This window comes from Bombina bombina, chromosome 7 (genome assembly GCF_027579735.1).
Source record: "Bombina bombina isolate aBomBom1 chromosome 7, aBomBom1.pri, whole genome shotgun sequence".
In the NCBI taxonomy this organism is placed as follows: Eukaryota; Metazoa; Chordata; class Amphibia; order Anura; family Bombinatoridae; genus Bombina; species Bombina bombina.
In genome coordinates this window covers 353,052,510-353,196,688 of record NC_069505.1, presented here as the reverse complement: position 1 = coordinate 353,196,688, position 144,179 = coordinate 353,052,510, and the positions used below count along the sequence as shown (strand labels likewise).

The window sequence follows — 144,179 nt, the reverse complement described above, 5'->3', positions numbered from 1 at the left end:
CTGGAGTATAAATTAAAAAATATTTACCTGCCTTAAAAACAGGGCGGGCCATGGACTGATCACACTACAGAAGAAAGGAATTTATCAGGTAAGCATAAATTATGTTTTCTTCTGTTAAGTGTGATCAGTCCACGGGTCATCATTACTTCTGGGATACCAATACCAAAGCAAAAGTACACGGATGACGGGAGGGATAGGCAGGCTCTTTATACAGAAGGAACCACTGCCTGAAGAACCTTTCTCCCAAAAATAGCCTCCGATGAAGCAAAAGTGTCAAATTTGTAAAATTTGGAAAAAGTATGAAGCGAAGACCAAGTTGCAGCCTTGCAAATCTGTTCAACAGAGGCCTCATTCTTGAAGGCCCAAGTGGAAGCCACAGCTCTAGTAGAATGAGCTGTAATTCTTTCAGGAGGCTGCTGTCCAGCAGTCTCATAAGCTAAACGAATTATGCTACGAAGCCAAAAAGAAAGAGAGGTAGCGGAAGCTTTTTGACCTCTCCTCTGCCCAGAGTAAATGACAAACAGAGAAGACGTTTGTCGAAATTCCTTAGTTGCCTGTAAGTAAAATTTTAGAGCACGGACTACATCCAGGTTGTGCAGTAGACGTTCCTTCTTTGAAGAAGGATTTGGGCATAAAGAAGGAACAACAATCTCTTGATTGATATTCCTGTTAGTAACTACCTTAGGTAAGAACCCAGGTTTAGTACGCAGGACTACCTTATCCGAATGAAAAATCAAATAAGGAGAATCACAATGTAAGGCTGATAATTCAGAGACTCTTCGAGCCGAGGAAATAGCCATTAAAAATAGAACTTTCCAAGATAACAACTTTATATCAATGGAATGAAGGGGTTCAAACGGAACGCCCTGAAAAACATTAAGAACAAGGTTTAAACTCCATGGTGGAGCAACAGTTTTAAACACAGGCTTAATCCTGGTCAAAGCCTGACAAAAAGCCTGGACGTCAGGAACTTCTGACAGACGTTTGTGTAACAGAATGGACAGAGCTGAGATCTGTCCCTTTAATGAACTAGCAGATAAACCCTTTTCTAAACCTTCTTGTAGAAAAGACAATATCCTAGGAATCCTAACCTTACTCCAAGAGTAACCTTTGGATTCACACCAATATAGGTATTTACGCCATATCTTATGGTAAATCTTTCTGGTAACAGGTTTCCTAGCCTGTATTAAGGTATCAATAACTGACTCAGAAAACCCACGTCTTGATAAAATCAAGCGTTCAATTTCCAAGCAGTCAGCTTCAGAGAAGTTAGATTTTGATGTTTGAAGGGACCCTGTATCAGAAGGTCCTGTTTCAGAGGTAGAGACCAAGGTGGACAGGATGACATGTCCACCAGGTCTGCATACCAAGTCCTGCGTGGCCACGCAGGTGCTATTAGAATCACTGATGCTCTCTCTTGTTTGATTCTGGCAATCAATCACGGAAGCAACGGGAAGGGTGGAAACACGTAAGCCATCCTGAAGTCCCAAGGTGCTGTCAGAGCATCTATCAGGACTGCTCCTGGATCCCTGGATCTGGACCCGTAACGAGGAAGCTTGGAGTTCTGTCGAGATGCCATGAGATCTATCTCTGGTTTGCCCCAACGTCGAAGTATTTGGGCAAAGACCTCCGGATGAAGTTCCCACTCCCCCGGATGAAAAGTCTGACGACTTAAGAAATCCGCCTCCCAGTTCTCCACTCCCGGGATGTGGATTGCTGACAGGTGGCAAGAGTGAGACTCTGCCCAGAGAATTATCTTTGATACTTCCATCATAGCTAGGGAGCTTCTTGTCCCTCCCTGATGGTTGATGTAAGCTACAGTCGTGATGTTGTCCGACTGAAACCTGATGAACCCCCGAGTTGTCAACTGGGGCCAAGCCAGGAGGGCATTGAGAACTGCTCTCAATTCCAGAATGTTTATTGGCAGGAGACTCTCCTCCTGACTCTATTGTCCCCGAGCCTTCAGAGAATTCCAGACGGCACCCCAACCTAGAAGGCTGGCGTCTGTTGTTACAATTGTCCAGTCTGGTCTGCTGAATGGCATCCCCCTGGACAGATGTGGCCGAGAAGCCACCATAGAAGAGAATTTCTGGTCTCTTGATCCAGATTCAGAGAAGGGGATAAGTCTGAGTAATCCCCATTCCACTGACTTAGCATGCACAGTTGCAGTGGTCTGAGGTGTAAGCGTGCAAAGGGTACTATGTCCATTGCCGCTACCATTAAGCCGATTCCCTCCATGCATTGAGCCACTGACGGGTGTTGAATGGAATGAAGGGTGCGGCAAGCACTTTGAAGTCTTGTTAGCCTGTCCTCTGTCAGGTAAATCTTCATTTCTACAGAATCTATAAGAGTCCCCAGGAAGGGAACTCTTGTGAGTGGAACGAGTGAACTTTTCTTTTCGTTCACCTTCCATCCATGTGAACTTAGAAATGCCAGCACTAACTCTGTATGAGACTTGGCAGTTTGAAAGCTTGAAGCTTGTATCAGAATGTCGTCTAGGTATGGAGCTACCGAGATTCCCCGCGGTCTTAGTACCGCCAGAAGAGCACCCAGAACCTTTGTGAAGATTCTTGGAGCTGTAGCCAATCCGAATGGAAGAGCCACAAACTGGTAATGCCTGTCTAGGAAGGCAAACCTTAGGTACCGATAATGATCTTTGTGAATCGGTATGTGAAGGTAAGTATCTTTTAAATCTACAGTGGTCATGTACTGACCCTCTTGGATCATAGGTAAAATAAACTTGCAACTTGGAAATACAATTCAATTAGAATAATATTAAAACGTACTGTGCCTTTAAGAAGCACAGAAGATCTATGACAGTTGAAAATTAATAAATTGAAACAGTTATAGCCTCAATCCTTGTAAACAACACAACTTTAGCAAAGGTTTAATCCCATTAGCAAAGATAACAAATTCTGAAAGCAGGAAACAAATTACAGAATAAACGTTTTTTATCTCAGTCAAACTATAATTCTCACAGCTCTGCTGAGAGAAATTACCTCCCTCAAAATAAGTTTTGAAGACCCCTGAGCTCTGTAGAGATGAACCGGATCATGCAGGGAATACAATGAGTTGCTGACTGAAATATTTGATGCAGTAAAAGCGCCAAAAAAACGGCCCCTCCCCCTCACACACAGCAGTGAGGGAGAACAGAAACTGTCAGAAAAACAGATTAAGCAACTGCCAAGTGGAAAAATAGTGCCCAAACATTTATTCACTCAGTACCTCAGTAAATGAAAACGATTTTACATTCCAGCAAAAACGTTAAACATAATCTCTAGTTGTTAAACAGCTTTATGTATTTCTTACAGTGTAATTCTAGTGAAGTACTATTCCCCAGAATACTGAAGTGTAAAGTATACATACATGACATTATATCGGTATGGCAGGATTTTCTCATCAATTCCATTGTCAGAAAATAAAAACTGCTACATACCTCTATGCAGATTCATCTGCCCGCTGTCCCCTGATCTGAAGTTTACCTCTCCTCAGATGGCCGAGAAACAGCAATATGATCTTAACTACTCCGGCTAAAATCATAACAAAAACTCTGGTAGATTCTTCTTCAAACTCTGCCAGAGAGATAATAACACACTCCGGTGCTATTTTAAAATAACAAACTTTTGATTGAAGATATAAAACTAAGTATAATCACCATAGTCCTCTCACACATCCTATCTAGTCGTTGGGTGCAAGAGAATGACTGGGAGTGACGTAGAGGGGAGGAGCTATATGCAGCTCTGCTGGGTGAATCCTCTTGCACTTCCTGTTGGGGAGGAGTAATATCCCAGAAGTAATGATGACCCGTGGACTGATCACACTTAACAGAAGAAATGAGGTTTATTGTATGCTCAGCACTAGTATATTTAACTATGTCAGCAGTTTCAATTCAAAATATTCTTAATTTGGGTAAACTGTCCCTTTAACTATCCTGCACCCCACTGTGAGTGTGGTTTCTTATGCTGGCTTGTTTACTTAGGCTGATTGATAGCTGAGACTCCAGTATAAAACTTTTACTATAGGTGGGAATACCACAGGCTAAATCAGCTATTTCAAATGCCAAAATAAAGGGCAAAGGAGCTTGTACAGGGACATTGTTTACACATTTATGTGCCACACGCAGTACACCTCTTACTCAATCAAATACACAACATTTTTTTAAACCAACGTCTCACTAGGTATGAGACATTGCTTCTTGTACCTTCTAATATCACTATCATCCACTGTACCTCTCTCAACCCAGCAACTTTGTTACCTCTGCCTGATGATGGTACCCCACACTATGACTGTTTATCTGTATCTCTCTTTTCCTCGAAACCAAGGGATGACCTCTCTGATGTGCCTCTACCTAGCCTGGATTGGACACTGTTCTGTAATGGAAGTTTGAGGAGGGTGAATGTTTCTGGTGTAGTCATGACAGATTCTGTTATAGAGGCCGAGCCCCTCCCATCTCACTACAGTGCCCAAGCGGCTGAGCTACATGCACTCACACTTGCTTGTCAGCTCTCAAAGGACAGGTCAGTAAACATTTACACTGATAGTAAATATGCTTTAGGGATTGTATATGCCACTGGTCAATTATGGAAATTAAGGGGTTTTCTAACTTCTGCTGGTACCCAAATTGCCAATGCACCACAAGTTTCTGCACTCCTTGACTCAATCCATTTACCCACTTCCATCTCTGTCATGCATTGTAAAGCACACACCCACTCACAGGAACCCATTTCACTTTGTAATAGTTATGCTGATCAAATTGCTTAGCATGCAGCTTCTCTGCCATTTACACTACATTGTCTTCTCTTTACAATTCTCTTGCTGAGCAAACTGTTCACCTCTGGACTGTTCTTGGTCTTACCTGTGACTCTTTTGGTATCTGGTCCACTCCAGATGGATGCCCTGCTCTATCTCAACCACACCTCTCTCTTATGATATCCTTTCTGCATAACCAAACACACTGAGGTACCACACAACTTGCTGAAACCCTTAACAGACACTAGTTTGCCCCCCAGTATCCATCAAGCTGCAAAAGGAGTTGTATTGAATTGTTTGACTTGTGCTCAATTAAATCCAAGGGGGGAACCTAAAGGCCCCCCAGGCGGATGCCCATGGGCATTTCAAACTTTTGAATGTTTACAAATTGACTTTTCTCACATACCTCCCTGTAGGGGTTTCAAACATTTACTTGTGATAGTGGACCAACTTACTGGATGGGTCGAGGCCTTTCCTACAAGAACTGTGAAAGTCCAAGAAGTTGCCAAGTGAATGCTAAAAGAACTCATACCCAGGTTTGGCCTCCCAGAGTAATTGAATCTAACAGAGGAACACATTTCACAAGTAATATTATTCAGCAACTGACATTAGCCTTAGGCTTTACTTGGCATCTCCATACCCCTTGGCATCCAGAAAGCTCAGGCCAAGTGGAAAGAAAGAACCAGACCCTAAAACAGACTATTTCTAAAATGTGTTCTCAAGCAAGCCTTAAATGGGTAGATGCTTTTTGCCACTGGCACTGTTTGAAACTCGCACAAACCATAGGGGGACCCTCAAGCTCTCACCATATGAACTGTTGTTTGGTAGGCCATCTCCTTTGTATAGTGCGAACACCTTACACCTGCCTGACCTTGCAGTAGGTGATGTATAACTAACTGCTTATCTTTTGCAACTGCAGACATTCTCTCCACAGACATGTCTCTCTCTCTCAGTCTTTGCCATTGGACGTGACTGCACATCCCTTCCAGTCAGGTGACTTTATTTTAGTCCAGACCTATCAAAAAAAGCTACTGCAGCCTCTCTGGAAAGGTCCTTACTGGTTTTGCTGACTACTCCAACAACTATTAAAGTTGCCAAGGTCGACTCTTGGATCCACTACTCCATGTGTAAAAGATACAGCCCAGAAAAAGAAGCAGCCTGCAACAGAGCAAAGAAAAGAAGAAGCTGGGGCAACCAAGGCCTCTGAAGAAGGGGTAGCCAAGATGCCTGACGACGAGTGATTAATTCAGACCCTTCCTGGTTTGAAACTCAGACTAACCATAAATAGTAAAATCCCACTATCTGAATGAGTGAAACTGAAAGATCTGTCTTTCTAACTCTTATTTTCATTGTCTCACTCCTCTGTTGATATCTTGAGTAACATCCCTCAATATGTCTCCTTTGTTTTGTGTCACACTTTTGACCATGCTCTCTTACTCTATTTCCCAATATGTGTCTTCTGGTCGGTGTGTTTGTCCTAACCCCTTTACTAAATACTCTTGTTCTGGTAACCTTGTATCTGTGGCAGTTTTTCCTCCTACTACTAGCTGCCCTCAACAAGTAATTATACTCAAAGTTCGTATTTAAAGGTCCTAAGGGGTTTGTTATCCAGTCTATTTGCATAGCCCCACTAGTGAATGTGGTTTGAAAATTATGAAGTGGGTAGCTGAGAAACGAAAGTCACCCCTTCTTGCTTGACGTTCCCCTGTAACCACCTCTGCCACAACCCCTATTTACCCCCATGATTCTTTCCCCCATAATGATAATTTACCTAATGCCCAATTGTCCACAGAGAACTATTCTTTAGGTGAATGGGGACTAAACTCACATGTTGTCCTACTCCAAACTACAGCCAATCACACCGAGGGCAATTGTTATATTTGTGCTCGCATTCCCACTCATCATAAGGGGGGTATTCCTCTTATGGGTATTAATGTTGATTTGTTTACCTTTGATTTGTCTACTTTTATTCCTCCAGGTACACCATTGTTCAACCTATCAGGTAATTTTATCTCTTTGGGAGGCACCTCATATGGTACTATCTGCAGGGATATTGGCCAAGGTACGGTGCGGTTGGGTGCCTCCCTATGTGAGTATGTAATCTCCAGTAATGGCACTCATTTCCGGCTGGTAAATTCCTCTGGTATGATCCTAACTGTGAATCATAATCTCACTGCACTTTTTTGTTTCCTCCAGGGCCCCAATTGTACTTTTGTTTCCCCATCCCTTGTACAATCTTTCCTCAGCAGACCACCCCCTGGGTTGTATTGGATATGTGGACAGACAGCGGTGTCAGTCCTCCCTGGTAACTATACAGCCATCTGCTTCCTGGGTGTGGTAACCCCATCCAGCCGTGTTGTCCCCACACTGCCCTTGGGCCCAATTCGCAATAAACGTGAATCTGGAAGCTCGCTGCTCCCCCTTGTCCAACAGTATGCTGGAGATTCAACTGGTCGAGCTATCCTCCCGGCCGTTGGTGTCTACCTGAATTATCAGGACATCATCATGTTATCTGTGATACTACAGACCTTCATGAATGAGAGTGCAGGAGTTGTTCAGAGTGTGGCCCAAGAGTTGAAACAGCTTAGACAACTAGCATTGCAGAATAGGATGGCCCTTGATTACCTCCTGGCTTCCCAGGGGGGGGTTTGTAGTTTCGTGGGCAAAGAATGTTGTACCTATGTTACTGATCAATCACTTAATTTGAGTCACCATCTCACAGTTATTAGGTCCCTATCCCAAGATGCCCAAGATGTGATTGATGACAAATTTGGCCTTGGAGGTATTTTTGACCATCTCTTTGATTGGCTACCTAATTTGGGATGGTTACGCTCCCTTTTTCTGTATGGCATTGTTATTATAGTATGCCTTATCCTGATGTGTTGATGTATACAATGTGTACCTGGTTTAATTTCTACATGCAAGAGTGTTTTCTCTGTGTCCCATTCTTCTCCCAAATACTTGTTTCCCTCTATCCATTTTGAATCTCCCCACCATGTTGAGATCTCTCTTGACCCTGATTTCTTCTGAGTTCACCTACTTCTCTCCTACTCTATGTCTCTTTTGACCTCTTGAACTTACAATGTTATTGCCTAACCACCAGCTGTGCCCTAAATTTCCCTGTCTTATTCCTATGTAGGATGCACTACGTCCCTAGGATCGTCTAGAACTTTCCTACATTGGGAAACTGGCCACGGAGAGACCATGGACCATCATCTACCTTGATGGCCATCCCGGTCATAGCCTGTATACCCATACCCCACTCCTTTTTCCCTCCCTGGTGGTTTCTATTTCTTCATTGTCTTTCTGTATTGTTTTATTTTGCCTTCATATTACATTGCCTTATACTTATACTCTCTATGTTTCCTTCACAGGTGCAGAATTCCTTCACCTCCCAAACATGCCATGACACTGAATGACAACCCACTATTCGCCATCAACTCTGCAAAAATGATGGGGATTGTTAATTGTTGTTAATAAATCTGGGAGGGGATGTTTCTGCACTATGTCATGCCCCACACATATGTCATGCCACACACACATATACAGCATAGGAATGTTTAGGTAGTTGTCTACTCCACCCGATGGCGACTAGCGTCCGGTAATAGCGGAATTGTCTACTACCTAATATCTTCACTCCTACCTTGTTTTTGCTTACCCTCTTGTAGTCCTTTGAACCATCTTGGATGCGAGCACCCATGTACTAATAGCATTGTGATTGTCAAACCGCCATGAGTCACATTTACGTTTGCGATCAAAGGGGGGAATGTTATGAGCTGCTTATTCTATTTTTATTATTTTATATGTTTAACCAAACTTTTCCTTTTCTTTTACTGAACTCTTCTCTGAAACTGCAGATATATTACTTCTGTATTTTCCAGCAATTCACTCCTGACCTAATAAGTGATGTATCTTTAACAACTTACTTTTAGCCTAATAAGTATGTATCAGTACATCTTAAAGTTATGGCTTCTCCCATACATTGTTTTCTAAATATCTGAAACTCAAGGTAAAATCCAAGGCTTCTCTGTACAGTATCAACTTCTCAATCCAATTAGCCAACTAGCCTCTGGTCACATTCCAAGAAAACATATCTCCCAAATTTTAACATAGAGGACCTGTTTTTTTTCCCCCTTTCCTAGTAACCACTAATCACGTGAGATTTATTGGCCAATCATTATCAGCCAATTAGCTCTATACTTTGTAAGTTACTGTAATAGTATAAAAATGCATGTATATGAAAATGTGTTAGTCTTGCGTTACTGTGTTTTGTGCTGGGACACTGTTGCAACAGTGTAATAAAGATTACCTCTCCTGAGGTGAGCCCTTGTTTGATAAATATCTGGTCTGGACCTCTTTATTACTGCACCTGAGACGAGCTCACTCACGACACCGCTAACTGAAACCCGGGTTACAGGAACTGAATCGATTCACCAATCTCCTCCCGGATCTATACAGAGATTGACACAGCTTCTAGTGTAGCCTCCAGTTACAGGAATTGGGTCATTTCATCAGACTCCTCCTGGATCTCTCCAAGAATAAATACAGCTTCTGGTGTAGCTCTAGGGAGTTCCCATATAGCCTAGTATTCCTAATCTGAAACCACTAGGTTTATACAGTGTGATAAACAGCAGAGGCATAATTCACCATAGTTACATTTATTATAAACAAAGTTCAAAACAAGTGACACATTTCTCAGCCATTAAAGGGATTCTAAACCCAATTTTTTTTTCTTTCATGATTCCGATAGAACATGCAATTTTAAGCAACTTTATAATTTACTCCTATTATTAAATTTTCTTCATTCTCTTGCTATCTTTATTTAAAAAAAGCTGTAATCTAAGCAAAGGAGCCAGCCCGTTTTTAGTTCAGCACCTGGTTTGTGTTTGCTGATTGGTGGCTAAATGTAGCCACCAATCAGCAAGCACTATCCAGGATGCTGAATCAAAAATGGGTCGGCTACTAGCTTAGATTCCTGTTTTTTTAAATAAAGATAGCAAGAGAATGAAGAAAAATTGAGGCAGGGGGTAACTTTGATTTTTGTTTCTGTGTACTATTATAGATGCTCCAGTCTAACTTTATAAGTTTTGGACAGACCGCAGCAAGGTATTATACAGACTCTGCATTGTGGTGCTCTTCAGCAGCGCCATGCCTCACTGCTCATTGCGGTGCGTGAGTGTTCAGAAGGTTTCCCACCATAAGGCCATTTTTCTGTGCGTGTCTCGCTCTTATTGCCATTTAGTCAGGGCAGCAGCACTGTAATTATTTGTGGGCGTCTGGAATATACTGTTCTCCTTATAGAGTTAATTACTTTCTGGAGGTGTCCTGATTTCTTTTATGTACACTTTGAAATTAGGATCAGGGTGCTAACTACATTGCTCTGTCAGCATTTCTGAAGGGGCTATCCGTAACTTTGACTTAAGGGTATTTACATCTTATATCTAATAAGTGTATAACTCTTTTGGTTTGTTCATGAGTCCCTGCACCTCCTCCTTTTCACCTGTTTAACTTTTCTAGCGTCTTACATTATAGCCAGTGTTTACTTCTACTATTATTTATGGATTTTTTTTATATCTGGGGACTTATCAAATGTTCCAGTGTTTCATGTATATGCTCATGCCTGATGTTTTATTTACTGTACAAGGGCTTGACCATCCTTTGAGTAAAGTGAGTAACATAATATATGGTGCATTATTGCCTTTACCTGATATATTCTTCCCTTATGTAGAGGGAGATGTTTTTTAGGATTTATCCATATGGATATTTGTTTTCTTTTCCAGTTTTTCAATATACTTTTTCTTACTTAGATAATGTTACATAGAAGAAGTATATCTGGTGTTTTATCCACTGTGCCAGAGGTATTATCAACATTTCCAGTTATTATATATACTTTTCTTAGATATTTAAGAGGGTGTTCTATCTGTATACCTGAACTGTTCAATATTATACTCTTATGTAGAAGTTGTTTTTATATTACATAGATATTTTCATACGGCTAGATTACGAGTCTTGCGTTAGCCTTAAAAAGCAGCGTTGAGAGGTCCCATCGCTGCTTTTTAACGCCCGCTGGTATTACGAGTCTGACAGGTACAGGGTACCGCTCACTTTTCTTCTGCGACTCGAGTTTACCGCAAATCCCCTTACGTCAATTGCGTATCCTATCTTTTTAATGGGACTTACCTAACGCCGGTATTACAAGTCTTGGAAGAAGTGAGCGGTAGACCCTCTCCTGTCAAGACTTCTACCGCATTTAAAAGTCAGTAGTTAAGAGTTTTATGGGCTAACGCCGTAACATAAAACTCTTAACTAAAGTGCTACAAAGTACACTAACATCCATAAACTACCTATTAACCCCTAAACCGAGGCTCCCCCCCACATCCCAAACACTTAAATAAAGTTTTTAACCCCTAATCTGCTGACCGGACATCGCCGCCACTGTAAAAAATATATTAACCCCTAAACCGCTGCACTCCCGCCTGACAAACACAAGTTTAATTTTATTAACCCCTAATCTGCCGTCCCTAACATCGCTGACACCTATCTAAATTTATTAACCCCTAATCTGCCGCCCCCAACGTCGCCGCTACTATATTAAATTTATTAACCCCTAAACCTAAGTCTAACCCTAAGTCTAACCCCCCCTAACTTAAATATAATTTAAATAAAACAAAATAAAATTACTACAATTAAATAAATTAATCCTATTTAAAACTAAATACTTACCTATAAAATAAACCCTAAGATAGCTACAATATAACTAATAGTTACATTTGTAGCTATCTTAGGATTCATATTTATTTTCCAGGCAACTTTGTATTTATTTTTACTAGGTACAATAGTTATTAAATAGTTATTACCTATTTAATAGCTACCTAGTTAAAATAAAGACAAATACCTGTAAAATAAAACCTAACCTAAGTTACAATTACAACTAACACTACACTATAACTAAATTAATTCCCTAATCTAACTACAATTAAATACAATTAAATACAATTATCTAAATTACAGGGAAAAAATCCACTAAATTACAGAAAATAATAAAATAATTTAAATTTTTAAGCTAATTACACCTAATCTAATCCCCCTAATAAAATAAAAAAGCGCCCCCAAAAAATCCCTACCCTATACTAAATTACAAATAGCCCTTAAAGGGCTTTTTGCGGGGCATTGCCCCAAAGTAATCAGCTCTTTTACCTGTAAAAAAAATGCAATACCCCCCAACATTAAAACCCACCACCCACACACCCAACCCTACTCTAAAACCCACCCAATCCCCCCTTAAAAAAACCTAACACTACCCCCTTGAAGATCACCCTACCTTGAGACATCTTCACCCAGCCGGGCACAAGTGGACCTCCAGAGGGGCAGAAGTCTTCATCCAATCCGGGCAGAAGAGGTCCTTCAAGCGACAGAAGTCTTCATCCAGACGGCATCTTCTATCTTCATCCATCCGGAGCGGAGCGGGTCCATCTTTAATCCAATCGACGCAGAGCATCCTCTTCAAACGAAGTCCAAGCGAAGAATGAGGGTTTCTTTAAATGACGTCATCCAAGATGGCGTCCCTTGAATTCCAATTGGCTGATAGGATTCTATCAGCCAATCGGAATTAAGGTAGGAAAAATCCTATTGGCTGATTTTTTGGATTCTCACCGGGGTAAGGTACCAATGAGATAGATATTTAAAATTTGTTTCCTGGGTCTTAGTTGATACTGATGCCTTTTTATGGTTTCGGAATATCCGCAGCCAGTCTGTATAAGCAATTTCTATGTGTAGTTCCTTATGCCACTTATGGCAATAGAATGGGAGTTGTTAGCCGTCAGGTGCTAGGAGTATTTTGTATAGTGTTGAGATGGTATGACGGGGGTAATGTGTAGATGTACACATAGTTTCAAAGGGGGTTAGCTGCCTTGTAATGTTTTGTTTCATTTTATGCATGTTTAGATAGTGTGACATCTGTGAGTGTAAGAACCAAGTTAATGGGGTGTCTCCCAATACATCTGCCAACTCTTCATGTGTCTGGGTTTTAGGGTATACTGTTCCTTTAATTTTTCTCCTCCAATCACAATCTAGGTTCTCCCTTAAAACACCTGTCCACTAAGCACTCCTTGCTTAGTATTTTGTTATTCACTCATGGAGTAACACTGAGCCTTGTTATCCTATGTGAAATTTATTTAACTGCAATCTCTGCCTTGCTAGTTCTGCAGACTGCTTGCTGTGCAAATGTGGTTTTCAGCTTTGGATCTCCAGCTTGATTACAACTATCAACTCAACTAACAAGGTAGACCGAGTCTCTGGGCATATACACATCCCTTCTCTAAGCTGTCTGATCACCACGGAGTTACAATTTCTCTCTGACCCACATTATTCATGTAAGTGGAAGCCTATCACCTATACAAAAGTGCCATCATTTGTATTTACATATGATTGTTTGGGTTAACTACGGACACTTGTACTAACCTTGTTTTGGATATTTCCGGCATCTCTGAAGCTGCACTGACGTCACACGCAGCACACCAGCCTCTCTACCGGGAGTCAGTCTCCTCCCTGCTCTCTGTGAGCACAGAGTCAGAACTGCCATTCTGTGTATACACATACACGACGCGACAAGGTACTTTGCTTTTTCTAACCAAATAATTTCACTTGCTGCCTGTTACGTTTTTCATTTACATTTACTACTTATAACTATTATACTGGGATCAGTTTACTGTCTCATTTATTTCTATAATCCTGGAAAGTTTCACTATATTTCCTGCTCACTTAAAGTGTGTTCATTTTCCTCATCCTGTGTTCACTGATAGATTTATATAGTCGCACATTCTGTTACAGTTCAAGGATCTGCAATTTATTTTTCTTATATTAAAGGCACATTGTTTTATTTGAGTGCACAAGAGTGTATGTGTCCTCAATAGAACCCGTGCTACAACTTTATTACTTAAGAGGGTCAGGATGTTTCCATACAAACAATAGCAAGTTCTTTTCACTATATTCATACTAGGTGGCTATTCGTTACATAATACTAAGCCTTAAAAAAAAAAAAAAAAGAAAGAAAATGGATCCTGCTGAACTTCCCCAAATAGTCTATAACCTAAATCAAAAGGTAGACCAAATGGGGCAGGCTATCCTCGATTTGCAAGTTGAAAATCAGGTTCTTAGGGAACTGATTAAGGAGGGTAAAGAACAACAAACCCCCAGTACAGAACCACAGATTAGTTTGCCAGATTTGTTTCATGGCGATAGGAAATGTTATAGGCAGTTCAAAAACGCATGCCATCTCCTGTACAATTTAAAACCCAAAACTTACCCTACAGATAGGGTTAGGGTTTTATCTACAATTTCATTTCTAAGGTCAGAACCCAGAATCTGGGCAGATCATTTGTGTGAAACAAATTATCCCATATTAAATTCTCTGACAGATTTCTTTCTAGCCATGGATGAGCTATACAGAGACACAGACATCCAATTAACAGCAGAACAGAAAATGAGGAGCCTAAAACAAGGAAAAAAATTGGTGGAAGAGTACATCACTGAATTCAAGTTATATGCTTCTGATTCAGCATGGAGTCTGGTATCTCTCAGAAACCAGTTTAGACTAGGCCTGTCCGACCCTGTAAAGGATGAGCTGGCTCGCATAGAGCTACCAAGCAGCCTGGAAGCTCTAATGAAAGTGGCAACACAAATTGACTGCAGGCTCAGAGAACGGAAGGCAGAACGAGGACATTCAGAATCAACTTTGAAATCCAGTATCTCCACTTATTCTCACATGAAAGTCCCTCATACTGATCAAGCTACCCCTATGGAAATAGGAGTCATACGGGGACCTCTCACTGCAGAAGAAAGGCTGAGGAGAAGAACTAATCATCTGTGCATGTATTGTGCAAATCCTAGCCATACAGTAACAGACTGCCCTATATTACGCAAGAACAAAAAGAGTAAGTTCACGCTTATTAATAATACCAGATGTTCTGATAAACCTATATCTTACTGCAATTTATCACTCCTGTTACAGTGGGACCTTAGGAGATTGTCTACTTCCGCCATTGTTGATTCAGGAGCCTTTGGCAATTTCATCGATATATCAATTGTACAACAGAATAAAATACCTATTGTGTTGCAACAAAACCCAGTCTCACTTAAAGTTATTGATGGCTCTGTGATATCTAAAGGTCCCATCACACATAATACAATTCCCATATTAGTCACCACTAAAGATGGTCACACTGAATATTTAACATTTGATGTTATACCCTCACCACATTTTCCAATAGTTTTGGGATTGTTCTGGTTACAAACACACAATCCTCAAATTGATTGGTCAAATTTAACAGTTAATTTTCACTCTACTTATTGTGAAAGCACATGTTTCCCACAACCAGTAATATTACACACAGAATCAGAACAAATACAAATACCCAAACCTTACCAAGACTTCATTGAGGTGTTCAGCAAAATTGAAGCTGAAACTCCTCCCCACCGAGTATATGATTGCCCAATTGAACTCATCCCAGGTGCAACATTACCTGTGGGACATCTGTACCCCTTAAGTCAACCTGAATTAAATCATCTAAAACAGTATTTACAGGATAATTTAAGGAAAGGTTTCATTAGACCTTCATCATCACCCGCAGCAGCCGGAATGTTCTTTGTAACAAACAAAGATTCTTCTCTCAGACCGATAATCGACTATCGGGAGCTTAATAAACGGACAGTGAAAAATCGTTACCCACTACCTTTAATTCCGGAATTAATCGAAAGATTAAGCAACGCTACGATTTTTTACAAAGTTGTACTTGCGTGGGGCTTACAACCTTATTCGAATAAGAGAAGGCGACGAATGGCTCACAGCATTTAGAACTAGGTATGGGCTATTTGAATACCTTGTGATGCCATTCGGCCTATGTAATGCCCCCGCAATGTACCAACATTTTATTAACAATATATTTCGTGATTTACTCGATATATGTTTAGTAGTGTATTTAGACGACATACTCATCTACTCTAATAATTTAACAGACCATATAAAACATGTCCGTTGGGTCTTAGCACGTTTGAAAACACATAAATTATACGCTAAACTTGAAAAATGTTCATTCCACAACACCACTATATCATTCCTAGGGTATACCATCTCACCTGATGGCATTCAAATGCAAACCGAGAAGGTTGACTCAGTAAAAAATTGGCAACAACCTACAGATAAAAAATCACTACAAAGATTCTTAGGTTTTGCTAATTATTACAGAAAATTTATAAAGAATTTCTCTTTAATTGTGAGACCTCTCACACAACTCACTGGTTCTACACAACAGTTCCATTGGAACAATACTCATTCAAGAGTATTTGAATTTCTTAAACAAGCTTTTACAGAAGCTCCCATACTGAATTTTCCGAATGTGGACCTACAATACATCTTAGAGGTAGATTCCTCTGACTTTGCGATTGGTGCAGTTCTATCTAAACAGAAAACATCTAAAGAACCCTTACATCCTATCTCTTTCTTCTCCAAAAGTATGACATCAGCTGAAAGAAACTATGCAATTGGAGACAAGGAATTACTAGCCATTCGCAAATCCCTGGAATTTTGGAGACACATTCTTGAGGGTGCAAAAAAGCCCTTCATAATCTACACAGACCACAAAAACCTACAGTATCTCTAAAGCAACAAAACTCTATCAGCCAGAAAGGTTAGGTGGAGTTTATACTTCGCAAGATTCGATTATCAGATCCTATACCGCCCAGCAAATAGGAATGGAAAAGCAGATGCTCTATCTCGACAGACATCAATATCTTATCTAAAAGATAGTCCCACTGAACGTTTCATCGGACTTACTACAGACTTCCTTGCAGACATAAAGAAGTCATCAATCACACCACCAACCGATTCCAAGGTGGCCTTGGACAAGAAAGAAGGATTATACTTCTATAAAGATAAGATTTATGTTCCTGATAATATGAGGAATCACGTACTCAAACAAAATCATGATTCACCCTTAGCAGGTCACCCGGGAGAATCTCGCACTGTGGACCTTATAACCAGAACTTACTGGTGGCCAGAAATAAGGGAAACTGTATCAAATTACATAAAAGGATGCGCCACCTGCCAAACATGTAAAACAGAACGAAAAGCACCTTACGGTCTTCTACTGTCAATCCCTGCCTCAGATAGACCATGGAAGCAAATTGGAGTTGATTTCATAGTAGATTTACCCCCATCAAATAATCACACTACAATAATGGTAGTCGTAGATAGTTTCACTAAAATGGCACATTTCATACCTTTTCATAAACTTCCTACTTCAGCAGAAACAGCCACACTTTTCATACATGTGATTCGCTTACATGGAGTTCCAATGACGCTGATTTCAGACCGTGGATCTCAGTTCACATCCAGATTTTGGAAAAGTCTTTGCCTATCTCTCAATATAACCCATCAATTTACAACAGCATTTCACCCACAGGCAAATGGACAAGTCGAAAGAATTAACCAATGGTTAGATGAGTACCTTCGTTGCTTTTGTTCCTACCAGCAAGAAAACTGGATAACATACCTACCATTTGCGGAATTTTCTTATAACAACTTAACCAACTCTTCCACAAAATTATCTCCATTTTTTGCTAATTATGGATATCATCCAACCATCACCTCAATTAGTTCAACTCCTTCAGCTTCCCCTTTGGTTGCCGAACTAAACAATACACTTCTAGACAACTTTCGGTTTATCAAAGAAAACATCACAAAAGCTCAGAACAACCAAAAACACTATTATGACTTACGTCATAGAGAGCCACCAAAATATCAAATTGGAGATCAAGTCTGGTTGTCAACTAAGAATTTGAAGTTACATCTACCTAGTAGAAAAATGACACAAAAGTTTTGTGGACCTTTTTCCATAGTCAAAGTAATCAACAGGAATGCAGTTTCTTTGGATTGGCCTCCTTCTATGAAGGTTCACTCGACTTTTCATGTCTCACTCCTCAAACCCTACTCACCCACAAGAAACTTAACCCCGCTACTACCACCGATAGCATCCACTCTGGATTCGGATGTGTACGAAGTGAAGGATATAATTGATTCGAGATTCTCGAGAGGTGTCCTACAATACTTGATTAGGTGGAAAGGTTACTCAGAGGAGGGAACCTGCATCCAACGTTGATGCATCTCGTCTGGTATCCCAATTTCACAGAAGATTTCCGGATCGACCCAGGCTTCAAGCTGAGGATCAGCTTGTTTGAGGGGGGAGTCATGTCAGGGTTTTAGGGTATAATGTTCCTTTAATTTTTCTCCTCCAATCACAATCTAGGTTCTCCCTTAAAACACCTGTCCACTAAGCACTCCTTGCTTAGTATTTTGTTATTCACTCATGGAGTAACACTGAGCCTTGTTATCCTATGTGAAATTTATTTAACTGCAATCTCTGCCTTCCTAGTTCTGCAGACTGCTTGCTGTGCAAACGTGGTTTTCAGCTTTGGATCTCCAGCTTGATTACTACTATCAACTCAACTAACAAGGTAGACCGAGTCTCTGGGCATATACACATCCCTTCTCTAAGCTGTCTGATCACCACGGAGTTACAATTTCCACTCCGCCTCTCTGACCCACATTATTCATGTAAGTGGAAGCCTATCACCTATACAAAAGTGCCATCATTTGTATTTACATATGATTGTTTGGGTTAACTACGGACACTTGTACTAACCATGTTTTGGATATTTCCGGCATCTCTGAAGCTGCACTGACGTCACACGCAGCACACCAGCCTCTCTACCGGGAGTCAGTCTCCTCCCTGCTCTCTGTGAGCACAGAGTCAGAACTGCCATTCTGTGTATACACATACACTCCGCGACAAGGTACTTTGCTATTTCTAACCAAATAATTTCACTTGCTGCCTGTTACGTTTTTCATTTACATTTACTACTTATAACTATTATACTGGGATCAGTTTTCTGCCTCATTTATTTCTATAATCCTGGAAAGTTTCACTATATTTCCTGCTCACTTAAAGTGTGTTCATTTTCCTCATCCTGTGTTCACTGATAGATTTATATAGTCGCACATTCTGTTACAGTTCAAGGATCTGCAATTTATTTTTCTATCTTATATTAAAGGCACATTGTTTTATTTGAGTGCACAAGAGTGAATGTGTCCTCAATAGAACCCGTGCTACAACTTTATTACTTAAGTGGGTCAGGATGTTTCCATACAAACAATAGCAAGTTCTTTTCACTATATTCATACTAGGTGGCTATTCGTTACATCATGAGAGCCTACTCTATCTCCTGATATTATGCTTTTGATTATATATTCTTTTAGTTGGGGGGATTTCCCTAAATCTGGTTTGATCTGTGATGAGAAGGGTAAGTCAGGATTCACCATAAGCGGAGTCAGAGGGGCAGGCCTAGTGGTTAAATGTGTGCTTGTGTTAACCAGTGCATCCCACTGCAGGAAAAGCTCATCCAGCAGTGGATATCTCTGGATAATGTTTGGCCTATGCTTCGCCTGCAGCCACGCCAGCCAGCCCACATTTTTGACTTGAAGTATTTCTCTATCTATTTGGATCCATTGTTTGGAATCCGAATTATGACTCCAATCTATTACCCTCTGTTTCAGTGTTGCCATTCTATATTGTTTTATGTCTGGCAGTCCCAGCCCTCCCTTATCTCTTGTCATATGAAGAGTTTTTCTAGAAACTCTTGGTTTAATACCATTCCAGATACATTTTTCTATGTTGCTTTGCTATTGAGATATAACATCTCTTGTCAGTGCGATAGGTAATGTCTGTAGGATATACAGTATGCGGGGGAGTATGTTCATTTTTATAACATGTATCCTTCCTATCCAAGATATAGTTTTATTCTTCCAGCTTGAAAGGTCATTTGTTATTTCTTTGAGCAAAAGGCGGTAATTTGCTGTAAATAAGTCTTGTGAGTTACATGTAATTAGGATTCCCAGGTATTTTATTTGTGTTGGTTGGAATTTGATAGGGCATGAAGATCTTAATTCATTTAAAATGTGTGCCGAGACATTTATATTTAGAAATTCGGACGGTCAAGTTCAGGTGAAAATTTGATAGCTTGCCATATTCTTCTAATGTTTTTAATAAAGCCGGTAAAGATTTATCAATATTTGTCAGTGTAAGTAGTACGTCGTCGGCGTACATTGCCAACTTGTACTCATTCTCGCCAGTGGATATATCTTTGATGTAATTATTTGATCTGATTTTGCACGCAAGTACTTCTATTGAGATTGCGAACAGTATGGGTGAGAGGGGGCAACCCTGCCTTGTGCCGTTATTTATTCTGAAGGGTTCTGAAAGGACCGAATTAGCTTTAACCCTGGCTGTTGGGTTAGCATAGAGTGAAAAGACTTTTCCTATGAAATTGTTACCCATGTTCATTCCTTGCAGTGTGGCCCTGAGAAAATCCCAGTCCACCCTGTCAAAGGCCTTTTCGGCATCTGTTGATACTAGTGCTAATTCTTGATGTGTGTTATGGGCTAAGGCAATTAGCTGCAGGATTTTGAGGGTGTTATCCCTTGCCTCTCTGCCTGGAATAAAGCTCACCTGGTCTGGAGCTATCAGTTGTGGGAGAAGAGGGTTCAGTCTATTTGCCAGGATTCTGGCATATATCTTTACGTCAGTATTTAGGAGGGATATTGGCCTAAAATTCTCTGGGATGTTTGGGGTTTTACCAGGCTTCGGTAGTACTGTTATGTGTGCTTCAAGCATCGATGTTGGGAAACCTTTTGTGTTTTCTAATGAGTTAAATAATTGCATCAACTTAGGGGCCAAGACTTGGATATATTTTTTATAGTATTTAGTGCTAAACCCGTCTGGTCCTGGACTTTTCCCCGTGGGTAATGATTTAATTGCTATTTTTATTTCTGTGATTTTAATCGGGGAGTCTAGCATTGCTGATTGGTCATCATCTAATTTGGGTAAGTTTACCTTGGCGAGATATTCAGTTATAGCTGTTACTCTGTGTGCTGATGTTATCGTCATTTTGAGATTTATTATATAAAGATGAGTAATAAGTACAAAATTCCCCAACCAGAGAGGAGCTATCACATTTGGTTTGGCCTGTCTTGGTTTTTATTCTGTGAATGTGTGTTTTTCCCCACTTTGTTCCCCTGATCATAATATTTTTGTTGTAATTTTAAAGCCCTATTCTGTTGTTCCTGTTGCATATACACATTGAGTTCCGACCTTGCATTCGTTAGCCGTGTGCCAAGTTCATTATCCTTTGGATTTTGTTTATGGGAGTGTTCCAGGTGCTGGAGTTCCTTAAGGAGGGCATTGAACTTAATTATGTGTTGCTTAATAAGGTTTGCCTTGTGTTTTAGTAGTTCCCCCCTTATAACACATTTATGTGCCTCCCACATGTCAACCCAGGTTGTGTCAGGTGTGGTGTTGACGTGAAATATTCAATCAGCGCTGAATGAGAGGATGGTCTGGTAAATTGTCCTCCAATCTCCATATAGATGGAGTTATTGGGCTATTAGGCCATATGATTTGGCAGACAATTGGGGCGTGATCCGACCACGTTGCCGGGCATATCGACACACGGTCAATGAGTGTGAGTCCAACTGAGTCTGTTAGAATATAGTCAATCCTGGAGTATAGCTTGTGTGGGAAAGAATAAAAGGTAAAATCCCGTGTTGTGGGATGAAGGGTACGCTATATGTCATGTAGTGCTAAAGATTGTATTGGATTGTTAAAAAGTTTGATGCCCCTTTTTGGTATGTTTGTAGAACCTCCCAATGTATCTATTTCTGGATTAAGAGGGACATTGAAGTCTCCTCCGATGAACAACGTGCCCTTAGTGTTGTCTAGTATTTTCCCCGAGAGTTTACGCATGAACGCCAATTGTTGCTTGTTTGGGAAATATACATTTACAATCGTAATGGGCCGGCCATAAAGTAAACCTGTCAGAATGAGTAACCTCCCTTCTATGTCTTTTTCTGTTTGTGTTATTTCTAGTGGATGTTTGGTCTAATCAATATACCTACCCCGCTCTTTTTGGCAGGGCCAGATGGGAAGTATGCTGTGTTATATATATGGTGATGCCATTTTGGCTCTGCTCATTTTTTAAAATGCGTCTCCTGTACTAGAATTATATCTCCTTTCTGCTTATGTAGATAAAGTTTAATATTATTGATCGTTTTTGGGGTATATTGAACCCTTTTACATTAATTGTAATAATGTTTATTAGGTGCACAGAAGGAGTCTTGGCCATCTTATTTTAATGAGTTGGGTAGTGTGTGTAGCAGTACTTCCATGTTGGAATTATTGGGCAGTATGAGCGGACCCCCGAGAGACCCAATCAGATCTTACTCTGGCTTGTGGGATATAGCTGTCTACGTTGTGCATTAGGTGTTGTATGATTTGGGTAGCAGGGGGCAGGGTGGGGGAGGGGGGTATAAAAATGCAATTAGCAATAATTAAGCAGCAGAGAAAGAAAACAAGTTATATACCAATTGACTTTAGTGCTATATGTATTGTAAGATAGTGAAACAATTTGTGTTGATAACAATAAACTCAAAACTAGGTATCAGGCCTATACCTATCTGGTACAACAATTGAGGGCTATGACCCTCACCCCCAGTGGGGCATTCATATAAACATAAAATCAAGTTTAGCTTAGTAGCAGGATGTTACATGGTGTACTAAGGCTGACAAGAGTATTACAGTATACTACCCCCATATCTTTTTTTTTTTTCACCCTAATATTGAGGAATTGTTATCCGTGGGGGAAGTTGGCTATTAATATATAATCCTGGCTCAGCACAGGGGAGGACTATGTCCCGCTTTATTATGTACAGTAGACAGTATACAGTCAATTCTTTTCATTATACGTATCTGTCTAGTGCCAAGAATTTCAGTCTCTGTATGTTAGGGTCCTCTATTGATTGATGTTTCTCAGGGAAGATGCTGTCTGTTGAGATGGTGTATCTGTTTGGGGTCTTCTATATTGTGATCTTTTTGCCTTTGCACTCTCACTTGTGGGTGGTCTGTAGGTGGAGGAACCTGGATCTGCAGGTTTTCACAGAATATTGGTAGATCATCCATGTTGCGGAATGTTGCAGTTTTATCTCCTTTTGTGGCTGTGAGACTTACAGGGAACCCCCATCTGTATGGTATCTTCTGTGCTCTCAGCACCGAAGTAAAAAACTGCAGGTCCCTGCACTTTTGCAATGTGGCAGGGCTTAAATCTGTGAAGATTTGTATAGCTATGCCAGCATGTGTAAGTTGGTTCTTCTGGCGAGCATGTTTCAGTACTTCTTCCTTATCTAAGAAATTGAGGAACTTCACTATTATGTCCTTTGGCGGGGTCTTTGCAGGTGGTTTAGGCTCTATGAGCATGTTCAAGTATTATGTCAGGTGATGTGTTGTTGCCTTTTATGGTTCTAAAAAGATCTTGCAGGTAACCTGGGATTGCTGTGGGCTGTATGCTTTCTGGTACACCTCTGATCCTCAGGTTGCTTCGGCGTCCCCTGTTGTCTAAATCTTCTACCTTATCCATAAGTTTGTGAATAATTTCTTCTTGATTATATGATAGTTGGGATAAGTGCTGGATATCTTGTGTTGCTATATTGTGACCTTCTTCCAAGGTGGAAACTGTGTTCCACTTTCTTAATATCTTTTTTGATTTCATTAAACATGTGCCGCATATCTGTCATTGCCGTTTTTATGTAATCTTTTGTTGCCAATAGCAGCAGATCAGCTTTAGAGATTTCTCCAGAGTAGCTCTCCAGCTGTGCTTCTGTCGGTTGTGTAGTTTTCTGTGACATTACTGCTGTGTTATTGCTCTGCAGCGTTGCACTCTCTAGGGGTTTCATATATTGGTTAATTTTCTTTGCCTTGGCTGGGGTGTCAGATTTTGCTTTTTTTGCTGGCATGCCCAGTTTGCTGATCTTGATTAGTTGAGGTTCCTATGTCTTATGCATTAAATGTCTGTTGACTTTTAGTTTTACTATTTTCCAGACAACTGTATCTTTACTGCTTGTTGAGTTATTGATAGCTTTTAACTGCTATTTTGCTAGTAGATTATGTTAGTCTGAGTTCAGGCTGTCTGTAACGTGCTGTATTTATCAAAATACACTAACACCTTGTCGGTGGTTTATTTTCTGTCAGCCTTTATTTTATTTATAGTGTCTTTATTGCTTTTTTATATAAATGTCCTTCTATATTGTGGCTGTACAAAACGTGCAGAGGCTTGATTTAAGTTTCAGCTTGAGTTAGGTGCCCCTTATTACTTAGAATTGTCCCTTTTGTCAGACACTGTATAAATGGTTCTCTTTTTTTTATCCTCTTTTTTTTTCCCCCCATTATTAACAATCGCCCTCTGCTTCATTTCCTTAGGTTGGTGTTCTTTTATCGGCTATATCTTTGGGTGAAGTTTTCCCCCTTTGGCGTGGCTTATTTTACGTGTGGGAGTGTTAACTATTTTTATTCACTTAATGTCACTGTACCTTTATGAGTCTATACTCCAATTCCCTCCACGCTGCTGTTTCAGGGTCCTATGCAGCGATATGGCCCTGTGAGGCCAAGTATCCGGTGTATCCCCCAGTGGTTCCTGCATTAATGTGGCGCCTCACTGCAAGGCCTAGTCTGTGTCGGCCTGTAACTCCTAGGTTTTTGCCCCAGCACAGCTGTTAGAACGTTCCCCTGTGATGTGCAATTGAGCCGGACCGGTGGTAAGATCCGCTGCTCACAGTGCCCAAATATACTCCACAAGGTCTCCGTGGCCTGCTTCGTGTTTGGCCTGCAGCGCTCCTCTGTTTGCAGCTCCGGTTCATCTCCAATGTGCGCAAATCACTTAAAACAGATCCCCCGCCACTGAGCCAGTCTTCTGCCTTCAAATCTATTTATTAAACCCTGCTAACTTTATCATTAATGCCCATCTGGGGGTTATGGGCTCAGGAGCTACACTATTCAGCGGCAATTACACTGTGCGGCAAAGCTCTGCCTCCCAGGACTTGTAATTTTAATCAACTTTCCAATTTACTTTAATCATCGAATTTGCTTTGTTTCTCTAGGTATTCTTAGTTGAAACCAAACCTGGACAGACTTGTATGCTAATTTCTAAGCCCTTAAGGGCTGCCTCTTATCACATGCTTTTTAAATTCCATTTTAACACAAAGACAGAAAGTACATGTGGGCCATATAGATAACACTGTGTTCAGGCACATAAAGTTATTTAAGATTTAGCACAACACAATGCTAAATGCAAGTCAATAGATAAACAGTCCCAGTTCTTAGATACAAGGTAATCACAGAGGTAAAAAGTATATAAAACTGTGTTGGTTATGCAATACTGGGGAATGGGTAATAAAGGGATTATCTTTTAAAACAAAATCAAAAAATTATATTATAGACTGTCCCTTTAAGTGCTTAGAACACTGAATCCCTGTGCTCCCAGAGCTTTCAGGTTAGCATCTCTGTTCCAAACTATCTCGGCAGCTGTAATATGAACCTGATGGCAGCCATCTTGTTCTTCGCAGCCATCTTGTTCCTCGCAGCCATTTTGTAATGAATAGACTTTATTATACTGGGGTATTATGCAGTGAGAATTATATGCATGTTATGATAATTTCCTTAGCTGTTCGGCCTTGCCAATGTACTCTGGCCCGACGCCCAGAAATAAGATAGAATAAGATAATGTAAACAAGAGGCATCAGAAACCTTGTTGTCTCCACAGATGGTAGTTTGTTATGACTCTGTAATTATTGTTATGAGAAACTCATGTTCCAGTTTTTCCTTGTAAATTGCTCTGTATAACTGTGTAAGATGACGCGGTCCTAACGTGTCATCCCCTTAACCCTGTATGTCACTATAAGAAAGGCTTGCACTGTGCAATAAACAGAATTGGCTTTCGATCATAATGCTGCGTGGTCTGAGTCATTCTAAGGGGCCCTTATCAGATAATCTACATATGCCTCAGGTGGTACACTAGGCCCCAGGCTTTGGCCTGCGCTGACACCCCCCCGTGGGATTATACACCTTACAATTCTTGGTGTCACGACAGTGGGATTCGCAGGAGAAAAAGGTGTAATATATGATAATGATATAAGGTTAAAGGGGTTCCTGTGGTTGAAGCACAGGTTTGCGGAGGTTATAGTCCTGCCGGCAGTTGTGATACCCCTCCAGACAGGTGTGGAGTCCTGTGCTGGGACACGACAGGTATTGTGAGTCCTGTCTGTGATAAGCGCGCAAGAAATATATGAATGCCAGTTGACGGGGAGCTTTTAAGATAAGCTACTCCGGGCGAACTTGGCAGAGTGAGTGAGTCTCACGTGTGTTGAAGTTTCCCATATTCATTCCCATAATAGAGTTTTGTTACCCACCTGAAGCTCATGTTGATATCTGATGCTTGCTTTGCTTTGGTTATTTGTGTTGCTGCTATATAAAATTATGCTGTGCGTAGAAAATATTAAGTGGCTGTGCATGTTATTATTGTGGCTATTATTGTGTTGAGAAATGGGAACTGCTCATAGATAAGATTGCACAGAGAAAATTACATGTATAAGGTAAAAGAAAAAGAGAGTTAATAGTTTCTGCAAAAGACAGAAATATTTTTTAAAACACTGTCAGTAAGTACTGCTGTTTGATAAATAGAGAAATCTCTGTGTTAAAGAATGTAGCAGGCAAAGAAGGGGGGCCACCACTGAGCGCGCACATAGATCAGAATAAAAAAAAAAAGAGAGAAAAGAAACCTGTTACAGCAGCTCCGTTTGTAAGATTTTTTTTTTGTTTGCTTGCAGTAACAATGAAATTGTGTATATTGAGATGCATAATGTGTGATGGTCTGTAGGTTCTCACTGTGGTATGAGTGTAACAGATTTGCTTTGAACCAAAAACAGAATGTATTATTTGAAAATGATTGTCTCAAGCCGTGCAAAAAATGGCGATTTTGCGGGGTTTCGGAAAAGAAAAAAAAAATGCATTTTGGACGTGGTGAAAAGTTAATCTAGTGTTTTTTATATATATATATATATATGTATGTCGTACGCTATGAAATAGATGCTTTTCTGCAAAAGGAAAAAAGGGAGTGAATCTCTGGTATGCGAGATGGAATGAACTTGTGTGTCTGTATCGTAAGAATGTTTCCTTATGTTTCTCTGTTGGGAAATCAGACGTTTTATGAAGATATTTTGTCATGTTATTTTATATACCTGTATTTTAAAGTCACCAGCATGTTTTAAGTATGTGGTATTCATATGCAGTTTTAGTTTTAAGTGATAATTGTTTTTCGGCATGTAAAGATATGATATTGTTTTTGCAAGTGAAGTAACGGCTTTGAAAGTGGCTTTGAAAGTGCGATGGTGTGTGATTTTTTGTCACGCTCTGGTAAATATGAAACTGTTTCTGGTATAAATCAGAGCTCAGTGCGTAGACGGAGCAATAGAAAATTGTCATTTTATTATTTAAAGAACCAGTGCAATAACCCTGTATTAGTAGTTTGCTAAATATATTTTAAGAGACCTTAAAATATATTTATTTTAAATTTGCTGTTCAGATAGCAGATATTTTTTTTTGCAGCATAACTTAATTCTCTCTGTAATGCAAACTGAAGTGATAAGTTGTCAACAATTTTAGTGTAGGGATCCGTGAGACTAGCGGACAGAAAACAAAACAAAAAAAAACCGAGAAAAAACAGAGGAATGAAAATATTTAAAGGGATACAGGAAAACTGATATAACATCTGAGAATTTAAGGGAATATTTACATAAAAGACGATGAGGTTTACTGTAAGCCTAACACTAGTATATTTCACTGTGTTAGCAGTTTCAATTAAAGATTATTTTTAGTTTGGTTAAAATGTCCCTTTAATTAGCCTGCATCCCACTGTGAGTGTGTTCTTATGCTGCTTATGCTTGTTTAGGCTATTTAATGAACGTCAGTATACATTTTGTATTATAAGGATCATTGGGATTAATTTAAAGAGGAATTGTATTAGTATTCTTTTGTAGAAAGCTTATTTTTTTGTGTTATATGCGGTTGTTATATTTGGCTGGAGAGCTGCAGAATGGTGAATATCAAATTATACAAAATATTACATCCAATAATTTTGTTGTGGTTAAACTAATTAGCATTTATCAAGTTTTAGTGTGAATTTTAGATTTTTAAGCAGTAAACAGTGTTTTCTCCTTTAAGTAGAAATGAAACTTTGAGCTTGCCTCACTATCCTTGAGAAAGACTGTTAACACTGTGCATGTTTTGGTTTTTTTTAAAAAAAAAAAGAAAAGAAGTTTCTCTCTTGTGTTTGGCTTTGTTACAGAGAGAACGATTTGTACTGTACATTTAAAGAGGCAGTACTGGTGTTCTATGTTATAAAAAATGATAAATATAAATTGCTCACTACAAAGAAACAAGTATTTATATTATATTCTGTCACAGAATATAGCTTAAAAATGATAATTTTATTTCTGTGGCTGTCAAACTGTATCTCACAGATATAACTCTTTGTTATTTAAAATAACCCCCACTGCGTTCAATAAATAAATGAGATATTATTTAATGAAGTGATTCCAGTGACACTTTAAAATATATATAGTTATTTGGTTATTAACTAGTCTACCACTATTATTGCAATGACTTTGATTGCTGCTTAACAGCTAAGCCGTGGTCTATAAGGTGTCTACAAATAAACATCCCTAAAACAAATGATGCACATTTTATCTGATTCTACTGCATTTATATAACTAGCTAATTTATCTGATCACAGTTTTGGTTTTATTTATATGGCTTACGTGTATTTTGTCTCTTGGTGTTGTAATGAGATTTATACAGCCTGTGATAAGAGGCAGTCCTCAAAGGTTTAAAAAATTAGCATATAAGCCTACCTATGTTTGGTTTAATCTAGGAAGGTTGGTTAAAATTAAAAGTCCTATCTGAATAATGAATTTTCATTTATCCTAGAATGTCCCTTTAACAGTGGCTACTGTGGTTATCTGATCTTTCCCAAATAAGCGCAATTTTATTTGTGCAATCTGCAACTTAAGTTTCTTGGGCATCTGCTGTGATTGCTTTCTTTGTGTGATATTAAAGTTTTGTACATAGTGGATGTTTTTAATTGTTTGTAGTGTTCTGAGAGTGTTGCATTTCAGTGAATGTCAGAATATGTGTTGCATTCTAAGTTAATTGTGGTTGTTTGAAATTTGTGTCAGCAGCTAATGTTTCGTTTTGTGTAAGACAAGAACGATTGGTTTTCATTGTTTGTTATGTTTTTCTCTTTTGTGACTACGTGTGGAAGCGTGCTGTATGGACAGCATATTGAATTGTGAAGTGTATTTCATTTTGCTTGCTATTGAGAATTGTCTCTGCATGAGTGGAGTGCATGATTTATCGTTTAGTTTCTTGTTATCTTGTGTTTGCGTGTCACATGAGATGTTTCACGCAAACATGGGGGAAGTATTGATGAGTATTGATGAATATCGTTATGTAATAGGGGTGATTGTTTTTAGAAGGTGAACCTAAAACGTTTTGAATCTCCTCTTACAATGTTATTGTCTAACCACCAGCGGTGCCCTAAATTTTCTTGTCTTACCCCTATGCAGGATGCACTACGTCCCTAGGATTGTCTAGAACTTTCCTTCATTGGGAAACTGGCCACGGAAAGCATCTACCTTGATGGCCACCCCGGTCGTAGCTTGTACACCCACACCCCACTCCTTTGTTTTCCCTCCCTGGTGGATTAGATCTTTTTATTGCCTTTCTGTGTTTTATTTTGCTCTCATATTTCAGATGCCTAAAATGTTTTATTTTTCTATGTGGTTCTTAACACTATATTTGTATTTGCAGGATGAGAGTATGCAGCTGTTTTCAGAGATTGAAACACACTAACTGAATTATTTTTGAGTTTCCATATTTAGGTAAAATCTGTACAGGCAAAATTCCATAAGTGCACTCTTCAAAAGATTAAAGATTGAAAGCAAGTAAACCTTTAAAGAAAGAAAAGATGAAGATGAAAGACCTTTTGTCAAGCTTGTTTTAACCACCATACTGCAGTAAAAAGTTACTGAACTATCTTTGGATCCATTCTTTGCTTTGCATGCTGGTACCAGCCCCAGATCTGGACTCTGGGTAATCCATGACTGTTTCCTCTGATGTGTCTTCAGGACATAAAGACTATCCTTCTCTGGACTGTGCCTTACCGCTCGATATGGAGGACCTGTTATGCTGTTACAGGGTCAACCAGTATTGTTTTAACTCCATTCCTTATATTGCTTGTTTTGTATTCTCTTGTATTTGTTTTATTTTTATTGATCATATTGGGTATAAGAAATCATATGCTTCATTGGTATTAGTGCACATGGTAGTTTATGTGCTTAACAAAGTAACCCTTTAGATAAGTGTAACTGTGAACTTCGCAGTATTGTACTCTATTGAATGGCCCACTGAGTATAACAATAGGTTTAAGAAAAATTCTGAAACATAGAATAATATTTTAGACCCTTCACCCTTTAGAACATAAGGAGGACACGTCTAAGCTAGAAGTTTATAGTAAATATACAGAGAAAGGTTTCAGGGAATAGCATAATTATAGTTTATGAAAGCAAAGGTATTTTTCCCTTTTATTAATTAGTATGGTATCTGCAAAGTGAATTTGGTCATTCCTGATGTTTGTCAAAGAGAGTAATTCTTACCATAAAGGTGTGTTTACCTTCAAAAGAGCTTGTAGTTTTAAATGATGTTCTGTTTGTATGCTTTCCTCATACAGGAGTGTGAGAGAATTTAGGTTGCATAAAATAATTAGTAAACTAGTAGTGTTTATATCAGATGAGATTGTTGAATATTAGGATCATGGTTGGAGAATTATAAGCATTATAGATAGCAGCCATCCAGAATAAAGCAACACAAGGTTCTTTTATTTTTTTTTAGAAGTTCAAAGTGACAGTGTAAAGAAATTCATTTATTTTCATTGACTGTTTTATTTTTTTTCCATTCTTACTACAGGGCAGGCCTTAGCATAAGTTTTAGCATAACCATTCAGGCCCTTGATGAAGTCTGACAGGATTTCACTTGCGTAGTATTCATGAAGTATCATTTAAAAGTGTATAGAGAAGTTGTAAATTATTCTCTGAGAAATGTCAATGTATTTAGTTTGTATTATATATCAACAATGTTTTGTTTGATTTTAAATGACATAGGATGAAAGTGACGTTTTATTTGGACATAATTGTGATTGTATTGCGGTGTGTACTCATCCTGTACTGTTTCTGTTTGCTTCCTAGACTCCCTGTGACTCGAGTGTCTGCTTGCCATGGGTATCCACTGGTTGCCTTGTCTACCCCATGAACAAACCATCAGATTTCCAGTATCTCCCTGCGGAAGAACCGTGGATAAGCACCCCTACTGCAAATGAACTGTTGGAGAACTGTATTATAGCAAAGTGTCAAGGTGCAGCGCTCTCAAATGGACAAAGACTGTTCTTAAAGTGATCAGAGGCCACCTAGAGACAGTTGTGCTGTTGCTATGTCATGCTTTACTGTGGAAAAGGAACTGTTGGACATATGGGGGGGTGCTAGCAATGCAGGTGGAGAGATAGAAGATGCAGCGTTGTTTGGGGGTAGATGGGGGGCTGGTTGGGTCTCTGTGCCGGTAGTTTTGGGAAGGCTGGAGGATAGATGGAAGGTATTGGAGGGACTGTACCTATATGCAGTGACAATTAGCCTATAAAAGTATATCACGACATGCGAATATTTTTCTCTTTAGTATTCTCACAGAGTTCTGTTACCATAATATAAGGCTTTACTAATTTTCTATGCCTGTCTATTTTTATGTTATTCTGTTAGAATAAAAGGATGGTATGTTAGGGGTAATATGAACCTGATGGCAGCCATCTTGTTCTTCGCAGCCATCTTGTTCCTCGCAGCCATTTTGTAATGAATAGACTTTATTATACTGGGGTATTATGCAGTGAGAATTATATGCATGTTATGATAATTTCCTTAGCTGTTCGGCCTTGCAAATGTACCCTGGCCCGACGCCCAGAAATAAGATAGAATAAGATAATGTAAACAAGAGGCATCAGAAACCTTGTTGTCTCCGCAGATGGTAGTTTGTTATGACTCTGTAATTATTGTTATGAGAAACTCATGTTCCAGTTTTTCCTTGTAAATTGCTCTGTATAACTGTGTAAGATGACGCGGTCCTAACGTGTCATCCCCTTAACCCTGTATGTCACTATAAGAAAGGCTTGCACTGTGCAATAAACAGAATTGGCTTTCGATCATAATGCTGCGTGGTCTGAGTCATTCTAAGGGGCCCTTATCAGATAATCTACATATGCCTCAGGTGGTACACTAGGCCCCAGGCTTTGGCCTGCGCTGACACCCCCCCCCCCCCCCCCGTGGGATTATACACCTTACAGTCTTGCATTTAGTGGCAATGCCACGTGGTAAGTTGCAGTGAGATGGCAGGGAGCGTTGGTTGCTAGTAGTACCTTTCCCAGAACACAGGTAAAGAGATCAGTTCTTGTAAAGCTGTCAGCTAGTGTTAAACTACTGGAGTTGATCACTGGCCTGTCACCCTGTATGGAGGTGAAGCAGCATGCAGATTACTGGTTGAGTAGGGTCAGTGGCTCTTGGATAAGCGGTCGCCTTCCGGAGGGGGAATGATGCCACTATTTCTGCAATTGGCAAATTACACACACCAAAAGTGTAATGTATAGATCGCCTTTGGGCCAAAGTATAGATTAAATAATCTCCTTTTTGTTATTACTGAACAAAGCTCCTGAATGTTGCTGATGCTCATTAGCCCACCCACCATAATTCCCAAGAACACCTTTTTAAATGGGTTGGGATCTCTACCATCCCCGCAATGTAAGGTTGATTTTTGCGATTGCCTCTTGTTAAAATCTCTTCTACAGCCAATACTGCAAGATTGACATTTTCAGAATAGGTGGCAGTCTCAACAGGCAAACACCTATTTGTAATTAATGGAACACACTCCAGCAGGTAAAATGGATAATCTGGGGTATATTAAGGAGGAAACAAATTGTACAATACATTGTACCAACAATGATTTCAATTTATTGGCCTTTGTGTCTGTTCATCAGTAGAAGAAAACAACAACATCATGAATGTATTAACAAGCTTTCTTTATTTTACTTACAAGAAAAAAACAATTAGATCTGATTTTATTTTTTAATCCAGGAACATTCTACAGCACTATATGTTTTGGATAGATGTCACAGTATATTTTCACATTTGTCTTGCTAGGTTCATTAAAACATCCACACTTTTCTTTTCAAAAACAAAATATACAGGAGATGATGAAGATGTGCTGTTAAATGTCAATCACAGAAACTGTGCCATAAATAAGTAAAACAATTTCTAAAGAAATAGTGCACCCAGCATTTACAAAATATATACATATATATAACACTATTTAAATTAGTGTTTCCCAAACTCAGGACCCTTAACAGGCCAGATTTTCATTATATCTTATATGTGAAATAATTAGCTGATGGGTGAGCCAATCATTTCACCTTTGCGCTAGTTAAGATATAATGAAAATTTGGTCTGTTAAGGGAATGGCCTATTTGGGAAACACTGATTTAAAGGGCCAGTGTACTGCATAATTGGTTTCTCCTAAATTTGTTTCCATTGACTTGTTTTACAAGCTGCATATTATAAAAGTTATGGGAAATTGCTCATTTAGGTAGATTTTTGTATGTTAAATAGATGTCTCTACTACTTGAAACCACAACCCAAAAATGGTCTGAGCTTGCAGGGAGAGTGGACCTCAGCTTATCTCTCTATTTTTTCTCCCTGTATACACAGTGAGAACAATACCTAAAAGATAATAAAATGTAAATTTTCTATTGTTATGTCATACCCCCACTGGGAGTTTGATTACTTCTAAACCTTCTTGTGTACATAGCTTTTCTATAACCTCAGTACTCAAGTATTGACATTTTCTGCACAACAGGCAAAATAGCCATTTCAAATAGCATAATAAATGTAAAGGCGTTATTAGTAAACAATTTAATACACTCCAGCAAGTAAAATAGTTTACTGGAAAGTAAAAGTGCACGGGCAAAATTTTTGGTTCAGTTGAATCCTTTGTTCCAAATATTCTAAATATTTTGAATATTCGTGTCTGTGCTGTTCAGTTACATTTGTTCCAAAACTACAGGTAAAAAAAAGTTCACCTTCTACTTTAGTGCAGGTCCTGGGAGCCGCCACACCAAGCCTCCAATAAGCCCAGCCGGGCTCTCCAGCTCGCTAAAGGTATTTTAACTATTTAACCCTTTTAGGACACAGCTTTCAGTTTGCTCAATTGTTTTATGACGGAAAAATTCCGTCATATGTCCTTAAAAGGTTAAAGGTAACCAATGGATACTGAGAAATTGGTCATTCATTTGTTTTCTTTACCTTTCATGCTTGCATTCATTTAGATATTCGTTTTGTGAAAGGTAGACGAATATCCATGTTTTGTTAACAAATGTAAATTTGTAAGGAAACAAATACACGTCTACTGGAAACACTGTAAATGGGAGGAAATAAAATATATGACAGTACACTGTGCTGTTAACATAAAATACTGTACATCACAAAAGCAAACATTCATTAGAATGGTCAGATCACAAGTAACATTATACATAAAGTGTGAATAATATTAACTTTCATCTTCATTTACTAGCAATACATTTCTGTTTTTGGTAAATGGACTGAATTGTCTCACACACCATTAGCAGGTAGATATCTAGTACTATATAGGTTTTCATAGTGTAATCTGCACCCAGTGGCATAAAGAGGGCTGTGTGACCTATAACCTGGTAAAAGACTAAAATGCACTTTGGTGTAAAGAGTTAAAGGGACGTAAACGTTTTTAAAAAATGCTCTAATGTGTTACAGCTTTTTACTATTGCACTATAGCTTGCATGTCACTGTGTTGAACACTTTTGCAGGGATTAAAAGCACACATCTTGTGAACTAATGGAGCATATGTGTGTAGTCTCTTTTGCTCTTTCTCCCCCCTTTTTTGCTCTGTCTCTCTCCCCCTGTCTTTTGCTCTCTTTCTCTCTCCATCCCTCTCTTTTGCTCTCTCCCCTCTTTTGCTCTCTCTCTCCCCCCCTCTTTTGCTCTCTCCCCCCCCCTCTTTTGCTCTCTCTCTCCCCCCCTCTTTTGCTCTCTCTCTCCCCCCCTCTTTTGCTCTCTCTCTCTCTCCCCCTCTCTCTCCCCCTCTCTTTTTCTCTCTCTCTCCCCCTCTCTTTTTCTCTCTCTCTCCCCCTCTCTTTTTCTCTCTCTCTCCCCCCCTCTCTTTTTCTCTCTCTCTCCCCCCCTCTCTTTTTCTCTCTCTCCCCCCCCCTCTCTTTTTCTCTCTCTCTCCCCCCTCTTTTTCTCTCTCTCTCCCCCCTCTCTTTTTCTCTCCCCCCCCCCCCTCTCTTTTTCTCTCTCTCTCCCCCCCCTCTCTTTTTCTCTCTCTCTCCCCCCCCCTCTCTTTTTCTCTCTCTCTCCCCCCCCTCTCTTTTTCTCTCTCTCTCTCCCCCCCCTCTCTTTTTCTCTCTCTCTCCCCCCTCTCTCTTTCTCTCTCTCCCCCCTCTCTCTTTCTCTCTCTCTCCCCCTCTCTCTTTCTCTCTCTCTCCCCCCTCTCTCTTTCTCTCTCTCTCCCCCTCTCTCTTTCTCTCTCTCTCCCCCTCTCTTTTTCTCTCTCTCTCCCCCTCTCTTTTTCTCTCTCTCTCCCCCTCTCTTTTTCTCTCTCTCTCCCCCTCTCTTTTTCTCTCTCTCTCCCCCCTCTCTTTTTCTCTCTCTCTCCCGCTCTCTTTTTCTCTCTCTTCCCTCTATTTTACTCTCTCTCCCCCTCTCTCTCTCTCTCTCTCTCCCCCCCTCTTTTGCTCTCTCTCTCCCCCTCTCTTTTTCTCTCTCTCCCCCTCTCTTTTTCTCTCTCTCTCTCTCCCCCTCTTTTTCTCTCTCTCTCTCCCCCTCTCTTTTTCTCTCTCTCTCTCCCCCTCTCTTTTTCTCTCTCTCTCCCCCCCCTCTCTTTTTCTCTCTCTCTCCCCCCCTCTCTTTTTCTCTCTCTCTCCCCCCCTCTCTTTCTCTCTCTCTCCCCCCCCTCTCTTTTTCTCTCTCTCTCCCCCTCTCTTTTTCTCTCTCTCTCCCCCTCTCTTTTTCTCTCTCTCTCCCCCTCTCTTTTTCTCTCTCTCTCCCCCTCTCTTTTTCTCGTTTCCAGGTATGCTTTTTAACAAAGGATATTAAAAAGTAAAAAATAGCAGTAAACCTATCTTTATAGGGATATGAAAGTCAATTTTTTGTGTGATTCAGACAGCGCATACCATTTAAAAAGTTTCCAAATGACCTTTTTAGTATCAAATTTGCTTGGTTCCCACGATATTCCTTGTTGAAATAGCGCTGCCATCTAGTGCTCTTACAAATGGATAACATTCTTGCAAAACTGCTGCCATATAGCGCTACAGAAATGGGCAGGCTCCTGAGATTACGTTCTTGCTTTTCAACAAAAGATACCAAGAGAACCATGACAAATTGAAAATAGAAATGAGAAAATCACATGCTCTATCGAAATGATGAAAGATAATTTTTTGGTTTCATATCCCTTTAAATTGCACGCTCTATCTGAATCAAGACTCATGTCCCTTTATTTGTAATATCAAAATGTAAACAGTAATGTGACCTACGTTTTAACAGAAGTGAAACTGTCTAGTATAATGTCTTACAATGGAACATGCAAATGTTCCTTTACAGTGATAAAATATACAAATAACAGATTTTTTACTTAGAAAGTGCAGTCCTTTGATAAGATTATCAAGCATGCGCTACAGACATAAATAATCATTTCATAAATGGATTACTGCTACCAAAAATCTAAATAATGATTACCTTTTCTTTATCGAAATGAGTCTATGGGAAAGAATACATTTAAAAAGAAATTGTAATATAATTGAAAATAAAAATTACAATCACTAATGAAATGTATCATGATTACAAAATGCTTAATCTTTTAAAATCCTGCAAGGATTAGAACAATGGCTGGTGACATATCAAGATCAATTGTGTATAAAAAAATCCAATTTCAGTGAAAAATCTGAGCACTGAAGGTGAGGGGATACAATACAAGATCAACTCAGACTTTAATACTATGGGCGCCATGTACTAAGAGGCGGGCGGACAGCTTCTTAACTCGCAAAGCTGTCCGCCCGCCTCCGTTACACACAGGCAGCGGATCTATTGATCCGCTTGCCTGTATGTACCATTACACACTCATCGGAGTGTGTAATGCCCGCTCCTTCAATCACACGACCAATCACGCGACTGAAGGGGCTGTCAATCACCGAGAGCGAGCGTGCTCTTGGTGATTTTGCTTCGCCACCTAAGAGGTAGCGTAGGCTTTAGGAAGCAGCGGTCTAATGACCGCTGCTTCTTACATTGCAGGAAGCAGGCTCGCATATGCGAACCTGCCCCGCAAAGGCTCCGGAGCAGCTTTCGCTGCTTCGTACATGGAGCCCTATAGCTCTTCCATCTTCCTCTTTTTCCCCTCATTGTACAAGCCTTCCCATCAATGCCTGGAAATGAAAGCAACAGATACAACTCCAAATATGAGCCCTTCCAATTGTTTTCTCTTAATATTTTTTAAATAGAAAGCTATAGATCTCGTCCAACATTTCTGTGCCAAAAATTTCAAGATTCTGACCACATCCACTTCTGTAATGCTAGAGTAACCCACGCAAACTTAAAGGGACATGAAATCCATTTTTTCTCTCTCACGATTTAGAAAGAGTGTGCAATTTTCAACAACTTTGTAATTTACTTCTATTATCTAATTTGCTTCATTCTCTTGATATCCTTTGCTGAAGAGCATATATAGATAGGCTCAGTAGCTTCTGATTGGTGGCTGCACATAGATATCTCGTGTGATTGGCTCATCCATTTGCATTGTTATTTCTTCAACACAGGATAACTAAGCAATGAAGCAAATTAGATAATAGAAGTAAATTGGAATGTTTTCTAAAATTGTATTCTCTACCTGAATCATGAAAGAAAAAAAAATTGGGTTTAGTGTCCCTTTAACCTATTGACCACTACCCACACTATAGAGCTGACGATATTTCAAGTTATGTCTGTCCAAATTTGGGACCCTTCTATCCATTTGCTGGGTTTGAAGGCTCAAAAAGCTCTGATCCACAGGCTGCCATACCAATGTATCCACTGCTGAATCACCAACATTAGAAATCCATGTTAAGCTACTTTGTCAATATGTGAATACAATTATATAGAGAGATAGAGAACAAAGGAAAGAGAGGAGTGTATAGGTATTAGTGCGGGGAGGGCACACCGGGGAGGGGGGCGGTCTAGGATTTATCTTATCCAGAAGAGATGTTCAATGAACATCACCATGGATTTCTTATGTTGGTGATCTCAGAGCAAATACACTGGTATACTAGCTAGGATTATAAATTAAGTGATGGTTACAGGATTTGATTAGTGATAAACACAGAAAAAAATAACCCAAAAGGTTAGAGGGTGAAAAAAAAAAAAAGATGTAAATCCCATAGAGTCTTAAATCCAAAATAGGAAAATATTTTTCTTATCAGCTTATGTTTCCTGAGAAAATACTGATTTCACAAGATCATTGAACAGTCTTGTAACAGAAGTTCATAGCATTAGAACTCCACTGAGCTCACATGGTTTCTTCAGCCTCACCATGTCTCCGAACAAGAGAAAATTTTCCGGTAGGATCAGGAATATACCACTTCTCCCATACTTCTGAATATGAAGCAGCTCTGCCCCATGGCTTAAAATGACCATTCCAATGAAGGAGTTTTGCAGCCTTCACAAACTGGGGAGAGTAGCGTTTTCCTGTATTCGAACCTTTGAAAATAAAGTAAATTATGTTGATGTCAAAACAGTTTTTGGTAAAGCAAATGATAAATTTGTTAGGGGATATATCTAGGGTTGCCATCCAGCCAATACTTAACAAGACTGGTGTTTAAAGTTCAGGTCAATAATATATATTAAAGAATAAATATAGAAATAAAGACCTTGTTGTGCTGAAACCTGAATTCAAAACAGAAAATCTGATAAAATCAGCCCCGGAACAAGAGTAATGCTGTGCAATTATTTATGCAAATTTATGATGAGTTTGGCTGTTTTTTTTTTTAATTTGTACCAAAAAGGTGGCAACCTTAGATATATCACATGCTCCATTGACCCAATCATTTAATTACATAAACAGCATATAATTAAATATGAACATGGAGAGGATTACGGATTTACATTGTTGTCTTTAATTACTAGAAGCAAAAAAAGTTTTATAACACATTTTATAACTAAACAGAGAAGTACTAAACCAGGTAAGGAACAAATGCATAACAGCTGTTTGTCGCTAATAACCAAAATACATGTACACAGATGAAAAACATATGTTTACCTGATAAATTAATTTTATGATGGTGAGAGTCCACGAGCCATTACATGTGGGATTAAAGTCCAGTCTAAAAGGAGGAGGCAAAAACACCCAGCATAACAGATCTTTTAATCCCTTCCATTTTCCCATGATTCCCGAGTCATACATATGACAAAGATAAGGGAGACATTTAGAAAAGATAAAACAAAGCAAGTGAAGTGCAAAAATGGTACTGATGCCAACTGGAATGAAGAAACAAGGGTGAGTCTTGCGGACTCTCACCATCACAAAAGAAATTAAATTTATCACGTAAGCATAGAAATTCGGCCTTTAAGGGAACTGGCTGATAAACCCTTATACAGAACATCCTGCAAACATTGCCAAATATAAGGAATTCTAAAAAGAGTTCCAACAATAATTCTTCAGAATCAGGAAAGGAACACTTTTCAGACTTTGTTGATTAGTAGTCTCGCCAGCAGAGGAGTCTAAACTCCCTGCACTCTCCAGGTACCCCAAACTGCGCCCCAGTCCGACAGGCTGGTGTTGGTGGTGATTACGACCCAGGTTGGACAAAGAGGAGGCTCCCTGAATCAGAGATTGGTAAATTTGCCACCAAGTTAGATATTGTTTTCTCTTTAAGTCTAAAGGGATCTTCTGAGATTTGTTGTTATCTCCATTCCATTGTTGAAACAGTCATAGCTGCAAAGGATATAAGTAGAATCTGGCAAAAGGCACGTCATCTGGCACTGCACTAGCATGAGACCAACCACTTCCATGCATTGAAGCACTGTAGGAAGAGGAGATTGATGTAGAAGGGCACAAGGCTTCTGCAATATGAGTCTGTGCTAATCTATGAGAGGTAGTATCATTGATACAGAATCTATAATGAAACCCAGAAACTAAATAACTTTGTTCATATGTTCCTGAGCAATCTGGGGAGAAGTAGCCTGTACCAGAATGTCGTCTAAGGAGCTTCTGCAATTCCATAAGCTCTCACTACCGACAAAAGCACTCCAATAACCTTTGTTAGCACTGCTGTTGCCCTGAGAAATTATGTTCAGTAACCAGGAATCTTGAAAGGATGTTTTCCAAGCCTGCTGAAAAAGGTCCAGTATGCCCCCTACCAGAATGGAGTCATGGAGATTGAAAACATACAGAAGGGTTTTTGGTTTGTTTGGACTGAGACAACCAGGTATCCATGTGGACATGGAGGTCTCGGACGTTTGGTACAATGATGAAGATGAGCTCAGAATGATGAAGAGTAAAAAAAATCCAGCGGACATAACCCTGCTCTTAGCTTTCTTTTTCTTACGGCAGGAAAGCTCCTTTATGTCCAGTGACTGTACCAATAATATCATCCAGTCCAAGTCCAAGTGCTGTTTGCAGTCTTGAACAACCTTGAGTAAATGTCAGCTTCTTGGCAAATAATGTCAGAAATTATGTCACACCAGACTGCAGTAGCTGCAGATACGCATGCTACCCTAACAGCTGGGCAGAACATATATCCTGAAAGAATCAAGCTTTATGTTCTTGGGATCCTTAAAAAAAAAATGACCTCTAAAAGAATGGTAGTCCACCTAGCCAGAGTGGAAATAGCACCATTCACATTTGGAATAGTCTCAGAGGGTAAGGTGAATATGTTTTTGAATTTAGTGGCGGGAACAAAAGGAAATGCCTGGTTTATTCCATTCCTTGTTAGTTAGGTTACAAACTGAATCAGGAACAGAGAAGGTAGATGGCTTTTTTAGGATGGCCTTAAAGAACATCAATCTTTTTAACAGATTGTTTGTCTGCAGATTGAGGTCCTCAACCTCCAAATGTATGTGCTCCAAACTAAAATTAAAGGACACTTTTGGTATTTAATCAGCAGGGGGTCCTGGGTTTCTAAATAATCCACAGCAGGGCAGGAAAATTCTGATTCAATAGTACTGAAAGATATGGGGTACCTAGGATGTCCCATATGAGCCTAGGGCCTGCGCAGATTTCTCTTCTGCACTTTGCATGCATTTTTGCTTAACTGATGGAGGCATGAAACCCATTAGTTGTGAATATATGGTTTTAAGTGGGAGAAAAGTCAGTAAAACTGTCCTGGGGATACCTCTGGTGAGAACTCTGCTGCAAATGCAAAGCAGCATGACCCTGTTTAGCGTTAGGCCATAGACTCTGTGCACTATTGTCATAACGGAGCAGGGAGGGGGCATATCAGCACAACCTTCCATAGCAAACACTGTTGAAAAGGTGTTAAATGATCAGTCGATCACCCTCCTAAAGGATCAGCATTATTGCCTAAGATGTGAGCTGCACCAGTTTGCTCTATAGTAATTAATATAGTAAGAACAGGCAAGTATCTAAAACGAGATACCAGCATAGAAATACACTATAAGAGGCACCCCCAAGAGGAAAACACAAATGTTGGCACAATGTAATAAAGTGAAGTGTCTAGAAGGGAATCAGAAACAATTGGGTACGGTCTCTTACATTTTAAAACACATTTTTCTTTAAAAGAAGTAAGGGTTACAGTAATTGTGTAACGTCACTTTAAACTCTCCTTCCCTGCTTGAGAAAATGGCTACCGCACTGCAGAGTGGTTAAATTTAAGTCAGCAAATATAAAATCACAGTAATCCATTTTTATTAAGTATTTTTTTCTTTTAAAGGTGCCAGAAATGCCTAAAACTGTACATATTGTTAAATGGTGTATGTGATCATGGCCCCAGGCTATGTGAACCATGATCATGCTGATAGCCTGTGGTCTATGAAGGTGCATGCTACTTACCTGTCAGCACCTTTGCCTACCATGCTCACCTTAGCTGCAGAAGACTGCTTCTAGTAGACGGCCTATCCAAGGCAGTGCAAGAACAGTGCCAAGGATCTATAAGGAGCAGCACACTGTAGACCAAGTGATTGGTGGGCATGACCATACTTCACCTGGGAGGCTGGTGGCATCTACACACTGAGGGAAGATTTTCACTGCCTGGCTGAACTCCTGTACACTCCACTGCCCTGTTCCTAGGGAGGATAATGGGTCTTTCATCAGTTATAGAACCCTTTTAAAAGGACGTGAAGATTAGGATTTCATCTTTAACCCACACTCCTTGCTGGTGGAAAAAAAAAAGACTGAGGTATCATAGGAAAGTGGGAGGGATTTAAAGCTCTGTTATGTTGGGTATTTTGCCTCCTCCTATTAGACATGTGATGACTTGTGATCTCACACCATCTTATTAAAAAAAGTATGATAACAAATGAAATGTGTTCATCCACTATTTCCTATGAGGAACCTCTCCAGGACAGCAGAGGAGCAGCTGGACAGCATCTTCAAGGGACAATAAGCTTTCAAGGTTCAGATAGTGCATGCCATTTTAAACAACTTTTTAATTTACGTATATCATCTCATTTGCTTTGCTCCCTTGGTACCTTTGAAAAGCATACCTAGGTGGGCTCAAGATCAGCTACTAGGATCTAGCTGCTGATTGGTGGCTGCACATAAATGCATCTCGTTATTGGTTCACCTGATGTATTCAGCTAGCTATCAGTAGAGCACTGCTTCTCTTTCAACAAACGATACATAGAAAATGAAGCACATCTGATAATAGAAGTAAATTAATTAGGCTTAATTTTGAATTTATTGTCCCTTTTAGCTGCTATCCAGCTGGTAGTAGATGTACTAAAATGTTAACACCTCCCTTTTCAATTAACTTCTGACCTATATTTGTGCTTTCATTTTTTTTTTTTTTTTTTTTTTTAAAATACCTCCCTATCCCACCTCCAAAGACTTTTCATGTGCTATTCCCTGGAACCCTTTCCTTCGCTCTGTCAAACAGTCCTCAACCTTGCATAGCTTCAAGAGCTATTTGAAAGCCCACCTATTTAGTGAGGGTTACCACCACTCCTTAGAAATCTTGAAATGACTTCTCACTGCTGCAACTACAATCCATGTGACAAGCTACCCCCACACCTCGTGTCTAACCAACCTTCAACATGTAGACTAAATTCTTTTGAGTAGGGCTCTCTTCCTCCTGTTTTGGATTTGTTTGTTTAGACTGTTTTAAATATCTGTAATTTAACATGAAACAATTTAATTTTATAGGTTTATGTACCCAAGCTCCAGCAATTAGGCAATGTATTACAAATAGACGATGATATTATTATTATTATTATTATTATTATTATTATTATTATTATTATTATTAATAATAATAATAATAATAATAATAATAATAATAATAATAATAATAATAATAATATCTAGTGACCATTTGTGCATTAGAACTAAAAAACAGAATTTATGCTTACCTGATAAATTACTTTCTCTTGTGATGTATCGAGTCCACGGATTCATCCTTTACTTGTGGGATATTCTCCTTCCCAACAGGAAGTGGCAAAGAGAGCACACAGCAGAGCTGTCCATATAGCTCCCCCTCTAGCTCCACCCCCCAGTCATTCGACCGAAGGTTAGGAAGAAAAAGGAGAAACCATAGGGTGCAGTGGTGACTGTAGTTTAAACAAAAAAAACTACCTGACTTAATAGCCAGGGCGGGCCGTGGACTCGATACATCACAAGAGAAAGTAATTTATCAGGTAAGCATAAATTCTGTTTTCTCTTGTAAGATGTATCAAGTCCACGGATTCATCCTTTACTTGTGGGATACCAATACCAAAGCTTTAGGACACGGATGAAGGGAGGGAACAAGACAGGTACCTTAAACGGAAGGCACCACTGCTTGTAAAACCTTTCTCCCAAAAATAGCCTCCGAAGAAGCAAAAGTATCGAATTTGGAAAATTTGGAAAAAGTATGCAGTGAAGACCAAGTCGCTGCCTTACAAATCTGTTCAACAGAAGCCTCATTTTTAAAAGCCCATGTGAAAGCCACTGCTCTGGTAGAATGAGCAGCAATTGTTTCGGGAGGCTGCTGGCCAGCAGTCTCATAAGCCAAATGGATGATGCTTTTCAGCCAAAAGGAAAGAGAGGTAGCAGTCGCCTTCTGACCTCTCCTCTTACCAGAATAGATAACAAACAATGAAGTTGTTTGTCTGAAATCCTTAGTTGCTTGTAAATAGAACTTTAAAGCACGAACCACATCAAGATTGTGTAACAGACATTCCTTCTTCAAATAAGGATTAGGACACAGAGAAGGAACAACAATTTCATGGTTAATATTCTTATTAGACACAACCTTAGGAAGAAAACCGGGTTTGGTACGCAAAACTACCTTATCTGCATGGAAAACCAGGTAAGGTGAATCACACTGTAAAGCAGATAACTCTGAAACTCTTCGAGCAGAAGAGATAGCTACCAAAAACAAAACTTTCCAAGAATAAAGCTTAATATCTATGAAATGTAAAGGTTCAAACGGAACCCCTTGCAGAACTGAAAGAACTAAATTCAGACTCCATGGCGGAGCCACAGGTCTATAAACAGGCTTGATTCTGACTAAAGCCTGACTAAACGCTTGAACGTCTGGTACCTCTGCCAGACGTTTGTGTAAAAGAATAGACAAAGCAGATATCTGTCCTTTTAAGGAACTAGCCGATAATCCTTTCTCCAATCCTTCTTGGAGAAAGGACAATATCCTGGGAATCCTAATCTTACTCCATGAGTAACCCTTGGATTCGCACCAAAAAAGGATATTTTCGCCAAATCTTATGGTAGATTTTCCTGGTGACAGGCTTTCTAGCCTGAATCAGGGTATCAATAACCGACTCAGAGAAACCACGCTTTGATAGAATCAGGCGTTCAATCTCCAAGCAGTCAGACGCAGAGAAATTAGATTTGGATGTTTGAAAGGACCTTGAATGAGAAGGTCCTGCCTCATTGGTAGTGTCCATGGTGGAACAGATGACATGTCCACTAGGTCTGCATACCAGGTCCTGCGTGGCCACGCAGGCGCTATTAGAATCACAGAAGCTCCCTCCTGCTTGATTCTGGCAACCAGACGAGGGAGGAGAGGAAACGGTGGAAAAACATAGGCCAGATTGAAGGACCAAGGCGCTGCTAGAGCATCTATCAGCACCGCCTGGGGATCCCGGGATCTGGACCCATAAAGAGGAAGCTTGGTGTTCTGACGGGACGCCATCAGATCCAATTCTGGAGTGCCCCATAGCCGAGTCAGCTGGGCAAATACCTCCGGGTGGAGTTCCCACTCCCCCGGGTGAAAAGTCTGACTACTTAGAAAATCCGCCTCCCAGTTGTCTACTCCTGGGATGTGAATTGCTGAGAGATGGCAAGAGTGATCCTCCGCCCACCTGATTATTTTTGTTACTTCCATCATTGCTAGGGAACTCCTTGTTCCCCCTTGATGATTGACGTAAGCTACAGTCGTGATGTTGTCCGACTGAAATCTGATGAATTTGGCCGCAGCTAGCTGAGGCCATGCCTGGAGCGCGTTGAATATCGCCCTCAGTTCCAGAATGTTTATCGGGAGAAGAGCTTCTTCCCGAGACCATAAGCCCTGAGCTTTCAGGGAGTCCCAGACTGCACCCCAGCCCAACAGACTGGCGTCGGTCGTTACAATGATCTACTCTGGTCTGCGGAAACACATTCCCTGAGACAGGTGATCCTGAGACCACCACCAGAGAAGAGAATCTCTGGTCTCGTGGTCCAACTGAATTTGAGGAGACAAATCTGCATAATCCCCATTCCACTGTTTGAGCATGCATAGTTGCAGTGGTCTGAGGTGTATCCGTGCAAAAGGGACTATGTCCATTGCCGCTACCATTAGCCCGATTGTCTCCATGCACTGAGCTACAGATGGCCGAGGAATGGAATGAAGGGCTCGGCAAGTGGTTAAGAGTTTTAACTTTCTGACCTCCGTCAGAAATATTTTCATTTCTACCGAGTCTATTAGGGTTCCAAGGAAGGGAACTCTTATGAGGGAGGAGAGAGAACTCTTTTTGATGTCCACCTTCCACCCGTGAGACCTCAGAAAGGCCAATACAATTTCCGTGTGAAACTTGGCTCTTTGGAAAGTCGACGCTTGAATTAAGATGTCGTCTAGATAAGGCGCCACTGCTATGCCCCGCGGTCTTAGAACCGCCAGGAGGGACCCTAGCACCTTTGTGAAAATTCTGGGAGCAGTGGCCAACCCGAAAGGAAGAGCCACAAATTGGTAATGCTTGTCCAGAAAGGCGAACCCGAGAAACTGGTGATGATCTTTTGTGGATAGGAATTTGCAGATACGCATCCTTTAGATCCACGGTAGTCATATATTGAACCTCCTGGATCATTGGCAAGATTGTCCGAATGGTCTCCATCTTGAATGATGGGACTCTGAGGAATTTGTTTAGAATTTTGAGATCCAGGATTGGTCTGAAAGTTCCTTCTTTCTTGGGAACCACAAACAGGTTTGAGTAAAAACCCAGCCCTTGTTCCGCAATTGGATCACACCCATTGTATGTAGGTCTTCTACACAGCGTAAGAACGCCTCTTTCTTTGTCTGGTCTGTAGACAGACGAGAAATGTGGAACCTTCCCCTTGGAGGGAGTCCTTGAATTCTAGAAGATATCCCTGGGATACAATCTCTAAGGCCCAGGGATCATGTATGTCTCTTGCCCAGGCCTGAGCAAAGAGAGAGAGTCTGCCCCCTACTAGATCCGGTCCCGGATCTGGGGCTACCCCATCATGCCGTCTTGGAGGCAGCTGCAGGCTTCTTGGCCTGTTTACCCTTGTTCCAGCCCTGGTAAGGTTTCCAGGCTGATCTGGGTTGCGAAGCGTTACCCTCTTGCTTTGTAGCAGGGGAGGATGAAGCGAGACCGCTCCTGAAATTCCGAAAGGAACGAAAATTATTTTGTTTGTTCTTTATCTTAAAGGACTTGTCCTGAGGGAGAGCATGGCCTTTTCCCCCAGTGATTTCTGAAATAATCTCTTTCAATTCAGGCCCGAAGAGGGTCTTTCCTTTGAAAGGGATGTTCAAGAGTTTGGATTTTGACGACACATCGGCCGACCAGGACTTTAGCCATAGCGCCCTGCGTGCTAAAATGGCGAAACCTGAATTCTTTGCCGCTAACTTAGCAAGTTGGAAAGCGGCATCTGTGATAAAAGAATTAGCCAGCTTAAGAGCCTTAATTCGGTCCATATATCCTCATATGAGGTCTCCGTCTGGAGCGCATCTTCCGGCGCCTCGAACCAGAAAGCAGCTGCAGTAGTTACAGGAACAATGCACGCAATAGGTTGGAGAAGAAAACCTTGTTGACCAAAAATTTTCTTAAGTAAACCCTCTAATTTTTTATCCATAGGGTCTATAAAAGCACAACTGTCTTCAATTGGTATGGTTGTGCGTTTAGCAAGTGAAGAAATAGCCCCCTCCACCTTAGGGACCGTCTGCCACGAGTCCCGCATGGGGTCAGATATGGGGAACATTTTCTTAAAAAACAGGAGGGGAAACAAAGGGAATACCTGGTCTATCCCACTCCCTAGTAACGATATCCGCAATCCTCTTAGGGACCGGGAACACATCAGTGTAAACAGGAACTTCTAGATACTTGTCCATTTTACACAATTTCTCTGGAACCACCATAGGGTCGCAGTCATCCAGAGTAACTAATACCTCCCTGAGCAATAAGCGGAGGTGTTCTAGTTTAAATTTAAAAGCCAACGTATCTGAATCTGTCTGAGGAGAAACCTTTCCTGAATCGGAAATTTCTCCCTCAGACAGCACATCCCTCGCCCCCACTTCAGAGCGTTGTGAGGGTATATCTGATACGACTACTAAAGCGTCAGAATGCTCAGAATCTGTTCTTAAAACAGAGCTATCACGCTTTGCAGGTAACACGGGCAGTTTAGATAAACACTGAGAGAGTATTATTCATAACTGCCGCCAAGTCTTGCAAGGTAAAAGAGTTAGACGCACTAGGGGTGCTAGGCATCACTTGAGCGGGCATAACTGGTTGTGACACTTGGGGAGAGGTTGACGGGCTAACCTCGTTACCTTCTGTCTGAGAATCATCTTGGGCCACATTTTTAAGTGCAACAATATGTTCTTTAAAGTGTATAGACATATCAGTACAAGTGGGACACATTCTGAGGGGGGGTTCCACCATGGTTTCTAAACACATTAAACAAGGATTTTCCTTGGTGTCAGACACCAACGTTACTGTGCCTTTAAGAGATAAAAAAGGCACACAATTTTGCAAAACAGTGAAAAAATGCAGCAAACTTTTCGAAATGTTTACAGTATGTACCTAAAGCATTAGTAGGATTGCACCACTAGCAATAAAAACGATTAACCCCTTAATGCCAAAACCGGATCAACAGTAAGCCAAAAACCGGTTAAAAAACGTTCAGCACCCTGCCACAGCTCTGCTGTGGCCCTACCTGCCCTTAGGAACCAGATTTGTGGGGAAAAAACTTCTTATAGGCCCTCAAACTGCAGCCGGACCCTCCGTGTGAAGCAGCCTGAACTTCTAGTCAAATATAACTGCGCATCTGAGGCGCGAAATTAGGCCCCTCCCACCTCACCACGGTGCTTGTGAGGCCTAAAGAAACACTCCCAAGTGTTTGAACAATAGCCATGTGGGTAACAACCCCTGAAAGAAACCCAAAGTAACCCTCAGTGTCTCAAACAAACGAAATTTTCAATAAAAACCGTTTGCCATGAAAGTAGCGTCAACCAGCATAAACTAGCCCTGTTATGTAAGCTTAAAATTCCATACTTAGTTTCTGAATACAGCTTACCCTTCCCTCATGGGGATATTATCAGTCCTTTCTAGCATTATCACAGTCTTGTCTAGAAATAAATGACTGAACCTGCAAACCGTTCACCCCAACTGAAGTTTTCTTGTACTCCTCAGTCCTTTGTGGGAACAGCAGTGGATTTTAGTTACAGCATGCTAAAATCATCTTCCTCCCTGCAGAAATCTTCATCTCCTTTTTGCTAAAGAGTAAATAGTACACACCGGTACCATTTAACCCTTTAAGGACACAGCTTTCAGTTTGCTCAATTGTTTTATGACGGAAAAATTCCGTCATATGTCCTTAAGAGGTTAAAATAACAAACTTTTGCTTGTAGAAAATAAAAACTACATTTCTAATACCACATTCACTTTACCGTTCCGATTGTTTAGAGCCGGCAAAGAGAATGACTGGGGGGTGGAGCTAGAGGGGGAGCTATATGGACAGCTCTGCTGTGTGCTCTCTTTGCCACTTCCTGTTGGGAAGGAGAATATCCCACAAGTAAAGGATGAATCTGTGGACTCGATACATCTTACAAGAGAAAATCAGTTAGAACTGACAATACAGTTCCTATTATACAGCCTAGAAGCACATCGGATATGTTTCACATTAGAATTCTAAATAAGTGGATTGTAGGAAAGGGAACATTTCTTTATAATTTTCATCTGTTCTATATAGTCAATATGAAAAGTTAGGCTGAACAGATACCTCAGCATGCTAAGGCACTGTGGCTGAGCTCTGTAGCAACCCAAGGGTTGCAGGTTTGATTCCTGGTGAGGTTCACTCAGCCTTTCATCCTTCCGAGGTCGAGAAAATGAGCAGCGCCTTGAGACCCTTACAGGTGATTAGCCGCACTTTACAAGTACCCAATACATACATACAGAAGTTAATAACATTATAGAGATAATGGAGGGCTTTTAAGATTACTTAACTATGTTGTAAAGTAGATGTACTAAGAGGGTCAACCACACTATCCTCAGAACTAACAGTGGAGTAGCTTTGAAATGTTGTTTCTTAGATTCTTTTTTTGTTATTTTTATATTTACTCCCTCCTAGCGTTTTTTTAGCTGTCAATCGCGAGATAGCAAATAGATTGAAATAAAAGTGTTAATGCAAAAAAGGGTCTGATAAAGTGCACCATGTTGAAATGTTTCGGTTAACATTTACTAAAAATGTTCCAAAAAGCCAAAGTATTATTTGGCTTCTAAGTTGTTTTTTTTTTTTTTTTAAATATTGTTATTTCATATATGTATTAAATGCTTAAGCATACATTATGGCATAGCACCATACCATCCTTCTGGGGAGGAGATCACCTAATGCAAATCTCGGCAAAGCCCTGCCAATCCAGCCAATGAAAGAACCACAATTTAAAGGGCATACCTGGCTGACACCTCTGTTGTATGTGACATCATCATGATGTCTCTAATGGTACCAGGGCTCATAGATGTTTGTTTATTTGAGCTTATTACAAACTGCAGGTAATCCATTTAAATGAGACAATTGGGTGAGTTTTTTTTTTATTCTAAATTTAGATTTTCTTCTTCCATGCTCAATCTGGAAGGTGTATGTAAAGTATTCCTGAAGCATGTAGCCATATGTAGTACTTAATGATATAATTATTCTGGAAAAGGACAGTGGCACTTACCCAAGTGTCTTACATGCCACATAGGATCGATATTAGAATGGATCTTGTAAAAAACAATTAACAGCGGTGGTGCAGCGATGCTTCCGGCAAGACTCTTACTATAAATGTCCTCCCTAGAGAAAGAAAAAACAACAATCATTTTATATAGTTTGTTTCAAGTTTTTGTAAACATGATAATTAAAACAGAAACATCAGTGTTAGATAAAGATCTACAGTGACACACACTTTATGAAGAACATTATATATATATATATATATATATATATATATATATATATATATATATATATATATATTCCATATATGCAAAGTGTAACAGCACCACAGCACAGTCTTACTTCTTAGAGGTGAAAAATTATTTTATTGAGGTACAACAACCATAAAAAAGCGACGTTTCGGACCTACATGGTCCTTATTCATGAATAATTTTTCACCTCTAAGAAGTAAGACTGTGCTGTGGTGCTGTTACACTTTGCATATATGGACTGTATCTTTTGGAGTGTGGCTGATACTCCACAGTAACGAGCACACAAGCTGGAAGCCAGTATTGAAACTTATGGTGCTGGGCTCTAACTATCTATTATATATATATATATATATATATATATATATATATATATATATATATATATATATATATATATATATATATATATATATATATAAGATGATAATTAGTGATTCAGGTGAAAACAAAACAAATTAAAAAAGGGGCACTAACAACAATCTGCTTTAGTCCCTACTGCTTCAGTCAGTCAACTTGTATCAGAATTTAGCCAATTTAGGGCCATAATACAAGTGGAGCGGTATCGAACGCTCCTGCTTTAAAGGGACAGTCTACACCAGAATTTTTATTGTTTTAAAAGATAGATAATCCCTTTATTACCAATTCCCCAGTTTTGCATAACCATCAGTTATATTAATATACTTTTAAACCTCTGATTATCTTGTATCTAAGCCTCTGCAAACTGCCCCTTTATTTCAGTTCTTTTGACAGACTTGCAGTTTAGCCAATCAGTGCCTGCTCCCAGATAACTTCACATGCACAAGCACACAGTGTTATCTATATGAAATACATTAACTAACACCCTCTAGTGGTGAAAAACTGTTAAAATGCATTCTGAAAAGAGGTGGCCTTCAAGGTATAAGAAATTAGCATATGAACCTCCCAGTTTAAGCTTTCAACTAAGAATACCAAGAGAACAAAGCAAAATTGGTGACAAAAGTAAATTGGAAAATTGTTTAAAATGACATGCCCTATCTGAATCATGAAAGTTTTTTGGCCTAGACTGTCCCTTTAACTCCAGTATAAGTAAGCTTTTTGTGTGCGTCAGGTAGCGCTTGAATTACAAGTAAACTGTTTTAACATGAGCACTAACTAAACCGATGTGCGCAAATGGTCAAACTTAGAATATTGCGACAATGTTAACGTATTTCCCCATGGGAGTCAATGGAGCATAAAAAAGTGGAAAAACAACACCCTACTCACGCAGACCTGATTGCATATTCTTAAGTGCGCTAACCTGACATGAAAAATATTAATATTTCACATTTCAATGTTCTATTTAAACATACTTAGAGCATATTCTGCTATGTTATTATGTTATTTCAGTAAATACAGACTATAACACTTTATTAACCCCTTATACATGTGTTTGTATCTCAATGTTAAAGCCCTTTGTCTGCCTTTTCTTTCCCCAACACCTGAGATCTCATATATTTCAGCCCATATAGCTTTTTGTGCAATCATTTTTAATAATTTTTATTAGATGGTGCTATTATGTGTGTAACAGTACATTGTAATGTATTTTTGATGTGTTTTGTGACATTTGTTTTGCAAAATAGTTAACCAGAGCTCTGAGGACGCGCTATCCCGACATGTGTTAACTTAAATTGCGCTCAATTGATCGCGTTAACTTTTAACTAGTAATAAGAGCACTACATCTGACGCACACAAACACAAGCGATAAACTCCTTTTCACTCATGCATAACTGTTAGCGCGCCACCATATACCATTAGAAAGAGTATATTTTTTTAAATATGTTTATTTATTTCATTTGTGCATGCAGCTTTAGCTATGGATTTCCCATGTGGAAAGTATATTAAACTGGGCTATCCAACAGTATGACATTCTGTAATGCAGCAAAGAAAATCTCAGATTGATTACAAATGCTTACGCAACATCAAGTGCCATCCATTTTTCAATTTGCTGTGTGATGTTCTGCATTTTCCACTCTGTTAAATTTGCAACGAAGACCCCAGGATTAAAAGAACATGTGCTTGCCTTCATTCCCAGATTCCGTATTACTTCTTTCTTATAATCGAGAAATCCTATATAGTTGTACTAAAAAAAAAAAAAAAAAAAAAAAAATTGAAAAATTTTCATGTACAAAAATACATTATATAACTGAATCAGAATTGAAAACACTCATACTTGTTAGTCTGAGCCCATAGTAAATACATTTATATTATTTTGCAATTCATTAATACTCAGAAAGTGTTGAAAGTGGCGGCGCTGTGTCACCTCCAGGGAACCAAGCTGCCCACGTCCTCTGAGTCAACCTTGTTGCTTTCACCTCCAAAATAAAAGAGCTCACAATAGTGACTAATATAAGCATTTGTTCCAGAAATTGTTTTAACTTTATGCTCTTGATAAATGCTTCTTTTAGCCGAAACGCGTTGAGCTCTATTTTAAATAAAACCTGAAGCTGCACCTGAAGACACCTTTGTGATTTTAATAAAAGGCTTATTTTAACTGCAATCTTGTGAGTATAACCAGTTTGTGCGCCTACCACATTGTCTGAAATCTGCTACACTTGTGAGCTCTTTCTTTTTGGAGGTGAAAGCAACAAGGTTGACTCAGAGGACGTGGGCAGCTTGGTTCCCTGGAGGTGACACAGCGCTGCCACTTTCAACACTTTCTACGTCTATACACGGTTTGGGAGAACCGGGTCTGGCAGCGAGCACTTGAAGGGCAGTGCTAACATTGCTTCATACTTTATTCTTTCTAATACGCATTATTTAATACTCAGACAAATAGTATATGACTCAAATTTTTTTTTGTTTTTAGGTTGGAAATGTGTATTATGTCATTATAATTTATAGATGTTAAACACATGGTGGTTGATAACATTGTTTCAGTGTGTTTTTCTAGTGATCACAATCCCAAAATGTTTTTGCAGTTACCCCTAAAAACTCAAAATCATTACCTCCCAGAAATGAGAAATTCAGGGTCACTCTTGCCATTTCATAAATTGAAAAAATAATATGCACACGATTAGCAATAAACAAAATGGCGTTTTCAGGGAATACCGTTGAAGGGTATATATATTGACTGATCACTTAATAGAGTGTAGTGATGCCAATAGGTCACATCTGTTATCAAATCCACATTTTTCTTTTATGATTCAGATAGAGCATGCAATTGTAAGCAACTTTCATTATCAATTTTTCTTCGTTCTCTTAGTATCTTTATTTGAAAAAGTAGGAATCTAAGCTAAGGAGTCGGCCCATTTTCGGTTCAGTACCCTGGCTAGCACTTGCTAATTGGTGGCTACATTTAGCCACCAATAAAGCAAGTTTAACCTAGGTTCTGAACCAAAAACGTGGTCCGGCTCTTAAGCTTTACATTCCTGCTTTTTAAATAAAGATACCAAGAGAAGGAAGAAAATTTCATAATATGAGTAAATTAGAAAGCTGCTTAAAATTGTATGCTCTGGAGTTATTTATAAGTCAGCAATGATTGGCTAAAATGCAAGTCTGTCAAAAGAACTGAGATAAGGGGGCAGTCTGCCATACCTCCCAACATTTCAAAATTCAAAAGAGGGACACCCCCCCCCCAGCAAAAAAATTGAAATATGGTGGGCGGGGCTTAAAAAATCATAAAACCAAAATAATATAAATACAATTCTAAATAAAGTCATATATTTTAATATACTTAGGCAGCAAATCAAGCACAAGCTCAAATCACTGGTATGGCTATGTGAGCTATGTATTTAATTAGCCTTTGCAAAGACATTGCTAAATATTTTTATCTTAATTGGACATTTAATAATACATTCTTTAAAACTGCTCTCTGCATTCCCCATTAATATTCTAGATTCTGGCCTTTAAAATCAGCAAAAATGCACAGTAGCACACTACATAGCATACACTTACACATGCAGATACACACACACTACATAGCATACACTTACACATGCAGATACACACACACTACATAGCATACACTTACACATGCAGATACACACACACTACATAGCATACACTTACACATGCAGATACACACACACTACATAGCATACACTTACACATGCAGATACACACACACACTACATAGCATACACATGCAGATACACACTACATAGCATACACTTATACATGCAGATACACACACACTATATAGCATACACTTACACATGCAGATACACAGACACTACATAGTATACACTTATACATGCAGATACACAGACACTACATAGCATACACTTATACATGCAGATACACATACACACTACATAGCTTACATTTATACATGCAGACACACACACTACATAGCATAAACTTATACATGCAGATACACACACTACATAGCATAAACTTATACATGCAGATACACACACTACATAGCATAAACTTATACATGCAGATACACACACTACATAGCATAAACTTATACATGCAGATACACACACACACACACAGTTATGGATACAGATAGACACACATACTACATCACATATGGGTATCTGTAATTCATTGTATGGGGTCCTGGGGTTGGCAAGCACATTAGCTGGCAGTCTGCGGCTGCCACTGTTCGTTACCCTGGTATTAGCATTGCTCATTGTATAAAACTGAAGGCATGCTACTATTATCATCAGGAGTTAGACTTCATCACTACCAGAGGTAGGTTAGAGAGGTCACCATTACCCGTGGTCAGAGTGTATACAGCCTTCTTACGCCTGCTTAACCCACACACCATTCCTTTTCCACAGGGAATCTAACAGGTATCTAACCCTGTGAAAGCAAAGCCAGCTGCTTCTGAGTATGGGCCCAATAGAATTTAAAAAAAAAACAAAAAAAAATATTTTTTTTTTAAATGCCTGGGGTAAATCGGGACAGATGGCTAGCAACCGGGGACAGACCCCTAAAATCGTGACTGTCCCGCGAAAATCGGGACAGTTGGGGGGTATGGTCTGCAGATGCTTAGATACAAGGTGATCACAGAGGTAAAAAGTGTATTAATATAACCGTGTTGGTTATGAAAAATGAGGAATTGGTAATAAAGGGATTATCTGTGTTTTTAAACAAAAATTCTGGAGCAGACTGTCCCTTTAAGTCCTTTTAGCTGTTGAAAAATGTTCCATAAATGTATTTTTCAGAGTTTTGGTTGGTGATCAGAAAAACCGAACAGGTGCATGTTAAATGGATAGTAAAGTCAAAATGAAACTCATGATTCAGATAGAACATGCCATTTTTAACAATGTTCCAATATACTTCTAATATCAAATTTTCTTTGTTCTCTTGGTATTCTTTGTTGCTAGTTAGGCGCAGGAGCAGCACATATATACTCTTGCCATTGGCTGATGTGTTAAGCTTGCTCCATGTAGTACATTGCTGCTCCTGAGCATTGTCTTCAACAAAGGATACTAAGATAACAAAGCTAATTTGATAAAGGAAGTAAATTGGAAAGTTGTTTAAAGGGACATAAAACCCCCAAAAATTCTTTCATGATTTAGATAGAACATAAAATTTTAAACAACTTTCTAATTTACTTCTATTATCATATTTGATTGGTTTCCGTGTTATCCTTTGTTGAAGAGCTGAAATGTAAGCTCAAGAGTGTGCACGTGTCTGCAGCACTATATAGCAGCAGTTTTGCAACAATGTTATACATTATCAGGGGCACTAGATGGCAGCACTGTTTCATGTCATGTAGTGCTTCAGGCATGTGCACGCTACCTACTTAGGTATCTCTTCAATAAAGAATAATACAAGAATGAAATTTGATAATAGAAGTAAATTGGAAACTTTTTAAAAATTGCATTCTCTATCTGAATCATGAAAAAAAAATGTTTGGGTTTAATGTCCCTTTAAAACTAAAATGATCAATCTGAATAGCGAAAGTTGAATTATGACTTCACTGTCAGTTATTTTTCACTGAAACAATAATTAAAGGGACCGTAAACACAACAATTTGTTAATGTTTAAAAATATAGATAATGCCTTTACTACCCAGCTTTGCACAAAAAACATGGTTATATTAATATACTTTAAACCTCTAAATTTCTGTTTCTAAGTCCGTAAAGACAGCCCCATGATCGCACCTTGAGTCTGGAGTGCAGTGCTGGGGACTGATCGCAAAACAAGATATTGCAGAACTAGAAAAAGTTCAGAGAAGGGCCACAAAGCTAATAAGGGGATTGGAGAAATTAACATATGAGGAGAGGCTAGCCAAACTGGGTCTGTTTTCTTTAGAAAAAAAAGGCGCTTGAGAGGTGACATGATTACTTTATATAAATATATTCAAGGCCCATATACAGAGATGGCAGAAGCTCTGTTTATTCCAAGAAAATTGTTTCTGACAAGAGGTCACAATTTAAGGTTGGAGGAAAGGAGATTTAATCTCCTGAAACGGAAAAGTTTTTTCACTGTAAGAGCAATAAAAAATTGTGGAACTCATTACCAAAAGAGGTAGTGAATGCCAATACCCTAGATATATTTAAAAATCGTTTGGATACATTTCTGTCTATAAACAAAATTCATGGATATGATTGCTAGTATTAAATGGGTCACCTTTTAGTGGGATTATTTAATCTTAACTGGAGCTTTTTGTATATATTTTAGATTTGTATAGGTTGAACTCGATGGACTTCGGTCTTTTTTCAACCTCATCTACTATGTCACATGCTTTTGTAATTGCTTTTCACATTAGGGGAAGCTAGTTCATGTGAGCCATATAGATATTGTGCCGACGCTTTTCACAACACAGCACTAATTGGCTTAAATGCAAGTCAATAGATAAAGTCATGTGATCAGGGTGCAATCAGAAGACACTTAGAAACAAGATAACCACAGAGGTAAAAAGTGTAGTAATACAACCATGTTTTCTGTGCAAAACAGAGGAATGGGTAATAAAAGGAATTATCTATTTTTTAAAACAATAATATTTTTTGAGTTGACTGTTCCTTTAAACCAGTGTTACTCTCATAATCTTAATTAGTACAAAAATGTAGTTAAAGGGACATGAAACCCAAAAATTATCTTTCGTGATTTTGATAGACCATACTTTAAAAAATAAATAATCCTCTGTTTAAAGAGCAGCAATGCACTACTGGGAACTAGCTGCACAAATTGGTAATGACAAGAGACAAATGTGCAGCCACCAATCAGCAGCTAGTACCCACCTCCTGAGCCTAGAGAACTAAGCAAAATTAGTTAATAGAAGTAATTAGGAAAGTTGTCTAAAATTGAATGCTCTTTAGGAATCATGAAGGAATTTTTTTGGGGTTTTATGTCCCTTTTATGCATCATTGCGCTTGTGGATCCTATCCCACTGTGGACGTAACATCATAGAAATACCGGTGGCTTCCCCTGGATCGTCTGGAACTTCAGCTGAGGACACAGCGGCGGTCTCCTCCTCCCCCACCGGTGCTGCGTGAGAGGTAGTGAGCCTGTGCTGTGTCCAATAGGAATCCGGAGGCCCGACCTTAGTTCCGTATTGTGGCTTTTCTCAGTCCCCCCAGGACACCATCCGATCTGCAGTGGCTGTCTCCCCCTCTCCCACTGGTGCTGCGTGGGAGGTGGTGAGTTCGAGCCGCACCTGACAAAATATAGGAGGACCGACCGCGGAGGTGATCGCTTGAGTCCCCCTCCCTCCCCCCTCACTTCCCTCCTACTGGGGTTCCGTGTGAGGTGGTGAAGACAGCCCGGACTGAGCGTAGAAGCAAAATACGTCCAAACAGGCAGCAGGAGGTCTGACTTATCTACGCTGGGGCCAGACCACGGCATTGCAAGTAAGCCTTTCAAGCAACAGCTACACAAGCGAGCAACACCAGAGGGGGTAAGTTATAAGTTACAAGCTATAAAAATAGTGCTCTCCTTACCAGGGTCAAAAGGAAGGATTTATACAGTACAAACGCATATACTGAGAAGGCTTCCTAGGCTCTGGCAGGAATTGACATTAAAATACATCCCTTATAAACTCCCCCAGTTCAACAGAAAAAATCTGCTATTAATAGAGCAAGAACTAAGTCCCCATTTTTTCAACTGAAGGGGAAGGGAAAGAAAGGAGGAGAGGGGTGCAGTAGAAAAACAGAAAGGACATTTCTTCCAACTGTCTTAAGATAGCAGCTTAGCATTTAACTCTCTAATAAAATGCACTTAGTGAGCTGCGAGAACACAGGTTCACATTAGTCCTAAAACACACAGCCAGGACTCCTGCACCTTGCCAAAGTGGAAGGAGGAAGAAGGGGGAAAAGAGAGAGAAATATCTCTGAATGGACCATCTAACATATGTTGGCACACTATACATAGGCAAAGGAAAATTTATTGTTGAACTGTCTAAAAACCTCACAGTAGGATAAAGAATAATATCTGCTAATGCTCTGTTTTTCTTACCCAAACTATTTTTTAAGATGGTATAAGATCTTGGGCCTGTGTGTCTGCTAGTGTGGAAAGTGTTCACTAAATTGTAGTATAACCTGATCCCCTTTTTCTTTTGTGTTTTTCTCTTTTTTTTTTCTTTTTCTTCTCTTCCTTTTTTCTTTAGGGATGATGCTTATTGTATGATCAAACTAATTTGTCTAACGTTTGTAGCTGGCTAAGGCTATTAAGGTATCCTAACACCCTAATGCTATTCTTTCTATGGTCCCTGTTGGTATAGGGCTATTTAATTGAAGCTAGTATTTTTAGTCCTTCATAGGATTGACATAGTCCCTTTCTTCTTTCATTTTAGTTCTTTCTTTGTTCTCTCAGCTAAACCAGGTGTTTAGATTTAAAGAGGAAAAAACATTGTTTCTATTGTTGTTTTTATAAAGGGACCCTATCATGAGATCTCTATAAACTGAGATAAGCCTGTACAAGATTTAATGTATTAATTGGACGTATATTGAACCTGTGACTGTATAGAGTTAATATTTATGTGAAAACTGGAACTGATCCAGTATCCTATAAAAGCTTCTTCAAATTAAAGTCATATATGGGGTATTATAGTAGCAGCAAAAAATAATTGTCTCACTTGCTTTGCAGAGTAAGACCCAGCCTGATATAGGCAGCTGCTGGGGTAATAGCTTATATATGTAATTGGATGAAGTACAATATAACTAAACACACCCAAGGTGTATTAAGGTTACATATTTCCTTGAATTTTTTTTTTTTTTTAATCTGGATGCTAGTTATATTACACTAATTGCATTCAAGAAGAACTATGTAGTAATAGACCCACGATTGCTATTTACTTAGCTTGACCGATGAAGATATTTGTAATTTTACCTCTTTTTTCTTTCTTAACTAAATAGTTATTTAAAGCCATAGTTCCACTCAAGGAACAATTATTGAAGTATATCAGGAATAGAAAGGATATCTTACAACATCAGAGTTTAATAAGATCTGAATGGTGCATATATACAGGTTAATATAGAATTTTCTTTTTTATTCCCATATAAACTGGCAAGATATAAGCTCTTACATACATTTATCTGCACCATACTCTAACAATTTCTATCTAAATTGAATTGAAGAAGTAACACCTCCCAGTTCTTTCTGAAAGATAGGCTTTTTACCATCTTTAGAATCTCGGGAGAGGTCCGAAGTACCTATTTATTCCAGCCTACTGGGTGATGCTGTAGCCCATATAGCTTGAATTACATATATATATCCCACCCTGTAGATCTAAATATCTACTCTCCTAAAAACTAGGTCCAATCTCTCGGGACAAAGTCTATTTAATCTCATTAAATATTCCCTCTTCCTTACTCCCACGGCTGGACCTTCCACATAGTTAATCTATTCACCCCTATATAGACACTTCACCCCCCTTTTTTTCTCTCTCCCTCCCCTCCACTTGTCCCACACCGTTCACTTGACCCCCACCTTTTTAAGTCTTTTCGGCACATGGATAAATTCCTACACACCCCACACAAGACCCCCTCTCCAGCCATGGCAGCCAGTCAGAGGGATAGGAAAATGAAGAATACACAGGAAAGTTCTACCGACATACAACCAATTTTGGCTAATGCATCAGTGATACAAGAAGTAAATAATATTCAAAACTTGGTTACTAGCATCTCGGATGCCCTCACCCCTAAATTCAACGCCCTTAAAACTGAACTAAAACAAGATATATTCCTGTTAACACAGGAAGTCCGGCAGTTTTCTGCTAGACTACAAGAAGCGGAACAAAGGGTATCTGATCTGGAAGACCTAACAAATCTACATAGCTCTAAACTTGAATCGGCAGAAACTAATATACAAAAAATCCAAAACAAATTAGAAGATTTAGAGAACCGTTCCAGAAGGAACATCATAAGAATTATCGGTCTTCCAGAGGAACAACAAAATGAGAACCTTGTATCTTTTATTTCAGAGTCATTACCTAAAATTCTTAAAATACCAACTACACATCAACCCATAATGGTTGAGAGAGCGCACAGGTTAGGCTCCCCATATACAGACATTAAAGGTAGAAATAGACCTAGGCCGATTATAGCAAAGCTATTAAATTACCAGGACAAAATTACCTTATTTCAGCATTATCGCAGGCAGCAGCCGATTACATTTAAAGGGGCCACAATCTTAATGTTTCAAGATTTCTCCGCTGATACAGCAGCAAAAAGACGGGAGCTTGCTCCCATCTGCTCCAAATTTATACAAAAAGGCTACCAAACAATGATAATATATCCCCACAAACTTAAGGTCATAGTACATGAAGAAACACACTGGTTCGAAGAAACCACCTCGGCTGAAAATTTTTATAAAACACTTGACTCTTTAAACCAACAATAGAACATAGGAGTGTAACAAATTCTAAAAAGTAAACAAAAGAATGATTAGAAATGCAGGCTTTCAATAGGGAAGACCCCTGTCCTTCGATAGACAAGGGTCAAGGGATTCCTTCCCCTCATGTGTGCGGTAATTTTAAAAGAAAAAAACTTCCCTCTGTTTTTTTTTTTCCCCTCCGGTTGGTCCCCTTCTCTCTATCTTGATATATTTCTCTCCTAAATGGAAAAAATAGATAAATGTAAAATAGTATCATGGAATGTAGGAGGGATTTCTATACCCATTAAACGTAAGGCAATCCTTACACAATTACGCAAATCCCAAACTGATATTGGCTTCATTCAGAAAACACACTTGTCTGCAGAGGAAACTTTAAAATTAAAAAACTTCCTGGGTTAAAGAAGTATATTTTGCTGCTGGTGTCAAGAGAAAGAGGGGGGTAGCAATATTAATAGGTTAAAAAATCAAGCCAGAAGTTGTCCACTGTATGGCCGATTCGGGGGGGGGGAGATATGTCCTTTTAAAAATAAAGATTGCTAAGAAGATGTACACACTTTGTAATACATATGGCCCAAATGTGTTTGATCCAGAATACTGGAATATTCTTCAGTCGAAGCTCTTATCCTACACAGAAGGTTCCTTAATCATTGGTGGTGACTTTAATATGGCACATCAATGCCCATTAGATAGGCTAAGACAAGACACTAAATACCTGAAACAAAAAAGAGATAACTTAGAAACCAAGTTGTATAAAAAAATCACGCACAACTTAGCCATATATGATACATGGAGAAATCAGAATCCAACTGCTCAGAGCTTTACTTACCTTTCAAAAGCCCATAAAACCATGTCCAGAATAGACATTTTTTTTGATTGATGAGCGTATCTCAACAACAAGGGTTAAAGCGGAAATAATGCCGATATTAATATCAGATCACGCACCTATCTCTCTTGAATTACAACTAGCATATGTGCATCCCACTCCATCACGCTTCTTTTTTCCCTACTATTTAACACCTGATTTAAAGTTGTCAAGGTATATGTGAGGTTAATAAATATATATTTTAATCATATATTTCAAGATTAATAAATCTGTATCTTTGATCAGATATTTCACTGATCAGTAGAAAATAACTCATTGCATTCAGAAGAACTGACTTCAAACAAGTTTAATTCTCCCCCACTTTTTCAATTACACAGGAAACTCTTAAGGATTACTTTAAAAGAGTCATTCCTAGCTAAAGTGTGAACATGAGGCCCATACCAAATTTGCTATAATCAACTTACAGTTTGAGACAGGATGAGTCATAAAAGGCAAAGTACGAGGATAGATTGTCAGAAAGGTGACACCACACAAAATGTATGGAGACGAGATGTCTGAAATACCCTCTTGGAACTGGTCAAAATCATAGGGAAACAGCTTTTATGCACATAGGTGTTAGTTATCCCTAAACATCAAATAGACGTCTGCACTGCTAGCTAAACAGAAAATATGTTGTATTAAGACTTTTACAACTACTCGTGGATTGACCCTATGCTATGTGGGCGGGGCAGTAAAGACCTTAGAAAACACAGACAAATGCTAAGGTGTGACTCTGAAAACCTACTGAACATACAGCAAATAATCATTTTTTTTTCTATTTGAATGCATGCCTCAGAATGTATTAAATATAGAAATTTGGGAAATTGTCTAATTCTCTATTATTACATGGATATTTGCTAAGCTTGGGAGGTAACTGTTTTAGTCAGTCAAAAATGTTTAATAACCTCTGTATTGTTTATATTTTTCAGACATATAAACTCAGATCTGCATGAAGAAGGTTCATACATCCTGGGCTTATTAGAAACATAAAATATGGCATATTCTTGTTGGAATACAATACAATACTGAATTCAAAATAGGCTATTATTTATATATAAATGCCAGGATACTGATAAAATTGTAATGCATTTCAAGCTAATAATTAGCAGTATTAAATTGCCTTAATATAATAAAATGTTAATAATATAACATATTTGATATCAGAATAATCAGAAAAAATAATCTAATATTAACCATCTGTAATTGGGGTTATATATGATTAATGCAGAGAGTGTAATCTGATTAAATAACCATTTTATGAAAATAATTAACGTGCTTAAAAATGTTTTAGAAATGTAAAGGTGAATTTGTTTTGTTTGTATGTCTGCTGCCACCTGGTGTTATGTTGCGAGAACTACAGCCAGAAGGTTCTTTCTGGCTGTTAAAAATGAAATTTCCAAGGGCCAATCCGATTAGACTTCCCAGGTAACCAATGGGAAGGTCAGCTCCCGTAGTGCCACCCACATGATGTCATCAATGATTGAAAACATATAATTAAGCAAGAGAGAGATAGAAAAAAAAAAGGCTGTTTTAACTTTGGATGAGATCTGCTGTTGGGCATTTTGAAACCATTCTGAACAAGCTGACTACCTCTTTCTCATTGATTGCAAAAATTACTTATTTGTCTTCTGAGATGAAACAAGAAATTTCTGGTAACTGAATTATCGATCTTGATCATTTTGGTAAAGTATAAAAAAAAAGGGCTGCTAATTACATGTGATATTTTAAAGTCACTGCAGTTTAAATTACAGTTAATAGATTTAAAGAGCAGGTTGTACTTTTAACCTGTGTGTCATTGTTTTAGATAGTTCTTAGCTGGCCTGTTTGTATGCAAAAACAATTTAAAATAAGTATTCATTGTTGCTGGGTCTGGCAGAGTCAGAGAAATAAATTGTATTTTAAATTGGTAGTCACAGCCTATATATTGTTTAAATCTATATCTGATTGGCTAAGTAACTCATCTGAGCAAGTTCTGATATTGTAAGTTAATTTTGTATTAGGATAAATTGCAGTTAAATAGCAGAATATATATATATTACCCTATTGTTTATAAGCAAAGCCTAGAATTGTATTGCTTGGATGTTAAAGGCTATTTATAAATAAGGTTGGTTTTAAAGGTAAGCGTGTATGAACTTTACATAGCATATTTAAATAGTTTTCAAGCGCATATAATATAATTTCATATTCCTTTTATTGCAAATATATTTCAATATGTTCATGGATATTAACTAAATAAAAGAATTCAGATATTTATATTAATTGTATTGTTTCTAGTAGATGCATGTTGATTAAGGGTTTCTATTTTTAAGGAAAATTATTAATTGTATTGTGTTATAACCCTGCCATAAGCTGACATATTATTTGGAGAGCACTACTAAGATTTTCATAAATATACTGACAAAGTTTAAAAATTGGCTATTAAATAAATATAAAGAGTATGCACACTTCAATAGAGAACATCTCAATAGTCCCGTAATATTCTGGGAGATGGCGAAAGCAGTGATGAGGGGGGAAATTATCGCATATGGTGCCGCTTTGTTAAAAAAAAAAATAGGCTAAGGGAAAAGGAATCTTACAAATTCTTGCTTAATTCTTATAATCAATATCTATCTGATAGAACTCCTCTTAATTGGGTAAAATATCTGCGAGCAAAAAACGAGAGAGATGCTTTTGTACTATCTCAAGAAACACAAAAAGAACTGAAAATCCAGGCCAGAATGTATAGATATGGCAATAAGTCAGGCAGAATATTGGCTAAACTAATTAAAAATGAAAAAAAAAAAACAATTAAATATAGACAAATTGCAGCACAAAGGGGAACATCTTACTAAACCTGATGATATTTTGAAAGTATTCTATGAATATTTTAAAGAACTGTATACGCTTAAAGCCACTGATGTAAATAAATCGGCTGAGTTTTGGAGCAAAATTGAATACCCCACATTGGCTCCAAAAATTACTAATAGCCTTAATGCTCCCATTACGGTGGAAGAGATTGAGAAAGTAATATCTAAACTATCCTTAAATAAAGCATCTGGCCCTGATGGTCTTCCTAGTGAATTCTACAAGATTGTGCTCAGCGAAGCGACTCCGCATATTTGTACTCTTTAACAGTTTCTTTATCGATGGTAAACCCACTCCCCCTTCCTTTTCTCAGTCTTATACAACACTAATACTTAAAGGAGGCAAAGATCCCGCTTGCAAGGAATCATACAGACCCATAGCCCCCTTAATGTGGACTATAAAATCTTAGCAGCAGTATTTGCGGCCAGATTACAAAGGGGTTTTGCAAAAATTATCCACTCAGACCAATCAGGGTTTCTAAATAACAGAAATTCTGCTGCAAAAATTAGGGAGGTGTTAGTTGTGACAGAATATCATAAGGCAATGTCGGATGTGAGCAGCGGGGGAGAGGGCATACAGGATCTTGCTATCATTTCCATTGATGCAGAAAAGGCATTAGATTCAATTATCCATGACATATCTATTCTTCATTAAATCATTTTGGTATCAAGGGTAAATTTACTGATTTTATAGTGAATCGTTATACTCTATCTGCTACAAAATTGATAGTAAATAATAATTTCTCTCCCTCTATTCCTCTAGGTAGAGGGACGCGTCAGGGCTGCCCTCTCTCCCCGCTTCTCTTCAATATTGCCATCGAACCTCTGACAATTAATATAAGACAATCTCTTGACGGTATTAAAATTCATAATCATTAAATTAAAATTGGGCTCTATGCAGATGATCTGCTTGTTTATATGACAAATACTAAATTAAATATGCCGAAACTTTTCTGTATAATGGATTACTTTGGTTCTTTCTCGGGATATAAAGTAAATTACACTAAATCTGAAATATTTTGGCTTAGGAATACTGAAAACCCGGTAACAAATATACCGCTTCGACAGGTTACAGATTCCTTTAAATATCTAGGGATCCATATCCCGGTCAAAATTGAGGATCTTTACAATCTCAGTATTTCCCCAGTGCTGAAAGCGATCAAAGAAAAACTTAAGAACTGGCATAACTTGCCAATATCTCTATCTGGCCGAATTGCCTTATTTAAAATGGCCCTCCTACCAAAATTACTCTACATCCTTCAAAATACACCTATAATACTATTAGGGAAAGATATCCGATCAATTAATAGCGCACTTAAATAATTTTTATGGCAGGGGAGGAGAGCAAAAATATCTCTTAGGAAACTTTCAGTACCAAGAGAATGCGGGGGATTGGCTTTGCCTGATATATGGTTATACAATCTTTGTTTCCTTGCGCGCATATTCACAGACTGGATCTCCTGTAATAACTATATTTTAAATAATGACTTAGAATCCAATGTCGGTCACCCATATTGGCTATACGCACTGATCCAACTTGATTTAAAAGAAATCCCGATAGAAATCAAGAAGCTCAAAACAATTTACAATCCGCTTAAAGCTTGGCAAAAAATAGCAAAGCTTCTTTCAATAAATAGTAAAGCTTCTCCATATCTGCCAATATTAGGAAATCCTAAATTCCAGGCAGGTATTCACTCTGGTGTCTTTAAGAGATGGCATTATACTGGTCTGAATAAGGTTTATCAAATAGATAAAGAAAGACACTGTATCAAATAATTTCAAGAATTAAATACAGAATTCGGCCTGCCAAATAAAGATTTCTTCGCATATTTACAACTAAGGCATTTTACGCTGGAATTAGTTAAAGAAAAAGGCTGGAACTGGAACATAGGTAAATTTGAAAACTGGATGATATTAACCAGAAGTGACCGTATGTCTATTACACCATGCTATTATTTTTTTTAGGTATAAACAAAGGTGCCTCTGTTTTAACACAATTGACTGCAAATTGGAATACACTAACTGCTCAGAGCAATATAGAAATAAAAACCCTTCAGGCTTCCGGTGGGCGGCTCTACAAGATGGCTGCAAGCTGTACCAGCTCCGAGGAAAATCTCTTCCTATTTTAATATTGCAGCCATTTATCCATGCCATCTGCATTTCTCTTGACAGGCAAGCTGTCCGAGACCAACTAGCAGATAGAAGAAATAACAGCTCTTCTACCCTGGAAAGTCAATTTGAAGAATAAAGCCGTTAGGCACTGTGGCGGGAGTTACTGCCACGCTGTATATACCCTAGCAATTGGCTCCTGCTCTGATATAATGGAGATACCCACCGCTAAAGAGTGTCATGATGTTACCTGCATCCTAGCTGAACTACAGAATCTGCTCTTACCTAAACTGGAGAGACTCGTATGCTCTTGTGCAGGCTTATGCACTATGCTACAATCTATGAAACAAGTGGGTCATCAAGGGAAGCCGGGCATCAAGCCTACGCCACAAAATGCTACGCTATGCCCCGTCTCCCAAACACTGGTTGATGACAGCCTAATAGCCCCCAAATCCTTGCGGAGGAGAGAAATGGTGACCCGAGCGCTCTCTCCCGCTGTCAAACTAGTGCATCGCATTAGGGAACCGACCGGTGACTTACAAGAGAAATTGCCGACTTCTCAGTTGACCCACATGCTAATGACCTCGGCTCCGGATTTGGTATCCCATATGAATTTCTTCTGGAAGCCTGCTGTATCTTCAGAGAACAGCGCACTGTCACCGCCTATGACCCACTCGGCAAGTGTCACAGCCCCAGCTACAGATCTGAGTCCACACTTGGAAATGACAGTGGCCTATGGCATTGCTTACCCCATTTTGACTGCAGCCGTGACTTCTATTGCCTCGTGTACCATTTCCACTGCACCCAAGGATTGGCAGGATCACTACATGTGCGGACCCAAAGGCCTACCTGTATGCTCAGCCAGCGACTCTGGAGCCGACAAGCCTGTTGAAGGCATTTCCCACTACAGCTGCGACACTGCAGACCACATCAAGAATTCCCTTGTCTGGCAACAACGGCCCATTATTAAACGTGGAGGCTGGCAAAACTACTACCCAGGTATGAATAGCCTTACAGCTACACTACTTACCATCAAAACTGAAGAAACATGGTGCAGTTTCTGCAGAGGTACTGGAGGACGCCGGGTACCGGCACACGTGTACACACTGAGAACCCATGTTCAGGTCAATTTCAAATATGACTGCAGAGCAAGGGGCATCGACTGACTGGTTGCATGACTTTTTCAACTGCTGGCCAGTATACCGCTGCAATTATCCCATGTTTTGAACTGCTCAGAAACACTGTTTGATTTACAACGGGGTACACCTCAGAGATGGAACTGCTGTTTATATTTAGTATAAGTGACTGGTTGCATGGCTATCTCAATTGCTGGCCAGTATACCGCTGCAATTATCCCATGTTTTGAACTGCTCAGAAACGCTGTTTGATTTACAACTGGGTATACCCCAGAGATGGAACTGATGTTTATAATTAGTATAAGTTTGTTGGTCTTATCTGTTTTACTTTTAGAGCTAGATTTTCTTTTACTAATGCTGACTACCCCGAGGTAACAGGGGGTCCCTCTACATGTGTGTTATAGGTAATGCTTAAGCATAACCTGCCTTATGCCCCCTATTGCAATAGTTGATTTTCATTTGTCTGGCATGTGTATGTAGATCTACCCTAGTTATGATAATCCGACTAATTTTGCTGAGATAACCTTTATCTCACGCCATCACCCTACCACTATATCTATACCTGTCAATATGGAAACACAGATTCTCCCCTTTTAGCCAAGTATGTCCTCAAATTTAGTTGCCCTGAGGGTTAGCACCTTTGTAATAATTTTTAGAACCTATAGTTTTTTTTTTTTCTTGTAGCAGCCTGGGATAGGCATGTCAATGCCATACTTTTAGGGGGGTCACCTTACCAAATCTTTTAAGTAACTTCTAGCCCAATCATCCTACATATGGGTGTGACAGGTGCCCCCTACATTATTTCAATTTCACCAGCAAGGGACCTTTAATGTAATCCTATATAACATCCAGTAACTTAGGGCCCTTGTCCTGTTGGCTCCCTGTGTGAATGCGCAATTGTGTGATCCTGTTTTTATAGTATAGGGAAGCTGTAGAGGCTCCACTGTTAGTTTAGCACATGTGTTTCATAAACAGACAGTGTATGTGTGGTGTCTTATCAATCACCCTTGTGTTCTGAGGCTACTCTATATACTCTGCTACTCACTTAATTTGGGTGTTCATTGTTTTAGCATTATGTGAAAATGTGGGCTGTACTTTGATATGCCATGTATTCTAACACCTACTGTAATACAGGAGGTATGTTTGCTCACTACATTTAAAGTTCTAACTTAAGAGACAACACTCATTTTACCACCAAAAGATAGAGCTTGCAAGTTGTACCCTCATTGCCTCCCCTCAACGCAGTAGTATCTTTGTCTCTGGAGAGGCCTTATATCCAATCCTATTCGCCAAAAGACCATTATAGTACGGATGTTTCCATTTATTTACCTTTCCAACAACTTTATTGTGAACCCTGACGAAAGCATTCCCATAGAGCTCACTCTGCCCCCTTTGAGCCGTGCTAATTATTCATAAATGACAAGGTTATTTTAGATCTCATCCCACAAGAACTAGTCCACTTATGCATAACACTTATATATGAGGCCTGCAAGCACTGGTAGGATTGTAATTTCAATCTGATTCACACTCACACAGGATTGTAATTCACTCTGAACATAAAACCCTTGATAAGTGGTTGTCCCACACATTCATCTCACAGGGTGACACATATGTATTCTCAATAGGAGAAGGTATTAGTTTTAGTCCTAGCTTAGTTTTACTTTAGTTTAGTATTGTTTTGTTTTGTGATGTTATGTTAGGTTTGGAAAAAAGAAAACCCCAACGTTGTGTGCAAATATTCTACAAATGGTAATCCTGCATTAGCATATTCTAAGAAATGTTAACTGATCTCTCTGTGAATTATCTACCTTTTAACATATTGTGCTCTGCCCTGCGTGGCGCAATATATGCAAAATGTATGACTGTACACATTGTTGGATATAAATAAAAGTTTAAAAAAAAAAGAAAGAAATAAAAACCCTTCAATTCTCAATTAAAAAGACTACCCAGAATACACTCTCGGCTACATGGAGAGAAGCTCATGTGAAATTTCTCCACAGGGCATATTTCACCCCTGAGAAAGGCTACAGGTGTGCCAATTTAGGATTCTATAAATGTCCCAAATGCTCATACTTTGCAGCCAACTTCTTACATATGATATGGTATTGTCCGAAAGTCAGGAGTCTCTGGCTTAAAGTAGAATACTGGTTAAAGAACATACTAAAAATAACCCCTCTTTCTCTAACACTATTTTGCTTAAGGGAAGAACTTGGTAAGCAAAACAGTGAAAAGGTTGTAATCTCTACTATACTAGCCACAAGATATCTAATTTGCGAAAAATGGAAGACCCGGTCAATTCCATCTCTCTCTGAAGTAAAAAACAGTTTAAAAAAACAACAGTGTATATTAGAACAAAGGGACACAAATATAGATAATGAACAGGATGTTAAAAGATTTTTCGATAACTGGGCAATTTTTTTAAAAATATTTTCCTCCGCAGAAATAAACCACATAATTTTTCCTTTTCAGAACACAGAAATAGTCTTGCTAGGGAGCTGGTAGATAGTAGGAAAACTTTACCGCAAGAGTGAATAAGATAGAAGGGAAGTTTCTTTTTTTTTTTTTTTTTATGCACACGTGGGGGGGGGGGAGAAATGGGGTGGGATTGGAAAAGTAAATAAAACCCCAAGACATTTTCTAACTAGAATGGACATATAACTATTTAAATTAAGCAAGGTCATTATTTCATGTTATGGCTTCATAGTTTTGTATTTCTGTTTCTATTTCATTGTTCTGGATGAACAACAATTGTATTATTTCTGACTTGTACTAACTATGTTTTGGTTCTAGATATCTTCAAGGATAAATGTATAAGATGTAACAATACTATGAAGTGTAATTAATATAGCTTTAAATCTGTATGCTATGTAAAAATGATCATAATTCTGTTTAAATTTAGCAAGGCCATTGTGACATATTGTGCTTTAATGGCCTTGTAGCTTGGTCCTTATTTCCGTTCTCTGTACAAGATAGCAAATGTATGAGATTTGATTCTTGTAATTTGTTTTGGTTTATAAATAAAAAAAATTAAAAAAAATGACATGCTCAAAAAATTGGGTTTCATGTCCCTTTAATTTCTCTTATGACTTATTGGTACAGTTTGTGGTTTCTTACCTGATTACCTGCACCTCTGATAAGAAACTTTGAAGTAATCGAATCACAGTCTTCTGAAAAAGCTGCTGCATGCCCTGGTTTGATTGGCGTATTGAAAAGCTCTGAAATATCATCTGCAGTGAACAGGGTAAAGAACAAGTCTTTATCTTTTTTAGAAGGACACAAGCTTTCTGCATTTGTGTCTATGATCCCGATTCTTCAAAACTCACATGCAGCCTATTTTACTGAGCATTTTATTGTAAACTAAGAAAGCAAAATTAGTGAACTCCCCTTAAAGGGACATTATACACTAGATTTTTCTTTGCATAAATGCTTTGTAGATGATCCATTTATATAGCTTATATAGGATTTTTTTTTTTTTTTTAAATGTATAGTTTTTCATTTTTATAAATAACATTGCGCTGATTTTCAGACTCCTAACCAAGCCACAAAGTTTTAAAGTATACTGATATATTCCTACTCCAGCTTGCTTCTGTTTGTGTAAACAGTCTTTTCATATGCAGAGGAAGGGGGGGGGGGGGGGGGGAGTGTCTTTTTTTGATTTACACCACTTTCAGTGGGTTTTCCTGCTAACCTTTTTAACAGAGCTAAACTGGGACCTTCTAAGTACGTTTTATACTGGATTTTTTTTATCAGTATCTATGCATATTATTCTTTATAGTAGTGTCTATTACACGCAGCTATATAAAATTTGGTGTATACTGTCCCTTTAATGAGATAGTTACCAAGGTAAACATTGCCTTTAAGGGATTGTCCCCTGATAGGCCTTGTAATACTGACGCAGCATCTTATAGTATCTCGTCAAACCAGACAGCTATAGAGAATTGGGCCCTATAATATAAGCATATGGCAAGTTATGTTTTTGAAAGGAAATAAAAGGGTTATACCTTGTACAATTACGTCATCATCCAGATATATCACTTTTTCAACATTTGGAACCAGGTCAGGCAAGTAGAATCTCGCAAAAGTCAGCTAGAAATTAAATGTAGAAAACAGAGTGTCATGTTTTAAAACATAAGAAATTACATTTCTAATTAAAAATTGAGTTGTCTATGAGGGCAGTCGGGAAGTTGCTTGACAGAATACATATTTTTAATGGAATAAATGCTATGTCATCAGGGGTCAAGTCCAGTGGGAACACACGGGAACAGAGTTCCTGCACTGTTTTTGCAGATGGAACTAAGTTCCCCCTGGAAAGTGAACAAACGCTTCAGTAAACACTGCTGCTGTACCTGGGAGGAGCTGGAGCACAGTCTGGTTAGAGGGATAGTGAGATCCTCTAGTAATGGGCAGGAACACTTCGTAAAAATTACATTAAATGCAAGCCTGTCAGTGGTGCTACTGTGTGAACACTCCACACGGTGTGGAACACATGGTACTTACATTTCTAGGTGACTTGCTCTGGGGTTATTTAGGTCCCCTCAGCAGAAACAGGATTATTGCACCTTAAGTGGGTGAGACTCCGTGACAGAGGAAGAGTCTCAGGCCCAGACAGAGCCATTCAACCCTTCATTGGATTTAATTTGCTTTCATTAACCAAAGTGTATAGATTATATACATATAGTGTGTGTATAAATCAATGTTAATTGTGAGGGGGGTGGAAGTCTTGGTGAGTTCCCACACTTTTTTGTAGGACTTTACCCCTGTATGTCATGGTTTATTACTTATATGTGTAATATTATACATCTTAATTCATTTACATATCTATTTTATTAGTTACATATTAAATAATTTACACTTGTTAAATTAAAGCATATCATTTTCATTACTAAACATTTGTTTACTAGTTTCCATTGTTGTTTTAAATAGTGTAAGCTGCGGTAACATTTAACACCTCTATAGACCTTAAAGGGACATAAAACCCATAATTTTTCTTTCATGATTTAGAAAGAGCATGCAATATTAAGCAACTTTCTAATTTACTTCTATTATCTAATATGCTTCATTCAATCGATATCCTTTGCTGTAAAGCATATCTAGATAGTCTCAGTAGCTGCTGATTGGTGGCTGCACATACATGCCTCGTGTGATTGGCTTACCCATGTGCAATGCTATTTCTTTGAGAAAGGATATCTGAAGAATGAACCAAATCAGATAATTGAAGTAATTTTGAAAGTTGCTCTATCTGAATCATGGAAGAACATTTTTGGGTTTAATGTCCCTTTAATGGAGATACTTCTTGTTACCACCAGTTTACAAAAACAATGAAAACTAGGCCGGTGTGTTTAACCCATAACAAAGGGGTTAAACAACTCTAGCTCAGGGGCTGCAAGTATTACAGCTGAACATGGACTCTGCAAATTTCACTTAAAACTGTTAAAAAGACACACACACACACACACTAGATTTTTCTTTGCATAAATGTTTTGTAGAAGATACATTTATATAGCCCATACAGTTTTTTTTATAGTTTTGCTTATTTTTAAATAACATTGCTCTGATTTTCAGACTCCTAACCAAGCCCCAACGTTTTAGGAGAATACCGACGTATAACTACTCCAAGCTTGCTCCTGTTTGTGTAAAAGGTCTTTACATATGCAGAGGAAGGGGGAGGGGGGGGGGGAGTGTCTGCTTTTCCCCCCCATTTGCAGTGGGAGTTCCAGCTACCTATTTAACAGAGCTAAACTGGAAGCTTCTAATTTAGTTTTTAAATGTTTTTTTACTGGATTTTTAGATCAGTATCTGTGCATATAATTCTTTATAGTAGTGTCTATTACATGCAGTTATATGAAAATTGGTGTATACTGTCCCTTTTTATTGTTCCATGGTCCAAAGCACAAAATCGACAACATGTCAAACATGACTAAGGACCAGATACAGGTCTGAAACTTTGTTGTTTTTGTATTTTGGACCATGGAAAAATAAGTCTCTTTTTAATCAATCTAATTTAGGCTGGAGTGACCTTTTTCATGTTCATCTACTCTTGAGGGGCTGGCTGACCCTGTACTCCGTGTCTGAACTGCTAAGATAGGTTGCGGTTCCCTATAACTTTATTAAATCCCTTCTAATTGTTTCACTGGCCATGTTCGGTTCTGTAACCCCTTTTTATAGTAACACATAGTTAAGCTACGGTTAATAATGCAAAAATTAAATGGTCTAACTATTAAAGGGAATGTAAGGTTTGAAGTTAGAATGCAAGTTAATTTTATTACTACAAAATGAGTTTCTACCTTCGATAATCAGTTATGGTTGAGGTTCGGTAACAAGCTTCTCAGAATAGGTAGGTATTAATGGAGTAATTAAAGCTTTGACAACTGAATTGCTCGGGATAGAAATAGCATTAAATATGTCCTGAAGATAGGATTGGAAGGTCTAGACCCAATACATAATTTTGATTACTTATTGTTACATACCAGAGGCATCCAGCAACTGGTCCCACATCTATAAGCTTGTGAGAAGTACATAAAACCTTTAAATATTTGTTTGTTAGAAGCTAAAATTGGCTTCCAAGCTCTGCCCACCTATTGAGTGTATATTTTGGTATGTTAAGTTTCTCTAATCACGATCGACTAAAATACGTTTTCCAACACACATATCAGCATTTGTGCATGTGCCATTTGAAAAATATTAAATGTGGACTGCTAGGCTGTCATACAAGAAAACAGCTAACTGTACAAGAAGAAGGCTGTAGGCAAAGCTTGGCGGCCATTTTTGGCTGCTAACAATGATTATTTAAAAGTTTAATGTACTTCTTACACGCTTTTAGATGTGGAATCCATTGCAAGATGCTTGTCTGTTGTGCAACAACAACAACTAATAAAGAATGAGTATTGGGTCTAGACCATTTTTTATGGCCAATAGAAAATGCCAAAACCAGCTACGACGTTGGCGTCTTCAAACACTAACAGCATTTTGACAGGGTTTGCTTTAAACCACTTACCTGTCAACTATTAAAACTGGGCACTTCGGTTTTATATTCCTTTAATCATGCCAACAGTTTTACATTTACTTACTGGCTTTAAAGGGTCTGCACCTGCTCCAATTTTAACTTTCCCATGAAGAACATGAGGATCAAATTCTAATAGTTTATATTTAATCCGTTTAAGGTCAGTTTTCTGAAGCCAAGATCTAAAATAGAAAAAAAATAAAAATAAAATAGGTGTTTAAATACTTTCTTTAATTTGTATCAAGTTTAAAATAAATAAAAGAAACAATGATTACCATTACGCCCACTAAAATAAATCTTTAAATGGACACTGAACCCAAATTTTATCTTTTCATGATTCAGATAGAGCATGCAATTTTAAGCAACTTTCTAATTTACTCCTATAACCAATTTATCTTCGTTCTCTTGCTATCTTTATTTGAAAAAGAAGGAATCTAAGCTAAGGAGCCAGCAAATTTTTAGTTCAGGACCATGGACAGCACTTGTTAATTGCTGCTGTCCAATCAGCAAGGACAACCCAGTTTGTTTACCAAAAATGGGCCGGCATCTAAACTTACATTCTTGCTTTTCAAATAAACATACCAAGAGAATGAAGAAAATTTGATAATAGGAGTAAAATTAGAAAGTTGCTTAAAATTGCATGCTCTATCTGAATCACGAAAGAAAAAAATTTGGGTTCAGTGTCCCTTTAATACAACTTGGTTTAATGACAAGTGGCAATATGTAGTCTACACTTTAGAGACTAAAGTAAGGCCAGGGGCCATGATTTGAATTTAGAGATTTTATCTTCTGTAATAATTTCTGCCGATTGTAAAAAGTTTATATTAATTGGCATTACATGTCTCTCCATGGTTGTATTATATAATTATAATAACAATTGTTCTAATCGAAAAACAGATTAATATGCAAAGAAAATATATACAACCTAAAGAATTAGTTTGAATGTGGCTCATTGTAATTTGATTAAATTCAAAACATGTGCATTTATAAAAATTTACAGCACTGGTGGATTTTACTTTTAAAGGGATACTAAACCCACATTTTTTCTTTCATGATTCAGATAGAACATGTGATTTTAAGCAACTTTCTAATTTACTCCCATTATCAATTCTTCGTTCTCTTGGAATCTTTATTTGAAAAAGCAATCATGTAAGCTTACGAGCCGGCCCATCTTTGGTTCAGCACCTGGGTAGCACTTTGGTAGTTTAATGTAGCCACCAATCAGCCAGGTGCTAAACCAAAAGTGGGCCGGCTTCTAAGCTTACATAGTAACATAGTAACATAGTAGATAAGGTTGAAAAAAGACTGAAGTCCATCGAGTTCAATCTATACAAATCTAAAATACTTACAAAAAGCTCCAGTTAAGCTTAAATAACCCCATTAAAATGTGACCCATTTAATACTAGCAATCATATCCATGAATTTTGTTTATATACAGAAAATTATCCAGACTATTTTTAAATGTATCTATGGTATTGGCATTCACTACCTCCTTTGGTAATGAGTTCCACAATTTTATTGCTCTTACAGTGAAAAAACGTTTCCGTTGCAGGAGATTAAATCTCCTTTCCTCCAACCTTAAATTATGACCTCTTGTCAGAACCAATTTTCTTGGAATAAAAAGAGCTTCTGCCATCTCTGTATATGGGCCTTGAATATATTTATATAAAGTAATCATGTCACCTCTCAAGCGCCTTTTTTCTAAAGAGAACAGACCCAGTTTGGCTAGCCTCTCCTCATAGGTTAATTTCTCCAATCCCCTTATTAGCTTTGTGGCCCTTCTCTGAACTTTTTCTAGTTCTGCAATATCTTTTTTAGCAATCGGTCCCCAGAACTGCACTCCAAACTCAAGGTGAGGTCTTACCAGGGCTTTATATAATGACAGAATTATGCTTTCCTCCCTTGAATCAATGCCTTGTTTAATACATGCTAGTATCTTATTAGCCTTTGAAGCCGCTGCTCTGCATTGTGCACTCATCTTTAGCTTGTTATCTATTACTACTCCCAAATCCCTTTCCTCCTGTGTTTGGCTAAGTCTTGTCCCATTTAAAAAATACATAGCCTGCTTATTTTTACTTCCAAAATGTAGAACCTTACATTTTTCCGTATTAAATCTCATTTTCCATTCACTTGCCCATAGTTCTAATTTTAGCAAATCCCTTTGCAAAGAGAGTTCATCCTGCTCTGACCTAATGACCTTACTTAACTTAGTATCATCTGCAAAAATAGAGATGTCGCTATTTAATCCTTGCTCCAAGTCATTTATAAAAATATTAAAAAGAACAGGGCCCAGTACTGATCCCTGGGGGACGCCACTGATTACCTTTGTCCAATCTGAGTATGATCCATTTACTGCTACTCGTTGCTCCCTATCTTTTATCCAGTTATTTATCCATGAGCTAACATTTTCAGCTATTCCCAGTCCCTTAATTTTGTGCATTAATCTCTCATGAGGCACTGTATCAAATGCCTTTGCAAAATCTAAGTATATCACATCAACTGATTCCCCTTTATCTATATTTTTACTTACTTCCTCGTAGAATCTAATTAGATTAGTTTGACATGATCTTTTTCTCCTAAAGCCATGCTGATTAGAACTCATAATCTTGTTTACACGAATATGCTCATCAATATAATCCCTTATAATCCCTTCAAATATCTTCCCCACTATTGATGTCAGACTAACTGGTCTATAGCTTCCTGGATCATCCCTGCTTCCCTTTTTGAAGAGTGGCACCACATCAGCTTTACGCCAATCCTGGGGTACCATGCCTGAGGATAATGAGTCTTGAAAAATTAAGAGTAAAGGTTTGTCTATAACAGTGCTAAGTTCACTTAACACCCTTGGGTGTATTCCATCTGGGCCTGGAGTTTTATTTACCTTAATATTTTTTAGTTTTTTCCTGATATCCTCTAAACAAAACCCAGTTAGTGGTATGGACTGGCATGTTCTATTCTGTTCCAAAGTATCATTCAATGGTTCCTCTCTTGTGTATACTGAAGAAAAAAACTGGTTTAGTACCTCAGCCTTTTCCCTGTCATTATTTATCATGCTACCCTCCACACATTTTAATGTACCTATATTATCCTTCTTAGATTTTTTGCTATTTATGTACTTAAAGAACCTTTTAGGGTTAGACTTAGAATCCTTGGCAATTAATTTTTCATTTTCAATTTTGGCTAATTTGATTGCTTTTTTGCATGCTTTGTTACATTCCTTATAAATATTGTATGCTGAGTCTGTACTATTTTCTTTTAATAATTTAAATGCCCTACGTTTTTTCCTAATTTCTTTTAACACATTTTTATTTAGCCATAAGGGCTTATTTTTTTATTTTTATAACCATATGGTATGTATTGATATGTATATTTATTTAACAAATTTTTAAATATTATCCATTTATCCTCTGTATTTTTATTAGAAAATACATTGTCCCAATTTATATTATTTAATGATTTCCTTAAATCGTTGAATTTTGCTTTCTTGAAATTAAAAGTCTTAGTTAAGCCTTTAAAACACTGCATATGAAAAGAGATTTCAAATGTGACCATGTTATGATCACTGTTACCCAAATGTTCTTTAACTTCTATGTTTGATATTATATCTTACATTCTGCTTTTTCAAATAAAGATAGCAAGAGAATGATGAAAAATTTATAATAGGAGTAAATTAGAAAGTTGCTGCTCTATCTGAATCATGAAAGAAAAAATTTGGTTCAGTATCCCCTTAATAGAAAGCATTTTCACTAATCATGTGCATTCAAAAAAACAATAATGTGCTTTTCAGATCTGACTAGGATGTCCTTTTAAACCCCATCTAGGCTGAGTAACATGAGCATTTTAAATGATTGAATACATCTGGCCTCCAATAATAAATGTATGGGATACATATTTGTATTTTGCCACATTAAAAGGGCCATTATAGTGTAAAAAATGCATGCTCTAATTTGTCAGAGTATGTCATTTTAGCACTGGCAACTACGCAAGTAGGTGTTAAACACAGTTAACATATTGCTCAGGTGCCGCAAAGATTTACTGGTCCTTAGTGGACATTGCCAGTGAGCTAATCAGCAGCTGCAGTCATACAGCTGGGTTGTGCGACTTCTGCTTGTAATTGGCTCACCAACAGTGTCCATTCAGGACAAGCTGTTCTCTGCAGCTCCCATGTGGTACTTGAATGGTTGCTAGTGCTATAATTACATACACCAACAAATTATAACAAGTCAATTTTCCACTTTAATGGCCCTTTAAAAGAATAGCTAATCTCAAGTGGTAATACTGTGTACGGAAGAAAATTCAAGGACCTTTACATAACTATTCATAAATGGAGCATTATTGTATTTTTATGTGAATATAGCGAGTAATAGAGCATGGCTTAATTTCCCTGCAGAATCAATTTCATACTAAGCCAGTTTTGTCTTATTTCTCATTGCAGATCAGGATAATTATTGCAGATATAAAAGAATGAACACATTGTTCCTATATACACACAGTAAAATAATGGAACAAGGTGTGTGTGTGTGGTTTTGTGGGGGGGGGGGGGGGGGGAGAGCCCGTGCCATGCTGTTTAAGAAAACAAAAGAGGCTGGCGAGGAAGGTAAAAATGTACAGGTTTGGGAAGTTCAATCTTTAAAATCATTTTTTTTTGCAGGAGTCTCTAGGTTAAAGATAAATAATTATTCACATAGTGCAGAGTAAAATTGATTTTAACGTTGACAGCACCTTTAAATTAAATTTCATGAACCAGTGAATGCAGTTACACATTTTCTATTAAAAAGGGACACTGTAGTCAACTTTTTGATACATATGAAAAAGGCAATTTCAAAATGTATTTCAGTTTTGTCTTTTACATAACTCACTTTTCAGTCCTGAAAGGGCATTAAATACCTCTTTCTTTTTTTGTTAAAAGTATTCTTGTACAATTCTCACTAGAGGGGCCAAAGAACAAGATGGATAACATTGATCCACTTCAAAATACTGCAAATTGCCTAATACAGCAAAATTGGAGAAGGACTGGGGATAATGTAGGGGTGTGTGAATGGAGTGTGTGTGTGTTTTTGTGTAAAAATATGCTGACCAAATTCACATAAATAAAGCACATACAGTGGATATAAAAAGTCTACACACCCCTGTTAAAATGTCACGCTTCTGTGATGTAAAAAAATGAGAGAAAGGTAAATCATTTCAGAACTCAATTGCAAAACAAACTAAATTCTTTTAGGTGGAGGTAAGTAGAAATAAAAAACTAAAATAATATGGTTGCATAAGTGTGCACACCCTTAAACTAATACTTTGTTGAAGCACCCTTTGATTTTATTACAGCACTCAGTCTTTTTGGGTATGAGTCTATCAGCATGGCACATCTTGACTTGGCAAGATTTGCCCACTCTTTTTTGCAAAAACACTCCAAATCTGTCAGATTGTGAGGGCATCTCTTGTGCACAGCCCACTTAAGATCACCCCACAGATTTTCGATTGGATTCAGGTCTGGGCCATTCCAAAACTTTAAACTTCTTCTGGTGAAGCCATTCCTTTGTTGATTTGGATGTATGCTTTGGGGCGTTGTTATGTATAAAGATGACGTTCCTCTTCATGTTCAGCTTTCTAGCAGAAGCCTGAAGGTTTTGTGCCAATATTGTCCGGTATTTGGAACTGTTCATAATTCCCTCTACCTTGACTAAGGCCCCAGTTCCAGCTGAAGAAAAACAGCATGATGCTGCCACCAAAATGCTTCACTGTGGGTATGGTGTTTTTTTGGTTATATGCAGTGTTGTTTTTGCGCCGAACATATCTTTTGGAATTATGGCCAAAAAGTTTAATCTTGGTTTCATCAAACCAGAACACCTTTTGCGACATGCTTTTGGGAAACTTCAGATGTTTTTTGCAAAATTTAGCTGGGCTTGGATGTTTTTTTTTTGTAAGAAAAGGCTTCCGTCTCGCCACTCTACCCCATAGCACAGACATATGAAGAATACGGGCGATTGTTGTCACATGCACCACACAGCCAGAACTTGCCTTTAATGGTGCTGTAGGCCTCTTGGCAGCCTCCCAGACCAATTTTCCTCTCGTCTTTTCATCAATTTTGGAGGGACGTACAGTTCTTGGTAATGTCACTGTTGCGCCATATTTTCTCCACTTGATGATGACTGTCTTCACTGTGTTCCATGGTATATCTAATGCCTTGGAAATTCTTTTGTACCGTTCTCCTGACTGATACCTTTTAACAATGAGATCCCTCTGATACTTTGGAAGCTCTCTGCGAACCATGGCTTTTGCTGTAGGATATCAGGAAAGACCAACTAGAGCAGTTTAACTTTATTTGGGGTTAATCAGAGGCACTTTAAATGATGACAGGTGTGTACTGACTCCTTATTTAACATGATTTTGAATGTGCTTGCTCAATTCTAAACACAGCTACATCCCCAGTTATAAGAGCGTGTGCACACTTATGCAACCATATTATTTTATTTTTTTATTTTTACTTCTCTCCACCTAGAAGTTTGTTTGTTTTTCAATCAAGTTGTACAGTTTATAGTTTACATTAAAAAGGTGGAAAAAGTTCTGAAATGATTTATCTTTGTCTTATTTTTTTTACATCACAGAAAACTGAGATTTTAACAGGGGTGTGTAGACTTTTTATATCCACTGTATATGCAACATTTCAGCTATTAAGCCTTTCTCAATGCCCAATAATATATATATACACTATGTCAAAAAATATGTGCACATCTCTACTAATTATTGAGTTCAGGCATCTCAGCCACACCCATTGCTAACAGGGGCATACAATCTCAATAGACTACCATTGGCAGTACAATGGGTACGTAATGCCACATTCTCCCATACTTGATCTCCTCTGGTCAACTTAAAGTACTATTACTGTGAAATAGTAGCATCTAGGAGCAATGTCAGTCCGGCCACAAAGTAGTAGACCACGCAAACTGACAGCGTGGAGTGCTGAAGTGTAGACACTTTATCTGGCAGTCTGATGGAAGAATCGTGGTGTGGCATATGCCAACAGAACATCACCTATAAGAATGCTCACTATAAAGTTTAGTGGGGGAGGGAAATGGTATGGGGTTGTTTTGTATACCAAAGTAAAAAAAGCAATAAAAATGCTATACTTTTAATTTGCATGTATATAAGCTGAATTATCATATGTAAATATTGCCTAAATGACATAAGAAAGTGTTGTTTACACTTGGTCCCATCCACTCTCCAAACTGTCCCATTTTACAGATGCAAATATACAAAAAAAAAAAAAAAAAAACTATTCTGAAAGCCCAACCTTTTCTGGACCCAAGCAGTTTGGTAAAGGGTTTCACAGATATTATCTTTTAAGAACAAATATAAATGAGCACCTGCACTGATCAAACAAGCACTGTGATAAATGTTACAAGGTTTTCTGGATCATGCAGTATGCATGCCTGCCTCTCTTTGTGAAAATAAAAAAAATATAAAAAACACAAAGCTGGCAAAATAAATAATGAATGTACTGTATACTGCAAGTTTTTTACTCCGCATAATTAAACATTTTTTGTGGGGGAGTTACATTAAAAGTATTAAACACACACATGTACATACCTTAAATGTTCTTTAGTATCATTCATGGCAACAACATAAAACATTACATCCGACTTGGTGTTGCTAGAGATGCTGTTAAGAGCAGCAATGACACCTCCCAGTCTGTCATCTATAGCTGTGATGACCACAGACACAACTGCACCACTCTTCTCTTCAGGGGCTCTATCAGGAGCCTCCGGTAAAAAATCTATTCGCTGAAACTCTAAGGGACTGGTATCTGAGAGGAATAAATACATTTCTTATTAACTGTAGTTGTCCAGAAAGATAACATGTTTGCAGAAATATATTGTTTATGCTTATACTGTATTAGTTTAAAAAGGGCAGTAAACATATTCTTTACATTATTGGGCAGACAAATTTAAATAGCAAGCAATCATGTTAATTTACTAACATGATATACATATGTACATAGTGAGATCCAAATATTGTAATTTTTGTTGTAAATATTGTTCTAGTGTGAGATATGGGTCTGCCCTAAGTTCCAATGTAGGCAATACTGCTCATAGGAGCTACAGGATAATGGGTGTGACCTGAGGTTTGATGTGGGCATATGGCTGACAGGAGCTACACGATCATGGGTGTGACCTGAGGTCTGATGTAGGTATATGACTGACAGGAGCTACAGGATCATAGGTGTGACCTGAGGTTTGATGTGGGCATATGGCTGACAGGAGCTACAGGATCATGGGTGTGACCTGAGGTCTGATGTAGGTATATGACTGACAGGAGCTACAGGATCATGGGTGTGACCTGAGGTCTGATGTAGGTATATAACTGACAGGAGCTACAGGATCATAGGTGTGACCTGAGGTCTGATGTAGGTATATGACTGACAGGAGCTACAGGATCATAGGTGTGACGTGAGGTCTGATGTAGGCATATGACTGACAGGAGCTACACGATCATGGGTGTGACCTGAGGTCTGATGTAGGCATATGACTGACAGGAGCTACAGGATCATGGGTGTGACCTGAGGTCTGATGTAGGTATATGACTGACAGGAGCTACAGGATCATAGGTGTGACGTGAGGTCTGATGTAGGTATATGACTGACAGGAGCTACAGGATCATAGGTGTGACGTGAGGTCTGATGTAGGCATATGACTGACAGGAGCTACAGGATCATAGGTGTGACGTGAGGTCTGATGTAGGCATATGACTGACAGGAGCTACAGGATCATAGGTGTGACCTGAGGTCTGATGTAGGCATATAACTGACAGGAGCTACAGGATCATGGGTGTGGGAATATGGCTGACAGGAGCTACACAATCATGGGTGTGACCCGAGGTCTGATGTAGGCATATAACTGACAGGAGCTACAGGATCATGGGTGTGGGAATATGGCTGACAGGAGCTACAGGATCATAGGTGTGACCTGAGGTCTGATGTAGGCATATGACTGACAGGAGCGACAGGATCATAGGTGTGACCTGAGGTCTGATGTGGGCATACTGCTGACAGGAGCTACAGGATCATGGGTGTGACCTGAGGTCTGATGTAGGCATATGACTGACAGGAGCGACAGGATCATAGGTGTGACCTGAGGTCTGATGTAGGCATATAACTGACAGGAGCTACAGGATCATGGGTGTGGGAATATGGCTGACAGGAGATACACGATCATGGGTGTGACCTGAGGTCTGATGTAGGTATATGACTGACAGGAGCTACACGATCATGGGTGTGACCTGAGGTCTGATGTAGGCATACAACTGACAGGAGCTACAGGATCATGGGTGTGGGAATATGGCTGACAGGAGCTATAGGATCATGGGTGTGGGAATATGGCTGACAGGAGCTATAGGATCATGGGTGTGGGAATATGGCTGACAGGAGCTACACGATCATGGGTGTGACCTGAGGTCTGATGTAGGTATATGACTGACAGGAGCTACAGGATCATAGGTGTGACCTGAGGTCTGATGTGGGCCTAGGGCTGACAGAGGCTACAGGATCATAGGTGTGACCTGAGATGTGATGTGGACATACAGCTGCCAGGAACTTCAGGATCATGGGTGTGACCGGAGGTCTGATGTGGTCCTATAGCTGCCAGGAGCTACAGGATCATGGGTGTGACCTGAGGTCTGATGTAGGCATACGGCTGACAGGAGCTACAGGATCATAGGTGTGACCTGAGGTCTGATGTAGGCATACGGCTGACAGGAGCTACAGGATCATAGGTGTGACCTGAGGTCTGATGTAGGCATACAACTGACAGGAGCTACAGGATCATGGGTGTGACCTGAGGTCTGATGTAGGCATATGACTGACAGGAGCTACAGGATCATGGGTGTGACCTGAGGTCTGATGTAGGCATATGACTGACAGGAGCTACAGGATCATAGGTGTGACCTGAGGTCTGATGTAGGCATATGGCTGACAGGAGCTACAGGATCATAGGTGTGACGTGAGGTCTGATGTAGGTATATGACTGACAGGAGCTACAGGATCATAGGTGTGACGTGAGGTCTGATGTAGGTATATAACTGACAGGAGCTACAGGATCATGGGTGTGACCTGAGGTCTGATGTAGGCATATGGCTGACAGGAGCTACAGGATCATGGGTGTGACCTGAGGTCTGATGTAGGCATACAACTGACAGGAGCTACAGGATCATGGGTGTGACCTGAGGTCTGATGTAGGCATATGACTGACAGGAGCTACAGGATCATGGGTGTGACCTGAGGTCTGATGTAGGCATATGACTGACAGGAGCTACAGGATCATAGGTGTGACCTGAGGTCTGATGTAGGTATATGACTGACAGGAGCTACAGGATCATAGGTGTGACCTGAGGTCTGATGTAGGCATATGACTGACAGGAGCTACAGGATCATAGGTGTGACCTGAGGTCTGATGTAGGCATATGACTGACAGGAGCTACAGGATCATGGGTGTGACCTGAGGTCTGATGTAGGCATATGGCTGACAGGAGCTACAGGATCATGGGTGTGACATTTTATAAATACAATTCTATTTGTCCCTTAGACCCTAGGAGAGGCCAGGAATCAAAATGTGTAACCTGCAAATGCTTATCAAATAGCTGTTTTAAGCAATGTGCATCATTTTGAAAACCCAGGTTATAGATTTTGCTTCTTGGCCTCTCTAGTGAGTGTAGAACAAAGCACTTTTTTTTTTTTTTAAAACACAAGAGCAAGGGTTGTTTAGTTTAATGTCTCTTTAAAGCTTATACTGGTTCCCAATTCCCATTACAAAATATGTTGATTACCTGAGCTTTGTCTCTTCAAGAAATCACTCAGACCCAAAAGGTTATGGTGCAAAACCAACAAAAATACCACTGCTGCCAGGAGGATTATGATTATGTTGACTAAAAAACACAAGAATAGTCACATATAAGTTTGTAGTTATATTCACAACTTAAGGGACACTCAATCAGATAGCACATGCCATTTTATTCAGATAGCACATGCCATTTTAAACAACTTTCCAATTTACTTCCATTAACTAAATGTGCACAGTCTTTTTATATTTAAACTTTTTGAGTCACCAGCTCCTACTGAGAATGTGCAAGAATAAGTGTGTATGCATTTGTGAATGGCTGATGGCTGTCACATGGTACAGGGGGAGTGGAAAAAGACATAACTTTTGAAATTGTCAGAAAGAAAAAAATAAAAATAAAAAAAATCTACTTCTCATGTGAAGTTCAAACTAAGTGCTATTGTATTGTCTTGTTATCTTGCATTTGTTGATTATGCAAATCTACTGTGATGACTGGTCCTTTAAGTAAAAAAAAAAAAAAAGAGATAAGAAATAGACTATGCACAACACAGAGCTTAGGGAGCGAGAGAGACGGCGGCACCACAACACAGAGCTTAGGGGGCAAGACAAGGGAGACGGCGGCACCACAACACAGAGCTTAGGGGGCAAGACAAGGGAGACGGCGACACCACAACACAGAGCTTAGGGGGCAAGACAAGGGAGACGGCGACACCACAACACAAAGCTTAGGGGGCAAGACAAGGGAGACGGCGACACCACAACACAAAGCTTAAGGGGGCGAGAGAGACGGCGGCACCACAACACAGATCTTAGGGGGCGAGAGAGGGGCGGCACAACACAGATCTTAGGGGGCGAGAGAGGGGCGGCACAACACAGATCTTAGGGGGCGAGAGAGGGGCGGCACAACACAGATCTTAGGGGGCGAGAGAGGGGCGGCACAACACAGATCTTAGGGGGCGAGAGAGGGGCGGCACAACACAGATCTTAGGGGGCGAGAGAGGGGCGACACAACACAGATCTTAGGGGGCGAGAGAGGGGCGGCACAACACAGATCTTAGGGGGCGAGAGAGGGGCGGCACAACACAGATCTTAGGGGGTGAGAGAGGGGCGGCACAACACAGATCTTAGGGGGCGAGAGAGGGGGGGCACAACACAGATCTTAGGGGGCGAGAGAGGGGCGGCACAACACAGAGCTTAGGGGGCGAGAGAGGAGCGGCACAACACAGAGCTTAGGGGGCGAGAGAGGCGATGTGGTGGTAATTAGTACCAGAATATTAAAACAAAAGGGTTGTCCACTTTTTAAAATTATTTTATTGGAAGACAAATAATATAGGTCTGAAAAATTAACAATTACCTACAAGCCTCAAGAAAAATACCAAAAGCTACAACATCCAGTCCAAATTATACAGGGCAACTTTTTCTTAAAGGGACATGAAACATTTTTTCTCTCATGATTTCTGAAAAATTTCGTAATACAATACAATTTTAGAATACAATACAATTTTAAACAACTTTCCAATGTATTTCTATTATTTAATTTCCTTCATTCTCTTGTTATCCTTTGCTGAAAAAAATATATTGGCAAGCTCAGGGGCAGCAGAGAACCTAGGTTCTAGCTGTTGATTGGTGGCTGCATATATATACCGATTCTCATTGGCTCACCCATGTGTTCAGTTAGAAACCATTAGTGCATTGCTGCTCCCTCAAATGATACCAAGAGAATGAAACAGATTAGATAATAGAGAATACAATTTTAAACAACTTTATTGTTGTTTAAAAAAATATATTTTAATTTACTTCTATCTAAATCATGAAAGAAATTTTTTGGGTTTCATGGCCCTTTAAATAAACACAGATTAAGCAATACTAACTAAACATAGTGAACCAGAGAATCTATCCCAGGGAAAATGCACAAGAATGCTAATATACTTAGCCAGTTCAGTTCTCCAGTGCTCTCTCTCTCATCAGTTGCTTCCAGGAGGTGAGGAAGATAAAGTGTGTATACTAACTGTTGACTCCCATTTAGAGCTGCACGATTAATCGCATATGCGATTTAAAACCGCGATTAATCACAGCGATTTAAAAACCGCGAGAGTATGAGATTTTTTGCTAATTTTTTTTTTTTTTAAATCTTCAGATGTGGCTGTACTGCATTGATTTGTAAGTGATTTCTTGCAAACCATCTAGTGGTTGCTTTTAGCACACATTTGTAAAATGGCTGTTTCACTTAATGTTTGTGATCTCAGTAGCAGCAAATCAATCTAAAAGCAGAGCCCATGCAGGAGAGTGAAGAGGAGGGAAAGCAACTTACCTATATTTCCCCCTAGGGACGTCTGCAGTCTGAAACCTAGGGTATGTAATCATTATGGAACCTCCCACACAATCTCCTGCTCTCTGAGAAACGGCTCAAATGCATAGCATATGCAGTTAACCCCACGGCTGCCAAAAAAGCTAAACCTACAGTCCCCTCTGTTAGCTAGCTGCTGGGTTAACTGCATCTACAATGTATTTGATATCAGCAAGGCACAGCATTTCTGGAAGGAGCAGCCCCCACCCTTACTGCTATATGCCTGTATTGGATTCCTGCACAGGAAAAAGAGAGGGAGGAGATAATACCACTGTGTTTGTGCCCCCACCTATGCCTGTTTACATCTTGGGGCCTGGGAACTCCAGGATGTGTTTGAAAAATATGGAGACATTGTAGAGGAACATGTAAGGTTGTGGGTACGTTATGTGGATGACGTGTTCATCCTATGGGATGGTACCCCGGATAATTTCAGAGATTTTGTTTCTGTCCTCAATACAAATGACAGGAATATTTTTCTGACCTCTGAGACAAGTGAGAAGTCTGTCTTTCCTTGATATTAATATTATTAGGGAGGGACAGGACATTCAGATGGAAAATTTCAGGAAGTCGACAGCAACGAATAGTGTGCTGTACGCAGAGAGTGGACATATGGAGCAGCTTAAGAAGGCCGTTCCCTATGGCCAGTTCCTGCGTCTGAAAAGGAATTGTTCCTCCTTAAAAAGTTTTGATTATCATGCTTCTTTAATGAAGAAACGGTTTCTTAAGAGGGGTTACTCTCAGAAGTGTGTAAAACAGGCTTTTTTAAAAGCAAGGAGACAGCCAAGAGACGACATCCTATACAAAAGGACAGTAAAACCGGTTTCTAACACACTAAGGTATATCACCAGATATAATAAACAATGGGAAGATATTAGGACCATCATTAAGAAAAACTGGTATCTTTTGTTAATGGATGAGAAGGTTGGTGAGGCGGTAGGAAAGGTACCCTCTATGGCCGCAAGGAAAGCCTTTAGCCTTAAAGATAAATTGGTGAAAAGCCAATTTGTCAAAGGACCATCAAGCTCAGATTGGCTTAGAAAAAATAAAGGCATTAAAAAGGCAGTTTTCCTTGTGGTCATTGTGTCTATTGCACTCATATGGATAGTACCAAGACGTTTACAGTGGATGGCATTAAACGCTATGACATACGGTTCTTTTTTAATTGCAATTCCACAGGGGTCATCTATCTTTTACGCTGTTCTTGCCCGGTTTTTTATGTTGGGAAAACTAAAAGGTCCATGAAGGACCGGGTACAAGAACACAGAGATGACATTACTAAATGTAGGGATACTAATGTTGCTAGGCACTTTGCATATGCGCATAACTCGGATGTACAATCCCTTACTTTTGTAGTAATAGATAATGGGATTTCATCTGGGAGAGGGGGCAACACTAATAAGGTGTTGCTTCAAAAGGAAGCTAAATGGATTTTTAGGTTGGGAACTAAGTTTCCAGCAGGTCTAAATGAAAGATGTGAATATGCCTGTTTCCTATAAGATGTAAATATTTTTGTGATAAGTCACAGCTCCTCTGTTTTCTTTGTCTTTTCCATACCTTAATATAATATATCAATATTTGATTATTTTGATAAGTATAGGATTAATTTCCTTCTTTATGTATGAGAGTGGGTGCCATATCACATAGTGATTGATGTGCTATGTGTTATCAAACATCTATCAGCTGTAGTAGAGAAAACCCAGCACTCACAAGCTCTCAGCTAAGATTTCAAAGAAAAAATGGAAAGGTTAGTTACCGCATCTGGCCAAATGGGACAAGCCCAGGTACCTCGTTAAGGTCCTTCCAATACCTGGGACCCTAAAACAGCCACACAATGCAAGCTCTCAAATCCAAACAAACTGGGAACAAGGGAAGGGTGCACAGGCATATGTAATCACCCTAGACATACAAAACACATATACTAACCTTTCCAGTTTTGCTTTTAAATATCTTAGCTGAGAGCTTGTGAGTGCTGGGTTTTCTCTGTGTGTTGTATTAATTTTTTTATTTATTTTTTTAATTTATTTGAATTTTTATTCAGTTTTAGAATGTAAAGTAACACTTGGGGACACGCAGGACCCCTGTTCAAACATAAACAGACAAAAAGGAATGGACACGCAGGTCCGGCTGCAATAGCTATCAAAACATAGATACATCATAAGTAAATTTCTGAGATTTGTGGTGAAAATAATTCACCAAGATTGAACCCTAGTGTGGGCTCAGAATATGGGGGGGGGGGGTGATGCTTACAAATTGAATTTAATGTTCCAAAGAGCAAGTCTGGAAAAAAATGCTGTACTATGTAGTAATGGGTATGGCCATATAGGTTGAGAGTAGGTTCTGCCAACATCTAGAGATGTGGGAAATAAGAAAAAATTCCAAAGACAGGTGAGATGCAAATTGTACTCAGTACACACTGTACGTAGGAACCACTGAACCTAGCACTCATTGTGCCTAGCCCACACTGAACCTAGCACTCATTTGACTCAACACTCATTGTACCTTGCACACGCCATACCCAGCACACGCCGTACCCAGCACACATAGAACCTAGCACACTCTGTACTTAACACTCATTGTACCCAACATACTTTGTATCGAGCGCACACTGCACCCAGCACACACTGAACCAAGCACTCATTGTACCTAGCACACACTGTACCTAACGCTCATTGCACTTAGCACACACTATACCTAACACACACTCTACCCGGCACAAGTTGCACCTAACAAACATTGTACCCAGCACCCATTGCACACACTATACCTAGCACACACTATACCTAGCTCTCACTGTACCTAGCTCACACTGTACCCAGCACACGTGGTACCTAGCACCCATTAAACCTAGCACACGCTGTACCTAGCACACGCTGTACTGTGGACGTGCTGTATCCAGCACACGCTGTGCCTAGCACACATACCAAGCACATGCCGTACCCAGCACACACTGCACCTAGCACACGCTGTACTGTGAACGCGCTTGATCCAGCACACATGATACCTAGCACTCATTGTACCCAGCTCACCCTGTACCCAGCACATGCCGTACCCAGCACACATTGTGCCCAGCACACACTGAACTTAGCACTCATTGTGCCCAGCACACACTGAACTTAGCACTCATTGTACCCGGCACTCATCACCCACTGTACCTAGCTTACGCTGTACCTAGCACACACCGTACCTGGCACCCACCTTGCCGAGCACACGCAGTACCTAGCACGCATTGAACCTAGCACACATTGTACAGCACGCAAAGTACCTAGCAAACAAAGTGCCTAGCACGTACGGCACCCAGCACGTACGGCACCCAGAAACACACGGCACCCAGCAAAAACAATGCCCAGCATACGCAGTACCAAACAAACAGACACAGTCCCCAGCTCAAACAGTAACCATCACACACAGTACCTAGCACACCTAGGAACCCACACTGTATTAGAGTATACAATAAATGTGCAAAAAATAATATATAGAGCTGACATTCAGCAGTTAGCAGATCATGTGTAAAAAAACAAACTGGCTTAAGAATTGGAGGAAGATAGATAAGTGTGGTATTGTAGTGATACCTCATGCCAGCTAAAGGGTAAGATAGTATAGGGAAATTGTTAGTAGTAAAGAGGGTAATGCATTATTATTTAGATAAGGTAAGAAACTCCAGGTCTATGTTTATATAATGATATACCAATGGCACCACACTAATCTATCAGAACAATATTAATAGTATATGGGAGGGTTTTATATGTGTACAGCACTTAGTACCAGGTAACTATCAGAGCCAGACATCATAAATGGCCTCATGTTCCCAAAGATACATCCACAGAGTAGTAAATTGTTAGTAAAACATCTGTCCCACAATAAAAAATGTATAACTCCAGACATTCAACCTGATGAGTATTTTGTGCCGGCTGCAACGCAAGAGTCTTTAAATATGCAGGGAGGTGACTCGCATAACGGCTTTAGAAAAGGATAGCATTTAGAAACTGTAAGGGATAAGAGGATATACAGTGCCCATGGTATATGTGGAGTGGTACTATTACCAATGTGGTTCTGAGAGGCTTTGTCTCACTTTAGGGTAGTTGCTGTCTGCATATGATGTCCCTGTAATGCCACTATCAACTGTGAAATTTTGCTGCCACTTGTGATGTGCGGCAGAATTGCGGTGCTGATAATATATTATAGCCCTCTTATTTTCAAGGGATCCAGTATTAATACACTGAATGTCCTCCTGAACATGTGCCTTCCCTATATAGGGTTGTTAACTTAGTGGAAGGGACTATGTACAGGCTCGTTGCTCCACGTGGCTATTGTGTGATGCATGCTCATTACAGTTAGGGTCACTAACTTAGTCTATGAACCTGTGCTACCAAGTTAATGTCCAGCACCACCAGTCGACAGGATGAGCCTCTGATGCGATAAGTAGCCCAGGAGTTCTGGTCAGAGCAGCAGTTGTCTCCAAGAGCTGTGATCAGGGGAAGCTGTTGCGACCCAGATAAGGCAGGGGTTGCGTGCTGAAGATGGCGCCGCACGCCATGCTGGTTGCACTCACTGCTGCAATAGTAGATGTGCTCTCAGGGACCACCACCGATCTGGCTCAAATGGTCTCCGCGAGCGGGGAGTCTGCTGTGTGTGCTCGGTCTGAGCAATGCCTCTGGTAAGTCGTGAGGCTGTCTTCCCCGGCTCCGGTATATGTCGCGCTTTAAATTTTACCTTCCATCACTGATCGCTAATCCTGTGGTTGAAAGCTTCTGCCCCTTCGAGCTGACAGGAACACCATGCAGTTCCATAGGTCCGATCAGACTGAATGTCCCCTGTTGCAGTCTAACTCCTTTGGCACGCTTGTAGCGTGAATGAAAGGGAACACATCAGGGCCTACTATTGCTACCTCAGGCCGTTATGAGTGATCCCAGAAACCGGACTATTCCACTTATTAAGCTCTTTTCACCCTCTGCTGTACATGCTGCTTATCGCTTAAGCGCTGGTCATCTTTTTGACAGGGATTTGGCGTTTTACATTCCCTTTTCTCACTTTGAATGCAGTCCTTTAGCAGAGCATTAGCAAAATGCGGCCATTCTCTTTGTAGGTCGGCTCCGCCCCCCCATATTAATTTGTTTTGTAATTTTCCCTATGGTTCTTGCACCCAGACCTGTCTGGGGTTAACTGCCTGTGACTCTGGGGACAGCACAGCTTCCTGTGAGTGCCAGTGGCACCAAGGGCTGAGCATGTTGCAGGGTCATGGGATGTGTACCAGGTCCGGTATGAGAGTGCAGTTCCCTTCCGTGTTTTGTATATTTCTAGGGTGATTACATATGCCTGTGCACCCTTCCCTTGTTGCCAGTTTGTTTGGATTTGAGAGCTTGCATTGTGTGTCTGTTTAAGGGTCCCAGGTATTGGGAAGGACCTTGACGAGGTACCTGGGCTTGTCCCATTTGGCCAGATGCGGTAACTAACCATTCAATTTTTGCTTTTAAATCTTAGCTGAGAGCTTGTAAGTGAGTGCTGGGTTTTCTCTGTGTGTTGTATTAATTTGTTTTGTAATTTTCCCTATGGTTCTTGCACCCAGACCAGTCTGTCCGCATGTTTTTATTGGTGGATGAATTTATCCACCAATCAGCAAGGACAACCCAGGTTGTTGACCAAAAATGGGCGGGCATCTAAACTTACAATAGGAGTCAATTAGGAAGTTGCTTACAATTTCATGCTCTATCTGAATCACAAAAGAAAAAAATTTGGGTTCAGTGTCCCTTTAAGGTGTGTCCTACCATACACCAATCAAAGGCTACATGGGCGTGTCCTTCTTAGACAAAGACTAGGCCAAAGCCTAGTCTATATTTTAAATCACAGTATAATTTAATAATTAACTACTTGAAAATTCTAGGGATAAATTCTCTGGTTTTATGACACCACAGGCGGCACAACACAGAGCTTAGGGGGGGCGAGAGAGGTGGAACACAGAATGAGGGTGAAATACGGCACAATAGAGAGAAAGTAATAAAGATAGCGTGTGTAAGAATGAGCCTTATAATCAGAAGAGAATATAAATGAAATGAATACGAAACCCGAATGTTCCTTTCATGATTCCGATTGAACAAACATTTTTAAAACAACTTTCCAATTTACTTCTGTTATCAAATTTTCTTTGTTTTTTGGTATTTGTTAAAATACAGGAAGGTAAGCTCTTCAAAAAGGTATTCCATAAAAGGGACATTAAACACTAAATACACATTGTGCACCTCCCTTTAACAACAGTTTGTTCAGAAGTACTCTGTAAAAGCATTTTTTCAGAATGGGAAGACATCTAATTAATAGCATTCTATGGACAAACAGTAACAGTGTTGAGGAATATCTTGGCTATGCACTGAGCTATTCTGACGGTTAAGAGTCATTTTAAATAAGAAAATAAGCAGCTGAATAGGGTTTCTGGTTTTTATCTACAGTCAGAGTCTGTGTCTATAATTATAAAAGCCAGACTTCTAAAACTCAAAGTATACATTAGCAACGGAACTTCATCACTCTCATGGAAAAGTGTTGATCAAACAAGTCATTAAAAACGTTTGTGCTTTTAGCTTGCTCAACGTGGCTACATGGTGTCTCACCATTAAAGAGACAGGAAACCCCAAAATTTTCTTACATGATGTAGATAGAACATACAATTTTAAACAACTTTCCTATTTATTTCTATTATCAAATTTGCTTAATTTTATTGTAATTATTTGCTGAAGAAACAGCATTGCACTACTGGCAGCTAGCTGAACACATCTAGTTAGTCAATCACAGGCACGAATCAGCAGCTAGCTTCCACTTGCTAATATGTGCATATTATTTTTCAACAAGGGATGCCAAGAGAACAAAAACACATTTAAAATTGAAAGTTAATTTAAAAGTAACTTAAAATGACATGCTCCATCTGAATCTTGAAGGTTTCATTTTGACTTTCCTATCCCTTTAAAGGAATATTAAACACCTTTTGATTTGTGTAAAAATTGTGCTTGTCCCATAAAGGTTAAAAAGCAAATTCAATCTGTTGCCAAGTTTTTTTTTTAAAAAATACTGAAAAACAAATAGCTGGTTACAAAATTTGCTCTGTGAACTCTGTAAGGAGCATGGTACAAGCATAAGTTTTTTATAGAAGAAGGAGGCATTTATAGGGTTAATTACAATGTAAACATTAAATGCTTTAGAGCATGTCATTTTATGCATTGTCAATGTATTTAATTCTGCAAAGGGGTTAAACAGAGATTGGTTTACTGCCTGTGTCTGCTCCAGCAGTTCCCTGTGGATCCTGAGTGACACTTTAACCATGTTTAACCCATATTTGAGGGGTTAAACACATATACTTGCAAGGTCGCTAGTGCTAAAATGACATGGTCTACCAAATTTGAGCAAGTAATTTTTGCACTATAATGGCCAATTAAAACTTTTCTAAGGATTGCAAAATTATTTTTTTATATCCCCTCCCCAATTCATTTACAAATAAAATAGTACAGCTTCTTGAAGGTCTGTCAGTGTTCATGTGCACTATGGTTTGTATATTTTGTCTATTTCAGTGTTTCATAAGCAGTGTTCTGTGGGTTCTAGTTGATGTCCCATTGTGCACAAAAAATGGTGCCACAAATTAACTAAACTTAAAGGGACATTCAAATGCAAAAATGGCATTGTATATATGGTTAAGACATTATTATTATTATTATTATTATTATCGGTTATTTGTAGAGCGCCAACAGATTCCGCAGCGCTAAGACATCTACTTCTTACATGACAGATCCTAGATAACTAGGATTAAACAGATATCCAAAGTCCTGCATTGATGCTCCCACGTAGAACATGGTAGGTCTGTGAGTTTAGAATAAGTGGCAGTCACAAGTAACAGCCAATCACATGCGTTTCCTGCAATGTATGAAGTACCTGAGCAAGAATGTAACAAACAAATGGGAGCATGTCATTTGTTTGCCTCTTTAATATCTTCTTCAGATGTGGCTAACACTGCCATCCCAAAAAGAACAGTAGCAATGGAGGAAACGTGTTATTAACCCCTTGGATTCAAGATAGGGATCTGTCCTTTAAGACATTTACAAAGCAAATACATAAAAAATTAAATAACTTGGCTTACCTTTTCGAAACGTCATTTTTTTTTAAATGTATTCTTCCTTGTCAATTACAACCTGCAGAAATATAGAAAAGAAACAAGACCTATTAAAACACACAATATATATATATATATATATATATATATATATATATATATATATATATATATATATTTATTTTTTTAAAGCCTTGTATAGGGTGTAATGCTGGGGCATGTTATGAGGAGGTGTGCGGTCTCACTAACATTATATCACATTTTATCTCTCTCATAGCAATGCACCACTGAGAGCTAGCTGAACACCTCTGGCGAATCAATGACAAGATTAATATGCATGTAGCTGCCAATCACTGACTGGGACTTGTACTATGCATTCCTGGTTGATACCCTGGAGCCTCTACATCAGTTAGGGGTGAGATCAGCAGTACAAAAAAAAAAAAAAAGTAGTTATACAAAATACATTTTGACTCATATTTGGGCAAAAACATATTTGCTTCTTTTGTTATTTTTTCCCCCAGCTACTTTTTTTATTTTTACTGTGGAGCTCCCCAAAACTGATGCCAAGGTTCCAACGGCCTGGAATACCAAGGGGGTGATTGCAAAGCCAGTAATTTGTGAGGCTTTTCCAATTTTAAGGAAAGTTGGTATATTTTATTCACCCCCCTCCCTTTTTTTGTATATTAATAATATAATCAAAGTAAAAAAATTGTTAAGTTGTTTTATTCAACTAAGCAACATATTTTGGGTGCACCAAACGATTCTGTCTCTTATTCAAGTGAATAGAAGGCACTACTACCAGTAGTATAAGGTAGCAATTAATATATTCATATTTAACAATCTACACAGTGCCAGTTTGTATATTTCTTACATCATCATCATCAGTACTCATTACTACAAATATATTATAAGATTAAATATAATGAATATGTCCAGTTTAAGTTGATTTAGCAGTTGCATTGTGGTCAGGGCCATAGGCTGATGAATCCTTTTATAGAGAACACAGATAACAATTCCAATATTTACTCTCATAATTTTGTTTTACCGTTTAGAAATATTAGCTAAGATGTCTATAAAAATTGACAATGTTTATCATACATTGCTACTCCATCCCACCTAACGGTCAAACTAGAAATACAAGCCGTTTGCTGCTTAACCAAAGAAGGTAATCATAAGTAGTGTCATTTATAGTCCCTCTGACAGCACATCATGGATTATACTGGAAACTAGCTTTGATTACAAGGTAACATTTTTAGACCTAAGTGTTATTAAAAATGAAAAAGGTAGCAAATCCTACAACAAATAAAATGTATATTAATGCATTTCTAATTGAAAAGATATATGGTATTGTTCAAGTCAATTTTTACTTAGCAATACAAATATAATTTTTTTTTTTAATAATTTGACTGTAGAATAAACCAAAAGGAAGGATGTTAAAAGTGCATCTAATCTGTATTTAAAGGGACAGTATACACCAATTTTCATATAATTGCATGTGATAGACACTTCTATGAAGAAGAATATGCACAGTTACTGATATAAAAATCCAGCATAAAAACTTAATTAGAAGCTCCCAATTTAGCACTGTTGATGAGTTTAGGCTGGGACACCAACTGAAATGGGCTGAGAAAACATGAAGGGCAGACAACCCTTCACTCCTGCAAATGAAAAGACCCATTAAACTATTAGGTATCTGTAGACATCCGTATACATCTAAAAAAAAACTTGGGGGCTTGGTTATGAGTCTAAAAATCAGTGCAATGTTATTTAAAAATAAGCAAAACTACATTTTTAGAAAAAAAAAAAAATAAAAAACCCCAGATGGGCTATATAAATGGATCATCTACAAAACATCTGTGCAAAGAAAAATCTAGTGTACAATGTCCCTTTAAGAGCTTGCAGTATATTTTTAATTTTTTAAGTACATGTACAAATATATTTTTAGAAAAATGATAGCACTGATGGACAAATTAATACACAGCAACATTTGTATGAGCCAGGCAAGTGTTTTATACATATATTGTTGACAAACCCTGTGGCTATCTAAATAACATTCATTAAACAGCAATACACTTTTTTTAAACAGACAAAATCACTATAGTTTTCATTGCTCTAACAATTTCATAAAAACGTATTCATACTGATAGTAAATGGGAGGTTAACATTGAAAAATAAAATCATAATAGTACACAATTATTTACCGATAAATACAACTAAAACAGCAAAATAATGGTTTACAAAAATGCACACACACAAAGCATTTTTAGTGTCCTAGAGACAAGTTTCGTTAGGTTACTGCAGCGTAACTGACCCCTAATTTAAGAAACAAAGTTCGCAGTGATCCTGATTGATTCTGTCATTATAAACACACATCACGCATGATTTCATATAGCAGAAGCCAGTTAAAAAGAAATACCTCATTCAATCGCAATCAAGCAAAAATGATACATTTACACACGTATAAAAAAAAACCCAGAACTGATACAGTGTTAACAATTACAAGTTACAATTTACCAATGCTTCCCATATAGTGCGTCCCTGGTTCTAATACAGCTGCAGCCAAATGCCAACTCAACACAACAGCATTGGAGGTGCGTCCCTTGTGGCGGAACGGGGTATGACAACCCTGAGTAAAGAATTGCGACTAGATGCCATAATCGCCATCTTTATTTTTGGCTAAAAAAACCCAGAAAGCTGGGAAATCGTGTACAATATGTCTATATTCCATTTAATTGTCTAAATAGGAAGATGTCTAGCATATGTAGGTGTCCTCCTAGTAACTTACCAAACATCAAGGCTGCACTCGTATATTATTTTGTGCTACAGTGCTATCGTACTGCGCCTTCACAGTGTCATTTATAACCACGCTACAAACCAGGCAATATTTTGAGCTACTATTCGGGGCCTTTGGCGGCTTCAGCTGACGTAGCTCAGAGGCCAGCTGCACTTCCGGATTAAAGACAGACAGAAGCTGAGCTGTCTTGTGAGCGCTTCACATCTGGCACCATGTTGGATATCTTTAATTCCATTCCCACCCAGATGGTGAGTGTAAATTATTTGTGCTTGGTACTGAACAGGTAGACAATTTGGTGGTGCTGTGCCCTTAACTCCTTACAGTAAGGGCTGAAACACATTGCTGTTTTCTTTGGCAGCTAGTTGGTACATCCATGTAACTGATATCACATCCTCCTAAAGAAGAACCCTTGATAGGAGTGTTAGCCCCCGAATTGTAATTACATTTATTGTAAAGCTGTTTCAGAACATTTGTTTGCTTGTATTTTAAGTTTATATTTTTTTATTCTGATCACATAAAGATAAAATAATAAATACAATTCTTACACTTCAGCATAGCATGGAGCGGATCAGCAATTCATTTTGTTAATTTGTTACAGTTAAGGGACATGAAACCCTACATTTTTCTTTTATAATTCAGATATTGTATCATTCTAAACACTTTTCCAATGTTGAAGGAACAGCTATGGAGGTGAACCAATGAAAAGAGGCATTTTTGTGCCGCCACCAATCTGCAGCTAGCTCCCAGTAATGCATTGCTGCTCATGAGCTATCTAGGCATGCTTTTCAACTAAATATAGTAAGAGATTTAAGCAAATTTGATAATAGAAGTAAATTGGAAAGTTATTTTAAACCACATGCTGTGTCTGAATCATGAAAGACAAATTTTGGGTTTCATATGCTTTTTATTACTGCTCAGTATGTATTTTTTGTGCAGTTACTAAGTAAACCCTTGACAATTGTGGGATAATCCATATTTCTAAAAATTGTAAACCTGTGCTGCAGAATATGTGTATTAAAAACTTATGCATATTATTGTAACAATCTGTGTCATTGTATTATATTATGAGGTACTTTTTACATTCCAATTTACTTCTATTATCACTACTGGGAGCTAGTTGAACACATGAGGTGAGCCACTGGTTTTATATATATATATATATATATATATATATATATATATATATATATATATATATATATATATATATATCTCCACTTATCAGCACTTAGCTCCTAGTTGTGAGTGCATTGCTGCTCCTGTTCTTTTGGTAACCTTTGTTGAAAAGCATACCTAGATAAGAACAAATCAAAATAGTTAATATAAGTAAATTGGAAAGTTGTTTAAAATTGCATGTTTTTTTTTATTCATGAAAGTTTAATTTTTACTTTACTGTTCCTTTTTTTTAAATGGACAGTAAAGTAAAAATCAACTTGAACTTTCATGGATCAGATAGGGTTTTGTATTTTAAACAAACACCATTTGATTTGTTTTCTTGGAGAAAACCTAAGGGGACTCACACCACCTCGGTTATGTGTCTTAAAGGGTCTTTCTATAGAATAACATTTTGTCTAAGTCTAAAAGGTTTTAAAACAAATGACTATCCTATTTACTGCAATTGTTTTTCAAAATTTAGACTCCACCCACAACTTGCCTTATTTAGAGGAGTCAATACAGACTTGAATCTGCAGACAACAAGGCTAGCCATGGTTATTATAATGTTAGTAAACGGTCAGTTCTTAACCCTTTCACGCCCTTAGGACGTTCCATGACGTCCTAACAGTGCTGGGGTTTAAAGCCCTTTGGATGGAATGAACATCCTAACTTTTTTTTGGCGTCCTGCACCCTCCTGCTTTGATGAAAGGAAACATCCGACTGGGGGACGTGCCTAGCATCGTAGGCAGTCCCCAGATCAGATCTCTGCATTGAAATCACTTGATCACAGCAATGATCACATGACTTCCTGTTTCCTCTAAATGTTTACGTCAGGACCTCGTTTTGATCGTTTACACTTGCCCCCCTCCTGAAAGTGCTAAGCTCAACCCCATCTGGGATAATGCTTTTTGATTGCTATTTTTAATATTTTTTAATAAAGGAATTTTTTTATTTTCATAGAAAAATGTTCTGTGGACTTTTTATTTTTATAGTTTTGCAATCTATTATCTTTTAAAGCCAGTTAGGAAAAGGGTTGGACTTGAGAAGTCATCGGGAGGGTGTATTTTCCACAATTTATAGAGCTAAATTACTTGAAAATGGTGCAAAATAAATTATGAAATAATTTATTGCAAAGTTGTGTCGCTACGCATAATTTTTTTTTGTATCAAAATCTCAAGGTGTTTACTATCCCTTTTACGCACTCTATGGCAACAGAGTTTGCAACAATATATAATATTGCTATAAACATTGTAAGCACTGCTTCCATAAAGTGCTGATGACACATGCATGCTCCTGAGGCTACCTAGGTTTAAAGAAGGATGCAAAGAGAACGCAAATTTAATACAGGTAGAAAAGCCTTTATCCAAATTGCTTGGGACCATGAAAGGTTTGGATTTTGTAGTAATTAAATAAACATAATATTCACTAATTTTAGCTAATATTGGCTGAAATTTAGCAGGGTGGTCAGTAAAACCAGCCGATGGTGTGCCTATTAAATAGTATACTGGATTATAACTCTTGCATAATTATTGTTAGGTGTTAATGTTTGCAAGATCCCACTTTCCAGCACTGAGAGGGTCAGCACACTTAAAATATAGGAATGTCCTGTAAGCAGTAGTGCAGATTAGTTATAATTTATACTGAAGGTTTATCTTTTATTAAGTTGTTATTTCTAAATGAAAGGGACATTAAACACAATATAAACGGTAGGGTTGTGCATTCAGATCTTTTCAGAGCCGGATTGATTACCACGTTAAGATCTGTGCAGATCCAGATCTTAACGTGGTGATCTTGCACCAGAATCTATCCGGATCTGGAAAGAGAAAAATAGCACTTCCGCATTCAGATCCGAATGCACAAGCCTTGAAATTGTTAGATAAAAATCATGTATTCAAACTAATAAGTAGCTTGAGAATAATATGCAGATTATTTTTTTTTTATTTCATTCTTTTATTTAAAGTGTAAAGCTTTAGTGTTCAATGGGCACCACCATATGTACTCTAGGTTTCCTTCTCTGCTGGAGAAATTAGGGAAACGTATACATAGGTCACTACAGAGTGCAACCAATGATTGGAATATCATATATTTTAAGCAAAAATAGGGGTTTATAGGCCTCGAGGCCCAAATGTTGAATTAGACATTGATTATTAGTTTAAATAAATTGGAAAAAAAAGTAACACTTTATTAACATATATGCAACCGAGACAAACAATACACAAACTTATAGTGAACCGGTGAATGAGTGGATCTATCATTCCCACTTCATTGTGAATCCAGTCATAGGTCCACCACAGAACAATAAACGTGCTAATTTATCAAAAGGATGTAAACCGATCGATTGTTTTGGCAAATGTTACCTAATGTTAGTGAGCCGTATACGCCAATACGGTGAACACTTCCGTAATCTAAATTGGTTACTATGACGACCAATACTAAATAAAAGGAAGAAACTTGGCCTATGCCCCAACGAAGTCACATAAGAGTGACAAAACGTGTTGGTGGGCGGGGCTAATTGGGAAACCATGTTAAATGTTTGTGTTACATTGTATCGAGACTAGCGCTTCAATTTTTTAAACACCGGTCATGCGAATTGTTCTGACACGGTTGACTTAAAGGGATACTAAACCCAATTTTTTTTTCTTTCATGATTCAGATAGAGCATGAGATTTTAAGCACCTTTCTAATTCACTCTTATTATCAATTTTTCTTTGTTCTCATGCTATCTTGATTTGAAAAAGCAGTACTGTAAGCTTTAGAGCCGGACCATTTTTTATTCAGCACCTGGGTAGCACTTGCTGATTTGTGGCTAAATGTAGCAAACCAATCAGTAAGCTCTACCAAGGTGCTGAACTAAAAATGGGCCTGCTCCTAACCTTTTATTACTGCTTTTTCAAATCAAGATAACATGAGAACAAAGAAAAATTGATAATAGGAGTAAATTAGAAAGTTGCTTAAAATTGCATGCTCTATCTGAATCATGAAAGAAAAAAATGTGGGGTTAGTATCCCTTTAATGCTAAATAATTGCAAGCTAGCTGATACAGAGTGACTTGGTATACTCCTGTTAGTTTGGAAAGGACTTGGCTTAGGCAATGAACGGGTCAGGACAGAAATACAGATAAGGGATTTTTGAAACCTTGTGTATAACACTGTATAGCACTGTATCTAGACTAACGCTAGTAACATTACTTACCGGTCATGTGAATTGTGCTTACACGGTTAACCATTAATACTATTACTTAGTGGAACAGATACAAATACTTGTGTATATCTTAACGGTCAGTCCTGAACAGAACTCCACTTTAGAGATTAGCGTGCCAGGCAAGATGTGCGGACACGGTACTAATCCTTTGTAATTTAAGGGGATACACTTTCAATAATATACATATTAATAACGGTGTAACCTGAATATAGCCACATAGATCTAAATATAGCCACAGAGACAGAGGGCTATTTAGACTGCTTGTTGTAGTGTGTCAAGCGAATCATGATATTAGGGGTGCACTATGACTAGATCATTCCACACACATTTACACACTGTTTGAATTCCGCAATATAAATAAGGAATCTTATATATGTGATTATTAAAAGTAGCTATTCCGCAACTGCACAGTGGTTTTCCTTATTAGTCAAACTCTATAGCCCTAATTTTTAAATCCATGTGTTTTAATTCTGTGGTGGTCCTATAACTGGATTCACAATGAAGTTTAGATCCACTCATTCATAGGTTCACTATAAGTTTGTGTATTGTTCAAAACTGACTGGAATATAGCAGTGTTAAAGGGACTCATAGAAAAGAAAAGGACAAATCCGGATAGATAGCCAGTGCAATTAGTTTTTATTCATCTGTAGAGTAGTTTAGCAGGGCAGCTTAAACTAACTGACATGTTTCGCGCATAACCTATGCGCTTCTTCAGAGGTGTTAAAGGGACAACTTGATTTTTTTTTATTATTATTTTTAAAAAGATTGATAACGCCTTTGCTACCCATTCCCCAGTTTTGCATAACCAACACTGTTATTTATTTTAATTATAAAATATTTTACCAGGAAGGATACATTGAGATTTCTCTAGTTTTTAAGTATGTCCAGGGTCCACATAACATTGCATTGATACAATAGGGTACAGTTGAATACAAAAACTAATATTAATGCAAAATTTAACATAGAACAGGTAGGAAATATATAATCAACCATGGCAGGTGCATTCTGTTTTGAGATACGTAGAGAGGGATCTCTTAAAGGATTTTAGGCTTGTGGAAGATTTGAAAGTATGCGGGAGGTCGTTCCATAATTGTGGTGCTCTGTAGGAAAATTAGGATCAAGCTGCTTTCTGTTTGTATTGAGGCAAACTAAATAATGTGCTGGTACTGGATCGGAGGTTATAGGAGGTGGGAACAGCCGGGATGAGCATTCTGCTCTGGTAGGGTGGGAGCTTCTCAGAAAAGCTCTTAAACACAAGGCAGGAAAGATGGAGGGTGTGTCTGGATTCCAGTTTAGTCCTTTTAGCATGTCAAAATGGTGGGTCCTGTAGTTACATTGTAGCACAAAGTGGCAGAACGAGTTACACAATGTATTAAGGTTATTAAGGTGAGTTTGCGGTGCAGGTGCGTATACTACATCCCCATAATCAATGATTGGCATCAGCATTTGCAGTACATATAAATATACTTTTTACCTCTGTAATTACCTTGTATCTAAGCTTCTGCAGACTGCCTCCTTATCTCAGATCATTTGACAGACTTGCATTTCAGGTAATTAGTGCTGACTCTTAAATAACTCCACGTGCATGATCACGTGAAACACACAAACTAACGCTCTTTAGCTGTGAAAAACTTGTCAAATGCTTTCAGATAAGAGACAACCTTCAAGGGCTTAGAAATTAGCATATGAGCCTACCTAGCTTTAGCTTTAAACTAAGAATACCAAGAGAACAAAGCAAATTTGATGATAAAAGTAAATTAGAAAGTTGTTTAAAATTACATGCCATATCTGAATCATGAAAGTTTAATTTGGACTTTACTATCTCTTTAACCTCTAAGATTGTGTTTTGCTAGGCCCCTGAAGGCCTCCCCTTATCTCAGTGCTTTTTATTCACTTTTTAAATCTTGCACAGCCAGACAGTGCTAGTTCATGTGTGTATAGATAACATTGTGCTCACTCCCGTGGAAAATAATGGTTATGCAATAACCAGCACTGATTGGCTAAAATGCAGGCTTGTAAAAACGAACTGAGATAAGGGGCAGTCTGCAGGGACTTAGATTCAAGGTAATCTCAGAGGTAAAAACTATATTCATGTAACCATGTTTATGCAAAACTGGGGAATGGGTAATAAAGGGATTATCTATCTTATTAAACAATAACTATATTCTATTAGACTGCCCCTTATAAAGTGATGGTAAACCCAAGCATATAACAAATGCTAGGATTTAACATTTAATTCTGTCATTGTTTCATAAAAAACAATGTTAAACTCACCCTATCTGTAAGGAAAGTATATTGCTAACTCAGTGCCTCCAGCTGCCCGTGGCACAACGCTTTCGTCATTGAGGTGACGTTTCCACCTCTAAACCAATAGCTGTGTGTGTCAACTGACATACTAGCATGGCTATTGTTCTAGAGGTGGAAACGTCACCTCATTGGAGAAGAACGCTGTGCCGGGGGGCGGCCGGAGGCGCTGTTAACGATTTATACTTTCCTTACAGATGGGGTGAGTTTGACATCGTTTTTTACAAAACGATAACAGAAATTAATGAATATTTTTAGTGATGGTAAATCCTAGCGTCTGTTATACCCTTGAATTTACCATCATTTTAAGTGTGGTGTTTGCCTTTCCAATTCTAACTGTAATTGGAAAGTCCACAGTTTTGAGGATTAAAATTAAAGAAGGAGACAAAATAATGAAAGTATATTTCAAAGTTTTAATACATTTAATTACATATTTCTTTCATGCAGGTGGCAAGAGTCCACAAGTTATTATGTATGGGATACACATTCCTCCTAGTAGCAGGCAAAGTTTCCCAAACCTCAAAAGCCTATCAATACCTCTCACACATACATTTTAGACTTTGCCTCCCTAGGAGGTGGTTGAAGCATGATGTGCTTGATTTCTTCTGTGAAAAGTGCTTCAGAGCATATTGAAGCCCAGTTCCCCTCAGAGTACAGTGCTTGTCAGAGGGAAGAGAAGGGAGTAGTGCCTCATGTCACCATGTTTTCACCGTTTGGGAAATCTCTTCATGGGCTCTCTGTAAATTTGGTTGCAAGGATTCATCTTCTGCCTCCTTTTACAGATTGACTTTATACTTCTATTCCAATACCTCTGCTGCTATGTTTCAGTACTGGTATGGTGGTCTGCTATCAGTGGACGAGTGTCTAAAAGTTAAGTATACATTTTATTACTATAGGACACTTACTACATAAGTTTTCACTCTATTTTCTATAAAGAGCCCAGGTTTTATTCCCCTTTATGTTTGCTTGTTTCTTTGTACAAATATACAGCACAAGTCTAAGGGGGAGCTTATATACAAGGTTATGTTGTTGTGTTTTGTTTTTTTTGAGGATTATATGTTATATTTGGCACCTTACCTGATTCTATAGTTTTTTACACACATGCATGCTCTCCGCATCGCACCATATATCAGTCTTTATGTGATGTCATTATTATGCGCACTTAAATTTTGTGCCAAAATTTACCTTAAAAGACCTGCCCCCCCCCTTTACCGTGTGCTTTCAAAACACATTAAGGGCTTCATATCAGCTAAATGTTTTTTTTTTTGTTTGATACTCTTTACTTTGACTTTATGGAGCAGCACCATCCTGTCCCTGAAGTTACCATAGAGACTGAGCTGGCTTAACTCCTTTCTTCCAAAGCTTAGAGATATCTCAAATCCTTTCTTGGGCAGAAACCAGTTCTTGCCTTATTACTGAGATTCACATCCTGGGTGTAGACAACTGGGAGGCAGATTACCTCAGTCGTCAGTCCCTACATCCGCGAGAGTGGTCTCTCCACCGAGATGTGTTCTATCGGATTTTATAAATATGGGGCCTTCCGGAAATAGATCTGATGGCCTCTTGTTTGAACAAGAAACTTATAATGGAAAGATGAGGAAAAGCAGCGCTCCTCAAAGAAGGAGCCAAAGCCTATATAAAGAAATAATGTCTATATAAATATCTTATGTTATGTGGGTGAATACAGAAATTATTCACCCACATAAGATATTTCTAGAGACATTATTCCTTTATATAGGCTTTGGCTCCTTCTTTGAGGAGCGCTGCTTTTCCTCATCTTTGCATTATAATCCCTTTTTGGAGCTGTTGAGAGAGAACTCAGAGGAAGCAGCTTTCTTTTAAAAGCTGTGCAAATACACTATCTCTTGAACAAGAAAATTCCCAGGTAATTTGCGAGGTCCATGGATCCTCAGGCGGAGGTGTTAGATGCCCTAGCAGTACCCTGGTCTTACCAGCCTGCTTATATATGCCCCCTCTGGTTCTGCTTCCCAGAGTGATTTCCAAAATCAAAATGGAACAGTCTTCTGTAATCCTGATATTCCCTTCGTGGCCTCACAGGATTTGGTATGCGGATCTAGTTAGAATGTCCAGCTGCCTGTCGTGGCTTCTTCCTCTAACACCACACCTTCTATCTCAAGGTCTGTTTTTCCATCCAGATCTAAATCTCTAAACTTAATGGCATGGTGATTGAACGCTTAGTTATCAGTCATAGAGGATTTTCTGACTCTGTGATTAACACAATGATTCAGGCCCGCAAACCTGTTTCAAGAAATATATATCACAAAGTTTGATTTTCCATCAAGATAAAGCTTAACTCTCACAACATTAATAAGGAAATTGTCGTTCCTTCCTTGTGTCCTAATCTGAAAAAAAGCTATTGAAAAAGTTTTGCATTCTTTGGATGTTAGAGCATTAAAATATTATGTTGATGCTACTAAGGATTGCATATGTGCTCCTCTGTCCGCCGCAGCTTGATAAATCGACACCCTAAGTCAGTCTGTTCTGTTTTCTTGTCCTAGGAAAGGCCAAAAGGCCTCTGCTATTTCTTTAGCCTCTTTGTTGAATTTTTTTAATTCACAAAGCTCATTTGGAGGCAGGTCAGTCTCCGCCTCAGAGAATTACAGCTCATTCTACTAGATCGGTTATCCCATCTTGGGCTTTCAAGAATGACGCTTCATTTAATCAAATTTGCAAAGCGGCCACTTGGTCTTCTTTACATACCTTTTTCTAAATTTTACCATTTTGATGTTGTTTTTTGGCTCATCAGAAGCAGCTTTTGGTAGAAAGTTCCTTGAGGCAGTTGTCTCAGTTTGTCAATTGTGCCTATAATTTTGATGGTTTTTGTCATAAAAGGCATTATATGGGGTTTTGGATTTATTTTCTCAGCGAAAATAGCCGTTTTTATTTTATCCCTCTCTTTTTGTTACTCGTGGACTTCCACATCTTGGGTATTATATCCCATACGTATCAGCTCGTGGAATCTCACCACCTATATGAAAGAAAACATAATTTATGTAAGTACTTGCCTAATTAATTTCTTTCATGGTGGCAAGAGTCCACGAGGCCCCACCTATTTGTGTGTGTGTATATGTATATATATATATATATATATATATATATATATATATATATATATATATATATATATATATATATATATATATATATATATATATATATATATATATATATATATATATATATATATATATATATATATATATATATATATATATATATACAGCCAAAAGAAAATGCACTCTCAGGACTTTCAAAAACAGGTTACTTTTATTTCTGTAACGTTTTCGGAGGTCTTGCCTCCTTCATCAGCATAAATAAAGTGAAAACAAACAAACTCTTAAATAGTGACATACTCACTCAAAATCATTTCAAACCACTACCTGTGCTGGCGCCAAAATTACCGGTGTTGGAACGCATAATGCGTTCCAAATGTGCTAAGTGGCGGAAGTAGTGCGCCAAACTACTTCCGGTTGTCAAAATTCTATAGCCGTAAATAATCGGCTTTCTCTATGTGAATGCCATAATTATAAAACCATTGTGGCATATTATCTAAACGCATAAAGCAAACTCTTAGCGTGCAAACGATTGTGCTGATACTTTGATTAGTGATAGTAAATGTGACAGCCGCTTGTTGCCATGACAACTTAAACAATGCTGGAGTGTAATCCTGTACAGGGACAGACTAACAGTAACTATGTTTCTGAATACACCAAAGTGTGTTAAAACAGGCATGATGTTTGGCTACAATGTAAGTGTTTAAAGATGGTGTATATATTGATAAAAGAGAATAAACACATCTAATTATTAGGCACGCCAGCTGATATATTGTGCTATATATATATGTGTAGTGTTGCCTTATATTGAAGATATTGAATCAATATGTCCAATATTCATAGAGGAATCTCATATGGAGATATGTACCTCCGATATATAGCCTTCAAATTCTACATAACTAAAATATTAACGATTATCCTTTATCTGCGATCTTCCCATTAGTATGAGCTGTTAACATGCATATTATTCCTATCCTCTGTCAAAAACCCTTTATGTATTTTTGAAATTTATACCGCTCACCTAGTTCCTATTCAGTGATGGGGTTATATATTAACACCATATTAATTCTCGTTATGAGAGCTACGTGGGTCATATATGTATATTCCACTGCTATCTTGTGGCTAACAATGCCCTCATATGCTCCCTATTTAAACACTCCAAAGCGTTTAGGCACAAACGTACAAAAGATGAATAAACTTAAACTTAAAAATTAAACTAAAAATAAAAATAAAAATAATAACGATAATCGTTAATATTTTAGTTATGTAGAATTTGAAGGCTATATATCGGAGGTACATGTCTCCATATGAGATTCCTCTATGAATATTGGACATATTGATTCAATATCTTCAATATAAGGTAACACTACACATATATATATATATATAGCACAATATATCAGCTGGCGTGCCTAATAATTAGATGTGTTTATCCTCTTTTATCAATATATACACCATCTTTAAACACTTACATTGTAGCCAAACATCATGCCTGTTTTAACACACTTTGGTGTATTCAGAAACATAGTTACTGTTAGTCTGTCCCTGTACAGGATTACACTCCAGCATTGTTTAAGTTGTCATGGCAACAAGCGGCTGTCACATTTACTATCACTAATCAAAGTATCAGCACAATCGTTTGCACGCTAAGAGTTTGCTTTATGCGTTTAGATAATATGCCACAATGGTTTTATAATTATGGCATTCACATAGAGAAAGCCGATTATTTACGGCTATAGAATTTTGACAACCGGAAGTAGTTTGGCGCACTACTTCCGCCACTTAGCACATTTGGAACGCATTATGCGTTCCAACACCGGTAATTTTGGCGCCAGCACAGGTAGTGGTTTGAAATGATTTTGAGTGAGTATGTCACTATTTAAGAGTTTGTTTGTTTTCACTTTATTTATGCTGATGAAGGAGGCAAGACCTCCGAAAACGTTACAGAAATAAAAGTAACCTGTTTTTGAAAGTCCTGAGAGTGCATTTTCTTTTGGCTGTATATCTTCTACAAATTTGCACCCAGGCATTGGTGTTTTGGATATATATATATATATATATATATATATATATATATATATATATATATATATATATATATATATATATATATATATATATATATATATATATATATATATATATATATATATATATATATATATATATATATATATATATATATTTATTATATTATAATTATATTATATTTTTTTTGTTTAAAGCACATTTTTTCCTGCTTTTACTCCTTAAACACCTCACTGCTTGGCTTAACGTTAAACTGAGGTATGTGTGAGGTGGGAGGGGTATTTATAGGCTTTTGTGGTTTGGGAAACTTTGCCTCCACCTGGTAGGAATGTATATCCCATACATAACAGCTGGTGGACTCTCGCCGCCATGAAATAAATTAATTTATCAGGTAAGTTCTTACATAAATTATGTTTTTTATATTACAATATCAAAGTGTTTAATGCTCCTTTTTAACTATGAATATGATTTACTTCCAGGACTACAAGGGACAGAAGCTTGCAGAACAGATATTTCAAGGAATCATTCTCTTTTCTGCTGTAAGTAGCATCCTTTCTTGTCAGAAAACATTTAGCTTATTTAGTGATTTGTGTAATATTGTTTTGCACATCTTACATTGTTATATGAATGCTCATTGTATCAATAAAAAACAAATTCCAGTGCTTAGAGAGCAAATAAAAAATTTGTTTTTAGTAACTATCCTAAGGGCAACATTTAACCTGATTACAGGTGGACAGGTTTGCTAGTAGATAACCAGATAGTCTGCAGTCGCCACTTATGCTACATCACATGGTGAAATTTATTATTGCACAAGAACTTCCTTAAATTGTGCAAGAGTATGGAATGTCAGTCACCCTGTCTGGGTAATTGTTCTTACCACCTCTGATCATGAAGTGTTTAATATGGGTTGGCTTAGTCCATGCCATGCAGGTAGCTTGTTTTATAAAATATGTACTTTTAATGTGGTTATAGCAGCTTTTTCCTCACTATACAGCAGTTAGATTTTTGCTGGTACTGCTGACTAAGGCTTCATTTTAGAGTAAATACTCTGCATTCACAGCTTTTTATACTATGTGGAATGAGCTAGCAAAAATCGAGCCTGCAGCCACAAATTTGAAACACAGAAACTGCTTTTTGCATCTCCACCGAGAGTAAAATCTAGCACAACATTTAATCCATTTGGATATTAGTGTCCCACTTCTATATCCACTGAGTTTCTGACTTTAGAAATTGGGTTTTTAGGGAATAATTCTACAAGTTTGTTTTTCTAACCATAGTTGCAACCACAACAGAATGAATACACAATGAGGATGACTATTAACCAGGTATAGGAGGGATGAGATGCTGGACCTGAAGTGAAGCATCCTGTTCGCAGTGAACTTTTTGGAATTAGCAACTTGTTCCTGGATCTCCACAAAGAGTCCACAAACTGCAGTAGTTAGTAGAGGACAAATTACATGAATTGATAGTACCTTGAATATGAATTAAAATCATTCATACCTATGGTAGTCAGTTGACCAAGTTTTGTTACATGAAGACTACTCTTAGATGCCTATTAGTGTGACAACAAATGCAAAAAGGACCAGGGCTCAATTCCAACCACATTTTCAAAAGAAGGTGAAATTTTGCCTGGCATGTAGTAGAAGTTACACTCAAGGAGGCAGGAGATGAAGGGACTGGACTGGAACAAAATGTAAGCTAAATACTTGCAGATATAGATAATATAAACCATATAACAGTGCATGGCATTTGTCTAAAAGAAGAAAACGGGGGCAACTCTGGCATAAACTCACAAGAACATCAGAGAAAAAATAGATATTTCTTTGCTGAATGAAACCATCTTTTCTGTGGGAATAGCCGAAATCAACCAGTTAAAATAAATACCTATTCATCAGTGGAAAATAGGCAGAGTTCATGTTTGTTTCCTTTTAAAGTATTTTAACACAGACATTTCCCCCCCCCCCCAGTACTATGTCCTTTCAAAACACATTTTGGAACAGATATTATATTGTTTTGTTATTTAATGTATGATCAATTTTACTGTGATAATTATCTGTATCTTGTATTTGTTTAATAAAATGTACTTGTTTCTTTCAGATTATTGGGTTTATCTACGGTTACATCATAGAACAGTTTGGCTGGACTGTGTATATAGTTATAGCTGGATTTGCTGTGTCCTGTCTGGTAAGTAAAACAAAGTTTATAAGTTTTGTCCTTGTGATAATAATTAACTAAAGACGTTTTCTCTGTTACAGAACCATATTTGTATTGGTGAGTTTATGGACTTTTGAGTTGGTAGAAATGCCACTTCCTGTGTAAAGTAGCTCAGTCTCTACCTTAAGTGGTTTCCCCAGTGGACTTATTGGCTGTAGTTGACTATTCTTAGGTACGCCATGCAAACTTTTCATATTCACACAGCATGATCTACAATGGGTTTATTGGTGGCGGTTGATTCCCCATAGGTACCCCATGCCAGGTATTCATATTCACACAACATAATGTACAATGGGTTAACAATGGTGGTTGATTCCCCATAGGTACCCCATGCCAGGTATTCATATTAACTTCATGATCTACAATGGGTTTATTGGTGGTGGTTGATTCCCCATAGGTACCCCATGCCAGGTATTCATATCCAAACAGCATGATATAAAATGGGTTTATTGGTGTAGTTGATTCTTTATAGGTACCCCGTGGCCTATTCTCATAGCATGATCCTGCAGGGTTCTGTAACTTTCTGGCTATTTGCATATTTTCTTGTCTACAAAACCTGTGCTTATTTAGATCCAGTCCTTTTTCAGCATATATCTTGCAAATCAGGTTGTATATTCCTTTCTATTTGGATTAATTGTTGAGATACTTCTGGCACCCGCCATATTCCGCATTTGTTTGCTGGCGAATATCACATACATAGTGGAAACGGCTGAGGAAAAAAAAAAAAGTATTGGCACTATGGATGTGGCAACTGGAGTTTGTGGGAGTTGTGCTGCCGCCATCAAAACTGAAAGTACATGAGGTGTTATGAATTAAAAGTTTGTTGTACACTTTATGAACAAACTTTGTATCTGCCTGACATGCCAGTCAGTCGGTGTATGGATATACTGTACCTGTATAATGGTGCATTGAAAGTATGCTTGCTGTCTTTACTTTTGCAACTTTCACAAGTGTGAATTACTTAGTTTCTTTAAACAATTTTACTATTTGTGAAAAAATAAATAAAATCTATTACCCGGGTTACAGAGATCCGACTTAAAGGGACACTGAACCCAAATGTTTTTTTTCTTTCGGGATTCAGATAGAGCATGCAATTTTAAACAACTTTCTAATTTACTCCTATTATAACATTTTCTTCATTCTCTTGGTATCTTTATTTGAAAAGCAAGAATGTAAGTTTAGATGCCGGCCCATTTTTGGTGAACAACCTGGATTGTTGCTGATTGATAAATAAATTCACCCACCAATAAACAAGTGCTGCCCAGGGTTCTCAACCAAAAATTGACTGGCTCCTTAGCTTAGATGCTTTCTTTTTCAAATAAAGATAGCAAGAGAACGAAGAAAAATTGATAATAGGAGTAAATTAGAAAGTTGCTTAAGATTGCATGCTCTATCTGAATCATGAAAGAAAACATTTGGGTTTAGTGTCCCTTTAAGTACAACTTGAACTTACAAACGGAGAAAATAGAGCTTTATCGCCAATCCTTCTTTCCAGGATAACTCAAAATACTCAAAATCAGTTTGTCACAAGGACAGAAAGTAATGTTACATTTTCTGAACAGGGGCACAGATAACGAAACAAACTTTTCCCTATGCTATCCAAAACTAAAAAAATGTTTGGCTAGAGTTTCACCTAAAAAAAAAGTGACTGTTCCAACTTACATACAAATTCAATTTAAGAGCGAACCTACAGAACCTATCTTGTTCATAACCTGTGGACTGCCTATGTGTGTGTGTGTGTGTGTGTTTATAATGCAGTTTATAAAACTGTGGAACCTTTTAAAGGAGCATTTTAATCTGGAAATTACATTCTGTAATTTGTTAGAGCATTTTATTTTAAGACTAGCGCTATTTCAATGCAATGTGTGTTAACAGACCCCCCCCCCTCCCAGGCGTAACACACATAACAGAAGTACTGCTCATGACCTGCAGAGTATTTCAGGTTGTGAGTGGAAACTGTCGCTGATCCAATCAGCATTGATAGTCAAACAACTCAAAATAGTTCTGCAACTCATTAGAACTAAAGTAAGCTTAGTTTTTGAAGGAGGCTGCGTTAACAACGGCAAGCTTGAAATGAAGCAATATACCTACCTGCATCCAGCAAATTACTGCAATATGGCGGGATCAAAACAGAGTGAAGCGGAGGACCAGAGAATTGTGGTAATTACTAATTGTTTTACTGGTGACAAGGATTTCTTGTCGTTTTAGCCACATCGATAAAGATGATCCCAAAAGTAAACAAACATGGAGAAAAACAGACTTTTTGATCTATAATGGACTTTTATTTCTGAGGCTTACTTTACTTTAGGCTTGTTTTTAATGTTCAATTTTTTTGGCATGTTGATGTCTTTTGAATGATAAGTTGAATGTATTTCTATCAATTGTTATTACTGATTTTAGAATAAAATATAACAGTTCAGTGAATTACTATACATTAAGCTACTGAGATAGTGCTGTGGTTATCGCCGCCTATACTTTTGTCTTGTGAAATCGGAGGTTTTCAAGTCTCAAGTTATATTTATTATGTTGTATGAATGAGCATTGAATTACCTTTCTTTTGGTAACACATTTGTTTCTTCTCCTGTCTTTTATAGCCTCTTAAGGGGATTTCAGACTAAAACTTCCCCAAAAGACCAGTGCATTTTTGCCATCACTGCATTTAAACAGAAATAGAGCTTTTTTTTTTATTTTCACCTATATATATCTATCTTTCTTTTAGTAGACAACCCAAAGTATTGATCTAGGCCAATTTTGGTATATTTTATGCAACCATTTCACTGCTAAATGCGATTTAAATAAAAAAAATCTTTAACTTTTTCACAAACTTTAGGTTTCTAACTAAAATTGTTTACAAGCAGCTTGTGCAATCATGGCACAAATGGTTGTAAATATTTCTTTGGGATCCGTTTAGAAATAGCTGACATATATGACATTGGCATTGCTTTTATGGTAATTAGAAGGCTGTTAATTGCAGCTGCGCACCACACTTGTATTATGCCCAGCAGTGAAGGGGTTAATTAGGTAGCTTGTAGAGCTAATTTTATTTATAGTGTATATATTACCCTCCCACCTGATCCCTCTCAAACAGCTCTCTCCCCCCCCCCCCCCATCTTAAGTATTGGAAGAAAGTCTGCCAGTATGAAAATAAAAGGCGCTATATATATATATATATATATATATATATATATATATATATATATATATATATATATATATATATTCTGCAGTGTAGGATCCCCCTCCCCAAACAGCTCTCCCTCTACCTATGAACCGCCATCTTACATAATGGCAGCTGTCTGCCAGTACCTAGTTTTCCCAAATTTGTCAACTTTAGTACATATAATTAAAAAAAAAAAATTTTTTTTTTTCTGTAGTGTAGTTGCCCCCCACCTCATTTTTACCACCTGCCTCCCTCCTTACCCTTCCACCCACCAACGATCGGCACCACCGCTGCCCGATGCAGAGAGGGCCAGAGAGTTGCCCTTTCTGGATTGGTACCTATGCCCGTCTATTTCCGCACTGCCCCACTCGTGGGGCATGCAGATATAGCGCAATCCCACTAGTTTTAGCAAGATTGCGGCAGAGAGAGGCCCAGGACAGCAGCGTTGTCCAGGGTATGACGCTGGCCCTTAAGGACTTAATGACCAGCGTTGTACAGGGTACAGTGCTGGTCGTTAAGGGGGATAGTCATGGCAGTCCCCTGCATTATTGGTAAATCTGTTAAAGAACAATACAAGCATTTCCTGACTTGGTATATTCCTAGATTGTGCAAACAATAAAATTAAAACAGTGTCACCAAACCAATATTAAATAACACAGAAAAAATAAACAGCTAAAAATGTGACCACTGTGCTCATAAAACGTTTTATTTAAAATTTTAACATTAAAAACAAAGGAGACTTGTCACACGCAGGGTAAACGGCAACAAGCACAAACAGGAGAATATTCTCTGGTAAGAGACAGATAATAACATTTTTCTGTTTGTGTCACAAGTCTCCTTTGTTTACCAGAGATTGGTAAAACGTACGTTGGATTTACGCAAGGAGCGTGCCGTCCCTAGGAGGGTCTACAACCGACAACCGTATAGCAGCACAAAGGATCTCGGTGTTCTCATCAAGTTTCTTAGGAACTTGTAAGAGACAGATATGAATGTTTTCTTGTTTGTGTTTGCTGCTGTTTGCCCTGCGTGTCACAAGTCTGCTTTGTTTTCAATGTTAATTTTAAAATAAATGTTTGAACTAGAAAAGTTTGTGTTTGCTGTGGGTTAATGTCCTGATGCTTTTATACTATTGTAGCTCATACCAATGTGAGTATTGCTGTCCCGCTCCTGTTTGGATAAGTCTGGATACAGTGTTACTCTATGAAAGTTTTTCTCTGCTTTGTTTCGTTTTAAGAAAACTTTGTTGCAGTTTGAATTTGGCTGGAGTCTGGAAATAAAGAGGACTGACGATTATTTTATGTCCACAGTATTAACCCCTTCCCGCTGTTAGGGTATTCCATGCCGTCGTAACTGGGCTGGGCTTTAGCAGCGTTAGGACAGCATGGAACGTCCTAACCGTTTGGCTGTACTGAAGCCATAATGGCTTCCTAACTGGGATCGTGGCTGGAGGACGTGCCTAGCATCATAGGCAATCCCCCCCCCCCCCTCCCCGACCAGATCCCATCATTGAAATCATGTGATCGCATGAATGATTGCATGATTTTAGGTTTTACTTGTTTGTTTATATCGAAACCATTTTTTCATTCATGATTCAGATAAAACATACAATTTTAAAAAACTTTCCATTTTACTTCTATTTAAGTTGCTTGGTTCTCTTGATATCCTTTGCTTAAAAGACATACCTAGGTAGGCTCAGGAGCTGGGAGCTAGCTGCTGATTGGTGGCTGCACATGTATGCCTCTTGTCATTGGGCTACCGATGTGTTCAGCTGGCTCCCAGTAGTGAATTGCTCCTCCAACAAAGGATACTAAGAGAATAAAACAAAAATTTAAACCGCATATATTTAAAATTTTACTTTTATCTGAATAATGAAACCAACTTTTTCAATTTCATGTTCCTTTAAAGGAATAGTCTAGTCAAAATTTAAACTTTCATGATTCAGAGCATGCAACTTTCTGATTTACTACTATTATAATTTTTTCCCAATCTCTTGGTATCTTTATTATCAGCACTTGGGTAGCACTTGCTGTTTGGTGTCTAAATGTAGCAATCAAAGTGCTACCCAGGTTCTGAACCAAAAATGGGCCGGCTCCTAAGCTTTACATTCAAATAAAGATACCAAGCGAACAAAGAAAAAAAACATAAATTATGCTTACCTGATGATTTCCTTTTCTTCCGTTGGAAAGAGTCCACAGCTGCATTCATTACTTTTGGGAAAGTAAGAATCTGGCCACCAGGAGGAGGCAAAGACACCCCAGCCAAAGTCTTAAATACTCCTTCCACTTCCCTCATACCCCAGTCATTCTGCCGAGGAACAAGGAACAGTAGAAGAAATATCAGGGTGAAAAAAGGTGCCAGAAGAATAAAGAAGCCCCATGTAGAAAAAGGGTGGGGAGCTGTGGACTCTTTCCAACAGAAGAAAAGGAAATTATCAGGTAAGCTTAATTTTATGTTTTTCTTCCTAATTGGAAAGAGTCCACAGCTGCATTCAATACTTTTGGGAAAACAATACCCAAGCTAAAGAGGACACTGCCAAAACGGGAGGGTACAATAGACGGCCCATTCTGCGGGCACCAAGCCAGAAACCACTACCCAACAAAACCCCCGCTTCATCCGAAAACTTTGAAACGGAAAAGCCCCAAGGGCACTGACCCACAGATATTCCAGAAGCCTAGCTAGAGACCGCAAATTTGGACTCAACTGAGCCAACAGTCCTCCAGGAGACACCGTCGCCCTACAGGCGGTCCCTCACTAATGAGGGGAACACCAGCCTAAACCTCCAAGGGATAAGGCAAGGAAGAACCGAAAGGTCACCATAAAAGGAAAACCCCCAATAGCAAGCCTGGCTCACAAAGACCCAAATGGGTCCTGACAGACAAGGGGAGGCTATGCCCAGACCAAGCAGAAACCAAAGGTTTAGAACTGGGCCTCGAAACAGAGAAACCTTTCTCTTAACATCGTGCAAAAGCATTGAAAGACAACTGAAGACAGATTCCTCACATCGTCGGAACTAAGAATACTATCGTATTCAGACAAAAAAAAGAACGTTTAACAGACCCAGACAAAAAACCCTGAGTCAAGAAAGCGCCCAGACAAAAAACCCTGAGTCAAGAACGCGCAGCCATCATTAGGATGACACAAAAGAATACTTGCTGAGAAGTAAAAAGTGGCCAGCAAGAGAACAGATTGCAAAAGGAGGGCACACTCAAGGCAATCGAAGCCACTTGACCTACACACAGGGCTCCAAAAGGGAAAGCACATAACCTCAACGAGACCCACAGCACCCCCAAGAGAAAGAGAGAGAGGTTACACCCATAACCTGAAGGTGAATGGTAGCCCGGGAGCCTCAGCTTGTAAACCCAGGGGCTAGCTACAATGCCAACCTAGATCCTGAAGATGACAGCACATCTCAGAACCTACTCCCAACCGGGCCAGCCCAAGCATCGGTAGGTCTTGAAAACAGAGAACAGAAGAACCCCAACACCAGCTCAAAAACGAGTGGAAAAATGACCACAGCCATCCCAACAGAGCACAGGTGCCAACCCGACTCCTTAGAAACAGACGACAAGGCCGTAGACGCAAAGGAATCTAACAAAAGGCCCACCATAGTCTCGACACGGAGCCAGCAAGACTCCAGATGGAACGTAACAACCCAGAGAAAAACGCCCTCTCTGAAGGTTAACTCTCAGTTCCAACCACCTGAATCCAAGAAAATTTCTAAGAAAAGGGACCAAACCTCCATAAGAGGGAGAATAAGCCCCCACCCTAAGAAAAGGGATGCGGCCAAAAAAGCAGATCACCTGCCCACAAGACACACAGCCACAGGCTAAAGGAGAGATCAATCTCCAACGCAGATGAACTTGGAAGGAATCTCCCTAAGGAATTGGCTTGCTAACACACATTCAATGTGCAATAGCTGCAGCAGAGACACTGGAAAACCATTCGCCTGCAGAGCAGTGAATCCATAAGGAAACCACAGCAAGCTGACCAAGGGAAACCGACCATAAAGGCGTAAGTCAAGTCCAATGAGCATCAGCACTCAGACAACCTGGTCAACCGTGACCAGGTCAATTAGTCAAAGTAAAAGGACATAGCCCAAGTTCTCAGGAACTGGGGAACCCTGAACCAGCCCTAGAGCCAAAAAGTCCGGCAACAACTCCACAAAGGAAAGCGCTGAGCGAAGCCTCAGCAACAGGGAGAAAACAGACCTGAGCCCCCAATTGTTTAAACAAACAATATCCAAAAACTTAACACGCCGTCTGACATAAAAAACCATACCACAGGGAGAAATCAAAGCAATATCTAGATCAACCCGTATAACGAGAACTTGTGAGTCCCAACCCAAGGAAGAGACCACCCCTTGCCAAAGTCCAATGCTCCAAAGGAGCTAAGGCGTTAAAAGTCGTACAACGGCACTAGAGCCCATAGACTCTCAACAGCTGCAGGACAACAAGCAAGGGGATACACCAAGGCCAAAATCACTCGAGCAAAGGCTGGTCTCCACATCACCTCCATACAATCAGAGGATCATAGAGAGAAAAGGACTCGCAGCATCCCCAGCTCCGAACAGAGCCCATGGAGACCACACCCAGTGCCCCTAAACAGGGAACGACCATATCCCGGAGGGGAACCCTAAAAGGAGACCTAACTGACATGGAGACAACAGAGGAAGACCAAAAGGTCTTATAAAAACAGCTAGACAGTACACTGTCAATGTGCAATAGCTGCAGCTGGTTACATTCTGCAACCCATACGCTGCAAGGCAGCTGAACTACCCAATAAACTACTAGCTGCTGAGAACTAAGTCCAGAAGGTCAATTCCCAGGGCCTCAAAAGAAAAAAGGCTAAACCGCCCAACTCGGCGGCAAGAGGGCACAAGCCCACCAACCCTCCACTACATGGGAAGGAGCTCTAGGGTCTGACAACCCCAGACACGAGAGAGAGAGAGACACAGCGGCACTCCTCTGACCCAAACATCCAAATTGAAGGCTATAAGAACTGAGGCAATCCTTCCTGCCTCACCGGACCCACCAGTCCTCTAGAATGCTTAGTTGAACAAAGGGGATAACCTGAGCACTCTGCGCCTCTACCGGACCAGCCAAGCAGAGCGGCGCCACGTGTCTGAACAGCTACCAGACAGAACTGAACCCAAACAGGACCAGCCTGCAATCCGGGTCCTAACCGTCAAGCCGCATAAATCCTCCCTCAGAGGGGAAGAAGGAAAACAGGACATCCTATCGGATGAAAATAAAATACAAGGCAACCCATGGGTTAACGCCCAAGAAGTAACAGGCCTACCACAGGACCAGCCAAACAGAGCCCCGATCTTCCAAAAAAACTGGTTAAGATCTCAATACATGGACAATCGGGAGATTTCATCATCCCCACATGTCTAATTAGGTGCGCCATTCGAAGAGCAGACTGAGTATTCCCGTATCCGATAAGGATAGGGTCGTTCAATAACTGAAAAAAACATGTCTGATTAGCACACAAAGGCGCGCAATTCTGTAACGAAAGGCACAACACTCAGGGACAGTCGCACCCGCAGGGAACTGTACAGTCCAAGGTAGAATACCCGGGACAACAGGAGCAGGGAAGGTAAGGCACCACCCTATCCTCAAACTCTTTTCAATTTAGGAAATAAAGGTTCATCAGCCAAAATATGACTTCTGGAACTCCTGAATTCGCCAAAAACTTCCCTTAGAAGAAGCGCAAATTCCTAAAACTAAAGTCTGGTTCCTCCGCAGCTGGAGGTTGAGAGGCAGCAGACTCTTACCCAGAAAGTTCATACTCTGAAGTCCCAGAAAGAACTTCATCCTTGAATAACCCTATCAGTTAAATTCAAAAATTATTTGATATACTCAGGGAAGGAGTGCAATATATAACCTTACGCTTGCGCTTAGCAGGGCAAGGTAAAGCATTAAGGCCACAGACACCGCCATCTAAACTGCGCAGTAACGTCTGGAGAAAAAAGGCCCCCTTCAGATGGAGGATCAGCAATGCTATGGGAAAACTGCATGTGTATAGAGATAACAATGTAGGGTACGCACCTCACTGAACGACAACTCCTCAGAGGTGGACAGCTCTGTGATATCAAACATGTTTGATATTATCACATTATCAAGGCATATGGAACATAATTGAGAGGGGGAACTAGGGCCTCCTCACAATATAAACAGGAATTGCTCTTTAGGAATAGAGGGAGTGTTCTCTAAAGAAACCAAATCCTCCATCACTAGTGCAATAACCAGAGAACTAGAGCGATAAAAAAGCCTCTTCCGTTGTTGTTGTTGTTTTTTTAATAAATAAAATAACGGCACCTCTATACCCTAATAGCTGGGGCACTCACCACTTCCTATGACCCAGACAGTACAGAGAGGACGACTCCTTTCTGATAGTCACTCAAGAGGGAATGAATCACATAGTGCACAATGCAGGTCCGTCGCTGCTATGAGAGAAAGCGCGCCAAGCTTGTAAGCTGCATGGCTCTCAAAGTGAAACCTGCATATTCCATAACAGCCTAAGAGCCCATAACATCTCACACATAAAGCAGCATAAAATCAAATACACATATAAGATTATTATTCCCCCCCTTTTCAATAACCCCCCTAAGGAGATATTAACCCTTGATTCTATAAAGATAAAAGGCGCCACACTGTGACCCTCATCATGTAATAAAAAATGAAACGATCTTACCAGAATCTACACCGTGGAACAGGAACACGGCCCTTCAAGTGTGACAGGTCGTAGCATCGCACCTGCCATGGACTTGAGAGAAGCAGTCTGCGAAACTCGTCAACGCCGATTGCTGTAGGAGCTGTTAATATGAGTCGGGATGGTGTCGCAAAAGAGAACTCTCCCTGCATCTCCAGACTCTAACTTTCACCCAGGACCTCAATGAGAAGCTTATAGGGCTACTTAAAACTCCTGTCCCATTGCGAAGAGTAGTACCCTCCATAAGAGACAACAAATTCTGACACTTCTCTGCCAATCTCCTGGGACGAAAGGCAAAGAATGACTGGGGGATGAGGGAAGTGGGAGGAGTATTTAAAGGAACATTAAACTCAAATTTTTTTCTTACATTATTCAGATAGAGAATACAATTTTAAACATTCAAATTTACTTCTATTATTTAATTTGCTTCATTCTTTATATATCCTTTGTTGAAGAAATAGCAATGCACATGGGTTACCCAATCACACAAGGCATCTATGTGCAGTCACCAATCAGCCGCTTCTGAGCCTATCTAGATATGCTTTTCAGCAATGGATATCAAGAGAAGGAAGCACATTAGATAATAGAAGTAAATTAGAAAGTTGTTTAAAATCGCATGCTCTTTCTAAATCATGAAAGAACAAAATTGGGTTTCATGTCCCTTTAAGCCTTTGGCTGGGTGTCTTTGCCTCCTCCTGGTGGCCAGGTTCTTATTTTCCCAAAAGTAATGAATGCAGCTGTGGACTCTTTCCAATTAGGAAGAAAAATTATAATAGGAGTAAATTAGAAAGTTGCTTAAAATTGCATGCTCTATCTGAATGATGAGCTGGATGTTAGTTCTCAAATATTATTTTGAATCCATAGAAAAGTATTTTTTTTCCCCACTTGGGTGGTTACTGCTTTCTGAGCCTGTCATCATGCAGTTTCAATATGGCAGTGATACAACTTTACTTTGCATACCAAGTAGTTTGATTAAAGGTACTGTGGGTTTTAAACCACAATCCATTTTTTATCCTACAAAAAGTAGGGGGGAAGTTTTAGAAAGCTTTCACAATCGTGTAGAGGTTGATTTAAAAACGTATTCACAGATTCAGTTAGAAAAGGGTACTAACAATCTATCCTTTGCACAAAGACAAGCACTACAATCATTACGTGAGAAAGATGATCTTGTATATAGAAAAGCTGATAAAGGAGGTGTTACAAACTGCTATTTGTAACTGGCCCTTTAAATGGAAAATTGCCCTGCTTCCCTGGATTTTGGAGAAGCCTATTTGCCAGCCTCCTTCCTCATGACTATGGCCCCTGGAAGATTGTGCCCCTGAAAACATATTAACTTTTATTGGGTGTGTATGGCCCTTTAAGAACCGTCTGGGGACATATTGTGACTTTAGTGAACAATGCCCCTTTAAGACTATGCCCCCAGACCTGTAAAATAACTTGTCCCTGGCTTTCTCCCACTTGGTTCAGTAAATAGGGCTTACTGAACCAAGTACCACACAGGCAGAGTGTTCCACAGAAAGGGAGCACTGTTACAAAAGCATTAGTTTTCATTGTGTGCCATTAAGTGCTATGTGACAGACCCTTCAGTCAGAACTAAAGAGTTAAATTTTGTTCAGCTTCAAGAGCCTATTCTAAATACAAGTTTGCTGGGATCAGCTCTAATTAAGTTTAGGGATAAACATTCCCATTGTCTAATCAGACTGCTAGTAGTGATAAGGTGGACTGCATTGTTTTCTTGTGTGTAATGTTATCTGCTGTTGTGGCCTGTCAAAGGGCGTTGTCTCTATCTAAATGTATCAAATGTGTGATTGGGGATTTTATGCCTCCCCCTGAGAGTGTCTTTTTTTTGCATGTAACCTCAATAAAAAGCAGGCTGTGTGTTCCAGCACATCAGACCTTGTCTGACCCTCTAACTTGCAGCTTTGACTCATGTTTGTAGGGGACAGCTATAATCACTACAGGGATTGCTATGCTCTATATACTCCCTTAGCTACTGAGCTCCTGTAAGAGCTCTTGTTCCTGATCCTGCTTCGCTGTACAGAAGGAAGAGGTTCACCTACTGGAGCCTGGTCGTAGGTCCAGGGCGCAGAGCAGATGGCGAGATACCAGCCCAGCAGCGGTGGTTTGTAGAGTCTGCATTACTTATGGTGGCTACGCAGTAGTCTATGGTGTCTACGGTGCTGATGATCCTTTGAGCGCTAGGAGCATCCTTTTCTACGGTCCAACTTCCAGCCAGCCTGGAGGCAACCGTAACAGGAGGCAATACAGTTATTATGTGGAAAAAAGATTATGTTAAAGAAGCAGAGAGACAGCTTGCAGATGAAGAAGTATATTGCAGGCTTTTTAATAACCCTACTAGGATTTTCCAGGGACTTGTGTATGACATATTGGATGATGCCAGAGAAGAGGGCATCATAGATGATTCAACGTTTGAATATCTATCTGTATCTGATCCGGTGATACCTATTTTTCATAATTTGCCGAAAGTACACAAGTCCCTGGAAAACGTACAGGGGAGACCCATAGTCTCAGGAATAGGTTCTCCTTTTGAGAATCTTTCATCTTGGATAGACTAATTTTTACAGCCACTGTTCAAACTCATTCCCAGTTTTCTGAGAGACACTAAACATCTCTTGAGATTATTAGAAGATGAAGAATGGTGTGATGGATATTTATGGATAACTGTGGATGTGGTAGGGCTCTACTCTTGTATTCCACATGCCAGAGGTCTTACAGCAGTAAGATTCTTTCTTGACCGATTTACCAATTATGATGAACCCTTTAAAGAATGTGTTATTAGGGTGACCAAATTTTTGTTAAATCACAATTACTTTCTATTTGATGGGGGTTACTATTTCCAGAAGCGTGGGACAGCTATGGGGGCTAAGTTTGCCCCCTCCTATGCCAACCTTTTTATGGGTTGGTGGGAGCTGTCCCACGTTTATGGAGATGGTAACCCCTATAAAAACCACATCAATTTTTATCATCGATATATAGATGATCTCATTTTTATCTGGAAAGGTTCCATTTCTAAGGTTGAAGGTTTCATCAAATACTTGAACTCCAACAATGTGGGTTTACAGTTCACCTACACAGTTGGATTGGAACAGATATCATATTTGGATGTGGTTTTAAGAGGGGATGTCATGAAAAGGAAAATCACAAGTGAGCTTTATCGTAAACCTTTGCAATACTATCCTTCATGCTGATAGCTCACACCCTAAGCATACAGGCTTTGGAATCATCAAAGGAGAATGTATTAGAATGAAAAGGAACTGTTCAGAGGCTAATGTTTTTGAAGCAGAATGTTTAAAGCTTAAGCAGCGTTTTTTTGGATAGAGGCTACAGGAGTGAGGTTATAGACAAGGCAATAGCCCAAACAGCAGATCTCGATAGGAGAGAACTACTATCAGATCAAAGGAAGTGTAAGAGAGTACATGACAAGGATAAGCCAACTTTTATAACTAAATATAGTAGACAGTATGGCAAAATTGTTAAAATTGTGGAAAAGCATTTTTCTATTTTGAAAGGAGACAATGTATTATATGACATTGTTAAAGGAGGGTGTTGCTTTGTATCTAAACGTAATCGTACACTAGGAAATTATCTCTCTCCTAGTGCAGTCAATTCCAGGAAACCTACAGACAGCAGTTAGCTGGTGTGTAAAGGACACTATAAATGCAATAATGTTACTTGCAAAGCTTGTGGACATACTCTAGTTTCCAGGCAGTTCCAGTCATATGTGTCTCAGAGAGTTTATGAGGCTACAAGTTGCACTAACTGTAGGTCAAAATGCGTTGTTTATATGGCTCAGTGCATAGAATGCAGGATGCAGTATGTGGGTATGACCACTAGGGAGGTGAGAGTACGGATTAGAGAGCATCTTAATGATATCTCTACCTCTACACCCTGTTCTGCACTGGCAGCACATTTTATAACACAACATAATGAAGATGTAAAATCATTTAAGTGGCAGGTTATTGAGAAAGTGAGTTTAAAGGACAGAGGGGGGAACCTAGATACGCTATTATCTAAACGTGAAGCGTTTTGGATATTTTCCTTACAGACACGTTTGCCATTAGGCTTCAATACTGAGGCAGACTTGATAAATGTATGTAAATAATATGCTTATGACTATCCCCAACTTTTTCCTCCTTATATTCCTCCCATGTAAATTATTGTATGCAGGGATTAAAATGTGTATTAAGGGATACATTATCTATTCTTCAGCTAGTTAGTTAGCAGAGAAGGAAAATAATGCTTAGCATCTTATTACAGGTGTGGAGGGATTAAGTTTAGGAAACAAGTACATAAAGGGTTAACTTGTATAATCAATTGTCCAATGATGTAACTTGATTGTTAGCCTATCAGTAATGAGTTAAGCCTTTAAAAGTGATGTTGGCTGGTAATAAGATTAAGGCTTCTGATGACGGCGTAAGCCGAAACGCGTCAAGCCCTTGTCTGACACTTGCAAGTGTTTTTATTTTATCTGTATCCATGTTGTAAATAAAGTGTTCAAGAAGATTTCAAAATACCATGAGCACCGCTGTTTGATTTTTTTCATAGTGATACAACTTCTTTACATACCAAGTAGTAGAAGTTGCGTCGGACCTGTAATTTTGTGGTTAATCTTATTTTCCATCCCAAAATTCCTAATAGTTCATGTATATACTGTAACTAGGCAAGAAACTAACTCAAGCAGGAAAGGGGGTGGGATATCTAGAGGGTTTTTTATTATTATTTATTTATAAAGCGCCGACAGATTCCGCAGCGCTGCCCATGGGTACAAGGATAACAGTACAGTGGAGAAACAATACGATAAGACACATAATTTTACAGACAAATAAATACAGAGGGAATTGAGGGCCCTATTCCCGTGGGAACTTACAATCTAGACGGGTAGGAGGATTGGAAACAGGAGGTGGGGACTGCAGAGGTGAGAATGATATTAGTGAGGAGATAGTGGGCAACTGTTAGTTAAGTTAGTTTGTTGATAAGTTGGGTGATAAGCTTCCCTGAACAGAAAGGTCTTTAGGGAACGTTTAAAGGAGGAGAGGTTAGGGGCAAGTCTGACATCTCGAGGACGTGCGTTCCAGAGGGTTGGTGCCGCACGAGAGAAGTCCTGTAGTCTAGAATGAGAGGAGGTGATGGTAGAGGACACAAGAAGCAGGTCGTTGTTGGATCTTAGGGGATGGAGTGCAGGGGTGGAAAGGTAGATCTGGGTATCATCAGCATAGAGGTGATAGCTGAAGCCATAGATGTTGATAAGTTTACCCAGTGAAGAAGTGTAAATAGAGAAGAGTAGAGGACCCAGGACAGAGCCTTGAGGTACTCCAACAGACAGGGGCAATAGAGAGGAGGAGTCACCAGCAAAAGAGACTGAGAAGGATCTGTTAGAGAGATAAGAGTGAATCCAGGAGAGGGCAGTGTCACAGAGACCAAGAGAACTGAGAGACCGTAGGAGAAGGGGATGGTCAACAGTGTCAAAGGCAGCAGATAGGTCAAGTAAGATGAGTATAGAGTAGTAGCCTTTGTTTTTAGCAGAAAGGAGATCGTTAGTAACCTTAGTGAGGGCAGTCTCAGTTGAGTGTTGGGGACGGAAGCCAGATTGCAGGGGGTCGAGCAATGAGTTGGAGGACAGGAAGTGGGTTAGGCGATTGAAAACTAGTTTTTCAAGGAGTTTTGAAGCTAGTGGGTGCAGTGATATGGGGCGGTAGTTTGCAGGGGAGTTAGGGTCGTGGGAGGGTTTTTTTTGAGGATGGGGGTGACCTTCGCATGTTTGAAGGAGGCAGGGAATGAGCCGGTAGAAAAGGATAGGTTAAATATGTGATTAAGAGCCAGAGTGAGGGTGGTAGACAGAGGAGGAATTAGATGTGAAGGAATAGGGTAAAGTGGGCAGGTAGTGAGGTATGAGGAAGACAAAAGGGAAGCCACTTCACTCTCAGTAATTGGGAGGAGGGTGCAGAGAGTGGCAGAGGGGGTGACTGGGAGCAGAGTTGGGAGATTGCAGGTTTGTGTTGGGATGTTTCCTCGGATTTCAAGTGTTTTATTGAGAAAATAGTCAGCAAGGTCTTGAGCACTGAATGCAGATGAGGTGGGTGGAGGAGAGAGTTGAAAATGGAAAAGAGTCTTTTATGGTTTGAGGAGTGAGTGGATATAAGAGAAGAGAAGTAGGTTTGCTTAGCCAAGCGAAGGGCAGAGGTGTAAGAGTAGAAAATGAACCTCATATAAATTTCAGTGTCAAATTTATATGAGGAGTTTCTACCTATTGTTTCATTGTCAGAGGTTACATAATCACCAATACTCATATGGTTCTAAGATACTGAGAAAAACGTGATATTCTATTGATTATTATACATCTGTTTTTAATTGAATATTAAACTCAAATTTATATCCTGCATATGAAACATTGCATCATTTTAAATGTTACTTTTGCAGCACAAAAAGTTATGATTATGATAGTAAAACTCTTCATAGGATACTGCATTAAAACTATTCATAGGATACATGTTCACTGGCTGATAGGGACAACTCCCACAGGAACCTGTGTCATTTATTTTATAATTCCTTTTCTTTTATGCAACACAAAAAATTGCTTTAATTTCCCATTAATAACTTTGATATTTTTTTTAATTTATATTTTTCTGTTTTATTAATGTTATGTAAATTTTAAGACCCATTGGCCTTGCTTTTAAAGGGTCAGTAAATGGTTTTACAATAAACAAACTCCTTCCACTGCATACCTTAATCGGTGGACCCAATCCAGAATTGTTACCAGTGAAGACTTGGCTTCTCACTATAATTTTGTTTTGCAGCATCCCTTTATTTTAACCTCTGAGACCAATTAACATAACATCTGAGACCAAGGACAGATAAGTAGCAGGGTTAAGGGGAATTCTGCAGTGTGCACTTCTAATGCTCAGACAGGAAGATGGGGCAAAATAAAATGATAGTATATTTCACTGTATACAATTAACCATTTTATATTACAATTATGTTTAATGTCTCTTAAGACTAGGCAGTAAAACATATGACCATACAAAACTTTCAGATGTGCTAACATGACTGGGAAATACCTGTGCTAATTATTACTTTAATTTCTTGACTGTGAAATGAAACTGTTTCCTCTTCACAATGCAGTTAACGCTTCCTCCATGGCCAGTTTACCGTCGTCATCCACTTAAATGGTTGCCTGTCCAAGACTCTGCTTCAGATGACAAGAAACAGTTGGATAAAAAATCCAAAAAGCACAAATAAATCCATTGACCCTCAAATGCAATACAGCAGCATTCCGCCCGGTGATGGAATATGGACTTGACGCAGCAATTTGTCTTGGTTGGAAATGCTTTCTGCTAAGCAGAACGTTGTGCTAATATATGTTACATTACAGGTATTGCCTGCAACTGTTAAATAAAATAATTTTCTTGTATTTGTTTAGATGTTCTTGACTAGTTTGTTCTATTCTAATGTAGATAATAAAGCAAATTTTTACTATAGCTTTAAGCAGGGCTCGACAAACCCAGGAATCAGGGAGCCATGGCTAATAACTTTTTGGGTTATTCTCCCATAGATCTGTATACAAAAACCACTGTCTCTTTCCTAAAAGTATATCTGTCTCCCAAATTTTAAACAGATTTGTCGCCCCCTAGCTTAAAGGATAATGAAATACAATAGAATTGTATACCCAACAAATGCGTTTATAAAAAGGTAATACAATAACATTTACATTGAATGTCAAACAAGCAGATTTTTTTACTTTCAGTTTCCTTTCATTTCACTGTCCCCTGTATCTCTTGACATCTAATCACAGTCTCCTATTTATGGACCGAGAAACTGTTGCACATTTTTAGAAGTAGCTGGTGCCTCAGTGTACACACCACAAAAAGGGGTTGATTTATCAAGCTACGGCCCCAAATTGACCCCAAAGAATATGCATACTCCAAGAATGAGTAGCTGCCCTTTAACAATTGTTTATTTGCACTAGCTGTTTTACAGATAAAGGCTCCTGTCAGACACTCTATATAAAAAAAAAAAACCCTCCCTTAGTTAATTATAAATACTTAAAGGGACAGTCTAGTCAAAATTAAACTTTCATGATTCAGATAGGGCATGAAATTTTTATCAACTTTCCAATTGACTTATTACATTTGCTTTGTTCCCTTGGGGGTATTTTTCAAAAGCTAAACCTAGGAAGGCTCAAACTGATTTCTAAACCATTGAAAACCGCCTCTAAGCTCAGAGCATTTTGAAAGTTTTTCAGTTAGACAGTACTAGTTCATGTGTGCCATATAGATAACATTGTGCTCCCTCCCGTGGAGTTATTTAAGAGCACTGATTGGCTAAACTGCATGTCTGTCAAAAGCACTGAGATAAGGGGGCAGTCTACAGAGGCTTAGATACAAGGTAATCACAGAGGTAAAACGTATATTAATATAACTATGTTGGTTATGCAAAACTGAGGAATGGGTAATAAAGTGATTATCTATTTTTTTTTTAAACAATAAAAATTCTGGTGTAGACTGTCCCTTTAAGGTTTTACCCTAATCTTTTCCTGGTAGAGCAAGATATGCTCATGAGCGTGCATGTGTATTGAGCACTATATTGTAGTCTGACCAAAGATACCAAGAGAATAAAGTAAATTTGATTATGGAAGTAAATTGGAGTTTGTTTTTAAAATTTGTATGCTTAAAGGGACACTGAACCCAAATGTTTTCTTTTGTGATTCAGATAGAGCATGCTAATTTACTCCTATTATCAATTTTTCTTTGTTCTCTTGCTATCTTTATTTGAAAAAGAAGGCATCTAAGCTATTTGTTTGGTTCAGAACCATGGAAAGCACTTGTTCATTGGTGGATGAATTTATCCACCAATCGGCAAGAACAACCCAGGTTGTTTACCAAAAATGGGCAGGCATCTAAACTTACATTCTTGCATTTCAAATAAAGAAACCAAGAGAATAAAGAAAATTTGATAATAGGAGTAAATTAGAAAGTTGCTTAAAATCGCATGCTCTATCTGAATCGCGAAAGAAAAAATTTGGGTTCAGTGTCCCTTTAATCTTAATCAAGAAAGTCCCGTTAAAGATTAACTGCCATTATTTAGCCACTTACAATATCCATACAAATTTCTTAAAGGGACATAATCTAAAAAAAAACAATTTAATTCTTATTTGACTAGTTATCCACTTCCCCATGTGTTTAAAGGTACATTAAACCCAACATATTTTTTTAAAAATGTTTTTCAGGATTCAAATAAAGCATATAATTTTAAAAAAAACTTTCCATTTTAGTCTTTTCTAATTTGCTTCATCTTCTTGGTATCCTGTGTATACTTAGGTAGACTCAGGAGCAGTAATGCACTGGGAGCTAGCTGGTGATTAGTGGCTGCACATATATACCGCTTGCCATTTGGCTCACCCAATGTGTTCAGCTAGCTCCCAGTAGTGCATAGCTGCTTTTTCTAAAAAGGTTTCCAGGATAATGAAGAAAAATGTGGTAATAGTCAATAGGGAAGTTGTTTAAAGGGACACTGAACCCAAATTTTTTCTTTCGTGATTCAGATAGAGCATGCAATTTTAAGCAACTTTCTAATTTACTCCTATTATCAATTTTTCTTCATTCTCTTGCTATCTTTATTTGAAAAAGATGGCATCTAATCTTTTTTATTAGTTCACGACTCTGGACAACACTATTTTATTGGTGGATGAATTTATCCACCAATCAGCAAGAACAACCCAGGTTGTTCACCAGAAATGGGCCGGCATCTAAACTTACATTCTTGCATTTCAAATAAAGATACCAAGAGAATGAAGAACATTTGATAATAGGAGTAAATTAGAAAGTTGCTTAAAATTGCATGCTCTATCTGAATCATAAAAGAAAAAAATTGGGTTCAGTGTCCCTTTAACATTGCATGCTATGAATCAAGAAAAAAATAATTTGGAGTTTAATATCCCTTTAAAGGGGCAGTCTTGTCAAAATTAAATTTTCATGATTCAGATAGGGCATGCATTTTTAAACAATTTTCCAATTTACTTTTATCATTACATTTGCTTTGTTCTCTTGCTAATTTCCAAGCCCTTGAAAGTTGCCTCTTATCTCAGTGAATTTGGACAGTTTTTCACAGCTAGACAGCACTAGTTCATGGGCCCGATCCGATATGCAGCGTCACCCGCAAAAGGAGGGCGACGACAAATTTTGCGCTGGTTTGGTATCACATATACGGCGTAACATAGAAGTTACGCTCATATAATTCACTCTTCGGCCGTAGTTTTTTGGCCCATAGAGTGATATACCAAACGCGCAGTTTTGTATCCAATATACAGCGTAAGGACTTACGTGGCGAAAATGGAGAAATCTTACTCCATTTTAACCTCGCTACAAAATGCAGGCGTAGTAAGTCTTACGCTGAGTATTGGAGCCCCGTAACTCCCTAAACTGCCTGCAAAATAAAACCTAACGCATGCGTAATGTCTATCTACCTGTCAACCGCAATCCCTAATAAAGTGTTTAACCCCTAAACCACCGCTCCCGGACCCCGCCGCCACCTACATTATGTTTTACCCCCTAATCTGATCCACCTACACCGCCGCCAGCTATATTAAATGTATTACTCCCTAATCTGATACCCCTACACCGCCGCCACCTATATTAAATTTATTACCCCCTAATCTGAGCCCCCTTCACTGCCTCCACCAATATTATATGTATTACCCCCTAAGGTGAGCCCCCTACCCCGCCGCCACCTACATTAACTATTTTAACCCCTAATCTGAACCCCCTAGCCCGCCGCCACCTATTTTAACTATATTAACCCCTAATATGATCCCCCTACACCGCCACCACCTATTTTAAATATATTAACCCCTAATCTAATCCCCCTACACCACCGCCACCTATATTAAATATATTAACCACTAAACCTAAGTCTAACCCTAACACCCCCTAACTTAATTATTATTGAAATAAATCTAAATAATATTAATATATATATTTATTTTACAGGTAACTTTGTATTTATTTTAACTAGTTAATAACTATTTAAAGTGAATGTAAATTTTGTATGTTAGGAAAGTATAATTCAATAGTTTATAAGTATAATAAAAAAAACGCCACTTTCATTTTCTCATAAAATGTGTAATAATATTTTTATATACATTTCTAAATATCGATCTTTGACTATACCTGCTCCTCCCACTCTAAACTTCCTTATTCTGTTCAACATTACGTATACAGCGGTCCCACCCGCTGTTTACGTAGTGGCAATGCGCGCTCCCGTCTCTGCTAATCACTGCGCATGCGTCAAACCCCGATTCCGCTGTCAATCAACATAGTATTCAGTGAATCAATACATTCACTGAATACTATCGTTGGGTAGCGAAGCAAAGCATATGATCCTCATCCCCCATTTATTCATATGTGATTGTCGAATACGTAGCCCTTTTAAAATAAACTTACCTAGCGCTATAAGATTTCTTGAATGAATGAGGTCCGATAATTATCCAATTGCGCATGCGCGAAATGTGAAATGTGAACGAGCTTCTGAGTAAAACGTAGGAAGAGCAGTCTAACGCAAGCGCAATACGGACGCGTGACGACACAGAAAGGGGTTTGGTCCCCCCGTGGTTAATCCAGTAATTGGTTGTAAGGATCGTGCATACAATCACAGAGAGTTAGCGAAAATGCCGGGCGGAGGATTACAATGACGGGTGCAAGGCTATAATCAATAAAAATCACGGTAATTACAATTTTTTAAAAAATTTGATGAATTAAACTCATGTTATTTAACATTCACTGTTACGCAGAACTTTAGAGAACAAGCTGACTTTACATTCACTTTAATAGCTACCTAGTTAAAATAATTACCAAATTACCTGTAAAATAAATCCTAACCTAAGTTACCATTACATCTAACACTACCCTATCAATAAATTAATTAAATAAACTACAATGATCTCAACTAAAATACAATTAAATACACTAAACTATATTACAAAACAAAACACTAAATTACAAAAAATAAAAAAAGATTACAAGAATTTTAAGCTAATTACACCTAATCTAAGCCCCCTAATAAAATAAAAAAGCCCCCCAAAATAATATTTCCCTACCCTAAACTAAATTAAAAAAGTAATCAGCTCTATTACCAGCCCTTAAAAGGGCCTTTTGCAGGGCATTGCCCCAAAGTAATCAGCTCTTTTACCTGTAAAAAAAAGAACAACCCCCCCCCCATTACATACAACCAGCCACACACCCCTACTCTAAAACCCACCCGATCCCCCCTTAAAAAAACCTAAGTCTAACCCCCAAGTGGTCCTTACCTGTCCTGAAGACCGGTGGAGAAGGTCCTGTTCCAAGCGGTGACATCTTCTTCTTTCAGGAACCAGCCGGAGCGGAGGAGTTGAAGACCGATGACCACGGAGCTGAATACCGTCCACTCTGGAACTGAAGATCGGCGACGCTGGTTAAAAAAAATGGCGTCCCTTGAATTCCTATTGGCTGATTTGAGCCTTCAAATTCAAATCAGCCAATCGGATGAGAGCTACTTTAATTCTATTGGCTGATTTGAATAGCCAATAGGAATTCAAGGGACGCCATTTTTAATGGCGGCGGTGTAGGGGGATCAGATTAGGGGGTAATAGAGTTAATATAGGTGGCGGCAGTGTAGGGGGCTCAGATTAGGGAGTAATACATTTAATGTAGCTGGCGGCGGGGTCCGGGAGCGGCGGTTTAGGGGTTAATATATTTATTATTTGGAGTGAGAGGGGGGATTGCGGATAGAGGGGTATACGTGTCGGGATGATGTTTGGGAGGCGTGTTAGACAGTTACGGGAGATTTTATACTTTAGTTAGTTTTTTTTTTTTAGGAGGCGACAGTTTCTAAAGTGCCGTAAGTCACTGGCTACTCCAGAAATTCGTACTTACGCTTATTTCTGGACATCGCTAGTTTGTCCGACTTACGGCACTTTAGCAACTGTCGGCGCCGTATATGTGATAGGTCGATGTGTGAGGTGAAACTACAGGCGGCGCAGGTTTCCACACTTGCACCGAAACCTGCGCCGTATATCGTATCGCGCCCCATGTTGGCAATATTGATAACGTGCTCACGCCTGTGAAGTTAGTTACTAATTTGCTAAAATGCAAGTCTGTCAAAAGAACTGAAATAAGTGGGCAGTCTGCAGAGGCTTAGATACATAGATACAAGGTAATCACACAGCTAAACTAATATTAGTGTTGGTTATGCAAATCTGGGGAATGGGTAATAAAGGGATTATCTATCTAGTTAAACATTTTCAGGTAGACTGTCCCTTTAAATATTTTAGATAGTGTCTTGAAGAAAAAATATTTATATATAATTTTCAACAGCGGACAAGGACATGCCACTTTTGACTTTTATTCAGGGACAGGCTATACAAACTGTAATACATTTTAAAATGAACCTCTTTTTAGAATCAACAAAGAAAGAAAATACTTAGAACTGATCTGAGCTCAGTTAAGACAAATATACAAGTTGTTCTCCCTATTTAACCTAGTCCTTATCAAACATGGAAGAATAATTGCATTTTTTTATGTTGAGCACAGTCTTGAATCCAGATGATTAAAGGGACACAAAACCCATCAAAAAGTGACCTCCAATAGCCAGATCAATCTAAATACAAACTTTTTGTAATTATCATTGTGCTTCTTATTTTTACCCTTTATGAGAAATCTTCATCCGAAATTTTATTGAATTCCGAACCCACCGCCGGCAATAACTTTTAATCCTCCAATCAAGACCGATAACCCCAGTTATCAACATGGTGGATTTTCGCCGCTATGCGCATGCGTTATTCCCATACCATTGTGTGGCTAAATGTGGAGTCAGTGAACAGATATGCGCATGTGCATGGTTACAACATCGCAAGCTAATGAGATGCAATTATTGTAATTACTATTGGTACGTTTGTTGTATCGTCTGCCTCCAATATTTGAGGATTGGCTGATGTGATGTAATTGACGAAAATAAAAATTTATTTTTCTCATGGTTAGAAACTTTGTTTCAGAGAACAAATAGGTAAGTGAGGATATGTAAACATGTTACATATGATATTGATGGTCAGTTGGTGGAAAAAATACTAAAATTTTGGAATCCTTTAAGCAAGTTTTCCTTAAATCTATTAGAGGCTTGGTAAACTGCAACAACAACAACAATATATCTTGCTGATTTATCTTGCAAAATGAAAGCTAATGAGTGTTTCAAAATACACAATGCACTCAATTTACTGGTAGAAGCTAGAAGCACATAAAACCGTACAACTTGATTTGTACATGCTGCTATCAGTGCAGTAAGCTCCTTGACCCATGTGAGATTCTTCATTTCTTTCATGTAATTGGCAAGAGTCCATGAGCTAGTGACGTATGGGATATACATTCCTACCAGGAGGGGCAAAGTTTCCCAAACCTCAAAATGCCTATAAATACACCCCCCACCACACCCACAATTCAGTTTTACAAACTTTGCCTCCTATGGAGGTGGTGAAGTAAGTTTCTGCTAGATTTCTACGTTGATATGTGCTTCTCAGCATGTTGAAGCCCGGTTCCTCTCAGAGTGCAGTGAATGACAGAGGGATGTGAAGAAAGTATTACCTATTGAATGCAATGGTCATCCTAACGGGGATCTATTTCATAGGTTCTCTGTTTTCGGTCGTAGAGATTCATCTCCTACCTCCCTTTTCAGATCGACAATATACTCTTATATACCATTACCTCTGCTGATTCTCGTTTCAGTACTGGTTTGGCTATCTATTTTATGTAGATGAGTGTCTTTTGGTAAGTATGTTTTCTTTTATTTAAGACACTCTCAGCTATGGTTTGGCACTTTATATGTAAAGTTCTAAATATATGTTTTGTACTTGTATTTGCCATGATTCAGGTTAATCAGTATATTTCCTTTTTGCAGACTGTCAGTTTCATTTTGGGAAATGCATATTAAAAAAAAAACTTCTTACCTGAAATTTTCAAATTGACTCTCTTTTCTAAATTGCGGGCTGTTAGGCTCACGGGAGCGCAAAATTTATTGCGTCATTCTTGGCGTGAGACTTTTTGGCGCGAGAATTACGTTTGTTGACGTAATTTCGTCATTTCTGGCGTCTTAGTTGGCGCCGAGAGTTTTCACGTAGTTGCGTCATCTATGACGCTCGTGTTTGTTGCAGACGTTCTTGGCGGCAAAAAATATTTTGACAGTTGTGGGCTTCATACTTTGCGCCAGATTTTTGACATTATTTAAGTCTTTATTTAATTTTGCTTCTGGTTTCCAGAGGCTTATTTTGTTTGCATTTTTTCCCATTCCTGAAACTGTCATATAAGGAAATTGATAATTTTGCTTTATAAGATATTTTTTCTATTACATATTGCAAGATGTCTCAATCTGACCCTGTCTCAGAATCTACTATTGGAATCCTGCTGCCTGATGTCGGTTCTACTAAAGCTAAGTGCATTTGTTGTAAACTTGTGGTAACTGTTCCTCTGGCTGTAGTTTGTGTTAGTTGTCATGATAAACTTTCAAATGCAGACAATATTTACATTAGTAGTAATCCATTACCTGTTGTTGTTCCTTCAACATCTAATGCTCAGGATATTCCTGTTAATGTGAGAGAATTTGTTTCTAATTCCATTCAGAAGGCTTTGTCTGTCATACCACCTTCTAATAAACGTAAAGGGTCTTTTAAAACTTCTAATAAAATTGATGAATTTTTAAATGACCGACAGCATTCTGATTTATCTATCTCTGATGAGGATCTATCTGGTTCAGAAGATTCTGCCTCAGATATTGACACAGACAAATCTTCATACTTATTTAAAATGGAGTATATTCGTTCCTTATTAAAAGAGGTGTTGATTGCATTAGATATGGAGGAGACTAGTCCTCTTGATATTAAAACCAGTAAACGTTTAAATTCGGGTTTTAAACCTCATGTAGTTATTCCAGAGGTTTTTCCAGTTCCTGATGCTATTTCAGATGTAATTTCTAGGGAATGGAATAGACTGGGTACTTCTTTTACTCCTTCTTCAAGGTTTAAGAAACTGTATCCTTTGCCGACTGATAGATTGGAGTTTTGGGAAAAGATCCCCAAAGTTGATGGGGCCATCTCTACTCTTGCTAAACGTACTACTATTCCTACGGCAGATAGTACTTCTTTTAAAGATCCTTTAGATAGGAAACTTGAATCTTATCTAAGGAAGGCTTATTTATGTTCAGGTCATCTTCTTAGGCCTGCTATTTCTTTGGCTGATGTTGTTGTGCTTCATCTTTTTGGTTGGAAACTTTAGCACCAGATTATAATGTGTATAGCATTGTTAAGCTAATTCAACATGCTAATAATTTCATTTGTGATGCCATTTTTGATATAATTAGAATTGATGTCAGATATATGTCTTTAGCTATATTAGCTAGAAGAGCTTTATGGCTGAAATCTTGGAATGCTGATACGGCTTCTAAATCAACGTTGCTATCTCTCTCTTTCCAAGGTAATAACTTATTTGGTTCTCAGTTGGATTCTATTATTTCAACTGTCACTGGGGGGAAGGGAGCTTTTTTGCCTCAGGATAAAAAATCTAAGGGTAAATTTAAGGCTGCTAACCGTTTTCATTCCTTTCGTCAAAATAAGGAACAGAAATCTGACCCTTCCCCTAAGGGAACGGTTTCCAATTGGAAGCCTTCTCCAGTCTGGAATAAATCCAAGCCATTTAAAAGATCTATATCAGCCCCCAAGTCTGCATGAAGGTGCGGCCCTCATTCCAGCACAGCTGGTAGGGGGCAGACTAAGATTTTACAAGGATGTTTGGATCAATTCAATCCAAAATCATTGGATTCAGAACATTGTTTCTCAAGGGTACAGAATAGGTTTCAAAGTAAGACCGCCTGTGAGAAGTTTCTTTCTCTCATGCATTCCAGTGAACCCAGTAAAGGCTCAGGCTTTCCTGAAGCGTGTTTCAGACCTGGCGTTATCTGGGGTAATTGTGCCAGTTCCTTTTCAGGAACGGGGTCTGGGGTTTTATTCAAATCTGTTCATTGTTCCAAAGAAGGAGAATTCTTTCAGACCAGTTCTGGATCTAAAAATTTTGAATTGTTATGTAAGAATACCTACATTCAAAATGGTGACTATAAGGACTATTCTGCCTTTTGTTCAGCAAGGGCATTATATGTCTACAATAGACTTACAGGATGCATATCTTCATATTCCGTTTCATCCAGATCACTATCAGTTCCTGAGATTCTCTTTTCTAGACAAGCATTACCAATTTGTTGCTCTTCCTTTTGGCCTAGCAACAGCTCCAAGGATCTTTTCAAAGGTTCTCGGTGCCCTACTATCTGTAATCAGAGAGCGGGGTATTGCGGTGTTTCCTTATTTGGACGATATCTTGGTACTTGCTCAGTCTTTACGTTCTGCAGAATCTCACACGAATCAACTAGTGTTGTTTCTTCAAAGACATGGTTGGAGGATCAATTTACCAAAAAGTTCTTTGATTCTTCAGACAAGGGTAACCTTTTTAGGTTTCCAAATAGATTCAGTGTCCATGACTTTGCCTCTAACAGACAAGAGACGTCTGAAATTGGTTGCAGCCTGTCGAAACCTTCAGTCTCAATCATTCCCTTCAGTAGCTATGTGCATGGAGGTTTTAGGTCTCATGTGAAAATGAGCAAAGGGGATCGCGTCCGATGCTGCAGTCATGAGACCTCTTCAGTATGCTGAACCAATGGTGCAGGGATTATACAAAGATATCACAATTAATATCCTTAAATCTCAATGTTCGACTATCTCTGACTTGGTGGTTAGATCACCATCTTTTAGTTCAAGGGGCTTCTTTTGTTCGTCCAGCCTGGACTGTGATCACAACAGATGCGAGTCTTTCAGGTTGGGGAGCTGTCTGGGGATCTCTGACAGCGCAGGGGGTTTGGAAATTTCAAGAGGCGAGATTACCAATCAATATTTTGGAACTCAGTTTTGGCCTCTTCTGAAGAGAGAACCGTTTATTTGTTTTCAGACAGACAATGTCACAAACGTGTATGTCAATCATCAAGGTGGGACTCACAGTCCTCAAGCTATGAACGAAGTATCTTGGATACTTGCATGGGCGGAATCCAGCTCCTGTCTAATTTCTGCGGTCCATATCCCAGGTATAGACAATTGGGAAGCGGATTATCTCAGTCGCCAGACTTTACATCCGGGAGAGTGGTCTCTTCACCCAAATGTGTTTTTTCAGATTGTTCAGATGTGGGGGCTTCCAGAAATAGATCTGATAGCTTCTCATCTAAACGGGAAACTTCCCAGGTATATGTCCAGGTCCAGGGATCCTCAGGCGGAAGCAGTGGATGCGTTGACACTTCCTTGGAGTTATCAACCTGCTTATATTTTTCCGCCTCTAGTTCTTCTTCCAAGAGTGATTTCCAAAATCATAATGGAGCGTTTGTTTGTACTGCTGGTGGCTCCAGCATGGCCACACAGGTTTTGGTATGCGGATCTTGTTCGGATGTCCAGTTGCCAACTTTGGCCACTTCCGTTAAGGCCAGACCTTCTATCTCAAGGCCCTTTTTTCCATCAGGATCTCAAATCATTAAATTTGAAGGTATGGAGATTGAACACTTAGTATTAATCACTGAGTCAGAGAAACCTCTATGACTAAGCACTATGTTGCAGGCTCGTAAATCTGTGTCTAGAAAGATTTATTACTGAGTTTAGAAGACTTACATTTCATGGTGTTCTTCTCCTAAATTCTCATGGCATTCTTTTAGAATTCCTAGAATTTTACAGTTTCTTCAGGATGGTTTAGATAAGGGTTTGTCTGCAAGTTCCTTGAAAGGACAAATCTCTGCTCTTTCTGTTCTGTTCCACAGAAAAATTGCTAATCTTCCTAATTTTCATTGTTTTGTACAGGCTTTGGTTCGTATCAAGCCTGTCGTTAAGTCAATCTCTCCTCCTTGGAGTCTTAATTTGGTTTTGAGGGCTTTACAGGCTCCTTCGTTTGAGCCTATGCATTCTCTGGACATTATTGTTCCTTTTGGCCATCTCTTCTGCTAGAAGAGTTTCTGAATTATCTGTTCTTTCTTGTGAGTCTCCTTTTCTGATTTTTCATCAGGATAAGGCGGTTTTGCGGACTTCATTTAAATTTTTACCTAAAGTTGTGAATTCCAACAACATTAGTAGAGAAATAGTTGTCCCTTCGTTGTGTCCTAATCCTAAGAATTCTCTGGAGAGATCATTACATTCTTTGGATGTGGTAAGAGCTTTGAAATATTATGTTGAAGCTACTAAAGATTTCAGAAAGACTTCTAGTCTATTTGTGATCTTTTCTGGTTCTAGGAAACGTCAGAAGGCTTCTGCCATTTCTTTTAAAGCTTTTGATTCATCATGCTTATTTGGAGTCGGGTAAATCTCCGCCTCAGAGGATTACGGCTCATTCTACTTGGTCAGTTTCCTTCCACTTCTTGGGCTTTTAAGAATGAAGCTTCTGTTGATCAGATTTGCAAAGCAGCAACTTGGTCTTCTTTGCATACTTTTACTAAATTCTACCATTTTGATGTTTTCTCTTCTTCAGAAGCAGTTTTTGGTAGAAAAGTACTTCAGGCAGCTGTTTCAGTTTGATTCTTCTGCTTATAATTTCAGTTTGTTTCATTATAATGATTAAAACTTTTGATTTGGGTTGTGGATTAATTTTTCAGCGGAATTGGCTGTCTTTATTTTTATCCCTCCCTCTCTAGTGACTCTTGCGTGGAGTTCCACATCTTTGGTATTTGCTATCCCATACGTCACTAGCTCATGGACTCTTGCCAATTACATGAAAGAAAACATAATTTAGGTAAAGAATTTACCTGATAAATTAATTTCTTTCATATTGGCAAGAGTTCATGAGACCCACCCTTTTTATGGTGGTTATGATTTTTTTGTATAAAGCACAATTATTCCAATTTCTTGTTGATGCTTTCGCTCCTTTCTTATCACCCCACTTCTTGGCTATTCGTTAAACTGAATTGTGGGTGTGGTGGGGGGTGTATTTATAGGCATTTTGAGGTTTGGGAAACTTTGCCCCTCCTGGTAGGAATGTATATCCCATACGTCACTAGCTCATGGACTCTTGCCAATATGAAAGAAATTAATTTATCAGGTAAATTCTTACATAAATTATGTTTTCAGAGCTGGGGGACAGTTTGCCACTCATCAGGTCTTTCAGGTTCAGTAGAGGGTGTTATTTCTTTCCATGTTGGTGAATTTTAGAGAATACGGCTCATAGTAAGAACTGCCCAATTGTGGTTTCTGAGGCCCACTGAAAGAAACATGAGATTTGGAGATTCTGGTCACAAGTGACAGTAAAGTCAAAATTCAACTTCCACGATTCTGATAGCGCATGCAATTTTAAACAGGTCTCCAAAATGTACATATTACCTATATGGCTCCTTTCTCTTTGTAGGTTTTGTTGAAAAGCATATCTAGGTGTTTGGTGTTGCATATTATATACCTCTTGTCATTGGTTCATCTGATGTGTTCAGCTAGCTCTTAGCTACTCATTCAAAAAAGGATACCAAGATAATTAAACAAATTTGATAATGGTAGTAAATTGAGAAGATGTTTAAAATTGATCTATAGAGTATAATCATTGATTCCCCAAGTATAAAAAAAAGAACATTATACAAGGAATTATTCATGCGGCAATGAACAAACAAATACAATCAGCAGTGTAAAAATGTAACCATCAAATATATTTACAAAAAGTGACTATAAGTGCAAAATATTGTACCAAAAGTTAAATAAGAAAAGTATTCCTGTTTGCTATTTTAATAGCCTGGAGAAAAAAAAAATTCAGAAAGCTGTTGGTCAGAGTTCATATAAATCTCAACCTTGGTCTAAAATAAAAAGAGATGATAAAAAA

At 38.8% G+C, this 144,179-nt stretch overlaps 2 protein-coding genes across 3 annotated transcripts; one reads left to right on the top strand and one right to left on the bottom strand.

Moving 5' to 3' along the window:
• Window positions 1–35,837: 35,837 nt before the first annotated feature.
• On the bottom strand, window positions 35,838–99,495 carry GLT8D1 (glycosyltransferase 8 domain containing 1). Of its 2 annotated transcripts, none has more exons than XM_053721031.1 (10): window positions 99,418–99,495; window positions 96,660–96,711; window positions 86,192–86,290; window positions 82,961–83,177; window positions 75,444–75,558; window positions 72,378–72,462; window positions 71,491–71,603; window positions 52,606–52,772; window positions 50,428–50,540; window positions 35,838–38,581 (listed from the first exon to the last, which is right to left on the bottom strand). In XM_053721031.1, the coding sequence occupies exons 2-10, from the start codon at window positions 96,673–96,675 to the stop codon at window positions 38,391–38,393; spliced, it is 1,116 nt and encodes a 371-aa protein (XP_053577006.1). In that variant the 5' UTR covers window positions 96,676–96,711; window positions 99,418–99,495; the 3' UTR covers window positions 35,838–38,390. The 2 variants fall into 2 exon arrangements, with proteins under 2 accessions (XP_053577006.1, XP_053577007.1); XM_053721032.1 differs by lacking the exon at window positions 99,418–99,495 and adding an exon at window positions 99,147–99,226.
• Window positions 99,496–99,526: 31 nt separating this feature from the next.
• SPCS1 (signal peptidase complex subunit 1) lies at window positions 99,527–130,705 on the top strand. Its single transcript, XM_053721033.1, has 4 exons — window positions 99,527–99,674; window positions 111,668–111,727; window positions 113,286–113,372; window positions 130,417–130,705. Exons 1-4 carry the CDS (start codon window positions 99,639–99,641, stop codon window positions 130,531–130,533), a joined length of 300 nt encoding a protein of 99 aa, XP_053577008.1. The 5' UTR covers window positions 99,527–99,638; the 3' UTR covers window positions 130,534–130,705.
• The last annotated feature ends 13,474 nt before the right edge of the window (window positions 130,706–144,179 follow it).

What these genes read in the sequence shown, in the direction of transcription:
- GLT8D1 (XM_053721031.1), bottom strand. An exon ending in TCAGAGGTGCAGGTAATCAG is followed by an intron (nt 52,773 to 71,490) that starts GTAAGAAACCAC and finishes TTTTTTTTTTAG; the next exon opens with TACAACTATATAGGATTTCT. An exon ending in GTGGCATGTAAGACACTTGG is followed by an intron (nt 38,582 to 50,427) that starts GTAAGTGCCACT and finishes TTATTTTCAAAG; the next exon opens with GTTCGAATACAGGAAAACGC.
- SPCS1 (XM_053721033.1), top strand. Translation starts at nt 99,639, where the DNA reads ATGTTGGATATCTTTAATTCCATTCCCACCCAGATG. An exon ending in GAATCATTCTCTTTTCTGCT is followed by an intron (nt 111,728 to 113,285) that starts GTAAGTAGCATC and finishes TGTTTCTTTCAG; the next exon opens with ATTATTGGGTTTATCTACGG. An exon ending in GATTTGCTGTGTCCTGTCTG is followed by an intron (nt 113,373 to 130,416) that starts GTAAGTAAAACA and finishes TTCACAATGCAG; the next exon opens with TTAACGCTTCCTCCATGGCC.